General features: G+C 45.5%; 2 protein-coding genes and 1 long non-coding RNA gene across 16 annotated transcripts; 1 reads left to right on the top strand and 2 right to left on the bottom strand.

Annotated features, from left to right (window-relative positions):
• Positions 1-26,031: 26,031 nt before the first annotated feature.
• Positions 26,032-95,682, bottom strand: CYLD (CYLD lysine 63 deubiquitinase). Of its 13 annotated transcripts, none has more exons than XM_045442731.1 (19): positions 95,608-95,662; positions 94,877-94,957; positions 88,679-89,330; positions 87,150-87,452; positions 85,852-85,957; positions 59,768-59,776; positions 58,697-58,795; positions 56,766-56,882; positions 49,269-49,648; positions 48,214-48,379; positions 46,457-46,598; positions 45,075-45,197; positions 41,968-42,059; positions 41,023-41,089; positions 36,113-36,245; positions 34,749-34,857; positions 33,146-33,264; positions 32,653-32,869; positions 26,032-31,368 (listed from the first exon to the last, which is right to left on the bottom strand). In XM_045442731.1, the coding sequence occupies exons 3-19, from the start codon at positions 89,180-89,182 to the stop codon at positions 31,184-31,186; spliced, it is 2,871 nt and encodes a 956-aa protein (XP_045298687.1). In that variant the 5' UTR covers positions 89,183-89,330; positions 94,877-94,957; positions 95,608-95,662; the 3' UTR covers positions 26,032-31,183. The 13 variants fall into 13 exon arrangements, with proteins under 13 accessions (XP_045298687.1, XP_045298686.1, XP_045298689.1 ...); XM_045442730.1 differs by having other exon boundaries at positions 95,516-95,627; XM_045442733.1 differs by having other exon boundaries at positions 94,897-94,957; positions 95,516-95,627.
• A 7,976-nt stretch (positions 95,683-103,658) lies between these two features.
• Positions 103,659-140,367, bottom strand: NOD2 (nucleotide binding oligomerization domain containing 2). Of its 2 annotated transcripts, none has more exons than XM_045442728.1 (12): positions 140,268-140,367; positions 133,392-133,858; positions 127,497-127,602; positions 122,333-124,151; positions 118,056-118,139; positions 117,762-117,845; positions 115,188-115,271; positions 113,240-113,323; positions 112,409-112,492; positions 110,116-110,199; positions 106,695-106,778; positions 103,659-104,995 (listed from the first exon to the last, which is right to left on the bottom strand). In XM_045442728.1, the coding sequence occupies exons 2-12, from the start codon at positions 133,848-133,850 to the stop codon at positions 104,923-104,925; spliced, it is 3,045 nt and encodes a 1,014-aa protein (XP_045298684.1). In that variant the 5' UTR covers positions 133,851-133,858; positions 140,268-140,367; the 3' UTR covers positions 103,659-104,922. The 2 variants fall into 2 exon arrangements, with proteins under 2 accessions (XP_045298684.1, XP_045298683.1); XM_045442727.1 differs by lacking the exon at positions 140,268-140,367 and adding an exon at positions 135,181-136,261.
• On the top strand, positions 106,400-110,678 carry LOC123579135. Its single transcript, XR_006702639.1, has 3 exons — positions 106,400-106,511; positions 108,587-108,588; positions 110,634-110,678. It is a non-coding gene; the product is annotated as an uncharacterized LOC123579135 (long non-coding RNA).
• Positions 140,368-144,179: the final 3,812 nt, after the last annotated feature.

The following is a 144,179-nucleotide window of genomic DNA, read 5'->3' as shown; positions in this document are numbered from 1 at the left end:
GCCGGTTACAACCACCGCTGTTCTAACGGTGAGGTGCACACCCAGCCACAGCCTGTCAGGTGGGTGCACAGGGGCACGCTTCCACTGACGCACAGGCACCCACCTAGCAGGGGCCAAGTGGCCTCGGTGGTTGTCTGGTCAGCCTGTGGGGAGAACCCTCCCCGCCTCGAACAGAAATGCGTGATAACCTCCCACCTGTCCTATCTCACCAAGAGCACAAGAAGGCACAAACGGGAACCCAGTTCATGAACGTGAACTGCCCCTGCCCTTGACCTGGGCTGCCTGTCTAAAGTCAAGGGACTTTACCTGCTCCTCAAGGGACCGCCCCGCATCGGTTAGCATCTCTTTCCTGCATCGTCAACTTTCTCTGCACCGTCGTGAAAGCGTACCTAAGGTTCTCCCGACTTCAGAAAAATGAGCACACAAAACACTTCCAGGCATTCCCATCTCCCCGTCCTCCTGCCCCCAACCCCCTGGAAAGGGAAGCCGTATTTAAAGGAGACAGAGACAGAGTGAATCTATAATCACGCTGGAGAAGTTGTCCACACTTCCTGGAAGACAGGGAAGGGACAGATGGGAAGGGGTTGGCAAGAGCAGAGGAAATCACAGCGAAAACCACTGGAACCAGAGCTACCGAGAAAAGCAAGAGAAGACCCGAAGTAGCCTTGTGTTCAGAGGAAACAAATACGGGGTGGGGTGGGGGAGCGTCTGGCCGAGGGATCAGGAAAATGACCTTGTTCAGCATCCGTCTTCACTGGCACCTAGGGAGCCCACCTGCCCTCCATCCACCAGACAGGAGCCTGCAGTAGCATCCAAACCCAAATCGAAACCCCAAGGACGGCAGGCTGAAGAAAGCAAACCCACCTCTGTGGTCAATTTCACCTTCTGATTTATCAAGTGCAGGTACAGCCTCCCCCACTCAGGAGCTGGGAACATATCTTTTCATGCAAGCCTAAAGGAGCCTATGTGATGTAAGTACAATCCCAGAAACCCTCCAGGCTCACTCACAATGAAAACAGAAAACAAAAACAAAAACAAACAAATATATATATGTATGTCTATATATATGTGTATATATATGCGTATATGTGTATACGCATATATGCATATATACACATATATATGTGTGTGTGTTTATATATAGACATATATATGTATACATATATATATATATATATATATATATATATACACACACACACACACACACACAATACCTGGGAATAAACCTACCAAGAAATGCTCAGGATCTATGAGAAGAAAACTATAAAAATTTACAGTGGGGCATAAAAGAAGACCTGAATAGATGGAAAGGCACAACCATAGACCTGGATGGAAACACTCAATATTGTAAAGATGTCAAATCTCCTCAAGTTAAACTATAAATTCACTACCACCCCAATCACTGTCCCTACAGGATTTTTTATGGAACCAGACAAGACAATGCCAAATATTATTTGAAAGAGAAAATGCAAGAAAATAGCCAAGAAAAAAAAATTGAAAAGAAAATTATTTGGGCATCTGTTCCACCAAATATTGAAACGGGCCACAGAGTATTGAAAATCACGTGAAGTGTATGGGATTAGGCAAAAAAAAAAAAAAAAGAAGAAGAAGACGCAGAATAGAAAGTCCAGAAATAGACATGTATCTGTAAGAAAAATCAGGGAAGGGGCGCCTGGGTGGCGCAGTCGGTTAAGCATCCGACTTCAGCCAGGTCACGATCTCGCGGTCCGTGAGTTCGAGCCCCGCGTCGGGCTCTGTGCTGATAGCTCAGAGCCTTGAGCCTGTTTCAGATTCTGTGCCTCCCTCTCTCTCTGCCCCTCCCCCGTTCATGCTCTGTCTCTCTCTGTCCCAAAAATAAATAAACGTTGAAAAAAAAAAAAAATCAGGGAAATGATGCAGTTTTCGATACATGAGGTGGTGACATTGGGCCCTCCATTTAAAAAAAAAAAAAATAATTCAATCCCTACCTCACATCATGTATAAAAATAAATGCCCACCTGATCAAGAAGCTAAATATAAAAGGCGAGTCTAGAAGAGTATTAGATGCCAAGGGTTCTATCGGATGTGAAATTGAATGAAGTGATTTTGAAATCATGTAATACAAGAACGACAGTGTCTCCACGTGACATGCAAAATTTGAAAGCCCCCTCAAGGTAAAACAACTCCTCGGGAATTGTGCAATGTCAAAGCTAGCGGCCCACGTGAGCTGAGGCTCCATTTCTGTTCCTGAGGCACGGCACACGATGACCCTAGAAGGTTCTCTTCGGGGGAAGCCTGTAAGGGAGACTGTAACCTGAGCGGAAGCCGGTTCTGTCTGGGCCCTGGCAATGGTAGAGAGCCCTGGAGCATAAATCGCATGGCGGCTGTCCCCCTTGAGGCCAGAGTCTCGTGGACCCCTGATTGGCCCGCCATTAGCTGCGGGCTGCCCTGGCTGTGTGCTGGGGTTTAACTCTCAGGGTGAAGTACCAACTTCAGGCACTGCTCCAGAGAAGGGGCCCCTGGAGGCCACTACTGGCCTACCGCACAAGAGCCGTCCAGAAAGGAACACTGGGAGGGGCCAACGGCATCCGAAAAGCCCCCCTATTAATTCAAAGCTGGCATAATTCAAGACTAAGTGTGGTGTCGTTGGAATGCACCACTCCATGTTGATCGTGAATTTTTTTGTTCCAGCAATGTTTCTGGTATTTTCCAGGACGTGCACTCCTCTGCCTCTAGGGAGCCTGAGCGAATATCGCTGGTACCAGGAGTGGTCCTAGGAAGCAGATGCAGGGGAAGGGATTCTGAAGTCGCTAGCCGGCTGGAAATGAGAACCCATCACTGGTGGTAGCGGAGAAATGGAGAAACGTGTGCGGTTGCTGAGACCTCTGCCTGTGGCACCCCTGCGGTGTGGGGGACAGGTGGAGGCCTTGTGCCAGAGCTCGGACATTTGAGCTGACCGCCGGGAGCAGAACTGCAGAGAAATCTGACTTCTTGGCCTGGGCAAGTTTTCTACACCCATGTCAGGACCCCGGCAAGGAGGGCCTAGGAGTCTGAACTTTGAGATAGAGCCAGGCGAGCACATGAACTTGAGAACCCTGTATCCTCTGGGTCTGCAGATGCAGCCTTCCCCCACCCTTGGCTTGTGAGACACTGGTGGCCCTTCCTCAGGGGCTACTGTCACCTCTCCTCCTGGCCACTAGAAAAATGTCAAATGTCAGTGGGGGTCAGCTGTGCTGGACTGCGAAGGGGCCGGGGGGTTTATAAGCCACAGGAGCTGTAGGAACTGATGAACACAAGCCCGCAGGACTGGGAGAGTGCGCAGGGATGAATCCTGAAGGTGCTGGGCCGAGGTGGACAGAATAAAGTGCTGGAGAAGGGAACACTTGTTGACAAGGGAGCCCTCTCCTTTTTAAAAACAAAAAAAAATATTTTTTTAAGTTTATTTATTTTGAGAGAAAGAGAGAGAGAGGAAAACAACATGAATGGGGGAGGGGCAGAGAGACAGAGGGAGAGAATCCCAAGGAAGCAGGCTCCACACTGTCAGCGCAAGGAGCCCAATGAGGGACTCCGATCCCACGAACTGTGAGATCATGACCTGAGTCGAAATCAAGAGTCGGACGCTTAACCAACTGAGCCACCCCGGCACCAGGGAGTCCTCTCCCTTGACACAGGTTTGAACACCCAGGAAGTGGGTCTAAATACACAGCTGGGATGGCTGCGGCCAGCTTGGAAAAAGCGATTGCTCGCTTAGAAATGGAGTAGAGACGCCAGAGCTATCACTGCAGGGGGTGGAGGAAAATTCAACCAAGTAGTGGCCGAATTGTGGTCCCTGCGCCAAGTGTGGTGCGTTTACTAGAGCGGCACAGGCTCAGGCATGTGCTTTGCAATTTCTGATCTGGCAGCGGTGTCTTTTTCCGCACCGTGTTAGTTTCCTGAGGCTGCGGTGATGAATGACCACAAACCAGATGGCTTGTAACAATAGAAACGTATTCTCTCACGGCTCTGGAGGCCAGAAGTCCGAAATCTAGGTGCCTGCGGGGCCAAGCTGCCTCTGAAGACTCTAGGGGGGAATCCTCCCCTGCCTCTTCAACTTTCAGTGGCTGCTGGCCATCCTGGGCTTGTGGTCACATCCCTCCAGCTTCTGCCTCCATCTTTGCATGCTTTTGTCCCCATGTGTCACCTTCCCTTCCTTTCTAAGGTCACTGATCATCGGATTTAGGGCCTACCCTAACCCAAATGATCTTAGCTTGGATTCCTTAACTTAATTACATCTTCAAAGACCCTTATTCCAAATAAGGTCACACTTATAGGTTCCAGATGGATATATCTTTGGGGCTGGGGGGACCCCACCATCCAACCCACTACACCTGCCCATCATGAATGAGGATCACAAGCTGTTTGCGTTTACATCCAATGAAAAATAGCATTCATTTACAACCATCCCTGGAACGTAGTAATATTGATTTATATCACGATATAATCTGAAGTGACCTGGACCATGTGGACACTTTACAGAACCTGCCATCTGTTCTCCGTCTCAATGACGTCATGTTAACTGGACCAAATGAGCAAAAAGAGGTGAATCCTCTAAATGCCCAGGTAAGATCCATGCTCCCCAAAGGACTGTAGACCATGGTCCCCAAAGGGCTGTAAGTGCTTCAGAGGTATGCACAGCAAAGCTTTTAAGGATCCAGTTATCTGGAACAGTGGAACGTCCCCCCCAAAATAAAGCACAAAGGACTGTACTGTGCACACCTTACCACTAAGAAGGAAGCCTAATGCTTGCTGGACCCATTTGGATTGTGGAGGCAGCACACTCCCACGTTTGGGAGGACCGCTCCTGCCCATTCTTTGAGTTATGTGGAAGGTTGCTGGTCTTAAGTGAGACCTGAAGGAAGAAAGGGCTTTACTGCCAAGTCCAGGCTGTGTTATAAGCTCTGCATCAGGAACCGTATGATTCGGTAGGCCCCTTGGTGCTGACATTAGAAAAGAAGCATGCCTGGGGTGCCTGGGTGGCTCAGTCGGTTAAGCCTCCGACTTCAGCTCAGGTCATGATATCATGGCTTATGGGTTCAAGCCCCACGTCGGAGTCTGTGCCGACAGCTCGGAGCCTGGAGCCTGCTTCGGATTCTGTGTCTCCCTCTCTCTCTGCCCTTCCCTCGCTCATGTTCTGTCTCTCTCTCTCTCAAAAATAAATAAACATTAAAAAAATTAAAAAAAAAAAAAAGAAACGGGGCATGGTCTCTGATTAATAACCCCAACTCTACCTTAAAGAACTAGAAAAAGAAGAGAAAGTTAAACCAAAAAGAAGGAAATGAAAAAACAAAGATTAAGACAGAAACTCATGCAATAGAAAACAGAAAAACAATAAGAAAAAAATCAAGAGAACAAAAACTATGGTTCTTTGAAAAAATCCATAAAACCAGTAAATCTCTGGGCAGAATGATCAAAGAAAAAGAAAAAAACTACAAACTGACAGGATTGGGAAAGAATGCAGGGATAGAACTACATATTCTACAAAAATTAAAATGATAAACTGATATTAAGAGTGACTTAATACCAATAAAGTTGATAACATAGATGAAATGGACAAATACCTTAAAAAAATCTATCAAAGCCTGTTCGAAATGAAACAGATAACTTTCCATAAAGAAATGTGATTTGTAGTTAAAATCCTCTCGTAAACAACAGGCCCAGATGGTTTCACTGGTAAATTCTACTGAACATTTAAGGAAGAAATAACACTCCTCCAGAAAATTGAATAAGAAATAATACTTCCTAACTCATTTTATGAAGCCAGCATTGTCCTGATACCAAAACCATACAAAGACATGGCAAGAAAAGAAAACTAGAGATAAATGTCCCTCATAAACATAGACTTGAAAATACTTTTTAAAAATGACCAGAGGTGCCTGGGTGGCTCATTCGGTTAAGCATCCGACTTTGGCTCTGGTCACAATCTCACCATTCATGAGTTTGAGCTCCAGCTGGGGCTCTGTGTTGACAGCTCAGAACCTGGAGCCTGCTTCGGATTCTGTGTCTGCCTCTCTCTCTCTCTGCCCCTCCCTACTTGCACTCCGTCTCTCTCTCTCTCTCTCTCTCTCAAAAATAAACTTTTTTTTTTTTAAAAATGAGCAAGTATAATTCAGCAATAAGTAGACTATTCTATCATGACTAAGTGGGTTTTACCCCAGAAATAAAAAATTGATTAGCACTCAAAAATGTGTAAATTCACCACAGCAACAGACTGAGGAAAGAAAAATGAAAATGTCAATAGATCTAATAACAGAGATCCACACCACTTCTATTCAACATTGTATTGGAGGGCCTAGTCAGTGCAGTAAGGAAAGCAAAAGAAATAAAAGTCATCTTTTTCACATTCAATATGATCATCTACATTAAAAAAAAAACTACCATAGAGTTTTTTCTACCATAAAATCTACCAAAGAGCTGTTGGAATTATTATGTGAGTTTCGCATGGTCAAGGGATACAAAATCAATATACAAAAATCATTTATATTTCTGTGTGCTGGAAATGAACAATTGGAAATTGACATTTAAAAATACCATTTATAATAATTTCAAAAACTATGAAATAGTTATGGATCAACCTAATAATATATGTGCAGGATTTGTGTGCTGAAAACTATAAAGCATGACTGAAAGAAAAAACATTTAGGACCAAAATAAACACAGAGACATACCATGTTCATGGATCAGAAGACTCAACATTGTTAAAATGTTGGTTCTCTTTCAAATATGTCTAGACATCCAATTCAATCCCAATCAAAATTCCAGCAGGCTTTTGGTGGAAATTGCCAAGCTTATTCTATTTTTACATGGAACATAAGAATACCCAAAACAACTTTGAAAAAAGATCAAATTTTTTCATCTTTGGAGGAATCATACTAATTTCAGACTCACTATACACTTCAGACCTGTTATTCTGAAGACAGTGCAGTATTTGCATAATGACAGATAAATCAATGGAACGAGAGTCCAGAACAGACCCGCATAAGGATCAATTCATTTTTGGCAACGTGCCAGAGGTAATGGGATGGGGAAATGATAGTATTTTTAATAAATGGTGCTAGAAAGTTGAGCATTCCTGGAGTGCCTGGGTGGTTCAGTTGGTTAAGTACGCAACTTCAGCTCAGGCCATGATCTCATGGATTATGAGTTCAAACCTCACATTGTGCTCTTTGCTGAAAGCTCTGAGCCTGAAGACTGCTTTGGATTCTGTCTCTCTCTTTCTGCCCCCCCCCCCTGCTCACACTCTGTTTCTCTCTCTCTCTCTCTCTCAAAAATAAACATTTGAAAAACAGAAAGAAAATTGGGCATTCCTTTCAAAAGAAAAAAAAACTCAACCATTATATTGTACCACATACCAAAAGTAATTTGAAATAGATCATAAACCTAGATGTAAGGGCTAAAAATATAAAACTTCCAGAAAAAAACATAAAAGAAATATTTGTGACCTGGGTTTAGACAAATCATTTTAGATAGAAAACAAAAAGTTCAAATCATATAAAGAAATAATTGGAGTTCATCAAAATTTAAAATTCTGCCCTTCCAAAGATGGTGTTAAGAAAATAAAAATACAAGCCACAGACTGAGAGAAAATATTTGCAAAACTTATATCTGATTAAAGCATGCATTCTCAATGGAGGTGATTGACCCCCAGAGGGGAGGCAAAAATTACTTCTTTGGGGACTAAAAAATGCTTAAATATCACAATGGTGTGTGGCCCTCCAGATAGAAATAACGCATAAACAAATATACAATATGTCCATGGCAGTAAACTTCATGGCAGGACATTAGGAAAAAAACATCTAAGAAGGTCCTGGGGAATGAAGACGTGGGTAATATTAAAATATACCGAGAAACACTGGGCAAAACATTTGAATCTAGAATACATAGAAAACTCTCTTACAACTCAATAATAAGGCAAAAAATTCAAGAAAAAAATTGGGCAAAAACCAGAACAGATACTACACCAAGATAAAGATTTGGATAGCAAATAAGCTCCTGAAAAGATATTCAACGTTATTACTCATTAAAGAAATGCACATTGGGACGCCTGGGTGGCTCAGTCGGTTAAGCATCCGACTTCAGCTCAGGTCATGATCTTGCGGTCCGTGAGTTCGAGCCCCGCGTCAGGCTTTGTGCTGACAGCTCAGAGCCTGGGTGGAGCCTGTTTCAACTCTGTGTCTCCCTCTCTCTCTGACCCTCCCCTGTTCATGCTCTGTCTCTCTCTGTCTCAAAAATAAATAAAGTTTTAAAAAAACAATTAAAAAAAAAAAAGAAATGCACATTAAGATACTTCTACACCCCTGTCGAATAGCTAAAATTTAAGAGGCTGATAATCCCCATGCTTGCTGGTAAAAATGTGAAGCAACCGAATTCTCTTGGAAAACCTGTTGCCCGTCTTTGATAAAGTCCTAATATGTACCCTTACATTATGATCCAGCATTTTCGTGCCTGGCAGAGATGAAAACACATCCACACAAAGTCCTACATCCAAATGCCTGTGGCCGCATTACTTAAATTGGCCTAAACTAGGAACACCCCCCAAATCTATTAACCAATGAGTGGATGTGATGGAATACTGCTCAGCAATAAAAAGAATGAACCACTGACCTTGGCAATAATATGAACGAATCTCGAAAGCGTGACGGTTGGTGAAAGAAGCCAGACTCAATTTGTATGATTTTATTTACATGATTTTCAAGAAAAGGCGAACGCGTGAGAACAGAAATCAGAGCAGTGGTTGCCAGGGACTAGCGGTGGGGAGGCAAGTGACGCCAAGGGGCATGAGGGAAGCTTGGGGGCTGCAAGCAATGTTCCGTATCCTGATGGTGGCCGATACATGACTGCATACGGTCAACACTACTCATGGGAGCGTTCGCTCTGTGAATTGGTTCCTACTGTATGTTATACCTCAATAAGCCTGACCAAAAGAAAACATTTCAGGGGCTCCAAGTACACGCTCAGCACTGAGCTGACGCTGTTCCCACGAAGCTCAGGGTCACTCGGCAATCTGTTCCGCATGGTTGCCAGACCGGAAGTGGGCACGGTGGACGGGGAAAGTGTCGGAATGCAGAAACCAGCTCCGTGCGGCAGTCCTGGCCGCCTCTATCAGCGGGTGCACGGAAGCTCTCCCTCTGTACCTCGGAAGGTAGTGACTGTCGACCGGGGCGGAGATGCTCTCTCTGCTTGGCCCCCCAGGTCAGCAGGGTCAGCGTGCCTGTGGGGAGGCGGGCGGAAATGCAGAATCTCAGTTTATAGAAGGAAGACAAGACCTAGGGTGTGACTGCTGTAGGCCTCGCCCCTCCCAGCTGTTCCGAGCATTCACTAGTGGGATTTCAGGGTCTGTGGTTGACCCAGAGGAGCTCCCGATCCAACCGGCCTCCAAGCAACACCCTTGCCAGACCTTCTCTTGGCCCGACACCCCACCCAACAAGCATGGCAGCCTGGCTTTGGGGGCCCCAGGTTTCAGAGTTCCAGGCATTTTTCTCTTTCTTCCCAACCAGCATGCCACTGCTTCCCGCCAACTCCCCGAACTGCCCCACACCCCACAGCCTCCCACCAAAGGTGTTCTTTTGTGTTCTCTCACGAAGGTCCTCAGACTGAGGCCATGCCAGGGTCTGACAGGGTGGAGGGCAGACCCAGAGAAAGCTTGGTAGAAGGCGGGTTCTAGGTCTTCTGGGGAAGCTGTGAAGGGGCCCACAAAAAGCCACCACCCTTTACAGATGTCTTCTGTGAACCTCACATCCTGCCTCATGGGAAGTCTTCCTGTCATCATCTGCACAACTGTCAGGGCAACAGAAATGGTTGCCAGCGTCTTTGTTTCCTAGAGCTGCAAAAATTGCCACAGACTGAGTGTCTTAGAGCAGCAGAAGTGTATTCTCTCGCCGTCCTGGAGGCCAGAAGTCCTAATGGAGGCCTCAGCAGGGCCACGATCCTTTTGGGGCTGAAGGAGAATGTTCTCCCGTGTTTTCCAGCATCTGCCGGCAGTCAGCGCCCCTTGGCTGCTGGACGCCTTACTCTCACCTTTGCTTCTGTCTTCACATGGCCTCTCCTGTGTCACCCTGTGTGTCTTCCTCGTCTCTGTCTCTCTCAAGGGCCCTCCTCACCGGATTTAGGCCCCTCTCTAATCCCAGATAATCTCATCTCAAAATCCTTACCTTGACTACATCTACAAAGACGCTTTTTCCAACTGAGGTCACATTCCGAGGGCCAGGGTGAAAAAGCTTTTTGGGGAGCCACTACTGAGCTCATTATGTCCAGCCTCTACTTTTGGTGAATGAGCTTGGAGGGCTCTGCCCCCTCCGTCCTGTTTCCCACCCCTCCTCCGCATAGCCATTCAGGAAGAATCTCCATGCAATACCAAAATCTAGAGCCCAAATCATGAGCAAGCCAAAACTAAGGTCCCCAGATTTCTTCAGAGCAAGGAGCACCAGGTCTTAAAAAATACGTCTGGAGGGGTCTGCAATTCCTGCAGTAGAAGGGGCTGTTTCCCCCCAGCCCCGGGCACGGCCCACCCTCCCCTCAGCCCACCCCCAGGAACAGGCCACACAGGCTTCCTTCAAAGGCAAAGAGGCTGGCCCGCCATTTTCTATCTGATGGAGGCTCTCATCAACTACCCTGGCAAAGAGATCATTGTCAGGACACAACAAATGAGGTAAATGAGGGGGAGTAACTGAGTACAAACACAGGGGTGACATGGGAATGAGGGGCACATGCCCTCCCTGCAGTTCCATCAGCCCCCTTCCCTTACGTTGAGGTAAACCATGGAGCTTCTCTGACTCCTGGGCAAAGTTTGTACAAATACATCCCCAGGTCCCGTCCTTCCAACAAGAGCCCTTCCTACAGGGAAAATTCCAGAACTGGTGCTGTTGGGGCACGTGGAAGAAGAGATACTCTTTGCATGGATGATCGGGAAATGCTTCACAGGGACAGAAAGCAGACCCCTGCACCGGGCTTTGAGGGGCTCCAAACAGAGGGAACGGGACCGAGCCAAGCAGAATGAAGGTCTAGGTCAGATGTGATGAACAGAGCAGAAGTAGGCCCCGGCAGAACTGTGCCTAGGATTCTGAGACCACAGCCAGGCTCCATAAAAAGTCCTCTAATTGGGCACCGGGGTGGCTCAGTCGGTTAAATGACCGAGTCTTGATTTCAGCTCAGGTCATGACCTCACTGTATGTGAGTTGTGAGTTTGAGCCCCGTGTCAGGCTCTGTGCTGACATCGTGGAGCCTGCTTGGGATCCTCTCTCTCCCTCTCTCTCTCTCTCTTTCTGCCCCTCGCTCTCTCTTTCTCAAAACAAATAATAAAATTTTTCTTAAGAATTTCTTTGATCAGGGGCGCCTGGGTGGCTCAGTCGGTTAAGCGTCCGACTTCGGCTCAGGTCATAATCTCACAGTTTGTGAGTTCGAGCCCCGCGTCCGGCTCTGTGCTGACAGCTTGGAGCCTGGAGCCTGCTTCGGATTCTGTGTCTCCCTCTCTCTCTGCCCCTCCCCTGCTCATGCTCTGTCTCTCTCTGTCTCAGAAAAAAAAAAAAAAAAGTGTTTAAAAAGTTCCCTGATCAGCAGATCAGGGAAGGGGGTCAGTGATACAGAAGTCATCCTTGACCTAGGGTGTCAACAGAATCACGTGACACTGAGGAGAAAGCCAGGTGATGGCAACACATTTAGCCAAATGAAGTTGAGTCCTAAAGCCGCCTGTTGGGAGTGGAATTGTGTCTTCCAAAAAAACGATTTGGGAGAGTCCTAACCGCTACCTAGCACCTTAGAATGTGACCCTATTTGGAGATGGAAACTTTCCAGAGGTCATCAGGTGAGGGTGGGCCTAATCTAGCACGACTGGCATCTTTATAAAAAGCAGACATTTGCGCACAGAGGCAGACACGCACCAAGGGAAGGCCACGGGACGAGACGTGTCCAACTGGCACACAATTCATGCGAATACTCATTCGTTCGCTCATCCTGAGAAGCGCTTCCCGAAGACCCGCCTAGGGCCAGACACTGTGCCCCCCCTGTCCGGGTTAGGTACAGGCCTCACCTCTCTGAGCCTTTGTTTTCCCATCTGTAAAATGGAACTAGAACCCAATGGGGCCGTTAGGAGAATCAGTTGTATGTCTATGAAGCGCCTTGTATGGCGCCTGTCACAGAGTCAGTACCCAGGAAATGTCACTTCTCTGCGTCCTTCTTTCTTCTGCACGTGAGGTGGTGGGATTTCTTTCCGCTTAAAATAAGACCAGTCTTGGGGCACCTGGGTGGCCTAGTGGGTTAAGGGTCCAACTTCGGCCAAGGTCTTGATCTCCCAATCCGTGGGTTCAGGCCCCGCGTCAGGCTCTCTGCTCCCAGCACAGAGCCCACTTGGGATGGAGGCGGATAGTAATTTGCCCGTGTCTGTTCATGAAAAGAAGATTCCTGGAAGGAACTAAGGAACTGGTAAAGATGTTCAACCCCAGGGAAGGGAATCTGGAACGGAGACGCATAGGCGGGAGGGAACCTTCTTGCCACTCTCATACTGTTGGACCTCTTTTTTAACCACATGGTCACATCAGTAATTTCTTAAGGAACTTTTTTTTGGTTTGGGAATATTTCTAGATTCACAACCGATTTGCAGGGATAATCTAGTCACATGTACCCTTCGTCTCATCTCCCGATGTCAGCCTAACTGACGTTTGTCAAAGCGAGAAACTTAACACTGGCACGGCCCTATTAAATCAGCTCGGGACTTCCTCCAGACGGCACCAGGTTTTACACAAATGCCCTCTTTCTCTTCCGGGCCACCCCCCGCCCCCCGCCAGGATCCCCCCCCCCCGCCCCCCGCCCCGTTGCGCTGGATCAGCACATCTCCTAGGCACGTGACAATTTCTCAGACTCTCCTTGGTCTGTGTGACTTTAGAAGAGTAGCAGTCAGGTGTCTGAGTGTCTGGGGAAAGAACAGGTTTGGGGAAAGAACACAGAGGCAGCGTGCCCTTCCCATCACACCATGCGGGGAACACGCGAGCCTTGCCACCTGCCCCCCGCCCCCCGTGATATTATCCCCAGGCAGGGAGTCCGGATGCTTTTCCTATCCTGGGCACCCCTGTGCGTTCAGGGCTGTCTAGTCTCTTTCACACTTCAGCAGGCTCGAAAGACCCCAACCGGCCCGCCTCCTGCACCCTGCCCCAGGGTCTCAAGCAGAAGCTGGAGGAAGTGGGAGATCCTCACCCTCGAAACTAATCCCCTCGGCCTGTGGGACCAGGTGTGGCGGAAGCAGGGCTGTGCTCCAGGCCCTTCCTCTGAGCAGTGAGTGGCTGGGGGCCCATTTCACAGCCCTGGAAATCGAGGCCAGGGTGAACCGCCCGAGTCAACACTGTGAATAAGTTTCTGCTCAGGGACTCACCCCAGGTCGAGACACCCCCTAGGAACCCCAGCCTGCCCACTGGTCCCCATGGACACCACCCCTCTGGGCTGGGCCAGCAGGCAGCCACCAGAATGAGCCTTGAGCATCCTCCCTGCCCCTGTGGGAAACCCAAACCTTCCCTCAAGGCTCCCTACCACCCCCTCCTGCAGACAGCCCTACTGACCGAGGCCCCAGAAAGGGCTTTGGGTTCTCTTAGACCTGAGTTCGAGTCCCGGCTGAGACAACTTGGGTGACTAACCTACTTTGTACAGTGAGGGTACCGATGCCCACCTGGTGGCAATGCCACAAAAGCCAGCTGCGTGCCTGCAAAGCCCTTGGCCTTGGTAAGTGTTCAGAGAGTGGTGGATGGCACTCTTTGCCTTCCGGCCAGGACACGCCAAGCGGCGTGATATCGTCCTGTGTCCTGTACTGTTCGTCCCTTCAATCATTCAGCAAGCCTTCACGGAGAACCTGCTAGCAGTCAGCAGATGGGAGCCCGGTGCTGAGTAAAGCCACACGGCGGGTCCTGTGGGGTTTGCAACCTGGTGCGGGAGCCAGACGGCCGGCGGATGGTCCCATCGTCACACGGCTGTGAGATGACAGCTGGGAACGGGCACCCATGCTGTCCTGAGAGCCCATACCTGGGGGACTTGATGGAGGCCGTGGGGTCAAGTGAGCCCTCCCCATGGCAATGATGCTGAGGTGAACCCGGAGGGGTGAGGAGGGGAGAGAGGTGCGGTCCAGGCCAAGGGCAGCATCCCAGCTCCCGAAGAAAGCCCAGAGTGCAGACTGGGAGGTAGGGCATGGAGAGGCCCCCGGGGCAGGCAACTTCTGGGGAACAGGCCATCGAGGGAGCTGGGAAGCACTGAGCTGAGGTTGGGGGAACAGGAAAACCATCAGGAGGTGAGCAGCCGCTTGTGTCCGGAACATTCTACCCCCATCCACCCCAGCTGCCAGAGGGGAGTCCCCATGCTCCCTATTCATTACCTGACATAACTAATTGCCTGGTGACATTTCCCATATTATAGACAAATGTGAATTATGGGCCCAGCTGTTCCCTTTCTCGTCACCGGGAATCGGTTGATAAATATGTTTATTCGAGGTCAGCCTGGCCTCATCCATTAGAAATATTGTTTTTCTAAACATTACATTGATTTAATTTAACTCTAATCAATTTAAAATGGTTCTGACAATTAACAAAAGCTTCAAATATGACCTTAAAGTAATAGGATTCATTAGCTATGTTTAGGATTAAACTTACCCTAATAGGGCAATTTTTCTTCCGAGGGTATTTGGTAACCGACTAGTGGTCAGTCAAAATGAAATCAATTATTATAAATTATACAGTTAAAGTTGATTATGTATCCCCTGCTAATTTGTATAAATAAGGGTGTCTGACAATGGGAGTAATTTATTAATAACTATCTCTACCCCAGCCCGGTATCACACTTCATGTAACAGCTGCCAGGGCATCTGTAACCCATGAAGTATTATTTTCCAGGGCTGTTCTCGATGTATGCTAATTAAACCCATAATTAATTGGAACAGTTATAGTTAAGACACAATGCTGGTGCCCTTTGCCCATTCATGACAGTCAACTCATTCAAAAGGCAATCTGATCAAAACTTCGCACGCCAGCCCCGGTGCCCAAAAAGGAAGGTGATCCCGCCACGGAGACGATGTGATGTGACAGCTGCTGTCCCGGGGAGAGGGGAGGATGCAGTCGGAATCCAAGTCCCCCGTTTCTGGGTCGTGCAGCCTGCCCCTGCCAGCCGGTGCCCTGTAAGGGAGGAATGTGGACCCAGAGGGGCTGGGGCACAATGTCTGGGCCAGCGCTCATCAATTGGTGGCCCACGTTGTGTTTAAAAAACAAACCAGGGACGCCTGGGTGGCTCAGTCAGTTCAGCGTCCGACTTCGGCTCAGGTCACCATCTCGCGGGTTTGTGAGTTCGAGCCCCGCGTCGGGCTCGCAGCTGTCAGCGCAAAGCCCCCTTCGGGGCCTCTGCCCCCCTCTGTCTCTCCGCCCCTCCCCTGCTGGCTCACTCACTCTCAAAAGTAAATAAAACATTAAAAACCATCAAAACAATGCCCAGAAACTCAATGTTTGCCAGCATTTTACAAATCGGGAACCCTCACTTCTTTTGGAAATTCCTGACTTTGTTTGAAATATACCCTGGTCTGCTCCCCCGCCCCCCAGTCTCTATGAGGCACGAACCCACTTCTTTTCTCTCTGTTACCTGCCTGGTCCCTGAGGAGCCTTGGTCTAGGACACCTCCTCATTGTATAGGTGGGGACACTGAGGCCCAGTCTCATCAGGGAGCAGACAGTGAGCCAGCTCCAAGCAGTGCGAGGGTGGCTGGTTTCACAGAGCATGTAAGCCGAGTTGGGGGCCCCCGGGGAGGTGGCCTGTCCACAAAAGAGCACTCTCCCTGCTATAGCCGGGTGAAGTCAGGCAGGAGGAGACTGTGGGCGACGAACCACGCCTCGTGAGGCCCTGAAACGCTGGGGCGATGATGGACCCACACCCTGTGTTGGGTGTTCGCAGTTGCAAACAGCAGGCTGTGTCCTGCTAACCCCAGATTTTCGGGTTGGGCTGGAGAAGGGTGGGGAAGATTCTTCCCATGGGCCTCTGAGGCGTATGGATGAAGGGGGACCAGGGAGGGACAGCTGGACAAGCAGATTAGCAGCGGCACAGAAGAACCTTCAGCTGAGAAATGTCCCTGAGTGTGAATCACTCAGTCCTCCAGCCAACATGGGACACCCCCACTTGGGGCGTCCCGTGAGGGGTGCTCGGGGGACGGGGACAACGTGGCTTTTGCCTTCTGGTGGCCTCACTACCGCAGCGGGCAGATGAGTATAAAGCATTGTGGCAGCCCCCAAGGAGTCTGGGGGTGTCTGGGGATTGGAGTCTGGGGGGTATCGTCACCTTGGGGGTAAAGGGAGAACACGCAAAGCCCTCAGATGAGCCTGGAGCCTTCTCTATGCTCAAGAAAGCGAGAATGATATCTTTTCCAGAAGGGTCTTTGAGTCCTTCCTACCCGTGTTAGCCTGAAGCAGGAAGGAGCAACCTGGTGAGGACAGAGGCATAGGGATGGGTCTGGTCTGACACCCGGAAGGCCTTGTCACACGGAGGGTGCCAGAGAGCTACAGATGTCGTGATCAAACCAGGAGCTTGAGACAACCTGGCCGGCTGCACAGGCAGCATCTGAGGCCCCCCGGTCACTGGGAATCCTGACTGCCCAAGAACCCCGGGGAAGGCCAGCATTTGGGACGCCACACCCGCTGCATTTAGGGAAGCCCAGCTCGCATTCAGGAGCCGGTCGCGGCCGAAAGCCTGCAGGGCTCAGGATCAAGCACCAGCCCCACTCAGGGCTGTCCCACGGCTGGGCGCAAACAACACCCCAGGCGAATCTCTGATTCGCCACCTGAAGTAGATATCCCAGGGAACATTGCGGTGACCCAGGGACTATGGTCTCCCCAACTTTAAAACGAAGGGTTGGACCCAACCTCAGCGGCTCCAAAGGCCCAGTCCCCTGACGCTAACGGCACGGCAGACAAAGCCTGCTTGCCAATTCGCCTTCTGGAGAGTTCTCTCATTCTGTGCTGGGCCTGGGTTTAAAAGAGAGGGCAGGGGAGAAACACACACACACACACACACACCCTATGAGCTGGAGGTAACAGAACAAAGACTGAACTTGAACACAAAGAGAAAGTTCGTCAAAACTCGTGTTTCCTTAAAATACTGTACGTAAATTATAGCTCAGTGAAGTTGGCATGGGGGTCGGGGTGGGAAGGGGAGGGGAAACTGAGGCACATTACAATTTTTTTTTTTCTTTGAAGAGTTTATTTGAGCCTCCAGCAATTGGAATCAGGCAGGAAGCACCAAACCCAAAGCGGCTAGAGGCACTCCAACCTCTAGAGGAGGAGAGAGGATTCCGGAGACACGGCCGCAGAGGCAGAGCGGGGACCCGATGTGTCTGGCTGAGGGCTTCGCTGAGGCAGTTGCCTCGTTTGGGGGCGGACTCACTGGCTGGCTGTGATCAGTGGGTCTTAAAATCGTCTCATTTTCTCAAGGCCCAGCACATGGTCTCCGGCTCAGGCTCTGGCTCGCTCAATGAGGCTGCCAGCCCTCAGAGCCTTTCCAGTTTCACTACTTCAACGCCAGCTAAGAAAACAGGAAAGGAGGGCGTGCAAATTGGAAAACCGCCTTGGGAAACGGTGTGGCAGGGTCCGCTGCTCGACGCGCACCGGTCTCCTGTGACCAGCAGATCCACTGCGGGGCTGGCGTTCACGGGAAAGGCTTGTGCGAGTGCCGCCCCCCAAAACATGCTCGGGAAGGTTCCTGGCACCATAGCGCTCATAGCCCCAAACTGGAAACAGCCCACCTGTCCACCAGCAGCAGCCTCGGTAAACAAACTATGGGATATTTACACGACAGAGCCCTGAAATACGCCCTCTGGCGCACACGAATGAATGCAAACCACAGACCTTGCATTAACCGTGCGGGAGCCGTGTCCCCCTTTACACGAAGCCCCAGACCTGGCAAAATGAAGCCATGGGGGCAGGAGACAAAACCGGGCAGAGCAGAGGGAGGCCACCCGGTGCTGGAAGGGTCCCTGAGGTTGACAGGAAGGGCACGCGGGCATGGGACATTCATGGAGCCCGTGCGGATGCGCCCAGCTGGCATAGCGGGCAGCGGAGTGACCCCGGGGTCCAGCACAGGTCTGGGGGCCCAGGTTCCTGCCCTCGGAGGCCACACAGAGCTGTGCCTGGACCGGGTGGCCGGGGGGATCCCTAAATACCATCCCAGCTCAGCGCTGCCGTGCCCGTCCCCGGGAGGGTGGTGACAAGTCCGCACCGCGGCCCGGAGGATGGTTCCAAATGCCAGGCCACACCCACGGAGCATCAGGTTGGGCCTTCAGCTGGCAGGCAGGGGCTCCCCACTGGAGAGGACCTGGACGGAGCACAGTCCTGCAGGCATACCGCAGAAGCAGGAGGGACCCAAGTTCGAGTCCCATTGCCTCTGCCCAGGCCTCGACAGGTCCCTCATCTGGGAACCAGGGAGGAGGCTCTTGGAAGCATGAGAGAGCACGCACAGGAGCACCCACCCCAGGGCCTGATGCTCACCAAGTGGGGAAACCAAGGCCCAGGGCGCAGAGGCGCCTCCCTCAGGGTAGACCCGTGCTTTTGTTTCCCCATTAGGACCCACGGCTGCTGAGTTCTGTGCAACTCCCCCTATACCCCGGCTGCTGTCCCAACTCCCCCCTCTTCCACCACCCCCCCCCCAGGCCACTCGGCCACCAACAGGAACGCGGGCGATGCCACACTTCCTTCCGGGCCCCTGCTCTGGGTCCCCAAGACGCACAGTCCTGCCCACTGCTGCCCTTTGTGTCAGCCCAACACGCGTCATCTTTCGCAGCCCCTGCCAGGCCTCCTGGCTCCGGGGGGCCCCCTGCCCAGAACCCCCAGCACACGAGGCGGTGAAGCAGGCAGGGCACCCTGGCTCCCACTTCCAGAGCCCATGCGGCCGGCCAGCGAGCATCACGGTTGGTTGTGTGGTTGACTGGGAACTCTGGCCAAATCGTCTAGCTCCTTCGGCCTCAGTTTCTCTGCCCCTAAAATGAACCTCTCTGTTCTGGCCACTCAGAGGGGGAGGGAAGCCGTGAGGGTGTTTTCTAGGCGGCCGCAGAGAGGATGGAACACCCAGCAGACAGCTGAGATGAGGCCAGAGGGGATGCGCTTGAGTCTACATTACATCAGAACACAGCATACCGTTAGATCTGTTCTTTCCCGGCCATATGGCTGCTCAGCTGCCTCAGTCTCCCCAGAGTGATCCTGGAGGTTTATGCTGCCCCTTCAAGACCCCCACGCACAGTCTTCCTGATCTGGGAGCTTCTGTCTTGATCCAGCCATTGGCAGCACCCCCAGGGCCCCCCATCCACACCTCTGATGTGGTGAGGTCTCGGTGGCCTCACCCTCCCGTGCCAGCTGCTGTCCCCTCCCTCCCTGGGGTCCGAAAAGCCCTCTGATGCCCATGGGCCCCCTCCAGCCTCCCTTCCTGTCTCCCACCCACTGCCAGGAGGTGGGTGTCATCTGTTTGCAAAACAGCACCTGGGTCGTTACCGTGCTAAATGACCTCCCAAAGGACTACTCCAAACTCCCAAAGGACGTTTGAGCTACAGCCCCCATGCCTTCCCACATCCATGATCTCCAATCTGGGCCCCTGCCCGGTTACACAGCCGGCATGGCCTGCCACTCGGTCAGCCACAGGCCTCCGCTGGGCTCCTACCGACAAGGCGAAACACGAAACTGTAAAACTCATCTGCCCTCGCTGCAATCTATGCAGTCACTAACGAGAATGTTTATAACCCACTTTTTCTTCAACTAATACATTATAGGCCTTTGCTCATGTCAGAAAAAAATGTTCTAGAAGCATCTCCCCACTAATAAGAATTTTTATAACCCACTTTTTCTTCAACTAATACATTATAGGCCTTTGCTCATGTCAGAAAAAAATGTTCTAGAAGCATCTCCCCACTAATAAGAATGTTTATAACCCACTTTTTCTTCAACTAATACATTATAGGCCTTTGCTCATGTCAGAAAAAAATGTTCTAGAAGCATCTCTGATGGCTGCAGAGTACTGCATACACAGTCCAGCTGGACCATGGATTGATCAAGGTCCTGCACACTTAAGTTTGCCAATTATAAATGATGTTGCCGAGGGGGCCCTGGGTGGCTCAAAGTGTCCGGCTTCGGCTCAGGTCATGATTTCGCGGTTCGTGGGTTCGAGCCCCGCGTCGGGCTCTGTGCTGACAGCTCGGCTCGGATTCTGTGTCCCCTGTCCCACTCGCACTCTGTCTCTCTCTCTAAAAAATAAACAAACGTTGAACAATTAGAAAAAAATGACGTTGCCTATACGCATATGGCTAATTTGGGGCACCTCTGTGAGCATCATGTCCTCAGGAAAATGTCCGAGCAATAGAGTTGCTGAGTGTAAGGCATACAAGATATTAAGGCTTTTTAAAAAAATAAGCGTATGTGTATTGAACACCCACGTGACTCACAGTTCGTGCGTAACTGTTTCGGGTTGGGGGCTGAGGAAGAACCTAACAGGAGAAGTCAGTAGTCTGAGGAGGGGGTTGTACACACAGAAGACCAAATGCCATTAGAAGTGCAACATGTTAAAGGGGCTTATAGAGCTCCAGACCCCCAGAATGTCACAGCTAGGTAGGACAGCGTGGACTACAGTCGAATCCCCTTGTGTTAGGGATGGAGAAACTGAGGCTCACAGAGAGAAGCCACCCAGGAAGGGGGGGACCGCCAGTTCTGGGGTATTTGCAACATGGCCCTGTGCTGAGCCTGGGTGCAGGCGTGTGGCCTGGCCTCATCCTGCCAACCAGGGCAGAGAGGATGGGTGAGACACTGCCGGCAGTATGAGCACCTGGGACAGGCCAGGTGTGACCGAGGCTTGGGGTCTATTTTCAATCCGCCACACAAAATTGAGTGAGGGTGGGAGCCGTGGCTTTGTAAGAGATGCCGGTTCTCAGGGCGCCTGGGCGGCTCAGTCCGTGAAGCGTCCAGATCTTGATTTCGGCTCAGGTCATGATCTCATGGTTCGTGAGATCGAGCCCCACGTTGGGCTCTGCGCTGACCTGCTCGGGATTTTCTCTCTCTCTCTCTCTCTCTCAAAATAAAGAAAAAGAGAGAGAGAGAAATGCCTGCTGCGCCTAAGCACAAAAAGTAGTTTATTAAAGCCTTAATCCAAGTGTGAATTCTTTCCGGATTTTGCCAAAAGAAAAGTCTTTTCTACAAAGGGAGGGTCTGGGGCAGTGGTTCTGAAACTTCAGTGCAGGTAGGATTCACTCGGTGGGGAAAGGGGGAGGTGCTCACAATGCAGATTCCAGAGCCCGGATTGGAGAGTTTAATTCTATGAGGGTTGGGGGGGTGGGCAGCTCTGAAAAATCGATGAGCGTGTGACCGGTTGTCATACAGAGACCCTGACAACTGTAGTTGTACCAACCTTAACACAGTAGCCACTGGCTCACACCGACAGTCCTATGCCCCGTTCCCTCACCGAAGAATGTTTCTAGTGAAGAGAGAAATGTGCGAAAACTTAGGGGCTTGACATCAGGATCCTATTATTGGCCTATGTTCTTCCCACGAAGCCACGGGTTTGTACTTCGTTCCAATGCAGCTCCCCTAGCGAAGACCTCACATCGGACCTTACGGTCCTCGTCCAGTAGGTGGCACTAACTCGTCTGAAGTTGGCAGAAGTACACCTGGAAGCTGGAGGTAGCTAGAGAGACAAGGACAAGGCGGAGACAGTGGGAGAGGACAGTCCCAAGCAGAAATGTCCCACACTAACCAGCTGTCCTGAAATGACGCAGAGGGAGCCTAAACCCTACTGGATGTACTTTGTGGCCTGGTGTGTGTAGCCCTGACTCGTTGCCACGTTTGCTTTCGTAAATCACCTGCTGCTTCCCAAACCCGGGACCTGGCGGCTGGCAGCTAGCTGGGAGTGAAGATCCAGGACGTTGCCATAACCCATTATGGCCACAAGATGGCGGTGCTGCGCCAAGAGGACACGTTTGCTTAGAAACCGCTCAATCTGAAACAGCAATCTGGAGACTTGAGTGTGACCGGAAAGAAAATAAGATCCGGGAGGGAGAAGCGACCTGGAGAGCGATGTGTCGATTAGACTTGCAATCTGTCTCTCAAACGCATGATTACATTAGCCGCTTGCTGCTGCTAGAGGTGACCGTTTACCGAGGGGTCGCTGAGTACCCACCCCGCTGTGAGAAGCGCTGTACGCGCATGGGTTCATTTCAGGTTCATGAAGCCTTATGAGGGAAGTTCTGTGATGTCTCCACGTCCCCGCAGAAGCATTATGTGGAGAACCAGAGGCCAGGACCTCTTGTATTATTTCAAAAGAAATGAGGGCCGTGATCTAATTCGGGCCACATAGACGATAGTGAATGGGGCGGCTTTCTTGCGTCAAAGGCTGAAATTTTCTTCTTTCTCCTCGGCAAATGTTTGAGCACCTACTTTGTGCCAGGGAACTGTTCACAGTGCTAAGGAAAGGGAACTGAAGGACCTACAGAAAGTCCCTGCTTCTAGTGCAGAGAGACCACAAGAACCCATTAGGTCTGGGCAAAAGGCGCCGTGGAGAATATGAAGAGGGCCAGGGCCACGCGGTGCCGGCAGGTGCATCTTGGGTGACGTCAGCAGTAAACTGCAGCTGGCTCTTCGGAGCCAATTGCTAAATTGTCAGGAATTTTGTGAGCCAATTCTTAAATACACCTATTATTAAAGTTAAATTATATAAACTTACAGCTAATAAGTTACATTTAAAAGTTATTACGTTTAATCACCTATACTCGGGGAAAAAAGAAGTTTAATTAAGTAAGTTCTATTTAAAACTCATCACTTCGTAATTACTTTACATTTGGCAACTATCTATGCTGGGGGGAAGCAAGCTTTTTCTGTCAAGGACGGGATAGTAAATTTTTTAGGCTGAACGGGGCATACAGGTTTCTGTCGTAAGCCCTCAGCTCCCCCGCTTGGATACAAAAGCAGCCGTAGATGTGTAATGGGAAGGGAGAGGACCGTGTTCCGGTAAAATGATATTTACAAAAACAGGCGGTGGTGAGGTGGGTTTGGTCTAACAGCCGCAGATGCCGACCCCGGTCTGTGCTCAGGTGTTCGTGTCTCTCATATCTGGACAGTGGGAATGCTACGTACTTCCACGCAATCCTGCTTGCACGTCTTCCCAAACCCACCTGTAGAGATGGCGCCACGGGTAGCACGCGATCGGCCACGGTGAGAGTATTCCCACCACAAAACCGGCAAACGCTACACATCAGGGCTTGTTCTCTCCCTGGAGAGCTGGCTGTTAAACATTTGCCAGCACGCCACGGGTTAATGTGGTCTGTGAAGGAGGCCTCTTGGAGGGGGTGACCTCTGACCTCTGAACAGAGACCTGAAACTGCGCTTCATCTTTCTACGGAGCAGCGGCCCCTCCCACCCACAAGGGGCGACCTACAGGGCACAGTTTCGAAATACATCTGAACCAAACAGCCTAAAGTTTGCAGAGATGGCCGGAAAGAGTCGAGCGCTTGTTTCAAATATAGAGATTGCAAGATGACAACCCCACCGTGCCACGCTCCAGGGAGCAGCTCCGCCTCCCCTTAGCTATTTACAATCGGACAGCTACGAAGCCATGCATCAGGGTCCAAGGCCTGACCTTACGTATTCCACAGGCTGCTGAGGCTCTGCCTGCCACCAGCTGGCACCCACAAGGCTAGCCCTCCGAGGTCCCATTCAAACACCTCACAAAGTGGGGAGGAATCGGGGGAGGGGCTCAAAAGGCAGCCCAAAGTCAGCTTCCAATCCGACTCTTCAAACCCGAGTGCAACCACAAGCTCCTTTCAAAGGCAGTATTTAAAACAGACTCGGGGGTTATTTGTAAGGGAGTGGTTTGATGCATGAAATTTAAGAGCCTTCAGGAGTTCTTAGGGAAGCAGCGAGGCGAAAGCAGCGGGCAACTTGCAAATTTCAGTTGCACGTCTGTGATGAAAGTCACCGCTGGACCAATGACTCTCTTCTCACGCTGTCCAGTCGAGGGTTTGCACGCCTCTTTGCTAACCCCTCAGAAGCCACCTCCCCCTCCAGTGACACTTGGCACTGCAAAACAGTCCTCCAAAGCTGGCAGTTCACACAGATGTGACCGTCCACAGTTCTGTGTGATGCCACCCCCCCCCCCCCACAAAACCGCGTCTCTTCCTGAGACTTCCTCTACTGCTCACCTAATCAGCCTGGTGGGGCATCTACGTTTACATACCCTTTGGAAAGTTCTCTGAAGGGAAAAAAAGAGCATCTGCATTGTGCCCCTTTAAGGGTGTTTTTATTCAACTCCTCTTGGAAAGTAGTGAAATTCATCCTGCTTCCAAATGCTTTCTCCTACCTCCAGAACGCGTCCCACACAGATTTCCGAGGCTGTTTCCCAAGAGCTTGGGCCAGAAGCTCTACATTTTTTCTACTTCCCCTTGGGAGCTCGTCCAAGTCCACGATCTTGGACTTTTACAGGAGCAGACAGTTCTACCAGAGATTGATGGACGAGTAGATTACGGGTCTCAAAAAACTCCATCGCTCCTGACAAGTGGTTCCCAATCTTGCCGCACACGGGACAGATGTAAAGAGCTTCGAGGAATCTCAAGTGCCTGGACGGCCCCGTCTGCAGATTCTAATAGCTTGGGCGGCATAGGCATTACTTTGAGGTCTCCGTGCTTGAATTCGGTGTGCAGCCAGGACTGGGAAGGGCTGTTCTAGGCAGTGCATCCACCATGCGGGTCTTAATATGGGACGTCATGCGGACAGTCAGGAGAAGAGCGCCGAGTGGTTTTTCCCTGCCAGCCGGTCAGCTCTCCTCTGACCGGGACTCGTTTTCTCTTGGTGGCCCCCATCTACCGGCGGGCACAAGAACAGAAGCCCTCACTGTCACACTAACATACCCCAAGTCACAAAGAGTGGCATCTATGAGAAAGTATGCAAACCCCACACTACAGGCCAAAGGATGTTAAAATGGCAAAGTGGGTGCCTGGGGGGCTCAGTCAGTTAAGGATCAGGCTTCAGCCCCGGTCATGATCTCAAGGTTCGTGGGATCGAGCCCCGCATCCGGCTTCACGCTGACAGCATGGAGCCTGCTTGGGATTCTGTCTCTCACTGCCCCTCCCCCACTCAGGCTGTCTTTCTCTCAAAATAAATAAACTTAAAAAAAAAAAAAAAAGAATTTGGAAGACAGGGAGGAAGGAAAAAGGAAATTCTTGAATGTACTATTATTACCAGTATCACTCAGACCATCTGGCTTTCCTACCTTGGCATAAAGTGACTAAACTCCAAGTCATTCTCGAGGAAGACTTTTTTTTTTTAATGTTTATTTATTACCAAGATAGAGAGCGCACCCACGCTGAGTGGGGGAGGGGCAGAGAAAGGAAGACACAGAATCCCAAGCAGGCTCCAGGCTCCGAGCTGTCATCACAGAGCCCGATGTGGGGCTCAAACCTATGTACCACGAGACCATGACCTGAGCCAAAGTTGGACGCCCAATCGACTGAGCCACCCAGGCGTCCCAAGGAAGACTTGTTTCATCGGTACCTAAGAGTGGATAAAAGGGTCCATCGTGTGGTATCATATAATCCCTTCTCTGGATTACACAGAAGAGTAAAGCATCTAACCACCTCCTTGTGGCTGTGGGGGACAGGGACCCACGATTCTTCTCGTCAACAGCCTTGTGCCCTTGTTTAGAGGTGAGGAAGCGCAGGAGGGCAACCTCTTACTGGAGTGGTTTAGAACTGAGCTTTAATCGGGACCAGAGCTTGGAAATGCCCAGTTACTCTAAGAAACGACAGGGCGCCATGCTGCCACGAGGTAACCCGGAGACCGTCGGCCCGTCGCCCAGAGCAGGGAAAGTCTGACAAGTTTTCCAAAGCAGTCGTAAGGAGGCCGGAGGCTGGACAAGGGTGTGCGCTCCCAGGGAGAGCTCTTCCCCCAAAGGAACCTTCCTCCCTGGCACCCGCAACCACGTAAGAGGTTGTGCTCAACCCCAGCTGTCCCGTAACCCGAAACCCTTCCCCAAAGAAATCAAGGAAAAGGAACCATAAAAATTTAGTTTTAATGATACAGAAATAGTATATAGTACATTTCTTTCCACAGCAGAGCACTTCATTCATCTCTAAAAAGTTTAACAAAATTAAGGCTAAATCAGAGCAATCTGATCGTAAAGGGATAGTTTATGTGGTGTTATTTTTAAAGAAATGTCTTCATAAATACGGCATATTCTTCAAGCCAAAAAGAAAAAAACAATGGTTGAACAAGACACCAGATATGCGAAACGCAGTACAAATGTGCTCCTTTACACCCATTTACGAATAACCTCGACTTCCCTGGGAAGTTCCAAACGGGCTTAAAAAAGAAAAAAAATGCTTGTGACAGGACACTAAGACTCTCTGGAGTTAAAACTCAACAGTACTGCAGGCCATTTTACAGAACAGAACCACTGACGGTCAAGTCTCCAACCTCCTCTCTCCAGAAAAAGTACCAAGCAAAAGCGGACAGTACTTAAAAGTGCAAGAGAGATGTGAGGCCTGGGGTGCTTGGAAGCACTGCCCTCCTCCCTAACTGGCCCTTCCCCTGACCGAGTGACAGGGAGACTAACATACTGTGTGGTCAAACAAAGACGCCCAAGACCAAAGGTCCGGAAACCACGCGGGCTCTGGAGTGGCCTGCAAAACGCCAGCCCTACTGCAGTCGGGAGGGAGCACCCCCTTCCCCCGTCCCCACTACCCTTGGGTCCAGGGCTGGTTGGCTGTTGACCACTGCTTTCTGACTCCGGAGACACCCTGCAGCTGCCCCAGCATGTAGAATAAGACGAAGGGCCCCCTTTCCTCTTTTTCCCTCCGGTGAAACTTCTGGAAGCAGAACAGACTGGTGCAGCGTCCGCTCCCGAAGGCAGCCTCGCCCTCTACAGCCCTGGTCTCTCTGAGCGGTGACGCAACCTGTCCCCGCCCCCGCCCCCGCCCCCGCCCCAGGAGGCGCACAGGAGCTCTGTCTTCCGCGAGCCCCGTGCACCCCCATGCGGTAAGGGGTTGACCTTCTGGCCTCCCCCCCTCCCCTCTGTGCACCGGCTTCCACGTTCACACGCTCTCCTCCTCCACACGCCCCACCCGCCTCGGGGGGTCCAAGCGCTCCTCTCGCTGAAGGGGGGTCGTGGGTGCGTGGCTAACATCACTCACTGCCAGAGAAGGAGGACTTCTATTTAACGTTAAGCATCACACTCCACCTACTTTAACAAGGACATTTTTGGCTTCATGACAAGGGGCCCCATTAGCCCAGAGGAAAGTCTTCTCATACAAATGTTAAAAGTTTCATCCTAAAGTAGCAGACAGTGAGAAACGATTCTTTACTTTCATGCCACAGTTTTGTTTTTCCCATTTCTTTGGTACCCAGAGCGAGCCTCGGTTTCCCCCTAAAGAAATAAAATGGAAGACAAGTGTTCAGGCAAATAACATCGGATATCCTCTGAAGATGTGTGTGCTCCAAAGACCGCTAAAGCCTCTAGGAAACAGGGGGTTGAGGTATATGTATACTAAAATGCATTTCGTACGTAAATTCATATGTAAACCAAACAATGTGACAAACAATGTGACAAACATCCAACTGCCCCCATTTCTGTAATTACTGTGATAACATTACATGACCGCACAATCACAAAAAGAAAAGATAATTTTGAGATCTTTTAGCTCAGTCGTTTTCAAATCTGGCCAGCGGTCAGGCTCCCCTCGCGGGGTCTTTTACTAACAAATTTCCTAGGCTCCACGCATGAAGAGTCAGACCCAGCGGGCATGCCCAGGACCTAGAAGTTTGTATTTTTTTCCCCATGAAATTCGATATTCCAACGCCCTTGTTATACAGAGGACACTAAGGTCTAAAGAGGTCAAGAAGTCCTCTCAGGCTAACAGAGCACGGGCCAGAGAAAAGGGTGGAACCAGGTCTCTTGTCCCCCAGTCCGTTAGTTTTTCTGTTGCTGTTTGTGTCCCAGCGCTTTCCCCGAGACCCGTCGCCCTCACACGTCACCATTTGTAAGGATCCTGTTGTCAGAAGTAGGTGTTAAGCTGTTTCGAGGCAAGGACCACGTCTCCTATTCCTTCTGACACAGTCCTAAATGTCCAGTGGCTCACATCTCTGCCTACCATCACCCAAGCAGGTGCAGAATTATCTAGCTGGATATCCAGCTAGAGGAGGGGAGTGAAGCCTGAACTTATGAAGACGCCAAGTTCAAACAACGGGACTTTGAATGACAATACAAGCTGCAGAAGATTAATTACTATGTCTTCCCCTTGTTCCTGAATTATGTTAGGTGAAAAAATAAATGGATCCAAGGGATAGAAAGAAGCCATTTACCTATAACACTTGGCAAACGTGAATTATAAAGATCCTAAACTATTCTAAGGAGGTAATCCTCAGCAATTGTAACAACTATATGGTGCTGAACTTTGTTACTGTTTCTCTTGGTTTTCAGTCTGTTTTCTCAGTCTTACAAAACATTCTTCCCGGACGGAGTCAAACTATAACTCCTTTATAAAGCTGACTGGGAGGGACGAAATACATTTAGCTTCTACATCACAACAGGGTTCCTCTCTCTCCCTCTTTCCCCCCAAATATATATATATAAATATATATAAATATATAAATATATATATATATATATATATATATATATGGGGTAATACACACACACACACACACACACACACACACACACACACACACTCTTACAAGTGTGAATTTAGTTGGAGGTGGGGGACCAGGACTCGTCATATTTTCTATTTGTAGCTATGAATCACAAACCATGTTATAAATAATTCTACTATATTGCCATCTTGATTTTGGATATGATAAGGAAAATGAGATCACCAACGCATTTTAAAAGCCAACGGGAACATGTTAGAGAACATCTAGGGCTAAAATGTAAATAAATCCGCAGATGCATGAGCCACTGGTACCACACAGCCCAGCCCTGATGGCGCCCATTTCCCACGCAGCTGTGCCGGGGCAGGGACAAGGAGGGGCCACCCAGAGGGACCCTCCAGGACCAGGGGGAGAGCCCAGCCCTCCACACGGAGCACTGCGGCTGGCCCTGGCATCCCGAGTGCCTCCTGCCCTAGGCAACACTAAACAGACGTACGGGTCTACCTGAAGGAAATGTCCTTAGAGATAACTGACAGATGTGGCCCTGCCCCCTGGAAAGAGCCTCCATGCGGGGTGGGGGGTGGAGTGAGATGGGGAGCCCCGGATGGCTCTTCTTCAAGTCTTCCGCCACAAGAGGCTGGGCAGGACACACCTTCTTGAACTTGCATTTTAATTTTTACGGACAAGGAACTTTCCCTTCTTTTTCAACTGTTCAATTCATCTCATCTCATCTAGGTAGAGATTCCAATCAATCTCATCTAGGTAGAGATTCCTAGTCATTCCTCCAAATAATCTTTTCAAAAATCACATTGATACGCTCATTCATCCATTTATTCACTCAACACCTATTTACTAACGGGTGACTAGACTTACAGAAGATCAGAGCCTCAGACATGGTGCACCCCAGGCCCTTCCCTTAGTACCCGAGTGGGGGGGGGGGGCAGGGGCAGAGCCAGCCCCACAGTCTGGGCTCCTCACCCCCAAACCCCTGATTCAGTAGCCACCTCCCCACCCCACCCAAGCATTTAGCAAAACCGCATGTAAAATGTATGTACTTTTTCATTTCAAAAATGAAAAAACTTACAAAATGAGTTTTTGTACCTTACTACAATTTATAAAGCTAATGAATATTAGCAAAATGGAATGACAGAACCAAAGCTAAACGAGACTTTAAAAAAAATAAAAAGTAATTGCAGGGTTTATAAAGATGCTTTCCACTTTGTTTTGACGTTAAATGTTTTATAAAGTCATATGCTATATACACATGACAACTTTTCTGTCTTTCTGCATGGTTAGGAAGTCTTTCCAGAAGGACAACAACGCCACAAAACGACACTCAAAGAAAACACAGACCATAGCACATTCCACAGCACTAACATTTATAATCTGTGGTTCTAGTCTACGACATCCACTTGGGGTCTAGACATACACTGTGGACATTAGCTGAGAAAACATCCATTTTCTACGTAATCAGAAGGAGGATAAAGCTGCTGCCAACATTTCCATAAAATATCGTAACTGCCATTATCTCCTGCGCAAACTGCATTTAATGAGCAGACTGGCTGAGCTCACTGAAGTTCTGGACAGTCTTACAACAGGAGAGGTTTACACAGACAACACATCTCTTCAGGGAGGTTTTAATGAGTAGTCTATATTCAAATTTATTTTCTGATGGACCATATATTTGTGTGGAAATATATTTATCACCCCAATCCTTTAATAAAATGCATTGTGCCCAGTTCCATAAAATAGAGTTCCTTAACAACCCCCCCCCAAAAAAACAAAACAAAAAACCAAAAAACAAAGAACCCCAAAACCTCTTAGCTGACAGTTACAACTATGAATGAAGAGCTTCAGTTGCTGTGCAGTCTAATCCCCAGGAAAATTACATCAAAAATAGACGTTTTATGACAAGATCACTTAGATCTATCTCAAAAGCAGAACAAATAGAAAACAACACCATGAATGGAATTTAAGTATTTTTCTGACCACTACTGCAGAAACACAGAAACTCGGCAGATTGCTGACATGCAGAAACCAGCAGTATACAGGAAAGAATTAACAAATCCAACTCAGTACGATTTTAATAACTGGATTGAAAGCAGACGCTTAATAAAACCAAAATATTTCTTCCTCAAGGCAACCGTTAGCTAAAAGGAAAAATGATTTCATATCCTTGGTCCATAAAGAAGACACATTTATTTACATTCTCAATGGACTAAAAGAGGTTTTAAACTGTCACAATTAAAATTTTATGCTTCCAAAAATATCATATGATCAATGCACTTAACTTAAAGCTTCAGGGATTAATAAGTTCATTTAGACTTCTTAAAAAACCAACACAAACATACTTTCTAGAGTGCAAAAGGCTTCTTATTAAATACTTCAGTAACACAAAAGCAATTTGTTTTTTAAACACGGGAATCCTTTTCTGAAGGATCATCACCACAAAGGCATCCATTGCCGGCAATGGATGCTGAACAAGACTGCCAGCTCAGGTAAAATGCAACACTAAAGCCTCGCGTTCGGTTTCCGCCCCTGCCCAGATGACCCCACTTATTTGTACAGACTCATCGTTGGACTCTGGTACATGCACATGTACGCATCACAGAGAAGTCTTCGCGCACAGCCTTGGATTCTTCTGGAGTCCAAGGAGTGTAGGTCTTCCGGAGACATTTTCAAGTACTCTCCTACTTCCGGGCACGGGGTAACCTGAGGAATGTTGAAGCCATTCTGACCACCTACGGAAAAGAGGAAGAGCTCTATTTAGGGCAGTAAAGTTCTAAACCTTTTGCTGCCCTGACCTACCAAAGCGATTTTACAATGCTAAATTTAGGGAAGCTAACTTTCCAGATCAGAAGGACCTGGTTTCACTCCTGATTTTTAAACGTTAAAGCCTCTTTTTAACTCTTGACGGTTTTCTCATTTCTTGGGCTCGGAGAGGATTCTGGGGCCAACAGAATAAAGCTGGTAAAAGGAGGCAGATCCTGAGCAAAGTTCTAAACCCGCTTTGCAGGCTTGTCTGTATTCAGTTAGTGAACAGTGCCGCATACACGTAAGCACGCATCCACCTCCTCGCATCCCGTGTCCCTTCCCAGACAGAAGCACCCCCACACGTCTCACCATGCGATCATCCAGTTTAGAGCAGATCTAGCAAAATGAATACTATTGCACTTCCAAAAATTTTAAACCTTTTGCTTCACACATCATTAGAGTGAATGAGAACGCCGGGGGGTGTGGTGCTAGGCGCCCCCCAAAAGCCTCTCCCGGCCTACCCTCCCAATGGCCTTTCCCAACGTCTCACATCGGGATGCTTGTCAGTTACAGTAGAGCCCCTGGTACTGTATGTGGGCTCGTTAACGCATCTGTTAAATAATGCCTATGCATCCCAGAGAAGGGCCTAGAAGGGGTAGCATGCTCCCCATTTGGGGAAGAAACACGTTACCTGCAGAATAGGCCGATTTTTCCAAAGAAGACATTTATTCTAGTCTTTGCTTTGTCATTTAGAAGACAACGTAGTTCAGTATAAAAAACATAAGCACTGAGGTCAGCAAGACGTCGTTAAATACAAACTATGTGACCTTAGGCACCTTAGCTTCAGCCTCAACAACAGAGAAAGAGGAGTGATCTCCATCTTGCAGGGATTTTGTGGGAGACTCAGTGTGCTTCCCAGAGAGCTGGGCGCATAGGCGCCCGATAAACGGTGACCATGGCTCGAACAGAAAATGGGAGGAGCGCGAAAGTAAAAGAAGACAAAGCCGAAAGTAAAACCTCTCAGCCCTAAAATGAGAATTCTAGGATTCTTTTTACAAAAATCACCTGTGTGTCAAAATATCACAACGATATTATTCCTTAGTTTAGTAATGCTGTCTGTGCACTTCGAGACTGTCAGCCTGTGTCCCCAAGATACTTCTCGAAGGCTTTTCGCACACACTCTTCTATTACTCAGCACAGACGACCCACCACGAACTATCCCAGCACAAAGGAGAAAAGGGCCACAGGGAGAAGGAAGGTATTTGAGCTACCATCTCGATCCGCCATGCTGTCAAAGAAGAGCCAGGCAGAGTCATCCTTCCCGTACTTCACAAAAGCAACATAGTGGCTTGTTTCTATGCAGAGAACAGCAAACAGTTCCATCTTCTGGCAGGGGATGCAGCCGTGCCTCCAGTCCCAGTCGGGTAAATCTTTGGGAAGTGACACTGGGTTGTATTTATGGTTCAGTCTCTTGGGATGAAGGTGGACCTGAAACGGAACAGGAAGGGAATGTCGCTCACGGGCCAGACTCAGCATTGCCGGCGAAGGGGCTCTACTTGCTCTAACTGAATCCATCCCTACAAACAGCAACCGAGTACTTTTAAAAAGCCCACCACGTAAACAGAAGACACGTAAACAATCCCACTGGATTAGGAATTCAAGTTAATAAGGACTCTGAAAACTTTCCAAAAACCTGAAATGTTTCCAACTTCAAATAATCTCCGATTTCAGAAGAGAACATCCATTGAGTGAAGTCACACTTACTTGGGTGTTGCAGGTTTTACAAAACTGCTTGATGTTTCCGGCTGAGATGTCGGGATCATCATAACACTCTCTACACTCGTACATGGCGAGCCCCCCGCAGATCCGGCACTGCCTGGGGGCTAAAGCGGTAGGGGCGAGAGAGGGGTCAGGGGGCCTTTAAACACGTATTCTCCCATTAAAAGGGTTAAAAGGAAAAGGTTAAGCTTTATTAAGGACTTAGATTCAAACAGGTCTGTCCTTCCCGGTCCCCATAAATGTTACTGTATTTCCTTGGACACAGGATATCTTGAAAGACATTTTCTCTGATCAAGTGACCATTTTTTATTTAAAAAAAAAATTTTTTTTTATTACATTTATTTATTTTTGATAGAGACAGAGCACAAGTCGGGGAGAGACAGAGACAGAAGGAGACACAGAATCCGAAGCTGGTTCCAGGTTCTGAGCCATCAGCACAGAGCCCGAGCGGGGCTCGAACTCACAAACCGTGAGATCATGACCTGAGCTGAAGTCAGATGCTCAACCAACTGAGCCACCCAGGCGCCCCTCAAGTGAGTGCAGGGGCACCTAGGTGGCTCAGTCGGTTAAGTGTCCAACTCTTGGTTTCAGCTCAGCTCATGATCTCACGCTTCGTGGGATTAAGCCCCATGTCGGGCTCTGTGCTGACAGTGTGGAGCCTGCTTGGGGTTCTCTCTCTCCTCTCTCTCTGCCCCTCCCCTGCTCACACTCTCTCAAAATAAATAAATAAATGTTTTAAAAAATTAAAAATAGTATATTCCAGGGTGTTTTCACATGATTAAAAAATGCCTACTGATGCAAATTCAAAGATACAGCAAAGTACAAAGAGAACTACAAGCATCTATAATTTCAGTTAGCAAGAGGCAACCACTGTCCACACTACTGTGAGTTTTCTCCAATGGCTGACTTATACCTCCATATTTACATAAACCGTGTGTGAGTGTGCGTGTGCGTGCCTCCTCTTATAGGAAGTATCAACATACTTACCTTTTCACTTAGCTTTACATCATAACCACCTTCTCACATTTTGGTCTTCACAAACACGAATTATAATGGCAGTACTCCATTGTACAGAGTCACGAAAATTCATTTAACTACTCTCCTCTCCTATTGTTTCTGATTTCTTAATCATGAGACAATAAATACATTTGCATAGAGAATATTTACTTCCATCTCTGATTATTTTCTCAGAATATCTAGGACTGAAAGTACTAGCTTAATATTTCCAGGCTCTTAAGATACTAAATTGCCTTTCAGAAGAACAGTATCCTGTAAGACTCTTACTCATAATTAATGAGACTGGCCTATTTCTGAAAAACAAACAAAACTGGGGTCCCTGGGTGGTTCAGTCGGTTAAGCATCTGACTTTGGCCCAGGTCTTCATCTCGCAGTCTGTGGGTTCCAGCCCCACATCAGGCTCTGTGCGGACAGCTCAGAGCCTGGAGCCTGCTTCGGATTCTGTATCTCCCTCTCTCTCTGCCCCTCCCTCACTTGCTCATGCATGCGCGCGTGCTTTCTCTCTCTCTCTCAAAAATAAATAAACGCTAAACAATTTTTTTGAAAAACAAACAAAAAATCTTATACTTACTGTCTTCAAGTAAATCGGTTATATTTAATTCCAGGGAAGGAAAAATTTTTTTAAACAGTTTAAAGTCTTTTCCAAATCGAGGCATCTGAATAATGAGACATGATGGTGCCTAAAAACAAGATATATATATTTTTAGAATCAAAGTGCTGAAAAAAAATGTTCCCTATGAAACTGAAGCAGCCACGGCTGGCACCCCAGGGTGTGGTGCCGCCATGACATCGATGGCCTGCGAACGGGATCCGAGCCTGAAAGTGGAGCGTCAGGGCAGGGAACCAATGAGCTGCATATTTTCAGGATCCCTTCCACGGACACCCAGAGGTCAGGCAGTTCCACAACCCTGGGTCACTAAGAGTAAGATGACAATCTAATATTCTACTGTGGGTTTATATTTAAAATCAACGTTTTAGAAAACTTGTTTTGAGGGGCGCCTGGGTGTCTCAGCATCCGACTTCGGCTCAGGTCATGATCTCACGGTTCGTGAGTTTGAGCCCCACGTCGGGCTCTATGCTGACATCTCAGGGCCTGGAGCCTGCTTCGGATTCTGTGTCTCCCTCTCTCTCTGCCCCTCCCTCACTCAGGCTCTGTCTCTCTGTCAAAAGAAAGAAAGAAAGAAAGAAAGAAAGAAAGAAAGAAAGAAAGAAAGGAAGGAAGGAAGGAAGGAAGGAAGGAAGGAAGGAAGGAAGGAAGGAAGGAAGGAAGGAAGGAAGGAAGGAAGGAAGGAAGGAAGGAAGGAAGGAAGGAAGGAAGGAAGAAAGAAAACTTGTTTTGACAAGTACAATAAAGAAGCTGTTGTCACCAAAGGACACCATTCCTTATTAACAGATAACTGTAACTGTTCAAAGCTTTACCAGAACATTCTTTCAGAAACAAATACAATAAAAGTGAACCACAAGCATGTACTACTAAGATCATGAAGATATTCAGTAAACAGCAGAAGAAAAATAATTTCTATCACTTGTTCATTAACAGACCAATATAAGTGAATTTGTCTCTTGTTGAAGGAAAAGTAAACATTCTTTTTTGATACACTTGGCTGATATGTTTACGTTAAATATTAAGCTGGGTAAAATGAATGACAATTTTTAAAAAATCGTAAGTCTTCCCTTTGCTTTAAATACCACTTAAAAGTTTTCAAGTTACAAATTAGTTTTATAGTTTCTTTGGCACCAAAAATCCAAAAAGTTCCATCTTAATTCTAAGACGTTTTCTACCAGGACACAACTGAAACTCTGAACTTTTTTTTTTTAATTTGTGTTTTGCTAACAGTTTGTGTGTTCTCAATGGGGCAAGATTAACAGTTATCGAATCTAGTAGTAGTCTTAAAAATACCAAGGACTGTCACATAGAATACAATCATCACTAACCTCTGCAAACTTCAGGTTACTGTTAATAAAAGACCATTCTAACAATTGCTGAATTGTAGGAACTCCAACTTTCTCATTTTTTTCCATAAAAATTTGATAGAAGTAACAATCTTGCACTTTTTGACCTGCTGACCTAAAAGCACACAGGAAAAAAACATTTATTTACAAAATGCTTAAATGAGAATGTGAAGCTGTCCCAGCAGCATTTGAGGACAGAGAACGTATGAGGTTGCAGGTGTAATCCTCGGTAGGCGGAACACCAGGTGAAAGACAGCAATTTAGATTAAGTGTACTTTGCATAAAACCTTAAAAGTGAGTTCTTATTTCGGTTTTCATATTCAAAAGTTCCCGTAGTGATCAGCAGAAAAATAAGGGAATACCTGCAGTCAAAGCAGCACTGTATGAACAATAACAACCAGAAGCTAACTTGGTTTCAATGTATCTGTCCACATCTAAAAATCATTTTTAATCAACAATCCATTAAACTACTGACTGAGTGTTTAAAAGTTAAACTGCATTTAATGCTTGAAACAGGAAAACAAACTCTTATATATCTGAATGGGGCAGACCCTTGAAGTCCTTCTAGACCAAACTTTTCATTTCTGAAATGAAGGCCTGGAGATCTAGGGAAAAATAATCATTGCTTCCCGGCAACTTAAAGCAGCACTACGTGTGGAAACCAGGTGCCCTACCAACCACTTATTATTCCTGCCATGAAAGCATGCTGTCTCTTTAGATGGTCGCTCATTTATTCAACAAAGGCCACGTAAGCTCCTTCCATGCGCCAATCACAGTGTTACCATTATATTAAACATTTTGCTTTTACATATTTTACTAGAGAATGCCATTAGCCTTTAAAACTAACTCTACCAAAAGGATTAATTATCTTTAAGTGTATGATTTATCTTTTCAGCAGAATTTCTGGGTACAGAATTAGCCTACTTGTAGCCAGATTTCAAGTTTTTATAGAAAATTACTAACATGGTTTTCATAATGAAACAGCTATTCAGAGACAAACCTTCAGAAACCCTCAGTTTTCCAAAGCAACTTACACCTGAAATAAACAAAACTTATTTGTTAACAAATCCAGGAGATTCATGAGAACCCACCACAAATAAACACAAATGATAATCAAAAAACCTGAAGGTTATACTGTTATCGGTATTTTAATTGGTTGTTGATGACTGTAGGAGACCAGCATTTTTCTGTGAAAGCCAAAAGCATAAAAAAATTTTACAGGGAACAGGAAAAAAAATAAGACAGGAAACTAAGAAAGCATGAAGCAGCAGAGATTGTCAATAGTCATGAGAACTCGAAATAATAACGGTGACAAGGAAGGAGAACTGTGGTTGATGGGAACCCACATTGAGAGAAGAGAGCCAGAAGTGACTATGTAAGACCAACAGCTTTGTGATATTGAAGCAGAAGGATTAGGAGCCTGGGTGGAGGCTGGGGAGGGGGAAAAAAAAAAACCCCAGCAAGCACTCAAGTCTCATTACTGTAGTTTTAGAAGGCTAAACCCTAGAGTAATTAGCTGGTCATTAAGACACACAAATACAAGAATGACAAGAAAGCTGGTGCTATTGTACAACACTGCAAATTTAGATTGCTTGTTTTCCACTAAGAAAATCTAGAAGCAGAAGGGTACAAAGGTTACAATAGCCTTAGAATAAAACAGACATCGACGGACGGAGAAGATAAAAACATTCGTGGAATTGTAGGATATCGGTCTGTCTACCTTCATAACACAGACCTTAATGGGCAGCCACTAAAATTCTTTACAGGTTCTGGGTTATCTTGCACTGTGGAATAGAATACATCTGTGTAATAAGAATACCCAGACCATGTTCTATAATGAGAAGTACTCGGTAACACAACCTGACAATTGTCCTGTATCTTTGCTTCTTGTTGCCGATTTGATTCCATTACTTTTCTTGGCACGCTTCACCTCCGTGCCCTATCCTCTCGTTAGTGGCTATGATTTTAGTTTCACCTTCTCTTTAACACCCCACACAGAATTAGTCACCATTACCCCTACTATCATTACCATTGTTTTTTGAGTATGAAGGCTTAGTTTACCCACATTTACGACCTTGACTCGTCCTTGTTTCTTGCATACTACTCCTTTATTCTAAATTCAGCTTGGACTTACTACAGTACATCCTGTGATAAGTCACTGACTTAGACAATTCAGTCCTGGTTCTTCTAGCTCAGGAATTCTGTGCATCTTTCTTCTTAGAACTTAAGTCTGCCCCAAATTCTGGAAAACCTTCAGTTAGTAACCATCAAACTATTTCTTCTTCCCCATTCTCTCTAATGTCTCCTTCTAGAACTGCACTAAGAATCTGTCTTCCATGTCTTTTATCCTCTCTCATTTGCCAACTTCTTTTCCCTTTGGGCTACATTCCAGGTACTTTCTTCAGATTCATCTTCCAAATGAGCAATTCTTTCTTCAGCTGTACATACTGCATTCAGTGACGTACCCCCCTCCCGGCCATAAAGTATATATGTGGAGATAGACATTTTTAAAGCTCTATTTCTGGGAATTCTATTTTTGTTTATTTGATTATGTTGGTTATCACATCCGCATTTATCCCCCTGGGTAGCTAAGTCCTTTGCCACTTCAGTCCTCTAAGACTACTATGCAGCCTCTCAGACTGTTCCACTATTTCAGATTTTACAGTACTCCTCCCCCTATTTGTTACATCACCTGACTCCCCACCAGAAAGCGGTACACAGGTGAAGAATGACACTTGGAAAAGAAGGGCTAACATTTAAAGCATCTTTTTATATCTTCTTATGATCTTTAAACCAGTGATTCTCCACATGAAGGGGCTGCTGAAGGGGAAGGGGAACAGTGACCCCTTCAAGGGGTGTCAGAACTTTCCAGAGCCCTCTTCAAACTGCACAAGACCTTCAAGCACTGAGATGCACTCCTACGTGTGTCTGGCCCTCCTTACCCCCTGAGAATCATAGCTGTCTTCATCCTAGGTTATTACCAGAGTCTATTACATACCTAGGGTGTGTTAGGCTACCAAAAAAAAACAAAAAACAAAAAACAAAAAACTGTTTTGATCATCTGAAATTTATTTCTTCAAGAAGAAAAAGTGACTTTTTTCTCCCAAATTGCCTGTTAGATTTCCTATATCATGTATCAAACACAGCTTTCTTTCCTCATTTGTGTTTGAAAGCTGACTTATACTGAAATTCTATTTTTGAGCTTTCTATTCAGGTCTGTTGATCCACATTTCTACTTTTATATAGTATCACACTGTTTAATGTCTATTGCTTTGCCTTAGAGCTTTTAATAGAACTCTTTTTTAAAAAACCTTCAAACTTCAATGTTTTCACCCATTTCATCCTGTAAAGAACTCTAAAATCACTTCACTGAGTTAAAAAAAAAAGTTAAGATCTTACTTATGTGCAAGTGATTCTACAAAAATTAACATCTTTAAGTAATTTAATATTTTTACCTGGAATACAATCTTTTTTCCCTAATTAATCAAATCACCTTTTAGCTCTGTGATGGGTTTTAAAAAACCCATCTCAGTAAAATTGATTTCTCGGCATTTTGTACTTTTATGAAGTATGAAAGTGTCCCTTTTTCATATTTGCTAGAAGACATATAGAAGTGCTACTGATTTCTCCATGATTACTCTCTACATGGTCAAATTACAAGGTCTTTTGTCAATTCTAGCAGTTTCTGAACAATTCTCTAGGATTTTCTAGGTGTTCATATAGCTATTACCATCTTTGAATAGATAATAAACATGTATTCTTGACGTTTATGTATCATGTCTTATTTCATTAGTTAGAACTTCCAAAACAATATCAAACTGTAACTGTGGTATTGTCCTCCTTCCCTTCCTTCTTACCCATCAATTCAACACTAGCATCAAACAACATCACTTAGGACCCAAAGATAAGTAAGAGTATTTGTCTGTGATTAGCTCTCAGGGAAGTAAGTAAATAGTAAATCAGCAAGACTTTTTTTTTTTTTGAAATGTTTATTCATTTTTGAGAGGGAGAGCATGAGCAGGGGAAGGGCAGAGAGAGGGGCAGGACAGAGGATCGAACAGGCTCTAGGCTTCGGTGAGCCCAACATGGGTCTCAAACTCACTACCAGTGAGATCATGACCTGAGCTGAAGTCGGACACTCAACTGACTGAGCCACCCAGGCGCCCCAATGAGCAAGATTTTCAACAGAGAAACCCAAGCTACACTGTAAAAGGGTCCAGCATGTAGACTGTGAACATTAAACCATCCACAAAGTTCATCCATTTAGAATATCTCACTAAGAACCTGGGTGCATCAGATTCAAGACTGTCATTCAAGACAGAGGAGAAAAAAAGGTAAGTTACAAAACAGGGAACAAGAGAGCTACTATGAGGCTAAATTAATTCTCTGAGTGACGGATAGTCAAAACCATATTCTCGTGGTAGCTCATTGGGTGAGAATAAGATTCTCTCTTGTCTACGGACGTACCACCCTGAACGCGCCCGATCTCATCTTATCTCGGAAGCTAAGCAGGGTCGGGGCTGGTTAGTACTTGGATGGGAGAATAAGATTCTCTTAGAATCTTTAATTTCCCTTAGAACCTTTCATTGATTAAATTATAAGATACGTTCAGATTTATAAGAAAATGATTTGCAATGATATTTATTACTAGGATTAAAATTAAAAGCACAAATTTACACTGGATTCATTCTTCCAGTTAAGTATGATACTATGGCGAGGACAATGATCAAATTAAATAGTTGAATTAATTTGCATTGTAGGAACCTAGCATATTAAGATTCCTAAACAAATACAATATTATGTAATCACTAAAGAAATCATTTCTATGGAATGACAGCAGAGAAAATGAAGACTATTTTTTTCCAATGCTTCCGTAATAATTTAAAAGTTACCTTATTTTTAACAATGGTTCTACCCTTAAAATATGATGAAACAGGATATTCAAGAACTCTTCAGGATCTAGAAGAAAATAAAAACTCAAGTCACAGACAAAATTTTTAAATTATTCTTTTATAATAGTTATATTCTTATTCTGACTTCATTTTCATAATCAATTTAATTAAAAGCACAGTTCCCAAGTTTTCCTGCCTATGAAAAATATAAAGGGTATTTAAATAATTATGATAAAGTACGACAGTCTAATTTTGTTATAACTTTACTGCATATGAAAAGGTATAATAATTCATGTATAATGAAATCACCTTAATTTCTTCTGAGGGGGTAAGTAGAATAAAACTGGAAATGTAACTTTGTTTTTTTCCTGTGAGTTAACGAATTATCAAGGCTCTTAACATTACAGCCGGTGACAGTGTGCTGCTTACATGTTCACAGTCAGCAGCTGGATCTCTGAGCAAATCCATTAGCTCAGAATAGATTAAAATATGGTCTCTGACCATAAGCTTCATTCCAGTTAGCCATTTTTTGACTCCCTTTATGACAGGAAAAGCTACCTGGAAAACTGGGGACAGACCCAATGCAACCCTTCAGCACAGAAAGGGAAACAATGGCAAATATCACACTGGAAGGAAAGAAAAAACCTATTTATTCCCTTAAGGTACCGCAACTAGACGGCTTCCCACACATCACTCACTTTTAGAAGAGGTAAAGCATTTTACAAAAAGGGGACAAAACTGCACAGCACATAGAAACTAATATTACGCTGTATGTTAACTAACTGGAATTTAGGGAAAAACTTTTTAAAAAACGCGCATCACATGGAAAGGAATTTCTAGTTTAAAAATAAAACCCCCAAAGCTACAGAGACACACATTTCCACCAATAATTTAGCATATGCTTTCAAGTTATTTTGAATGCATAGCCTATAAATTAAGAGTCACCTTTTTCTTCCGAGGTAAAGCCTGATGCAGCCTCAACTTTTTCAAGTATTTTCCTCAGTTTCATAATCTTTGTTGCACACACATATCCGTATCTACGTTGATAACAAACAATTAGCACTGGCATATACACTAAATTAGTATAGCACTTTTGATAATCACATTCTTCTATAATTCCAACATGTCATACATAAATTAATAGGCTAGACAATTATTTTGAAAATCACAATTACAGGCTACTTCCTGACGCTTGCAAGTTAAAAATCTAGCACCAGAATTATCCCAGACACTAACTACTACGCCTTAAAAATAGCTGTCATATACTAATAAAGAAAAAGCATTTTTTAAAGTACGATGATTGGTCTTTTATTGATTTTTTTTTTTTAATTTTTTTAATGTTTATTTATTTGACAGAGAGAGAGTGAGCGAGCATGAGTGGGGGAGGGGTGGAGAGAGAGGGTGACACAGAATCCGAAGCAGGCTCCAGTCGCTGAGCTGTCAGCACAGAGCCCTATGCGGGGCTTGAACCCATAAATTGTGAGATCATGACCTGAGCTGAAGTCAGACTGACCCATCCAGGCGCTGCCCCCTGCCCAAGACTGGTCTTTTAATACTATTTGCTTAAGAAAGCAAAGCATTTACTTTAAAAAACAACTTAAGAGAGAGTCCTTTCAATACCAAAGGACAAAAAAGCCACCAAAGGGAATGGCAAAGGGCACTAAGAAACTACTGAAGGTGTGCAATCAAGCCGGTCATCACGTGCATGAGTGCATGACGTTTTCTCTCATCTTTGTCTGAATACAGGACACATTTAATACATTCAGGTTAATCCCTGACAAAATTCTATGCTAAAAACGCCTTCAGAAGAAACCTTAGAGGCCACCACATGTTTAATGAGAAAAATGGGAACTAGCTAATCTTATATCCATTTTGTATATTGACTCTTCACTCACTCATTAACCCTTTGCAACCAACATATACTGGGCACCCACCACTTACACAGTAATCTAACCTGTCAGCCTCTGGGAATACGAAAAGAGTAAGGTGAAAAAAAAGGATCTCTGCCTTTGAGAAGCTTGAAATAGAGAAAGCAGGGGTTTCAGTTCCAAATAAAACCAGTCAGCTATAATAGAGGTACGAACACTGCAGACACAGGGAATCTCGATCACAACAAGGTCCTTGCTGTGGACAGGGCAACAGAGTCTGGTTAATCATGATTCTCAACTGGATGGACAACAGTATCCAAGTAATGTCTATTGATGGACTTAGAGTGTCTGGGACGGAAGGAAGGAAGTGGTAACATGACTCAGAGTTTTGGATTTGATCTGTCTTGTTCCATTATCAATTACTTGGGGGAAGAAATGGAGGGTATATTTAAAAATTTGCATAAGATAAAGTAACTGATGTAAAAATCAAGCCTCATAATTATCTTAAAGGGTAAAAAAAAAAAAAAAAAAAAACAGTTATTTTCACCATTACAGAATGTAAAGAAAACAAAAGACAGAAGTAGGGAAATTTATTCCCTTATAATTTACTTTCTTCGCTATGTTACATAGTAGGCCATTCTGAATGCTCTTTATAGTTCAATATTTTGCATTTTTTCATCAAAATCTTGTATCAAACAATTTTTTAAGTTTTATTTATTTATTTTGAGAGAGAGAACAAGTGAGCACGAGAGAGGGAGAGGGAAGAGAATCATAGGCAGGCTCCATGCTGCCAGCTCAGAGACCAATGTGGGGCTCAAACCCACGAACCGTGACATCATGACCTGAGCCAAACTCAAGGGTCAGACACTTAAGTGACTGAGCCACCCATGCACCCCTCAAACTCTTTTAAATTTTAATTGTTAAACAATAAAAATGTGCCACAAGACTTAAAAATTCATCTTAATATGGACTTTATTTATTTTTTTTTATTTTTTTAATTTTTTTTTTCAACGTTTATTTATTTTTGGGACAGAGAGAGACAGAGCATGAGCGGGGGAGGGGCAGAGAGAGAGGGAGACACAGAATCGGAAACAGGCTCCAGGCTCTGAGCCGTCAGCCCAGAGCCCGAGGCGGGGCTCGAATTCACGGACCGCGAGATCGTGACCTGAGCCGACGTCGGACGCTCAACCGACTGCGCCACCCAGGCGCCCCTTAATATGGACTTTAAATTCCATAGGTGGCTCTCTATATTCCTGAGTGAACAGATGTCTTTTATAATGTATGGCCCTAACTTCATAGTTTAAATTTTATAATGTGGCGTTATCATGTATCCCTGCTACCACCACTTATGAAAGTCTTTACTTAATGTCTTATTACTTGTGCTTGTATCATTACAAATTGCTTTCAGTGACCAAAGACATATTTATAATTCACAAACTAGGAAATGACCAAAAACATCATTTTTTTAAGCGATCTGCAGGGAGGCCTAAATGGATTCCTTTAACCAAGAAATGTGTTAATAAAATACACCTCATCTGTTTCCAACACAAGAGTATTCAACACTAGCTATTCTACAAATTAAAATTTTCTATGGGGTATCTGGCCATCACTTGAGCGTCTGACTCCTGATTTTGGCTCAGGTCATGATCAGGGTCATGGAACCAAGCCCCATGTCAGGCTCCACGCCGATTCTCTCTCTCCCTCTCTGCCCCTCTCCCCTGCTCAAGCCCTGCCTCCCTCTCTCTCTCTCTCTCAAATAAAATAAAATAAAAAATTAAATAAAAATTTCCTTTGCTCCTTTTTTTTCCAGATAAAATTAAGTTTAAGAAGCCAGACATGCGAATTAGACAAGAGGGTGTACTGTTAGGCACACGGCTGGAATAAGCTCGAGCAGAAGACAAGTACTTCTTATCAGCTTTTCGAACCTACTGCAATTACTAAATTGTACTATACTGTACCAAAATGGTTTCATCATTTAATGGCATACACTATGTGCTACACCGTGACCAGATGGGAGAAATTAAAGAAGACAGTAAAGGTTAAAAAACTGTAAATGCTTTATCGAGAGAACGAATTTCCACCCATCCCTTAATAAATGAAAGCAGGTGTGAATTACTTATTGTCCCAAACAACAGAGCACTGGACACCATCGAAAGGCAAAACAATTCTGGGTCTTCTGCTTACATTCTCAGAGGATTCACGATTTCTGTCCTCAGTAGCTCTTGCGTTTCACTATAATATTCTACATCATTCTTTTCTTTAGGTCTAAGTAGCACAGTGTCCAGGACAGAACTAAAAGCAAACAAGCTGTAAAATAAAAGGAATAGTTTTCCTTATTCTGTACACGTTACTTTTGGGGACACAGATACTAAAAAGAATGTAACAAGAGAAAAAACAACCAAGTCTGGAGAACAGGAACATTACAAATTCGTGCTTTTCGTTAACACAGGTACCAAAGACACCCGCTAAGGTTCCTGTGGTTCAATCAACAGGGGCTAGAGATCCTTCCAGGTTAAAAATACCAATCTTGAGAAAGCACAATATAGATTGACCGTGTTAAAGGATAAAAATAGGCCTCAAGAATATTAAGAGAACTTCTTTGCAAAAGCTGAAAAGGGGCCTACAAATCTGAGTCAAAGTCGACACCCAACAGAGGAGGAAGTCGGGAACTACTTCTCAAGGCACGCACACATGCAATGACAACCTACACTAGATATCACACTACTCTCTCCCTGCAGCCCTTTGCAGAGATATAAATTTCTTTGAATGCCAAAATCACTTGTGAGTGACTAACAGCAGTGACTTGCTGGGACCAAAGAAAACGGAAATTTGGCTGATACAAAATTTGTATCACGAAATCTAAAAAGGACTGCATCAATTCCGTAAGGCTTGTTTTTGTCCACACACCGAAGAGACGGACAGTATCCTGCCCAAATAGCCCACCATGTTGATTCTTCTTCCCACTTTTAAAATGTTAACACCCCAGTTAACTTCCTAATTCTTACAATGTGGCTGTATAGACCTGGCCACTTACGCTCAACTAAACTGGCAACGTACGTTGTTCGATCTCAGCGTAAAAATTCTTGTCGCGTCGTTGGGACTTTGGAATCAACTACGTACACGAGGGCATCTGTGCTTCTACTGAAAGTAATTCTTTAACATAAAGCTGCCTTACGATTGCCTCGACCCAGCGAAGGAAGCAAACACTTCCTCCTTATGCAAACACATAAGCAGCCAATGACTTATCAAGTCATGCTGTTTGATACGTGACAAAGATACTGTACTTCCTGTCTTCAGTTACACTGTTTCCCAGACACCCTCAGAATATCTGTCCCACCTATAACACTATCGTTCTTACTGATCATTCACCACATTACTTTTATATTAATTTGTTAACACAAGCACCCTAAGACGATGTTCAGTAGCTTCCAAGGGTATACAGTGAAATGTAAACCTCCCTTTTTCCCTGTTCCCCAGCCACCCAGTTTCTTTACTCAGAGGCAGTTAGCGGCTCCTCTCACGCACACGCACGTGCACACATGTCTCCACGCTAATTTTAAACTTACCAGAATAAGGTTGAGTCTAAGTAACAAGAATTGTAATGACCCTGGATACCCTTCTTCTTTCCAATCATTATCTCTAAACCTTCTTTTTCCATTTTGGGTGGGGTATTTTCTTCCACTACTTCACTCAAGTAGCCTCCGAATGCTGCCAACATAAAAATGAAAATGAAAAGCATCCTTTTCGACTACTACAACATGTACTCTGATAGACTTCTTCGTTTTAAGATACATTTTTGTATCGTGAGGCAAAATCTGTTTCCCAACTTAAAACTAAGTTTGGGGCGCCTGGGTGGCGCAGTCGGTTAAGCGTCCGACTTCAGCCAGGTCCCGATCTCGCGGTCCGTGAGTTCGAGCCCCGCGTCAGGCTCTGGGCTGATGGCTCAGAGCCTGGAGCCTGTTTCAGATTCTGTGTCTCCCTCTCTCTCTGCCCCTCCCCCGTTCATGCTCTGTCTCTCTCTGTCCCAAAAATAAATAAACGTTGAAAAAAAAAAAATTAAAAAAAAAAAAACTAAGTTAAAGGTGGGTTTGGTTTCATGGTTCTTCAGCGTGGCCAGTGAAAATGGTGGTGTTCATTTTCAATCTCACTTCTTCCACCGCTTACATTTTTTTAGTTTTTTTTAATGTTTATTTATTTTTGAGAGAGAGAGAGAGAGAGAGCGAGTGAGGGAGGGGGCAGAGAGAGAGAGGGAGACACAGAATCCGAAGCAGGCTCCAGGCTCCGAGCTGTCAGCACAGAGCCCAAGGCGGGGCTCGAACCCACAAACCGCGAGTTCACGACCTGAGCCGAAGCCGGACACTTAACCGACTGAGCCACCCAGGCGCCCCACTTCCTCCACCATTTAAAAAACACCTTAGGGTACTCAGTAGTGTGTAAAAAAACATGTGCCAAGTAAACTATTTTGTTCCCCAAATATTTTATTTATCTGAGATGCTTTGTCTTCAAGTCAGAAAACAAAAATTTCCAAAGTTTTGGGAAAAAATGTACTTCAACTGTGAGGAAAAATGTTCTTCATAAAGATGGCTTTCCTACTGATAGTCACTTACCCCTCAAGATGCTTCACGACTATTACCCAAAACTGGAAAGGGAGAACATCAAGAAACTGTCACCCATTACAAGTGATGAAGGGGATCTGTCCTTTATCAATCAATCTAAAACTGCTTCATATAATAATGCTGACCTTCTTAATCAGATATGGTTATTGATATGCTTTTATGATACATCGGGAAGGTAGTCAGGGCCAAAAGAAGGCCACATTTCAATTTCTACCTCTGTGTTTTTAAAAATTAAATGCCAGCAGGGGCGCCTGGGTGGCTCTATCGGTTAAGTGTCTGACTTCGGCTCAGGTCATGATCTCGCAGAGCATAGTTCGAGCCCTGCATCCGGCTTTGTGCTGACGGCTCAGAGCCTGAACCCTGCTTCGATTCTGTGCTTCCCTCTCTCTCGACCCCTCCCCTGCTTGTACTCTCTCTTTCTCTCAAAAATAAACAAACATTAAAAAAAAATTTTTTTTTTTAATTAAATGCCAGAAACCAACAGGAAGAGAAAACTGTTTTCCTGACTAATACTTTTTTCAAAAATCCCCTCTTGGGACCATTGTCACTCTCTTAGACACCAAGCAGCAATTTTAACTGATTTACAAGCCTGATGAACGTTGGCCAGAAATATATTGAAACGCTGTCACTGTGGCCTACTGCAAAATGGCCCGAGATCAGAACCAGAGTTATTGCAGATTTGTAAGGAAATGAAAGGCATCAAATACCTAGCGAGTTACAGCGTTCGATCTGATTGGAAACTGGCTGCAGGGATGCAAATCTCGAGTCGGGCCTGCAGCTCTTCAGCTTAACAAACAGCGCCTTCTTCAGGGCACAAGTGAAGTACCGTGTGCCCCTAAAGGTTCCGTCTGTACAGCCCGCACATTCATCTTCCTGAAAAAGAAATGCTTCGATATACGTTATTCTGCACCGTGCAGCACAGCATACGCAGCATTATGGTTTCTACAATTGGTTTCTGGTTCACCTTTCTCAGAATTCCGTCATCACGGAATCCTGTCTCGAGAACTCCATCAGGAAAAAGGGGTGGGCTAAGCAGCACTTCTGCTCACAACTGATCATTTAAGAAATTCCTGACTCCAGCATGAAGTCCTCACTGCGTTTCCTTCCAGAATGTATGCTTAGACCTTCCCTGGTTAAAAGGTGTAACTTCCCCACATCAACTCCACATGTACTGGAACTAAGGGGCGGAGGCTGTTTATTTTAACAACCTCCCCCAAAGTAGCACTCGCTAGCATGCAAACATTTAAATTTTTAGTATTTTACATCTTATAAATAAAAGCTAGGGGTACTCAAAGTATCCTCTCCAGATCGTGAAATGCCAAACAATATGCTTTCCTAATCTCCAAAAGGTAAACCTTTCCCTCTACTAAGATCTCAAAAAATCTCTAAAAATGGCAATTAATTTTACAATGTATGATATAAATATTAGAACTGAGTCGGGGAGGGAGACTGAGGAAGAAAAAGAAAGCTGATAACAGATTTGCTTTCCTTACTCTATGTTGCTTAATATAATGAGTCTAAACACATTAGCCTAAAAATCTATTTTCATTCCTTGAACACAGATCAACTGACATCAGGAACAAACGGACCGGATGCTTCATGGGTGCCAAAGAAGCCAGGCAACACAGTAATAAAATTTTTCTCTAGTGATGGCTTTTTTGACGAATAGAACATTTGGACACAAAAAAAGCATAAGTGGGAAAAAAACTGCACAAAACTCCAGAGAGAGAAGAGCTGCAATGTTTAAGTCAAATTCAATTACCAGTTCCAGTCCAGCTAGCACTTCATTGAGTCCTGGCGGCTGACCGATCCAACGAATTACCCCATAGAAAGGAGGATTCTCTTTCACTTCAGCCAGTGAGCCCACTTCCAGACCATGGGAGTTCCCAGAAGCCATGGCCAAGGGTGGACTCTCCTGGACAGGGGCATTGTTTAGCTCTCCCATTACGGACTGAACTGACAGAGAAAGCGGGCTGTGGCCAATGCTTCCATTAGCATTGGGCATCTTGGTCAGACTGAATGGTAAAGAGTGAAATCTGTTCTCGGTAGATAATGAGTTCATGGAAGGAGGTTGCAGTGGTGGTGAAGCATGTCCAAAGTCTGGAGATATCTCTGTAAGCGACTTTGCGGGGTCTTCAGCAACTATAAAAAAAAGTGTTCTTATTTAGAGAAACATATTCCAGAGTATTAAAAATGCCCACATCTCTAAAGAAAATCAATATACACGACTAGTGTAAGTGCCCATTTGACTCTAGTAGGATTCTTGTAAGCACTGCACACTTAATCTCTCCAAAACAGTGTTCCACATTCTCTTCCCACCTCCAAATTTTTCTACCTAGGTAAATGGCACCCAATGGCTCAAACTAAAAAAAAAAAAAAAAAATCCATTATTGGTTAGTATTAAATAGGTTCTATTCTATGTCTATAATATAATTTAGAAAACGGTACCAAAAAAATACCAAAAATTTAGAAAGATGCTTTTTTTTTTTCAAGTGTATTTATTTATTTTGAGAGACAGAGAGAGAGAGAGCATGAGCATACAAGAGCAGGGCAGGGGCAGAAAGAGAGGGAGAGAGAGAGAATCCCAAGCAGGCTCCACGTTGCCAGTGCAGAGCCAAACACGGGACCTGATCCCACAAACCGCGAGATCATGACCTCAGTGGAGACCAATAGTCTGATGCTTAACAGACTGAGCCAGCCAGGCACCCCAAAAGATGCTTCTTAAATAGCTAAAGGATCAAAAAAGAAATGACTACATAAATTTTTAAAATAAAGAAAAAAGAGAAAAAGAAGCAACAAACACTTGTGGAACACAGCTAACACAGTATTTACAAAAGAAATTTATAAACTGCATAGTTTATTTCAGGGGAAAAAAAGAAGAGTAATGAACTCAGAATACAACTTAGGAAGTTAAAAGAACAGATTAACTGCCCAAAAAGTCAGTCACGAGGAAAGAATAAACACAAAACAGAAATTAATGGAAGAGAAAACAAACGTACACTAAAGAGGATCAAAGCCAGAATAAATACAAAAGCAGAAAATAATTTAAGAGAAAACAAACACATAAAAAGAGAAGCAAAACCAAAAGTTATTTTCTTAAAAGAACTATTACAGTTGCCAGCCAGGCACTGCAGATCAGTGGGGAAAGAATGAACTTCTCAATAAATAATATTGAGATCATCAATTACCCGTACATTAAAAAAAATTAAATTGGACTTGTACTGAATATATTCTACACGAAAATCATTTCCAGGTAGCTTAAAGACAAATGTGAAAGGCAAGACCATAAACTTCTGGAAGACAATACAGAAGAATGTTCTTCATGATTTTACAGCAGAGAGAAATTTCTTGAACATAAGTATACAAATCCTAAAGAAAAAGACTGACAAATATGATCACAATGAAACTGAGCTACTTATTAAAAGGCATCATAGCAAGAATGAAAATATCAGCCAAACAAGGAGAAAACACTTAAAATACATATATTTGACAAAGGATTCAAATTTGATAAAGGTCTATAAACCAATATAAAAAAGACACCCCCCCAAAAAAACCACAACTAAGAAGAAATGGACAAAAGGCTTAAAAAGGCAATTCAGAAGAAGATACCCAAACCACCAACAAATCAACAAAAAGATTCTTGCCCTCACAATAAAGTAGATAAAAGAAAGTCACAAGCAATGTGAGATGCCATTTCAAAAGTTAAAGTTTTTAGCATATTAACTGTTGGTAAGAATGAGGAAAAACGATACCCTCCCAAAATGCTGACGGAAGCGTCAACTGGTATAACCACTCTGGGAACAGCGTGGCATGATTTAGTAAAGGAAAGATGTGCATATCACATGACCCAATAATTCCATTCCTGGTTATGTAGCCTCAACATGTGTAAGAAGGTTAACAGCTAAGCTGTTAATCATAGCAGGAAAATAAACACAATTCAAATGTCCATCAATGGTCGAATGGGGACGAATACTGTGGTACATTTATATATTTTGCAGCAATGGAATGAAATGGAGTGGAATGCTATACAGCAATGAAAACAAAAAATTATAATCACATAAACCACTGTGGTGCATCTTGGAACATAATATTGAGGGGGAAACTACATAGCATACACACAGGCTGATTCGTTTGTATAAAACTCAGAAACATGCTAAACTAACACTATACTGCCTAGATACACAAACTTAGAAAGTTATCATGAAAACCAGGAGAATAAATTAAAGATGATGGAAGCTCAGAGGAGAGCGTGACAAGAGGGCTCTGGGAAGAGGCACCAAGGAATTTCAAGGGCAATGATCATGTTTTTCTTACAGTGAGTAGTGACTACATGGGTGGTCAATGTACTTCTTTTCTTATTGTTCTTTATACCTTATCCATTTAAGATTCTTTAGTAATGATATTAAATATAGGACTTTTAAAAGTCATTCTTTTCTTTCTCAAACCCTCAACCCCTCCAGCCCAAAAGCCAAATCCATCAAGTATTTGGGTCTGTTTCCAAAATATATTTCAAATTCATCCTCTTCCCTTCACCCCTATCATCTCCCTAATCTAAGCCACAGGGCATCATCTTTTGCCCTGTAACCAGTCTCTTTCCTGGTCTGTCCCCCTTCTTGGCCAAACTATTCACCACACAACTCTAAGAGAGATCTTTTTAAAATGTAAAGATCTTACATGATCTTATATCATCCCCCTATTTAAAAACTTTCAGTGGCTTTCCAGCATTCTTATAACAGGCAACTAAATTGCTCACTGAGACCTGCAAGGTCCTGGATGACCTAGCTCCCACCCACCTATCCGAACTCACTGTACACACCTATTCTCCTTGCTTCCCATGCTGCAGCCACTCTGGCCTACTTCTTGTTCCTCGAATGCTCTTTCCCACCTCAGGCCTTTGCCTTTACTATCTCTTCTGCCTAGAATGTTCTTCCCAAGCTCTTTCTCTGACAGGTTCATTCACATCATCCAGACCTCAAACCCAAATACCCTTTCCTCAAAGAGACTTTTCCAAAACACTCCATGGTGGCTGGCTCCCCACCAGCTGCTGTCATGCCTTGTTCATTTCCTTCACTGCACATGTCACAATTGATGATTCCCTTGTCTTTCTAAATGTTCACTATGTGTCATACCAACCAGAATACCAACCAGCTCCATAGAACAGGAATTTTGTTATGGTTTTTCATGTGGATTTGTGGTTGAATCCATAGCATTTGGTATAGCCACTAACACAAGAAAAGACTCGATATTTGTTTTAAGAAAAAACTGAATGCATAAATCAAATGTTGTAGAGAAAAAGCTTTCTGTTTATTTAAAAAAAATTTTTTTTTAACATTTATTTATTTTTGAGACAGAGAGAGACAGAGCATGAATGGGGGAGGGTCAGAGAGTGGGAGACACAGAATCTGAAACAGGCTCCAGGCTCTGAGCTGTCAGCACAGAGCCCGACGCGGGGCTCGAACCCACAGACCGCAAGATCATGACCTGAGCCAAAGTTGGCCGCTTAACCGACTGAGCCACCCAGGCGCCCCTCTATTTATTTTTTTAAATGTTTGTTTTTTGAGAGACAGACAGAGCACAAGTGGGGGAGGGGCAGAGAGAGGGAGACACCGAATCCGAAGTGGGCGCCAGGCTCTGAGCTGTCAGCACAGAGCCTGATGCGGGGCTCGAACCCACAAACCGCGAGATCGTGACCTGAGCCAAAGTCGGACAGTTAACCGACTGAGCCACCCAGATGCCCCGAAAAAAAAGCTTTTTAAATATACAAGTGAAATTAATGATAGAAAAGAAATATTCTTTTCACACTGAAATCACTTCTATTTTCTAATTTAAGGATGAAGGCCTACTCCACGTAGATTTCATCACTTTACATATCCCACTTAGGATCAATATTCTTATATAAACTTATTATACAATGTTAGACTAGAATCAAGAAGTTAAAAATATTCTCTCACACCACAGAAACTGTCTAAGGATACAATTATAGCATAAACCTGAAGAATCAATGTTACCTAGATTATGACAAACCCCAGCTTGTACCAGTTTCCATTCCCTAGAAAGAAACAAGCTCGTAGGAAAAGCATTCACGAGGCTACGAGGAACAACAGCGTGAGAGAGCCGGGCTGTGCCCTAACCACTCTGGATGGGCCATACACATGCAGAAGCCAGCAGGGCTGTGACTCACCCTAAGACGCTGCCAGTAAGACCCCTGTCGTTTGGGCACTCCCAAGGTTTTTGAGAGAGCTAACAACTGTTAACAAAAGGGCCAGACCTTAACAAAAGCAGTCTATCAAGAGACAATCTCCTGGGGAGGCATCATTTAAGGAAGATTCCTGCTCTGTGGCTAGGAAGAAGTCTTGGGGATTGATGAGGCCCTGTGACTGCCTAGCTTCACAACACCCTACTCAGGTAGAAATGAAGGCACGGAGAAGACAAAATCTAAGAGCTCACTCAAGTCATTTCCCGTGTGAGTATCTAAGCCCAAGTGATGTTGACAGTGGGCTTGGACTGTTACATTTGTGGATAATCCATATGATAGCTAAAAAGTCACTACAGAGTTCTACAGTACTCTTAAATTCTTATTTTCATTTCATTTGCATATAGTTCCTAGACGTACCGCGTGCCAAGCCCTGTGCGAGGCACTTGGAACTCCAGTCTGGCAGAGGAGACAGGCGACAAACAGTTACGATGGCACCTCACCTAACCTAGGAGAGACAGGAAAGGCTTCCCGGAGAAAATAATACCCAAGCTGAGATTGAACAGATGGACAGAAGTAAGCCAAAGCATGGAGTGGGAGGAATAGGAAGAAGGATTTCCAGGCAAGAGGAACAACAGGCGCCAAGAAAAGAGAAAGTATGGCACATTCCAAAATGGCCCCACTCCAAGCATGGCGGGAGCAGGAGTGCACGACAAATGAGAGACGACTAAGACGTTATGCCATGAAGGGTCCGGGCAGGCCAAACTAAGGAATCCGCATTTTTACCTCCCAAGGGCTAGGGAAAAATTCACAGACATGAACCAAAGGAGAGACATGAGCAGAGATATCTTCAGAAAAAGCAGTCGAAGAGCAATGTGAAGAGAAACATAGTGTAGTGATCAAAAGCGTCAGGCGTGACACAGACTTGGGTTGGAAGACCGGCGCCACTAACACTAGCTGTGTGGCCTTGGGCAAGATATTTAGCCACTGTAACAAAAGAGAAAGTAAAAATACCTACCTCATAACGTTGTTATGAGGACAAAATAATGCATATAAAGGGTGTAACACAATGCCTGGCGTAATAAGTCGTCAAGAAAGGTCGGCCGCAGTGATGATGGTGGTAGTGACCACAAAGACGGTGGCGAGGATGGTTATTATTGTTCAGAATCGATTCAGAAGGAACAAGGCTGAGGTAGACAAACCAGGTGGAAGGCCGTTATATTAACTAGACAGCAAAAAAGGATTGGAACGGAGGCAGTGGCTGCAGAAATGAAGAAAACGGGAAAGAGTCTATTGATACCGAAGAGGAGGAGATCCAGAAAACTCCGTGACGGCTGGATGTGACTCATGAGAGAGCGGAGTCCAGGATGAAGCCCAAACTTCACGTCTCCATTTCCTCACTCCACAGAAGCGTAACTGAGGTCATCATGGCTTCCGTTGGCTAAATGCAGCAGGTATTTGTGTGATCTTCGCCTTACTTGCCCTCTCAGGAGCATTCAAGGCTGCCAGCTCCATGACTTCTTAACCCAACAACTTCCTGATTTTCCTCACTTCCCTCTGGTGGCTTTTTCTGTCTCCCGTGAAGACTTCTCCTCCTCCCAGCCACTACATTCCTCAGGGTTCAGTCTTACCCCACACCCTCCCCTCGGGTGACACTATTCACAAAACTTTAATCACCAAATATGTGAGGGCAACCTGCAGATGTACGTCTCCAGAGAGCGCTTAACTTTCTTCTCAGCCACAGACCTATATATCCAACTGTCTATTTGACAAATCACGTCTGGGAAGTTTAAGGGGCCCCTGGGGCTCAACATACTCAAAATCAAATTCATCACCTTCCTCTACAATTCGAGAAGCCTGCAAGCCAGGAAACCAGGGGTATCACTGACACCTCTTATTCCCCAGCTCTCATTCTCAGTGCACCTGTGAGTCTCCTCAAGTCACTTCCTAAATATCTCCTACACCATCCCCTCCCCCCCCCCCCCCCCCCCCGCCCCGCCATCCCTTCCCCCAACAAGTCTCGCCCTAGCTGCTGGAATCTATTTCTGACCCTGCAACAACCTTCAGCGGTGCCCTTGTAGCCACATGGTCCCCGCTTCGAGCCACTGTCTACCCTGCAGCCAGAATGATTTTCAAAAGGCAAACTTGGTCATGTCACCCCTTGCTGAAAATCCTTCCGTGGCTTCCTCTTTTCCTTTAAATAGAGCACACCAGGCTCCACATGCCCTGGCCCTGTTTGCCTTTCTCATAAAATGTTCTGCCTCTCTCTTTGGTCTAGCTACTCTGGCTCTTTTTAGCCTTCAGCAAACACAGGCTCCATTTTTCCATGACGCCTTTCCATATGCCATCCTCTCCGCCGAAAAGGTTCTTTGTCCCCTTTCGCTGTGTTATCTCCCACTCCTCTGGTAAACTTAAGCTCATGCTGCTTCCTCAGAGAAACATCTCTGAGTCCCTATAAGTAAAATCCACCTTTAATAGACTCTTACAGTATCAAGTACCTTCACTGCACTCATCATGATTGCAATGCTCTGTTTCTGTGATGGTCTGATTAATGCCTATTTCAACAACTTGATCATAAATTCCAAATGGGCAAGGACCATGTATGTCTATTCCTCCCTCACCGTTATAGCCTCTGTGCCTAGAAGAGTGTCTGGCACATAGTAGGCACTCAATAAATATTTGTTGAAGGGAAGAACTAAGTAAATAATAAACCCGAAAAAAAATGATGTCCCTGAACCAAGGGAAGGCAAAAAGGGAGTGTTTTTAAAAGAGACACAGAAAGACGAGACAGAAAAGTTTTTAAATGATTCCACTGATTCTAGAAATCCACCCTAAAGATCGGGTAAGGGAAGAGAACGAGCTACTAATACATTTTCTGAATGCTGTATTAGTCTTAACAGCAGTGCAGTTCAAATTGTGTACAATATTTTAGTTCAGCCATATTAATAAAGAATGTTCTACTCATTCTGTTTCCAAAACTATATACACTGGTGAAAAAGCCATTTTTTTCTGACGAGCTAAACGGACAGGATCAATATAATAAAGAACACTAAGACTACAGATTACCTTCATCAATGTACCATGTGTTTTTTGATTTGGATTGTGGTTGTGAGTCAACAGAAGATCCATTTAAGGTATAAAATAATTCAGATCTGTTTCTATTTCCAGGGTCTGAGGTAGGTCCTATGGATCAAGAAAAGTTTCTTTTAAAAATAAAGTCAATATGGTGTGAAAGTTTTTCCCTAAGAGAAATTAACATACATATGATGTTAACAATTGCTTAAGAAAGCAATAGATGTATACAAACGCAATGTTTTTTTTTTTTTTTTTAACGTTTATTTATTTTTGAGACAGAGAGAGACAGAGCATGAACGGGGGAGGGGCAGAGAGAGAGGGAGACACAGAACTGGAAGCAGGCTCCAGGCTCTGAGCCATCAGCCCAGAGCCTGACGCGGGGCTCGAACTCACGGACTGTGAGATCGTGACCTGAGCTGAAGTCGGACGCTTAACCGACTGAGCCACCCAGGCGCCCCCAAACGCAATGTATTTTATTAGCGTCTTCAACTTTTAAAAATTTGGTAACCATTTTGGCAATATCAAAAAACTCTTCCACCCAAGAATCAATATAGGAGGGGAACAGGAATAAGTTTAAAAGAAAAGCCTGCTATTTTTTTTTTTTAAGACCAACTGCTTTTAAAAATTACTTCATGTACTATGGTTTATTTCCAAATGTCAACAGCACCATTCCCCAATTTCCCCTGATGAACCTGTTAGTTCCCAAATTTAACCTGTTAATTTAAAACAGTTCCTTTCGGAAGAAAGTGATCTTTAAATGTGGTAGACCTAAATCAATGCACAAATTAAGTTTAAAAAATATAAAGTTTAAACAGTTGGGAATTCTCGGTCATCAAATTCCTTGCTTCACTGCTTCACGTCTTTGAAAACAGGAAGCAGAATTATTTTTTTCTATATTAGATTTATTAACGTAAGAAAGAGTGAGTGTGGCCACATTACAGACCTTTCAAGGCATTACCCTGCCTCAGTACTAAGAAGAAATGCTGTAAGTGCGACCAGGGGGGTCTCCAGAAACCATAAAAAATCTGATTTTAACTTTTCAATTTAAAGCAGATAGCTCTATACTTTATGCTTATAACTAAGATCTGCTACAACACAAGTAACGCACATGTCTTCCGAAAAATCTGTAGGCTATTTATATTTAAGTGAGAATAACACGTGTGAGCTATCCTATCTAGATCTACAGGTTGACTTAAAAGATAACTATTACGTGTGTGTCCTATTTAATCCTAAATCGCCCCAGGTCCAGGGTCACATAAAATACTTCCTAAAATACAATTTCCTTTAAAACGGGCCAAGACAAGTTTTGTTCACCAGATAACTGAGGAAACAATATTCTTCTCCTAACCCACATCTGAGTTAACAAACATTCTCACAGCTTTTTAAATGAGCTGTTTCGCTTGTAGAACTACCATCCTTTAAAACTATAAAATATGTGGAAGCCAAAGAAAAACGCGAAGAACTCCACATGCATTGTGAGGGAGTTTCTGGAAGAGAGACAAAAATTCTTGCTTAGCAGTTTGGAATTTAACTTGTGCCACATTTTGTTAGCAAAATCCACATAATTACTCCCGATATGCTTTATCCCATCTAACATTATCCAGATATGGTTCTTCTGTACAGTTGCGACTCTAAACTCGAGGCTCAAATGTCACAAGTAGGGGCTTCCAAAAACCAGCTGACAGAAACCAACAAAAGACAACAAGGTCCTCCCGGAAAACTTTTCATCGCCTAAAAAAAGGCTGGGAACTCTTGGCTTTAGCAAGAGCATCTATAAACAATTTTTGGTAAAATACTAAACATGTTGGGAAGAAGAGAGCCTACATGTACACTGAGGAGTAAAACCTTTCAACCTTTTTTCAATGCTATGGCAAATCAGATAGCGTGTAAATATCTAAGAATCGTAGCCTACTGATCCATACCTGTAGCCTTTGGTTTATTATGACTGGATGAACCTTTGTCCGCAACACCTCTCGACATAAAGGCAAGTTTGGGAGGCCTCCTTTCCTGTGTCACGCTATCTGAAATGGTAAACGTGTTTTTTTTAAGGATAAAAGCAAATTCTTACAGAAGAGAAACAATTAAGCAAGCAATGACAACAGCAGCCAAAAAATACCTCTTTCCTACAAAAAGGCAGCATTTCCAACAGCAGTTTTACAAATTTTTAAAGGTCGACAAAAGTACTCAAAGAGGATACGGGGGGAAAAAAAATCAATGCTGTACTTCAAAACGTAATTTCTACAAAATATGACCCAAATACAATTCAGCTAAGTGCTTTAATGTCTTGGAAATTTAATCAATTTAGTCACTATTGTTTGATGTGTTAAAACACTACAGGGACAGACAGCTCCACTAAGTTCTTTGCAGGAGGTCCCCAGGTGTCCCCAGAACACCCAGTGTGTTAGGAAGTGCTCCACACTCAAGTATTTCTAGAAGATGCTGAGATAAACAAAGGGAAGCACATTTCTTTACCGCATAACACCAGAACCTTTAATATGCTGATGTGTACTGTGAATCTTTCAAAGAGGGATAGAACAAACGTATCTTATAATATTTTTTGTCCCAGTCTACTTAGCATCTCAGATTAATGTATTTCATGGAACACAGTTTGGAAAAAATCTGGTTAGAAATATGTATCAGTTGTAAAAATCATATATGTTAAGAATAACACTGACAAGTATACAAACATATACAACATATAAACAAGAAAAACGCAAAGAAGCCTACACAGATTAATGATGAAGAAAGCCAGAGAAAAATATCAATAATATTTTTGAAGAAAACACTTGAAACTCCTTTTTGGAATATTAGGTGTGATAAATTTGGCAGTTGTTTCTGATACGTAGCTGACTCTAAACCTTAAAGGCCAGTAATTTTCATGAGATATTCACAAATACTGATCAAACGAACATAGAAAAGTCAATCTGCAGTTTTTCCCCTGGAAATTTCAACAACATATCTGTAGAGTCCAACATGACACTTAGGAGTCATACCTGATAAAGCTGTGTATCAGCAAAAGAGATAGCACCCACAGTGGATTTTTGAGAACAGAAAGAAAAAAATAGGATAATTTTTTACATTTTAAACACAAGGAAAAGGCCATTTTGTTAGAAAAAGGAAATAATACTGAATGAATTACATATAAATCATGTTTGGTAATATATATAAATCACGGTGGAGGGGGGGAGATTGCAGTGTTAATCTATATCTTAAAGGTCTCAGGATATGATCAAATGAAAAATTATTTTAATTCAAAAATTATACTAAATAACGTTTCAACCAGGTGATATAGTAAAAGCTATTTACTAATACTTTGATGATTAGCCATTCAAATATCTCCAAATATCACAGATGAAAGCTACCATGGAAGGTAAAATTTCTTAGTCACTAGCAACAGTTCCCAAATTACAGCATATAAATTGACTAAAGAAAACGAATTCCCACTATTAACTGTAATTACTACACATAAGTCTGTGTTCAAAAGATATGCACGTGCATACTGTACCCTACATGCATGATACAGTTAGTGGTAATTCTAACAAAGGCAACAAATGGTCTTAAGTGAGGCAGCCTGGCAGTAACAGGCCACATGGACGAGCCACTGGGGACTGGGACCCTCCTGCTGGTGATTAGGGGAGGGCTTCAAAGACCGGGAATACGACAAGCACTGGAGTTGGAAACAGTAGTTATCTTCCGCCGTATCACAGTGACATCTGCCTAAAATGAAATCTCCTGATTTACCTTAGGAGACAGACTTAGACTTTGTCTGAGAGAAGGTCAAATACCGATTTTGAGGAACAGATATTCCTACCGAATTCTATGCAGATGAGGGGTCGCATGCCACATCTAACCTGCCCTCCAGCAGTGACATACCAAATATTGTTTCCTTGCCACTACTATGCTCATGATCCCAAACCAAAGTCTTCTGCCTCGAATGGATTTTAAGAGATTACCACCTCAGGGAAAGGTAAGTATGGGAAAGTAAGCAAGATAAGGAATAAATTCGGCAGACAGTTTTGTGAGATTAAAACAATTCTGCTTGCTATTAAAAGAGACAGCATGATATGTTCACCAAATGGCATGCACAAAAATGTGCCTAGCATCCTTATTCAGAATAACCAAAAGCTGAGACAATCCATTCTACAGCAAAGTAGCTCAACAAGTTGTGACCTGTTCGTACTATACAATACTGCACAGCAATAAAAAAAAAAGAAAAAGAAAAAAAGAATAAACTACTGATATACACAACATGGACGTTGTGTTGAGTAAAAGAAACCAGATGAAGAGTATCCATTACCTGCACACAGCAGGACGACATCCAAAATGATAAAAGTACATGTGTATCCCTACAGTAGCCAAGATATGGAAGCAACCTAAGTGTCCACCAACAGACGAATGGATAAAGAAGATGTGATACACACACACGTGAATATTACTCGGCCATAGAAAAGAATGAGATCTTGCCACACACACAACATCGATGGACCTGGAAGGTATTACGCTAAGTTAAATCAGTCAGACAAAGACAAATGCTGTCTGATTTCACTTATGTGTAGAATCTAAAAAAACGAAAACAAATAAAAGCAAACAGAAACAGAATCCTAGATACAACTGGCAGTTGCTGCGGGCAGGGGGAGGTGGGCAGGCAAATGGGTGAAGGGTTAGATCAAGGGGTACAAACTTCTTTGTAGTAAAAAAAAAAAAAAATCACAGAGATGTAAGGTACAGCATAGGGAATACAGTCAGTAATATTGCAATAACTTTGTATGGTGACAGATGGTGACTAGACCTATCATGGCATTCATTTTTTTGTCCTGTATAAAAATACTGAATCACTATCTTGTATAACTGAAACTAATGTAGTATTCTCTGTCAATTATGATTCAATAAAAAATTATAAAAGTAGCAGTTCATCCATCACTCTTGTTAATTTAATCAGAAATACAAAAAAAATCCCTTCGAGAATGTTGGGTTGAAAATCATAACAATAAACTAGTTAACAGTAACAATCAAAGCAGGAGAGATGCCTGTGAATTTGAATGACCCATTAAATTGAGAGAAATCCCTTAATTGATGTGCTGCTTAACATCATCAGCCACAAGAGCATAATTCAGACCCAAATGAGAGTTTAATATCCACGGAGAAAGCTACTAGAGAAAATATAAGTTTACTTGGGTAAAATGAGGTATTATAAAACCAGATACCGAAAATACTATATACGTAGCAACTACACAAAGACCTCTATGAGGCAGGATTACTGATCCAAATAAGTGTTTTCCTATTTTAGATCATTTTACATGAAAATTTTTTGAACACAAAACCGGAAGGTCCCATCAGATGACATCAGAGTTGCATACGCAGGGTCTAGTGCTTCAAATTAACCTTCTTTTGGGCTCTGTCTCGTACGAGCAGGAGTGCTGTCTACATAGACGACACTTAAGGTGATTCACGCAGACAATCTTTGTGGAAGCCCATATAGCATTATCTATCAGAATATAAAATACACCTACCCTTTGACCCAGCAACTCTACCTCCAGGAAGTTACCTTTTCAAAAAAATATCTTATGAATATTTTATATGAATGTGAGCACCATATATCCCGTTTAAATACTCAGATGAGTACAGATGGCGTGGTGTTGAGGGAGAAACAATACATGCAAAGACACACTTAGCATCCAGAATGATCTGAAAATGTTAGAAGACTGAAGGGCACTGACGACATCAAGTGTAACAGGGACAAAAGCAAGGTCCTGCTGCTGTCCTCCAAATCAACCATACAAGCATAGAATTAGAAGTAGAAGGGTGCATGAAAGAAAATTGGGGGTTTCATTCAAGAGTAAGCTCAGTATTCGTTAATTCGTTGCTTTATAAATGCACTCATCCATCTGTAATGCAAGGAAGGCATTACAGGGGTCGCTGGGAATACAACTCAGACGGTAACAGGGCTTTCCCCCAATTTTTTTTTTTTTGTCAGTTTGTCGGTAGCAACCATTAGCCCGCATAATGGATTACAGTATTCCATTTCCCTTTAGATGCTCAAGTGTTAAGAAAAAAAAAAAAAAAAAAAAAAAAACATCTTCAACAAACCAGGTCTCACTCAGAGTATCATACCACAGCCAAATGGCTAAAATGACACAAAGTTTTTAGGCTGGAGCACAGAAGATGAAGGTCCCAGAGACACTCAGCTTTGAATATCTGAGGGCTGCTGTAAGGAAAAGGAGCTGCCTCTGTCCTGTGTCCATCACCAGCTCAGAACTAGAATCAGTGTGTCAACTGTGGGAAAGTAGCTCTAAGCACACATCATGCAAGGAGTGACTTTTTCACAAGGATATCTGTCTAAAATGAAATTCTCCTGATTTACTTTAGGAGACACTGACTCTTCTATCTTGTCTGAGAAGATCCAGATGATAAGACAGGAAGTTATCTTTTAGCTACACTGGAACACATGCAAACTGATGCATATACATGGAGTTATTCACTAAAGCACTGCTTGTAAGAGCAAAAGATTAAAAAGAACCGAAACGTCCATCAGCAGGGGACTGGTAAAAAAAATCATGGCACATTCATAAAATGAAATACAATGCATAATTTAAACAAAAGATTAAGTATGCAATACACGTACTAATAGGAAATGATGCCCCAGATCTGCTGTTAACTTACAATAACAGAGGCAACTTCCACTCCTGGGAAAATGAGTAGACATACCTTTCCTATGCCTCATGATAAGTACAACTAAAAACTCAGGACATAACATACAAAACGAGAAGATTCTAACAAGGTGGAGAGGAGAAGGCAGACCAGCTAAGGAGTTCTGGACGTAAAGAACAACATGGCGGTGAATTCCCTGGGTTTTCTTCTTGCCTTATGTATCCCAGACTTAGCGCTGAAGAAGCCAGCAATCTGGAGCCATTAATGGGCACAGACCAAAGAAAGCCCCAACAAGTCAGCGCTCTCTCGTCAAAGGATGAGAAAAGAGGAAACCTAGTAAGACCGAAAAATGTTAGATAGTAATCACTCAACACCAGCCAAACACCACAGGAAAAAAACATTGGCCCTACCCACTCCAAAAAGACCAAGTGGGGAGCCCAGACTTCCACTCATGTGAGGCTGTTACAAAGTGCTCCAACGCCCCAGTTGTGTGATATCAGAGAAAGCCAAGTCGGGAGCCACCACCTGATGACGAGTTCTCCCACCTCCATGGTGTCAGTGGAGACCACATGGAGAGCCCAGACTTCCATCTCTGCCTTACCTGCTGGGGTGGTTGGTATCAGAAGAGGTCTAGTGGAGAGTCAGGACTTTCACCGTAACCCACCAGCAATAAGGCCACATTCATCACAGTGTCACTGGAGACCATGCGAAGAGCCACAACATCCACCGCTCCCCAGCAGGAATGAGGAGGCCGAGGGAAGAAGACTTCTATCTCCACCTGGCAATAATGAGGTGGCATCTCCCCTCCTCTTCCCCGGCCATAGCAGGGTCGAAGAAAGCTGGCTAAAAGCTGGCTCTAGATCTAGTAACATCTAGAGTCTCAAAACCTAATACCCAACTGTCCAGGTTTCAAACAAAAATCACTCATTATACCAAGAACCAGGAAGTTCCTAAGAATGTTTAAAGACAGTCAATAAATGCCCACACCGAGATGACAGAGAGGTTAGAATTATCTGACAAAGATTTTAAACAACCCTGATAAAAACGCTTCAATAAGCAATTATAAACATACTTGGAACAAAACGACAGAACAGAAACCTCATCAAAGAAACAGAAAGTCTCAGCAAAGAAACGGAAGATATAAAGGAGTGAAAATGAAATAACAACGAAAATAAAAAGCTCAGTGGATGGGCTCAATACAAAATGGAGGAAACACAGGAAGTCATGGGTGAACTTAAAGACAGAATAATACAAATTATCCAGTATGAACAACACAGGGAAAATTGAATCAAAAAAAAAAAAAAAAAAACAAAACACAAAAGAACAAAAGAAAAAGAACAGAGACCCAGGGACCTGTGGGACTTCACAAAAGATCTAACATTTATTTGATCAGAATCTTAAAGGAGAGGAGAAAGACGGGGCTAGGGCTGAAAACGTACTCAAAGAAGGAAAGGCTGAAACTGACGAAATGCAGCAAGAGACCACAAAGTTACCAATTCAAGAAGCTGAGCAAACACCAAACAGATGAACCCAAAGAAATTCTATGCCAAGACACAGCATAATTAAAGTTTAGAAAGCTAAAGTCAAAGAGAAATTCCTGAAAGCAGCCAGAGAAAAACAAAACCTATAGGGGAAAAAAAAGCAATTCAAATGAGAGCAGATTTCTCATCAGAAACCAGGGAGGCCCAAAAGAAGTAGCACAACGTTTTCCAGGTGCTGAGAGAAAAGAATTCTTGACCCAGAATCTTATAACCAGTGAAAATATCCTCCAGGAGTGATGGGGAAGGCAAGACATTCCAGATGAGGAGAAACAAAGATCATTTGTCACCAGCAGATCTAAAAGAAGTTCTCAAAAGAAAAAAATGATCAAAAAATAATCCCATACAAATATACCCAACTGATCTTTGACAAAGGTACAAAAGCAATTCAATGGAAGAAAGAGGTCTTTTCAACAAATGGTGGTGGGACAATTTGACATTAAAACGGAAAAAAAAAAAAAAAAAAAAAAAACCAGCTCTAAGTCTTACACCTCATAAAAAATTAACTCAAAACGAATCAAGGACTCAAATGTAAATGAAAAACTGTAAAACTTTAAAAAGAAAGAACAAGGATGTGAAGAAATCAGAATTCTCATACACTGTAGGTAGGTATGTAAAATATGTAGCCACTTTAGAAAACAACCTGGAGTTCTAGAAATGATTAAATACACAGTTACCATTGGACCCAGAAATTCCATTTCTAGGCACATGCCCAAGATAATTGAAAGTAGGTCCACACAAAAACTTATACACAAATTTTCATGGCATCCTTTTCATAAATGTCAAAAACTGGAAATACAAACGGCCACCACTGATGATGAATTGGTAAAGAAAATACAGTTGACCTTTGAACACCAGGAGGGTTTGAGGCACTGACTGCCATGCAGCTGAAAATCTGCAGATAACTTTTGACTCCCCAAAAACTTAACTATCAATAGCCTACTGTTGACCAGAAGCCTTATGCATAAGGTAGTCAATGTTAACAACATAACACATATTTTGTATATTATATGTATTACATACTGTATTCTTACAATAAAGCATGCTAGAGAAAGGAAACAGTTATTAAGAAAATCATAAGGGGGCGCCTGGGTGGCTTGGTCGGTTAAACGTCCGACTTCGGCTCAGGTAATGATCTCACGGTCCGTGAGTTCGAGCCCCATGTTGGGCTCTTTGCTGACAGCTCAGAGCCTGGAGCCTGTTTCAGATTCTGTGTCTCCCTCTCTCTCTGCCTCTCCCCTGTTCATGCTCTGTCTCTCTCTGTCCCCCCAAAAATAAATAATAATAAATTTTTTGAAAAAAAAATTAAAAAGAAAATCATAAGGAAGAGAAAATACATTTACACTACTGTACTATAAAAAAATCCACTGATGCACACAGTGCAAACCCATAATACTGATCAAGGGTCAACTGTGTACTATATCTATATAATAGAATATTGTCTCCCATGAGAAGGACTGAAGTACTGATTTATTCTACAACATGGGTGAACCTTAAAAAGATTATGCCTAAGTGAAAGAAGCCAGACAAAAAAAGGCCATGTTTTTTAGTTCATTTATATGAAATGTCCATATAGTGAATGGTCCATATGTCCACAGGGCAATCACAGAAACAGAGAGCAGATCTGTGTTTGCTAGGGACTGAGGGGAGTGAGTGACTGCTTAACGAATGTAGAGTTTCCGTTTGGGGTGATAAAAAAGTTCTGGAACTAGACAGCAGTGATGGTTGCACAACACTGTGAACGTTCTTAATGTTATTGAATTGTACATTTTAAAAAGAGTGAATATTCTGCCGTGTGAATTATATTTTGATTTTTAAAAACTTAGGAGGAAATCTTCACTATCTAAAGCTAGGCAAAAAAAATTGCTAGACCTAATACCAAAATCATGTTCCATTAAAAAAAAAAAAATTGTATCTTTGACTTAATAAAAATCAAAATCCTTTGTTTTGTGAAAGATCCTGTTAAAAGGAGGAAAAGACAAGCCACACACTGAGATAAAATATTCACAAACCACACATCCAACAAAGGACTAGTATCTAGAATATATAAAGAATCCCCAAACTCAACCGTAAAAAAAACAAGAATCCAAATAAAATATGGGCAAAAGAGATGAAGAGACATTTCAGTAAAGAAGACAGATGGCCACAGGTACATGAAAGATGTTCAACATCGTGAGCCATCAGGGAAAATCAAATTAAAACCACACTGAGGGGTGCCTGGGTGGCTCAGCTGGTTAAGCGGCTGACTCTTGATTTCAGCTCAGGTCATAACCTCATGGTTTGTGGGCTCCAGCCCCATGTCTGGTTCTGTGCTAAGAACACGGAGCTTGCTTAGGATTCTCTCTGTCCCTCACTCTGCCCGTCCTCCACTAGCACACGTGCTCTCGCTCTCAAAAATAAATAAAACTTAAAATAAAAAAACACAATGAAATATTACTACTAAAATAAAAAAAGTAGTGACAACACCAAACGCTGGTGAAGATGTGGAAAAAGTGGATCACTCATATATTGCAGGTGGTAAGATAAAATGGTACAACCGCTCTGGAAAACTGTTTGGCAGTTGTTTAAAAAACTAAACATACAAATACCATACAACTGGCAATTGCAAACCTGGACATTTATGCTAGAGAAATGAAGACTTACGTTTACTTGTTCACTGTACACAAGTGTTTATGACAGCATTATTTATAATAGCCCACAACTGGAAATAAACCAGATGTCCTTTGATGGGTGATAGAACAGTGGTACATCCATGACATGGACTATTACTCAGCATTAGGAAAGAATAAACCAGGGATACGCACACACTGACGAGTCTCCAGAGAATGAGAAAAAAAGCCAATTTCAAAAGCTTACACGCTGTACAATTCCATCTGTATAACATTCTTGAAATAACAGAACTACATAAATGGAAAACACATTAGTGGCTGCCAGAGGTTAAGGAGGGAAGGACCATGGTGAAAAAAGGACAACAGGAAGGATCCTTGTGGCAATGGGAATGCCCTGCGTCTTGTCAACACCCTGGCCGTGATGCTGTACTCTAGTTTTACAAGATGTTACTACTGGGGAAAAGGGTACACAGGATCTCTCTGTATTCCTTCTTACAACTGCATGCAAATCTTTATAATCTCAAATATTTTCAAATCATATATCTGTTACAGGGCTTATCATCAGAATTTATAAAGAATTCTCAAAATTCAATAATAAAAAAGTTTTTTTAATCTAGCAAAAGATGTGCACAGATACTCCACCAAGGAGGATACACATGATGACAGATGAGCACATGAAAAGGTGTCACAGGGAAATGTGAGTTAAACCAGAATTAGCTACCACCAACAGAAGAGCTCAAGTCTGTACGACTGACCACACGCAGTACTGGCAAGGAAGGGGAAGAACTGGAATTTGCACGCACTGCTACACAGAATGTAAACACTACAACCACTTTGGAAAGATCGTTTGGCAGGTCTAGCATGTTCATTTTTGCTTCAAGGTAAACAATCGCCAGCCATGCCACATCTAGGGATCTACCCAAGAGAAACCAAGGCCTATGACCATACAAAGACCTCACACGAGTTTTCATCACAGCATTATTCCTAAGAGCCAAAAACTAGACACAACCCAGAGGCCATCAGCAAGTGAATGGCTAAATAAAATGGTATATCCATACGTTTACAGGGAAAACAAACGGTGTATTTCCCTTTACTCTCACACAACACTTTTGACACTTCTGGTCACCCAATATGTGGGGAGTTTTCCCACACCACCTGGGTGTCTCACAATTCAATTCAATTCTGACACTGTCTGGAGTTAGAAGGAAATCCTACAAGTTAAGGGCTCAGTCCCACAAGAATGCCTTCATTTCTGACACCAGTCACAAGTTCCAGGTTGTCAGCGTTCCCGGAACCCCCTCCTTGGGTTCCATAATTTGCTAGAATGGCTCACAGAACTAAGGGGCAACGCTCAGATTTACCATTTTATTATAAAGGATATAATAAAGTATACAGATTAACAACCAGATGAAGAGATACTCAGGGCAAGGTATAAGGAAGAGGCACAAAGCCTTCTCGCCCTCTCCAGGCACAGAACTCTCCCAGCACCTCCATGTGTTCAGCAACCTGCAAGCTCTCCAAACCTTGTACTTTCGGGGTTTCTACGGAAACCATCAAGTAGGCATGATGAATTACTGACTCCATTTCCAGCCCCCCCCCCCCACCCCTTTCCAGAGGATGGTGCTTGGAGCTGGAAGTTCAAGCTTGGTCTTGCCAGGGACCAGTCCCCATCCAGCAGCCCACCAGGAGTCACCTCCTTAGAACAGAAGACGCTCCCATCACCTAGGAAATTCCAAGGGATTTAGAAGCTCTGTGTCAGGAATCCGGGTCAAAGACTAAATATCAGCAAGAATCGATGATATATGTAAACTATGTTTTATAGTTGTAATATACTAATACGTATTAAGTAATACATAAATTATTTACACTAAATGTTAATATACTTATAAAATATATATAATTACAGCCTACCACAGAATGGAATTCTCAGCAATTTAAAAAAAAATGAATGAGTCAAAAACGAATTATATTGACTGAAATAAGGCAGACAAAAAAAGAGCACGTCTTGAGTTACTCCACATATATAAAATTCCCAAAAATGAACAAATGTATGCTGACACAAAGATGATCAATCAGTGGTTGCCTGGATTTTGGGGGGGACAGGGCAGACAGAAGTGGGAGGAAGTGATCACAAAGGACATCTCCTTTGTAGGTGATAGGTATGCTATCTTGATTGTGGTGAATTTAAGAAAAAAAAAAAAAAAGAGCAAAAAGGAAGAAGAAAAAAAAGAAAGAGGCAAACCAGGAAACAGACTCTTCACTTCAGAGAACAAACTGATGGTTACCAGAGGGGAGGTCGGTGGGGGCATCGGGAAAACAGGGGATGGGGATTAAAGAGAGCATTTGTTGTGATGAGCACTGGGTGTGGTTGTAAGTGTTGAATCACTACATTGCACACCTGAAACTAATATTACACTGTATGTTAGCTAATTGGAATTTAAATAAAAACTTTAAAAAAAGAAAGATGCAAAAGGAGAGCAGGTAGTCGGAGGTCACTATTGGGAGGGAAAGATCTCAGAGACCCTTATAAATTCTGTGCCAATGTGCATGCAAGGCGTAATCTACAAGGCAAAATTAGCATTACATTCCCAACCTCCAACACTAAAAAAAGAAGACACAAGCTGGACCAGAAAAAGCAGAAGTGTGTAATTTAGGGGTGGCACTCAATGATATGCTCCAACACAACAGCTTTAAGAACGTGAACGTGTCAAATTAGCTATGTTAGAGCTTTTAACATTTGAAAAGCAGAAATGAAGGGGGGGAGGGAATTGAAAAGCAGACCGAGGACTCTTTTCGTCCAAGGTGTTCTTCAGAAGACCACCGTAACAAGCAATTGACAGAGATGAATTATTTCCTAACCTCACCAGCTGTTAAACTGCTTCAAAACAGTTTTAAATGCCGGGAGTATTAATTTTGTCCTACAAATGAAGGCAACTGGGCCAGAAAAAACCTCAGGAACTAAAGGAGACACCAGGACTCGTTTTCTCTCTCCAGGAAAGGGTGTTAATGATGACATGAAATAGAGACGGAGACCCATTCAAAGAAACTAATTTTCATTTAGACAACTTTACTTTTTAAATCTATTTGTGAGCTTTATTTTGTTGGCGAAAAGTACTATTTGTGGGTTACACTATAAAAGCTGGTATCGTTCTTAATTATCTTCTGTTCACGGTGTATGAAATCAAGCTTTAAAAGAAAAAAGAAAAAGCATTATTTTCCTTTCTTGTCACTGCTCTGCGAGCCGGGAATAATGACAGTGAGAGCCACTGATCTAGAAGATCAAAGTGTGCCTGACAAGTGATTCCCAAGAGATTCATGTAACTAATTTTTATTATTTTAATCCTACATCACTATTTGAATAAAATAGAATCGTAAATGTTTTTGAAGATAAATACTATTACAGAATGCCTTTGTCAGGTTATGTATAATTCCACCACAGGAAAAACAGAAATGGTAGCTTTTCCTTTCATTTTCTTTTTAAGTGCTACTGTAGAACCCAACATCATTTACATTTCAAACCTAACTGAGAGATGGAAAAAATATACAGAAGGAAATACAGCTCTAGCTAGAGTTTGGGGGGGTGGCGGGGGGAGGCATTTCAAAATCTTTATCCTACTGCAGACTAAGAAAAACAAAATCAATTATACACAAGCCAACTTTATATTTCAGATATCTTTTCTTTCCTTAAATTTTAACATTAAACTAACGATTTCCCTAGTCTCCCAACTTACTTGACATTTACTGGTAAAATGCAAAACTCGAAATTCAGTGAAGATAGGTAAAAAGGATGGTTATACCAAAAAGGCTTGGGGCTTTCAAAAGCACCCTCTGGGTTTTTTTTTTTCACAGTTTCAACATTTTATTTCAATTCCAGTTAGTTAACATACAGTATAATTGAGTGATTCATCACTTACATGCAATGAACACTCAGTGTTTATCACAAGTACCCTCCTTAATCCCCATCACCCATTCAAACCCCGCCCCACAGCATCTCTCAGTTAAGGGTCTGTTTTATGGAAACCCACAAACATATCTGATTTGGTAAGACAAGTTAAATTACATTTATCCATGTGACTCTGGAAAAACAACATTAGCACAGAACTAGCTACCCCTGTAAGAATACCTTAATAATGAAAGAAGTTTTATTTTACAAGGTATTCCCCTTTACAAGGTATTCTCAGCAATACTGCCATTTTGGACCAGATCATTTTCTGTTGCGGGGGCTGCTCTCTGCATTGTAGGATGTTTATTTAGCAGTATCTCTGTCTTTACCCACTAGATTCAAGTAGTACTCCCACCCCAGATGTGATGATCAAAAATGTCTCCAGACATTACAAAATGTTCCCTGGGCTCAGTATCACCCAAGGTTCGGAACTACCTGGCTTAGAAATGAAATGACCTTCTTATAACGGTTTTGTATTAACGCTTAAAAACAATTTTTTTTTAAACTTGGAAATTCAATAGTAAAACAATACTGTATTTCAAACAATCAAAAACTTAAAAGGTGATGGGGATTAGGGAGGGCACTTGTGATGAACACAGGGTGTTGTATGTTAAGTGATGAATCACTAAATTCTACTCCTAAAACTAATATTACACCGAATGTTCTGTATGGAATTTACATATTTACACTGTATATATGGACTTTAAATAAAAACTTGAAAATAAGGGGGGGTGAAAACTATAAAATAAAATCTCATCATAAAATCCATCATGCCTGCCCAGAGAAATCCCCCTTTTTCTTGAATAAATGCTCTCCACATTCCAAAATACGTATTAAAAATACAGCTGTTATGATGGAGTAAGCTCATATCAGACCGCTTTTCCTGAAAAAACAGATTTAAACTCTGAAAAAATATAAAAAACAACTTTTGCCAGCAGGCACTGGAAAGTGAAGAAGGGAGGAAAAAAAAAAAAACACAGGCAGATTAGGAAGGAGACTCAAAATTCAGTGGAAAGGAACAATACAAGGTTATAATCCAAAACTGCTCCACATACTAAAAGAGAAAAGAGGGGGGAGAAAGGAAACTGTGACCCATTCTCAAAAGAAAAAACCACAATGCACACCAAGCCATAGACTATTTTGATGTTGGAATTGGCAGAAAAGAATTTTAAAAGAGGACTTAGAACTATCCTTAATGAGGTAAGAGAAAATATGCTCACAGTGAAGGAGAAGATAGCAATTATCTTACCAGAGAAATAAAAACTATTTAAAGAAACAAACAAAAAAGAACAAGATGGAAGTCTTAAAATACTTCTAAAACCTTAAAAAGGCAATTTCTGAAAAGAATAATCTATTGGATGAATGAATTTAAGCCCTAAAAACACGATGCGGATGAGAGGGGGGAAATCAGTAAAATTCAAGACAGAACAGTCGGAATTATCTAAAGAACAGATGCATAAAAGTATGAGGAAAAAAAATTAACAGAGTCTCAAGGACTTCAGGCACAATACCAAAAACTCTTGACTTGTATCTATCTGACCTCACAGAGAGAGGAAAGACTGAAAGGGACAAAGAAAGCACTTGAAGAAATAATGGTCAGAATGTTTCCTACTTTGTTAAAAGACACAAATTTACAAATCCAAGAAGCTCAGTGAACTCCAAGCAGGATAAACATGAAGAAAACAATGCGAGGGACATCATAGTTAAACTGTTGTAAGTCAAACATAAGGAGAAATCATCAAAGTTCCCAGAGAAAAACCACATATTACATTACATACAGAGGGGCAATGATTTAAATGACTGCTGATGTTCACCAGAAAATACGGAGGTCAGGAAATAGAAGAAAACCCCTGGAAAGCAGAACAAAAAAGAAAACAAATACCAAACAGGGAGTTCTATACACACCCCAAATATCCTTCAAATATGAAGGCAAAATAAATACATTTCAGACAAAAGAAAATTATGAATTAATTAAAGTTAATTAAAATTAAAAGAAATTCATTTCTAGAAGAACTGCATCCTCAGTCAACAATAAAAGTTTTTCAGGATGAAGGGAAATGTTAACAAGTGGATACTTGGATCTTTTTTTTTTTTTTTAATTTTTTAAAATATTTATTTTTGAGATGGAGGCAGAGTGAGAGTGGGGAGGGGCAGAGAGAGAGGGAGACACTGAATCTGAAGCAGGCTCCAGGCTCTGAGCTGTCAGCACAGAGCCCAATGCAGGGCTCGAACCCACAAGCGGCGAGATCATGACTTGAGCCGAAGTCGCACACTTAACCGACTGAGCCACCCAGGCGCCCCGATACTTGGATCTTTTCATTTCTAAAATATATATGACTATCTCGGCAAGAAATATGACATATTCTTGTGAGTTTTTAATGTACGTAGATGTAACATACATGACACTTAATAGTATCAAGGAGGGGGAAGGGGTAACTAGACTTACATGGTAGCAAGGCAACTACATTTTACCTAAAGTAGTACAATATTAACCCTAACTACACTAAAATGTTAAGGATATATATTTCATCCCTGGAGAAAGCACTAAAAGCAATATAACGATGAAACGCAGCTAGAAAGTCAATAGATTAACATATACTTCTTAAAATTTTTCAAATAATCTTCAAAAAAGTAGAAAAAAGTATAAGAGGAAGGAAAAAAGGGACAAATAAAGAATAGATCATAAAATTATAGTTCTAAACTCAAAAATAATAACAATTATGACATTAAATGCTACCAGGTTACACAACAATGAAAAGACAAAGATCATCAGAATAGATTCTTCAAATTATATGCCATCTGAAAACAAGCAGGTGGGATAGAGTAGGAAAATGAAATGAGTAAAGGGAGGGAAAACATCTCAGTCCAATAGCACAGTGGGGGTAAAGCAGAAAAGAAGGACAAAGAGAAAACACATGAGGCAATAGAAATAAATCTAATTATTAGTAATGATAACTATTAACAGATTAACCCTTCAGTTAAAGTACCCAAATCGCCAAACTAGGTGAAGAAAAAAAGATTTCCCACCATATACTGCTATAAAAGAGCATGCCTCAAACATAACTGACTGAAAAAGAGAAATACCTGGAAAATACTAACCAAACACAATCTATCCACACCATACAAAACAGAATTTAAGACAAAAGAGTTACTAGCAATGAAGACAGCTACTATATAATGACAAATAGTTCAAATCACCTGGAAGATACAACAATTTCAAACTCTAAGTACTCAAAAATTCTGAACTTATATGCAGCAAGTAATTAGTTCAAAATTAAAGCAAACACCGAATTAAGAAACCCATTATTGTGTTAGAAATTTTTAATATATCTTGTTCAGTAACTGATAGATCCAGCAATTAAAAATTCAGTAATGATACATAAAATTTGTATAGCATAATAAATTAGCTTGATCTAAGGGACATGTAAAATACACATGCGATGCATGCAGCTACAATTGGGGCGAACATATTCTTTTCAAGTATACACAGAATATCTCTGTAAACTGATCACATACGAGGCCATAAGGCTGGCCTCAACAAACGTCAAAGGATTAGTATCATATTCTTGGACCATAAAGCAAATGGATTAAAAAAAAATAAAATCATGAAGGAAATTACAAAATGTTTCAAATTTAATGATAATAAGACGCTACATAACAAATTTTGTGGAATGTAGGTAAATAGGTACATAGAGTTTATACCCTTAGATGCTTCACATTAGAAAAACTAAAAATTATTAAACTAACCATTTAAAGAGTTAGAAAGAAAAACAATAAATCCAAAAAAAGCCAAAAAGAAAATAATAAAAAACGGAAATTACTAAAATAGAAAACAAATACCTGGCTAAGATTAAGAAAGCCAAAAGATAAGTTTTTTTGAATAAATGAAAGCAAGAAACCTCTAGTAAAAAAAGCTGTTAGAAGAAAACAGACACAATTTTTTTTGGATGAAAACAAGGACACATCTGCAGATGCTGCTGAGATTTAACAGAAAACACAAGATCTTAAGAATAATGTTATGCTAAAAACTTTAGAAACAAAGATTAAAAGGAAAAATTCATTACAAAATAACACTTTCATAAAAGACCCCGAATAGCCAAAGCAATCCTGAGAAAGAGTAAAGGCAGAAGCATTACACTTCCTGATTGCAAACTATACTACAAGGCTATAGTAATCAAAACAATATAGTACTAGCATAAAAAGCAACACAAAGACCAAGAGAATAAAAATGGGAGCCCAGAAATAAACCTATGTATATATGGTCAACTAATACTTGACAAGAGCCAAGAATACTCAATGGCAAAAGGGTAGTAGTCTCTTCAATAAGTGGTGGTGGGGAAACTGGAAAACCACATGCAGAAGAATGAAACCGCATCCCTATCTTACAGCCCCTCACATAAGTGAACTTGAAATAAATCAGACTTAAGTTTGAGACCCGAAACTGTAAAACTCCCAGAAGAAAACACAGGAAAAGTCCCTGGGCATTGGCCTTGGCAGTGATTTTATGAACAGGACAAGAGAAGCACAAGCTACAAAAGCAAAAATAAATAAATGAGACTACACCAAACTAAAATGCTCCTGCCCACCAAAAGAATCAATCAATAAAAAGGCAACCGACAGAATGGGAGAAAACACTTGCAAATAATACCAAATAATACCAAGGTATACCAAATATACCAAATAATACCAAGGAGTTAATATCCAAAATACGTAAGATTTCATACAACTCGACAGCAAAGAAATTAACACATGATTTAAAAATGGGCAGAAGAACTGAACAGTTTTCAAAATACATACAAATGGCCAACAGGTGATATGAAAAGGTGTTCAACATCAATAATTATCAGAGAAATGCAAACGCACACCCAAGGGACCTATGGAACACCACGGCAAATCAACATGCACACTGTGGGAGTCTCAGAAGAAGAGAGAGAGAAAGAGACAGAATGTCTGAAGAACTACGGGGTGAAACCTTCTCAAATTTGATGAAAGCAATGAACATAAATGTCCAAGATGCTCAACAAACACCAAGTAAGGTGAAGTAAAAGAGACCCCCACACCAACACATTAGAATCAAACTTTCAAAAGACAAAGAACCTTGAAAGCAGCAAGAGAGAACCAACTTGTCACATACAAGGGATCCTCAATAAAGACATAGGCAGATTTCTCATCAAAAACTTTGGAGGTCAAGAGACAGTGGGCCAATGTATTCAAAGTGCTAAAAGAAAACTAATGTGAACCAAGAATCCTATATCTGAAAAAATGTCTTTCAGAAGGGAGAAATTAAGATAGTCCCAGATAAAGAAAAACTGAGGGAGTTTGTTTCCATTAGATCTGTCCTAAAAGAAACACCCAAGGGAGCACCTGCAGGGTGAAATCAAAGGACACCAGACAGTAACCTGCAAGCACAGGAAGAAATAAAGATCTCGATAAAGGTAAATACATTGGCAATTATAAAAGCTAGTATTACCGTAACAACAGTTTGTAATACTACTTTGTTTTTTACATGCTTTAAGAGACTAACACCTTTTTTTAAAAAAAAACAATTAGCCTAAAAGCTAGTATTACTGTAACTCTGGTTGGTAACTCTACATTTTTGTTTTCTACATAATTTAGGAAACCAATGCATTTATAACACTTAACTAGTTTATGCTTTAGGGTGTACAATGTATAAAGATGTAATTTTGTAATACCAAGAACTGAAAGGGGCGGGGTAGAGCTATAAAGAAGAGGTTTTTTTTATGTTGTTGAAGTTAAGCTATTATAAATTCAAACTAGATCACTAAAATTTGTGATGTTAAATGTAATTCGTGTGGTGAACACAAAGAAAATAGCTATAATATGTGCAAAAAGAAATGAAAAAGGAACATTTCACTACAAAAATCAACTATACACAAAAGACAATATTAATGCAGGAAATAAAGGTTAAAAAAAACCTATAAAAAACAAATAGCAAAATGATGGAAGTTCCTCTTTATCATTAATTACTTTAAGTGTAAACTGATTAAACTCTCCAATCAAAAGACAGAAATTTGAAGAATGGATAAATACGTGATCTAACTATATATTGTCTATAAGAGACTCACTTTAGCTCCAAAGGCATAGAAATTTAAAGTGAAAGGTCAGAAATAGATATCCAAAGCAAATAATAAGCAAAGGAGAGCAGTGATGGCTATATTAACATCAGACAAAAGAGACTTTCAATCAAAAAAGATTACAAGAGACAAAGAACATTTATATGTTAATGAAAGGTTCAATGCAACACGAAGATATAACAATTTTAAACATTTACATACTAATCACACATCAGCAAAATATATGAAGCAAAAACAGAGAGTTGAAGAGAAAAAAACAGTTCCACAAACACCAGTTGGAGACTTCAATCCCCCACTCTCAATAATGGATAGAACGAGACAGAAGTAAGCAGATGGAGGACTTAAACACAATAAAACAACTAGATACAACAACAAACACAAAACACTCTGCCCAGCACCCGTATACACGTTCTACTCAAGTTCACATGGAATATTTTCAGAATAGAGCATATGTTGTGCCACAAACTCTCAATAGATTTAAAAAAACAGATACCATATGTAATATCTTGTCTGACCATAACAGGATGAAATTATCAAAAAACAGAAGTAAAACTGGAAAACTCACCAACGTGTGGGAATTACGTAATACACTGTAAACCACCAATGAATCAAAGAAGAAATCACAACAAAATTGGAAAATTCTTAGAAGGAAATGAAAACAAAAACACAGCATTTTAGAATCCAGGGGAGGCAGTGAAAGCAGTATTAAGAGGTAAATTTATAGCTATAAATGCTTACATTGAAAAACAAAAGAGATCTCAAAGCAACAACCTATCTTTACCATTTAAGGGACTAGAAAAAGGAGAACAAACTAAACCCAGAGCTAGCAGAAGGAAGAAAATAAGATTAGATCAGAGATTAACAAAATACAAAATAAACAACAGAGAAAAGCAATGAAATCAAAAGTTGGATTTTTGAAATAATCAACAAAATTGAGAAAACCTTAGCTAGATGGACTAAGAAAAAGAGAGGTGACTCACATTACTAAAATTAGAAATGAAAGTAGGAACATCACTACTAATTCTACCAAAATAAAAAGGATTATAAGAGAGTACTATGAACAAAAAGGAAACCCAAAATATGGGAGAAAATACTTGAAAATCATATATCTGACAATGCATTAATATACAGAATATATAAAGAACTCCTAAAACAACAGCAAAAAACCCCAACCTAATTAAAAAATAGGCAAAGGACTTGAATAGACATATCTGCAAAGAAGATATACAAATGGCCAATAAACACATGGAAAGATACTCAACATTGCTAATCATTAGGAAAATGCAAATCTAAATTACAATGAGATACCATTTCACACCCATTAAAATGGCTTCTATCAGGAAAACAGAAAATAAATGTTAGCAAAGATATGGAGAAATTGGAAATCTTGTGCACTGCTGGTGGGAATGCAAAATCATTCAGCCACTGTGGAAAACCTTATGGTGGTTCCTCAAAAAATTAAGAGCAGAATTACCATATAACCTAGCAATTCCACGTCTGGATGTATCCCCAAAAGAACTGAAGGCAGGGTCTCAAAGAGATATTTTTTACACCCAGGCTCATAGCAGCGATATTCTCAATACTCAATACCTAAAACACAGCAGCAACTCAAGGGTCCATCAATAGATAAACATATAAACAAATGTGGTATACACATATAACGGAATATTATGTAGTCTTAAAAATGAAGGGAATTCTGGGGCCACTGGGTGGCTCAGTTGGTTAAACATCCAACTCTTCCTTTCAGCTCAGGTCACGATCTCATGGTTCACGAGACTGAGCCCCCCACGTTGGGCTCTGCTCTGACAGTGCAGAGCCTGCTTGGGATTTTCTCTCTCCCTGTCTCTCTGCCTCTCCCCTTCTCTCTCAAAATAAAGACACTTAAAAAAATCAGTTTAAAAAAAAAATACAGGGAATTCTGACACATGTTACAACAAGGATCAACCTTGAGGACTTTATGCTAAGGGAAATAAGCCAGTCATAAAAAGGCAAGCACTGCATGATTCCACTTACATGAGGTACTCAGAGGAGTTAAAAGCATAGAGGCAGAAATTAGAAGAGTGGTTGCCAGAGGCTGGGGGTGGGGTTTGGCGAGTTACTGTTTAATGGGTATAGAGTTTCAACTTTACAAGATGAAAACTGTTACAAAGATGAATGGTAGTGATGGCTCCATAAAAATGTGAATTTAGTTAATGCCACTGAACTGTATAGTTACAAATGGTTATGATGGTAAATGTTATGTGCATGTTACCACTATAAAAAAAAATTTTTAATTTAAATACATGTAATTTTTAAAATTTGTTTTAAATATTTTAAACATGCAATTTTTTTTTTATTTTAAAACATGCACAGATTAGCAAACTGGACCTAGCAATATATGAATCATGATGAAGTTAGATTTATATCAGAAATGTGAGGGCTGGGGCGTCTGGGTGGCTCAACCGGTTAAGTGGTCAACTCTTGAATTTTAGCTCAGGTCATGATCTCACGGTTCGTGAGTTCAAGCCCCGCATCAGGCCCTGTGCTCTCGGTGTGGAGCCTGCTTGGGATTCTCTCTCCTCCTCTCTCTCTCTCTGCCCCTCCCCTGCTCTCTCTCTCTCTGTCAAAAAATAAAAATTAAATTAAAAAAAAAAAAATGTGAGGGCTTATTTACTATTAGGAAATTGGATTAAAAGACAAGAAATACGGGGTTATGTAAATAGACAGAAAAGTTTGATAAACTTCAAGATCCATTCATGATAAAACTCTTAGCAAACAGGGAGCAGTAGATTAACTTCTCGACCCTGATAAATGATGGCCGCCACAAGAATATCCTATGGCAAAGACCATACTTAATAGGTCAAGAGCAAGATGAAGATGCTGATACCACCTCCACTTCTGTTCAACGTGCATTTAAAAGTTCATAGAGCTAAGACAATAAGAAACCATATTTTAAAAACAAAACATACAAGGATTAGAAAGAAGAGTTAAACTATTAGTATTTGCAGATGATAATGACTAGTTACTAAAAAAGTAATCTATGGATACACTGAGAATAAAAGATTTTAAGGGCCCCTGGGTGGTTCGGTTAGTTGAGTATCTGACTTTGGCTCAGATCGTGACCTCGCGGTCAGAGGGTTTGAGTCCCGCGTCAGGCTCTGTGCTGACAGCTCAGAGCCTGGAGCCTGCTTCAGATTCTGTATCTTCCTCTCTCTCTGCCCCTCCCCTACTCATGCTCACTTTCTCTCTCTCTCAAAAATAAATAAATATTTAAAAAATAATTTTAAAAAAGATTTTAAAAAGACTGTCTGCAACAAAACTCAGCCCACAAAAGTCAACTGAGATAACACTTAACACCCACTAGGCTGGCTAGAATCAAAAACTCAGATAATGATAAATGTTGGCAAGGGTGTGAAGAAATCAGAACCTTTATACAATGCTGGTAGGAATGCAAAATGGTGCAGCCGCTTTGGAAAACAGTCTGACAGTTCCACAAATGCTTAAACCCAGTTATCAAGTGACCCAGCAGTTCCACTCCTAGGTATATACCCAGAAAAAGGAAAGCATACGTCCACACAAAAACTTGTACACAAATGTGATAGCAGCATTATGTACAGCAAAAGATGGAAGGAACTCAAGTGTCCTTCAACAAATGAATAAACAAAATGGGGTACATCCATACTATGGCATATTATCTGGGCATAAAAAGGAATAAAATAAGGATACGTGCTACACCATGGATAAACCTTGAGAACATTCTGCTACACAAAGGAAACAGTCACAAAAGACCACATGTTAAGTGATTCTATTTATATGAAATGTGAAGAATAGACAAACATCCAGAGACAGAGAGTGGGTTAGTGGTTGGTTAGGACTAAGGAGGAGGAAGAGATAGGACAGTAATAGCTAAAAGGTACAGGGTTTCTTTGTGAGGTGATGAAAATGTTCTACAACTGGCTATAGTGATGACTGCACGTATCTGTAAATATACTAAAATACACTGAATGGAACAGCTTAAATGAGGGAGATATATGGTATGTGAATTGGGTTTCAATACAACTGTTCTCTAAGAGTCGACTGTATTTCTATAGATCACAGAAAATTGTTAGAAAACATGTTTTACTTTATAACGTATCAGAATGCATGCAAGAAATGGAGAAATGGATAAAATTTTACTAAAAAGAGATTAAATAAATGAAAGGTAATGCAATGTTCATGTATTAGAAATTTCAGTATAATAAAAATGTCTCCTCAAATTACTCTACAGGTTGACTACAGTTCCAACCAAAATCCCAACGGAACTCTCCTGTAATGTCGGAGAAGCCGACTGTTAAATTTACAACGAAGAGGCAAAGGCCAACAATAGCCAAGAACAAACGGGGAAGTGTACTCTCTAGCTATAAAGCTTCTTGTAAAGCTATGATAATGAAGGCCTAGAGGTCTTAGCGTAAGGAAAGAGTAGAGCCCAGGAAGAGGTCCATATATACCGGTGTTGAAACTTGATTTATACGCAGCAAGCACAGTAGATCAAATTGGGTATGTGTACCTCATCTCCTACACAAAATTAAATCTAGATGGACTGTAGACTTAAATGTGTCTATTAACCTTTTTTGAAGACAATGTGGAACGGCAGGAAAATTCAGAAGAGCAATGAGGCAAGACTAGTGCTCCTATTAAAACATACTATAAAGAATCGTTAAAAACAGTGTGGTACTGAAGCGTGAGCAGGCAGAAGAGAAAGTCCAGAAATATGCCAAAGTATATGTGGGAATTGAGTATGGTAAAAGTGGCCTCTCAAAGGAGCAGGAGAAAGGTGAACTTTTAATCAAAGATGTCGGGACAACTGGGCAGCTATCTGGGGAGGGGGACCTAAACTAGATCCATACATCACATTATATATCACATAAAATAAAAATGGATCAAAGATATATATATACAATAAAACCACAAGAGCAATGTAAGAAAACATGGGGAAATGCCTATATAACCTTGGAGTAACTCATGATTCAACTACATAAAAATTTTAAAATTCTGCACGGCTAAAAACACCTAAAGCAAAGTCAAAAGACATGACACTAAGTGAGACAAGCCATTTACAAAGGACCAAATACTAGAAGATTCCACTTGTATGAAGTATCTAGAATAGGCAAATTCATAAAGACAGAAAGTAGGGAACAGAAGTTACCAGAGGCTGAGGGAAGGGAGGAAAGGGGAGTTATTTCATAATGCATATAGAGTTTCTGTTTGAGATGATGAAAAATGTCTGGAAATAGACAGAGGTGATGGTTTCACATCACAGTAAATGTATGTAATGTCACTGAATTGTACACTGGCAAATGGTTAAAATGGTAAATATTGTTACATTTGTCTTACCATAATTTTCAAAAATGAGGACAACCAGATAAAAAAGGATGAGTTACAAATGCGAGTTGGCAAGGAGGAAACATTTACACCCCATATCATAAAACAGTTGGCTTTCCTAACACATAAAAAAGAAACTGGTAAGAAAAAAGGCCAATAATCCAATTTAAAAAAATAAACAAGGTATGAATATACAGGTCACAGAAAGAAATACACAAATTGCCCTTAATCATAGGAAAAGATGCTTAACCTCGTTTAAAAGAGAAATGAAAATTAAAACTATACTGAAATAGATTTTTCACCTCTCAGACTGGGAGAAAATTCAACAACATACTCTCATGGAAAGTCCATAAAAAAAAGTCACCCTCATAATTCTGCTGGTAACTGTTATATACACTGCTTAAGGCAATGTAGTAACATCTAGAACAATACAAGTTCATGGATCTTTTCACCAAATGACCCCACTTCTCAGAATTTATCCTATAGATTTGCTAGCGCATGTGGGATACTATTACTTTGTGATAGTAAAAAGTTAGAAACAATCCAAATATACGTCGGTAGGAATCTGGTTAAATAAATGCAGTGGAAAAGTATACCAACAGCTCCAAGATATAGATTTAAGAGAATAAGACAAGGTGCAGAATAGTATAAATTGTATGTTTTTGTATTTAAAAAGGGAAGGGAGAATATGTGCTTATACTGTATAAAGAAGTTCTGGAAAGATATACAAGAAACTAATAAAAATAGTTAGCAGTGGGAGACAAGGGATGGAATGAGGAGGTCCCGGAAGTGGAGGGGATAAGAATGGAAATGAGATGTTTTACTGCGCTTTTTTTGTTATTTTGATTTGAGATATGTAAATATTTTTCTTATTAGAAGTTATTTTAGTAACTTCATAAGGGTTTCCAATTCAAGGGTATATGCATTAGTCAAAACTCAAATGACACAACATGTATTTTGTTACGTGTATGTCTTAACTCAAAAGGAAAAAAAAAAACCCTAAACTTCTCTCTGGTTAATTATATGTGTGCTGGTGTCTGCGACGTACTCTGAAATGCATACAGAAATAACATGGGTTAGTGAACAGATACAGGAATGGATACCTGAAAAAGCAAGCACAGTAAAAATGTTCCTTGTAGAGTCTAGGTAGGTGGTAGGTATAGGATTTACCCTAAAATTCAAGAAAAGCCGAGTTTGTCGGACTTTTACAAAGCAAAATCAAAACCAAGCCCTTATTTGAACCCCATACCTCCAATTAATGTACTCTTGCTATAAAGCTAAAAGCCAAAGTAGAAAGCATTTCATAACTCAGCAAAACAAGCATTTATTACTTGCCAAGCCAACAAGGAACAGGAGAAGGGCAAACAGTGCAGGCTAGAAGGAATCCTAAGGATCATCTAGTAATAGCCCCTTCATTTTTACAAAAAAAAAAAAGTTACTGAGGACCTGAAATGACCTGTGGGAAACTCCAAAGTGTTCTGCATCAAAATGAGGAAGAAGGGAAAAAAAATACCGGGAGCGGAAAAATCATCTTGTTCGGTTATGATCCCTGCTTTAGTGAAATTCAGCTTTTATAGAATTAGAGACAAAACCCATTTCCATGGAAACAATATTCCCAAGTATCCATCTGAGGCTGAGAAGGATGCTTTTCTATGCAAGTCTTCACATCCAAAGTGTATACACAAAGGGTGAGGAGGGACCGAAAAGAGCAGAGCCTTTCAATCAGACAGGTCTGGATTTGAATTCTGACTCTACCACCTACTTGATCCTAGCCAACCTCAGCACTAGCTAAGCCCCAGTTTTTATCGGCAAAACAGGCAATAATTAAGACCTTAAAATTGAGGGGACGCCTGGGTGACTCAGTCGGTGAAGCCTCCGACTTCGGCTCAGGGCATGATCTCGCGGTTCGTGAGTTCGAGCTCCGTAATGGGCTCTGTGCTGACAGCTTGGAGCCTGGAGCCTGCTTCGGATTCGTGTCTCCCTCTCTCTCTGTCTCTCTCTCTCTCTCAAAAATAAATAAATATTTTTTTAAGTTAAAAAAAAAAAAAAGACCTTATAAATTTGTCAAGAATGTGAAGAAGTATAAGTCATCTAATTCATGGATGCATACATTGGTGGCTACTGAATGTAGGCTTTCTGACATTTATTCACGGCTGCATAATGATCAATTAAAAGCACCACCTATGAATGCCTCTGTCAGTTTCGTGATTAACATACTATCAGCCAACTAGCCTGTAACTGGAACTCTGCTAAGGTTTGGGTGGGGGGGGGGGGGGGGGGGGCGAAGATGCTGTTGATTTTTGCCATCAATGGGAATTTATCAATTAGTTGACAGCGGCCATTAGGTGCTACTTGTTTACAGGAAATAAAAGGCGGCTTAATGTTTTTTTGTTTTCTTTTCTTTTCTTTTCTTAAGGTGTAAAGTTGGGTGATCTGACTCGAGAGTCATGAATCCTGATCAATTACAGCAGCTCAAAACTGGAAGAAATCTCAAAGGGCACGCAGGAAGAATCCTCTCCACAGTATATTATGTCACATGACGTGACCAACTTCTGCTTACAGGCTTCTAGTTTAAACCAGGCTCTTACTCAAACAGGTAGCAGGTGATTTATTTTCTAACTCTTCCAATGATCAGAAAGGGCTTTTTCCCCCACTTAGAATCAACAGGTAATGAAAAGTTAACGATAATGTATAAATGCCACCCCACGCTCATATGCTTTTGGAAATAAAAAGTCTGTAAGTATTATTCTCATTGGGAGATATGATAGGATATTCTATTTGATAACAATTCCATAGGACAAGAAGTCAAGTTCCAAAAATGCATCTTGAAGCTTATATTTACATAATAAAACACATCTTAGGAACCCTGCCTTATTAATACATAAAAACACAAAGAAAACATACCTGGGATGATATCATTGATATGCAAGAGAATTGTACTTTCAACACTTGCAAAACTACAAAGTTGCACCCCATCAAATCTTCCATCCCAGTTGCCAATAGGATTATCCTAGAAATTAAGCAATACAGTTTTAAAACCTGTCTCAATAAAACATGAATACAAAAATCTGTATTTTCCAGAAAAGGATCTTCCACAAGATTTTACGCAGGCAAACTTTAACTATTTTTCCTAAAAGAAAAAAAGAACGTATCAGAAACAACTGCCACACTAATAAAGCTTTTGGTGTGTTTTTGCTTATTTGTTTTTTGGTTTTGTGTTGGTAAAAATGAGATCCAAGAATAATCAAGGTACAGTAAGCCCACAGACAAGCAAGGAATTGAAAGGATTCCTCCTACTTTACTGGACAACAAATGCTAGTCTACATAACACCCATCTGCATAGGAAGATTCATTAATAATACATTGTTTCACCCAGAAATCGGCCCCTAATTAAGCCTACCTTGTTGTAATTACTTTTACATTCCCTGAGCACTTAAATATTCTATTTGAACCCCTGTGTGCATTTCTGTACACAGAGGATCTATTTTTTATTGTACTTTTGACATCTTATGGATATGTAAGAGTTCCCTCCAAAACAGACTTCTGTATTTAATTATTTTATATTCCAACATAGCACCAAGGAGTATAGTGCTGTTCATGGAGTCAGATTAAGAGACAAGCCAGTCAGACAACTGCCCTGAGCACCAATGTGTACAACATGCTGTCGTTGGAAATAGATGAGGAATACTGTGTTTGCCAGAACTTTCCTTTCCAGGAGCACACTAGAGGGGTTTGGAATGCACGCTCGCACAGGCCAACTAAAGGACAGACAGAGGTGGGGAAAAGCCAGTGGGGCAAAACTCTAGGCAGCCTGCCAAGAGGATCCTCAGACTGCCATCCATATTAGCAAAATATTATAAAGAGAATGGGGGGCGGGGGGAATCTTTTCAAGATAAAGAAAAACAAGGTATCATGGAACATCTGTGGGTGGGGCTTTTTTTTTTTTCCTGTTTATTGGTCAGCTATCATAGAGCAAATTTAAGGATTGAAACATTACTCCAGTTTATTCAAACTGGAAAAAGAGTAAATGTAACTCCATATCTAGACTCCTGTCCCACGTCAATGTTCCTCTACCAAAGATAAATTAGAAGATGTTTTTTACGTCACCCTTTTAAATATTCAAAGTGCTCAATCTGTACCTAAACTGGTCATGAAACTAATAGATACACCCACAAAGATAATCTATTCCAAAAGTTTCTTACCATGTCCACACCGACAAAATATCCTAAGCTTTCTTTCCCAGGCAAGACGTCGCAGAATATAACTGTGCCGGACTCTGTGGTTTCTCCGAGCTTCAAAGAAACTCTGGAGTTTATCTCCAGGGGCGGAAGTTCCATCTGCACGGTGTCCCCTGGACCTGCATAGTCACTTTCCAATCCATTGTCATCATCTTCCAGGATTTCTAGCTTGTCCAACGCAACAAACACTCCACAGTCTTCATCACACTGGAAAAGCTGTTTCCCTTGATATATCCCGTCAGTAAAACCTTGGCCACGGCCTTCTTCCTAGTTTTCAAATGAGAGGGGGGGGAAAAAAAAGTGACTGATAAGGTAGAGAAGAAATGAAGTAAGATGATCCATAAGAAACAAAGATCCACTCCGGGGATTTCAGAGAAATCACTGGGAAAATTCCGAATGACAGAGATAAGAAATATAATTAATTATTAGCAGTTGCTGGTGAATTTCGAGTGTCTAAAAAAAAGGAAAAAAGAAGCTGTATCTGATGCTGAAATATAATTAATTAATTAATTAATTAATTAAAACTCATAATTCCACTGTGAGAGAGCCGGGCTAGATTGTACATTTCAATACGAACAATAACTTTGTCATAAAAAGAAAAATTTACTTTAAAACCACGATAACGTTAGCTCCATTTGCTGAGTACTTACTATGTGCCAGCCACCACACTGACTCTTGAATCAGTGTATCACAAAAAAACGCTTCAAGCTGTGTGCTGGTTTCATTATTTTACAGATGAGGAAGCAGCTTTAGGAGAAGTAGCTTGGGTAAGTAACCTGGCAGCCCAACTAGTAAATAGTATAGCTGGGATTCAGATCTCTTACTTGGCTTACAACTGGCTGCTTTAGAAACTTTTTGATCATGAAATTCTATATGCAAGAATGTAAAAAATGTAACTGACATTTAAGCTCTTGAGAACATTAACTTTGGAAATGAATCACGGAGTTGTTGGTTCTCCCTTCAGGAGAAATAAGTTCCTGGGTCATTTTCACATATATTATCAGGGACAACTACAAGCCGTTTTAAATTGCCGCCCCTTATTTTTTGAAAATCTTATATCTAAGTTTCATGAACTTAATAGCACACCCTAAGAAAAACTGAAAGACCTACAGTTACTACGGTCACAAGAGAATTCGTAATTTTGTGAGGTGATTAATTCAATTATAATTGGCAGAGTTCACTTTTAGCACAATGTTAAAATTTCTAATATTGGAAACCCTTCAACAATGACATGATCTATGTGTATTTCCTACTACATTAGGTAGTTTTTAAAAAGTTTTCAATGCATCATCTTTACGTTATCTCAATTTATCATTTAAAAGTAAATCCTAAGAACTATGAATATTAAAAACTATGGGAGATTTCTGGAAAAACGTCTGTTGTATTTAATTTAAGGGGGTAAAAAAAAAAAAAAAAAACACGTGTGCATACAAGTATACACAGAAAGAAACACACACACGCACAAGCTCACTAAAAAGGTTTATCAAACTTACCAGCAGTTCTACTCCAAAGAATATTCCCGATACCGTCCTCTCTGCTAACAAGGGTCCTCTGAAGCGCACAACTCCAGGAAATTTTTCTTCCCCGGATCTCAGCTGTACTTTCACAGGGCAGCCCACGTCTATCTGGAGGCCTTTACTCAGTCTGTTTCTGTTTTTAAACAGGCTGAACCTCTCTTCACAATTGGTAATTGCCAAAAGCAACTCTGTGAATTTTTCATTTATTTCTACAACATCCTTTTCATCAACAAAGAGAACTGCGTGTGGTTGCTCTAGGATTTTTAATCCAATCTGATTTTTCTTGCCTTTTGCAGATGGAATCCTCGAGTGCCCCACAGAACGATCTTGGATATACTGTCCTATACTCCCCTTTGGTACTTTAAGGAGCTTTTGCGTTTGTTTGTCTGTAACACTGCATTCTTGAAGAAGCAAATAAAAAATCCGCTCTTCCCAGTAGGGTGAAGTAACTTTTTCTTGGCTCCATAAGCCTGAACTCATGGTGACATTAACTCCGAAATATTAACTCAAAAAAAAGGGAACTACTAAGTTTGTAGGAAAACCACAAAAGATAAATTCACTGGCAGTCCCAAAGCACGTTTTTAGCAATTTGGTGTCCATGCTGTAACAAGACAGCAAAGCAAAATGCCTGGAGGACAAGCAAAAAGAAACTTTACACTTTATTCTACATGAGCTAAAATCAAGGTTAAAGACTTAAGATCTCATTTGATTAGTAAAAGCACACACATAAATGAAATACTTCCAAAATTACCTAAAAAGGCTAAAAGACATGCATCACTTGTACCTACTGTAACGTTGCACCTTTAATTAAGGAGATCCAATTGTAAAGTAGCTTCAAACACAATACAATAATGTTTGTTTCCATGGCAATGCAATGTATAAAATCAAATTCTAGTAAAAGATAACATTCTATACATATTTAAACATATATATGCATTTTTAAGCTTTAAAAAGTAGCGTTTTTAATAGATCAGGCCTAACCTAAATGAGTAAGTTGCTGCATTTCAGCAAAACAGACATCAGTCAAAGAGGCTATTATTTCTGTACACATGGTTTAAGTGAAAAGTTGCCCATCCTAATTATTATGCTGAACATCTTTTATCAAAAAAACATAAATCATATTCTGAAACTGTAACCACGATTCATTTATCTGTGCTCCCTATTTTGATAATGGATCATTTACTTGATCTCTGATTCAGTTTCATTCCTTTCATCATGCACATTTTGTCCTTAGACAGGCAAATGTTAATCATATTAATCGGAGCCATCATTTAATTTCTCATAATCTCAAATATCAGGTATTGTAAATCTGATGATAGTAAAGATGTTAAAAATCAATTTTGTAGCCATTAAAACTTGGACTACATAACAAAGAACATAACTGGAGTACAGTAACAAACACCACAATTTTAACTATGTTATGCTAGAAAGAAAAACATAAAAAGACTATTTCCAGTTTCAAATCTTCACTGAAAATTTTTACAATACTAGTCTTGCACAATTAAAACAGCCTTCGCAACCCTACCTTAACTGGGGGTTAAACACTATGCAATTTCACTAAATCAAATTCAGAATTCATTATTTCAATTAATTATCTTACTGAAAAAAAACAGTCCTTATGTATTCTCTGGGACACGAGTGTGGCTATTTGGTTTCTAAACACAGTTACTTATTCCCTCCTTCTTTGAGGTAGAGTTATCCACCATTCTGAGTAACAGCAACAGTTGATTGGACTATCATATTTATCTAGTTTCCTCTTGGAATTTAAAAATAAATACTCCTAAAAGTAAAGAACCAAATTTTCAGTTTAATAATTTAACTTAATGATTAAATAATCGGTCAAATCTATACAAAGAATGCATCATTAGATAATGAAGTGCTCTCTAATGGTGAGGTTTTTTAAAAGTCTGTCCCACTACAACCCAGAACGAGACATGTAAATTACCCAAGACCAGATAAAGAGTTTGGCATCCCTTTAAACCAATACTCTTGAAATATCTGTGCAACATTTAGTAAAAAGCAGGGGTAGAGCTGGCTTAAAGTGGTTCTCTCTCTGTCTCTCTCTCTTTTTTTTTTTTTTCTTTTTTTTATAATGTGTTTGTCTTAATTCCACTTGAGGGCACTGTCTACTTCGGCAGGAATAGAATCAATTTATATTTGCCACTTACATAAGACACCTGTGGAAACCCCTATCTTGGCACCATTATGAGCAAAAACCCCTCATGAAGGCTACTCAAACAGCAACCCAAATCCTTACTTTGGCTGCATTCCTTTAAGGTACCAAAATGAAGTATTTGTTGTTTCTGACTAAAATTCTTCTCAAAGATCAACAGGGAAATAGCCTTTTCTGAATCACTGAGTTATCAATATGAATATAAAGTTGTCACCTGACTCTCAATATACAAAGATGTTTGTTACTTTGTTGAAAGGCTTTGTGAGTTCTTGGGTCTGCTTTCTATAGATTTACAGTCCTTGATTTTCCCTTGCAATCAGCCATTTTCTGTGGTTTCCTGCAATGTGTATTTGGCTCATTTTATGGCCTTGTTGCTTTCCAACTTACTGCTTGTAATCGGTTCTGAGAAGCCAGAGGATGAAATACGTTTGTGTGTTTAAAAAGAAGCAAACAACAGTAACTAAAAGAGGTGTACATAAATTCTGAACAGCCTTTTAGGAGTAAAGCACAGAGGCTTTACTGCATTGACCTCGTTTGGGTTACTCCCGGAAGGAGGAGAGAGTCAAAGAGCAACTTCTAAAAAAGCTTGTTGTTTTGTTCTCCTTATAAATGTATTTAAATATTTCTGGCCAAAATTGCTTTTGAAAGTATGGTAATTCTATTTAGAAAAGGAATGACTTCTTAAAATTCCTAAAAATTACACCTTCAAATATTAAAATTAAGAACGTCCTTGAATCTTAATATTGTATACCCACCATTCCTACCCTGTTGGCTCTCTAGATTAATATGTCATGTCATGATTTAAAATAAAACCCACCAGTGGGTCATGAAATATTACCAAGACAAAACTAAATTGCTATACGTAATGCATTAGGACACTATGTTTTAAATGAATTTGATTACAGAAGTGTTTTATGCAAGTCATTTAAGAGACAGTCCACAGTAAAATTTAATATAACTACTTTGGTTTATAAAAAAGTGGAAGGCAATTTAACAACAGTTATTGAGAACTGTATTTTACAGTGAGCACACAAGGAGAGCTTTTCTCTAACCTGAGTTAGCACAAGTGGCAGTGAGCTTACACTTGATAAAAGCAGGGATCATGTTAGACAACTAGAACGGACAGAACAAAAGTTCATAAAATATTGAAAAAGCATTACCCAAAAATAAAAAGGCGGTGGCCTTTCCTCACATTAAGAAAGAATAGGTTTGCAACTACATTAAACACAGATTCTCTTCATTGCAACTGACAGAGAAAGGTGAATGGGGAACTTGATGACTCTACAACGATACAAGATAATGAATTTCATGATTGTTAATATCTCCATACACTGGCACTGCAGCAGATATAGGTTAATAAAGAGACTTTCCTCCACCGTAGAAATGAATATTATGACAGCATTCTTCTTTCCCTGGGACATGCACAATAGTTAAATTAAGTCTTAAGCACCCAAGCCATAAAAACTAAAGACTACAACGGGAAAGACGTAAAAGACACCGTCGATGAGTTATCAATCAAGGTTTGCTGGTGTGTTGAGTATTTCTGTGCACTCAGCACAGTGTTAGATACTGGCAAATATGGCAGATTTAAGATATGATAACTGCCCTACTTTGTGTTCTCTTACTACCTTTCAGGTCTAATTGGTTTAAAATTGCCTCTAATCGTATACTTCACTGTGAGTGTAAATATATCACAAATGATTCATCTAAATGCCATCGTACTTACTTCAGGCTGGGAAATGGAGTGATTATGAATATCCTGATAATTACTCTAAGTGCTGAATGAAGATTACCAAAGAGGCGGAATGCAATGATGTATTTAACTCTAAACCATATCGAACAGAAGAAGGCCTTTCTTTTAACAACATTCCAGATGAGGGAATGGTTCAGGGTCACAGAGATTTGAAAATGTGTCTGGTTACCTGAGCTGGTTGAGGGTCTGGATTCTGAATAAATGAGAGTCTAATGGCACTAAAATAAAGTCACTAAATCAAGATGAGGGTTGAAAGACACAAATAACTATCAGTTTCCTATCAATGCAATGAAACGCTGGTCAAGAAATACATTTTATAGGAAAATACTACAGGTCACAATTACCACGTTCTAAAAGACAACATGTGGTACAAATGAACATAATCAGCTACATACAATTGACAACGGTTGTCTAGAAAACACAATGTCTTTTTAATTCCCAAGCTATCAGGTTATACCGTTCAAAGAACCTCACTGAAGAAAACAGAGACAGATCTAATTCAAGAACGTTTCACATCTTCTCAAATGTCCTGACTTGTTCCAGAAACCAAAGGAGACTGTGTAAATCAGAATAAAACTTCACAATACTAAAATACTGCCCCTAATTATGAATGGCAGAGACAGGAAGGTCAGCATGAATACCAAAGTAAGAAGACACAAAGGACTTCTTCCAAAAGCTTCTAGATAGCTAGAATAATCACCATTTTAAGAAAGGATATCTCTCACTAAAAGAACAAGTTTGTAAGTGTTTTACTACTAAACGGCTGGAAAACAGAGATTCCAGGAGCAGAAAAGAGAGTCAGTTTTATTTTTCTTCACATACTAACTTGTGACCCAAGCACACAAGGATTCAGTCTGTAAAGAGGCAGGACTTACAAAGTTAAAAAATGGCCTGGCTCCTGCATCTGTATTTATATGAACAAGGAACCCTGCGGTCGCACTAGAGTTAAACCTGGCCACGACACTTCCAAACTGTGAATTCCCCAAGTCCTGTATCTTCGGATGTCTAGCTCCCGAGCCAGTGCCTGGCATGTCATGGGCATTCCGTAGATGTGAAATGAACAGACGATTTGGTTAACTCAGGTGCAAAAGCGAAAGCCAAAATTCCATTTCCTCACCTTCACTGTTTAAGTGATTAAAAGCCTCTTCCAGGTTAAAAGGGAAACAAACAAACAAAAAGTATACTTTACTACATCTCAGAATGAATGAAGTCATGGTCAGTGTTAACCCCCCTACATTGCTACCGGAGAGAAGAAACAAACAAGAAATCTTTCACGATTGCAAAAACAAGTTCTGAGGTTCATCTGAAATTGGTTTCCTAGATCGTCACACCATGTCTGATGCCTGTAAGTGCTGTGTAACCAATCAAAGTACCTTGACAAATTTAGGACCAGAGTGTGGAAATCAGGAACAAAATATTAATCGTTTGATGAAGAGGGTAATGACTCCTTTGTCTCTTCTTGTGTTAGAGTTACAGACTTCCATAAATCAGGCAAAATTACAGTTTAGGCATGCCAGACCACAAGAAATCACTGCTGCTGCGGGCTCGTTGTGTGTAACAGTGCCTTGGTCTTACCGGCTCTTCGCAAAAGTTACCATCCAGAGGAAGGCTTCTTCAGGGCAATACTGTAACATTTTGCAGCAGAACATTAGAGAATGTTCTGGGTGATATCAACATTTGCAGTACATGAACTTCCACAAGAACCCCCAGCAAATCATTTTCTCCTAATACTGTTCTAGTTCAAATCCACCCACTACCCAGTGGGGAATTGGCAGGCTAAATCCTCAGGGCCATTCAGTCTACTTGGGGCGTGAGGGGGTGTGCAGAAAACCAGCACTTGAATGAACAACCTCCCTCAAGGCCTGGATTTTTCTCCAGCGAGCCAATGACTGCAAAAGGAACAATCTTATTAAGATCTCTATTAGCCCCAGTTCAAAAGCAAGGTAAGGAATGATCCTCAGCCCAGCTGAGGCTACAACTACACAGGGAGACTGGAGAGAGGATGGGGGCAGGGATGTTGGGGGCTGAGAGACACTGCAAGGCTTGGTGGCTGGAAGATGACAACCACCCTAAAACATGCAAATGCCACAGGGTGGAATAGAAAAGATGCCAAGTACATGAATAACCGGGCAGCTGACCCAGCTGAGAACCAAATCCAGGAACACGATCTTCTGTCAAGACTTCCCGATTTCCCCCCACAGATCGTTAATACGATCGTAAAGAAAAACAAAAAGAAGGAAAAGAATACCTTGTCTCGACAGAGCGCACCTTTCAACTAATGAACTCCAGGTTGTTGCACAAAACCATCCTCACCCTGGAAAGGGGGAAACTGAAAGAAAAAGCAGAACACGCCATTAACGAGGCCAGAACCCCGACTGCTGCTCTTCCTGGACAAGGGCCACTAACCCCCCCAAACCGACGGAACGATACGCCCCCCTCGACTCCGAGAGGAGATAAAACAGCCCAGGGCTCCCGAAGCCAACAGTGACCGTCGGGAGCCGACCAGCGGCCCGTGCCTCGGTTTCCCCGTCTGTAAATGGGGGAGACCGCAGGCGGAGACGGTTTCCTGCGCGGCTCTCACCCCAAGTCCTCGCTCCCCCGGAGGTCCCGGCGGCGGCGACCAGGCTCCCACGGCTCGGGAGCCCTCTCAGGAAGCCGGGGGGAAGGGTGGGGGAAGCCCCGGGGGTGAGGAAGCCCGGGCTGACGTCAGCGGGCTCAACACCCCGCGGGCCTGGCCGGCTCCGGGCCAGGGCAACTAACGGGCCGGCGCCTAGGGCCCGACGACCGCGGCGGCGGCGGCTGGAGGCGTCCGGAGGCCGGGCAGGGACGCCCGAGGGGACCCAGGCGCCAGCCGCTCGCCGGCTCAACCGCCCGTTCTCTCACTCACCTCGGGCGGCGGGGCGTCGCCCCTTCCCCAGCTCGGCTAGCCCGCGTCCCGGTTCGGCCCCGGCGCCCCACACCCACCGCCTTAATATTTACCTCCGACGCGCGGCCCCGGCGCAGCCGAACCTGCTACCTGGGCCCGCCCCCACCTGCCCCGCCTCCGAGCCGCCCAGGGGGGTGAGAGAGAGCGGGGGCGAGGGGGCAACCGCCGCGCTAACCAATCACAGCCCGAGATGCGTTTCTGTGCACGCGCTGATTGGGCGGCCCAGTGACAGACCTTCCTCCAATGGCTGCCGGTCCGGAGTCGGCTGAAGGGACTTTCCGCTCCGTCAAGCTCGGTCGAGCCAAAGGGAAAGCGGAGGGGAGGGGCAGAGGAGCCGGGGAGGAAGGGGGGACGAAGAGCTCTGGCTGATTGGACAAAAGACTGGGTGCCGCGTTACCATTGGCTGACACCCGAGCCGGGGCGGGGCTCTTGTGCTGCTCCCTGCTCCACCTCCCCGGCCGGGGTCTTGGCTCGGGGCTTAGCTGTCAAAACTCCTGCAGGGAGTTTGGGGCCAGGGTGGAGAGCAGTCCAGACGCGAGGTGGGACTAGGATTTCAGGATCCCATGAAAAAGCAAAGCTTTAGAATCAGACCTAAGTTTGAATCCTTTGCTCTTTCAATTAGTAGCCGCGCGACTCGAGGATCTCACCACCATGCTAAGCCTCAATATCCTAATCTGTAAAATGGAGATCATCGTTATGACCTGTCCTACAGAAGCACCGTAGGTGAAGTTCCTGACACATAGCAGGAGCTCAGTCATGTTAAATTTCTTTTCCCTCAGATTGGGCCCGGGACCTCTGCCGTTTCTGAACCTCTGTTGCCACCTATCCCAGTTTGGAGGGACGTCTCCCTAGAGTGGCGAAGAAGGGATTTCCACACGCCGCCTCACTCAGCTCTGCACCCCTGGCCACCAGCCAGGACTTGGGGTGTAGTTAAGGATCTTTCAATTAGAAGGGAGGTTTCTGATTCCCCAAAGTGCTCAAAATATTTAAGGAAGTGCTTTTTATAATCAGTCCCAGAGCCTTGCAGCATACCATGCCTTGCTGCACTGGATACTCCTGTTAATTAATTCCTTCTCCTTTGACATTTTAAGTACCAATTATAGGAGAAGGTGATTAATATTAAGGAAAGGGGGGGCGTGTTTAATCATGAGAGGGAAAATTTCCCCAGTGGAAAGTGACACTTCTGAAGATCTGGGGAGTTTAAACCAGTAACTACATAAAAGAAGTCACATGAGTGGTTACTAACAGTACTGGTAAACAGGCCACCCATCTCCCTTGCCATAAGCACCCAGGACGAAATGGACATCTGTTGAAATCCTTAGTCCACTCCTGTCTCTCCTTAGTGCATCCTTAGCCTGTGTCCCAAGCCTCATGACCACACTGCAGTAAAAAGCACTAAAATGGAAATCAACAGGTCTGGCCCATAGTGTGGCCTTAGATGACACTGTTACCTCCCAGATCTAGATTCTCCAATAAAGTCGTGAGGACTCAGAGGTCACATTCTAGCTGTCCGGGCAAGAAATTCATCCCGAAGATTGTTCTTGTTTGATCTGTGCAGTGAGGAGGAAGCATGAGAAGAGGCAATGGAGTGAGAGAGAAAGAATCCTTTGAGACAGGGCACATGGTCTCCCTTTCCCCGTTTTACCACACTCCTTCCCATTCCCCCATTTTACTCTCCTGGCACATTTCTCTCCTTTAACGTTATCTACTGGCCCCTGAAGGTCAGCTTGCCACCACGGTGCCAGAACATCTTCAAGTCCTTTCTGATGATGGCATCATCAGATGGTGCTGCTGAGCCCTTTCCCTCGGCAGGGCTTTCTGCCCTACCCACAGCTGTCAGAACCCTTGCTCAGTCCTCCCGTGACCCATTCCCTGAATCAGACAATGTCATAGCCTGACTTCATCCAAGAGATTGTCTTCCAAGCCAGGCCCGATATGCAGGGCTGATCTCAATTACCATCTCCTATCAATTGGTAATGACTGCCTAGAACACTGTGTCGAAAACAACTCTAAAGCTGTATTCAGGCTCTCGGGGCAAAGAGATGTCTGCCAGCGGATGAGATGGGGGAATAGTGTCATGATGCTATTATCTGCAGTCCCTGATAAGCCAGCCTCTCATTTTACAGACAGGAGATTAGGGTCCAGAGGGGGCAAATAACCCTTCCCAGGTCACCCAAGAGTTGAGCTGAGACCCTGATTCTCCTGATTTCAGGTCAGGGCTCTTCCCAGGTCTGTTTAGACAGATTCCCCGACCGAAACGGCCTGTCCTCTCTGCTGTCCAATCCTCCCTTTGTTTAAGGCCCAACCAAAGTCCTCCCTCTTCCAAGGGTCTTTGCAGACGGCTCCGGGCCCTGCTTGACCTCCTCTATTCACCACCTTCGCCTGTTCCACTCAGCCTGGCCTGGATACACACGACTGCTGGTTGCGGTACCGAGCAGGTAGCAAGCAACATGTCAGCGTCCGAGAGAGATGTCACCCTTGCCATCCGGCGGGGAAGGGCAGACTTAAACTAGGTACGAGATCACTTACTTACTTACTGAGGTTGGAGTAAGCCCCGGAAGGAGAACCGTTCTGAGCACACATACAAGGTGGCCGGGCACTCAGGGAAGGCCCGTTTGAGGAAGTCACCTGTAAGATAAGGCAGTAAATATGGCTAGTGGATGAGGGTGAAGGGAGCCCTTCAGGCAATGGGAACAGGACTGTGCGTGACATGTGGAAGGAACCGAAAGAGACAGAGCACAGTAAATGTGGGCACGACAGAGCCGTTCAGGCAGGACCTTGTGAGCCAGGGCCAAGTTCTGGTCTTTAGCTTAAGAGCAGTGGGATCCCGCTGAAAGGTTTTAACAGAGTAGTTAACGATGATTCTAAACTGTCCCGCTTAGCTCTCTCATTGTACACAGCAGAAAACCAGCAAAAGGCCGGTGGATTAAATGGATCTCTCTCCCCCAGGGGCTGGAAACCTGGTCGCCTGGTAGGGGCCTGTGCCTTAGACTGACACCCACTAGTCGTGGTCGTTTCTCAGCCCCTGCCCCGTGCTCCCCAAATGGCTATCCCAGACCCCCTCCTACTTCCCGCCTCACCAAATTCGGTATCTTACAGCCTCCTGCCTACTCAGCGTCTCCACCCCACACAGCCAAAGGTGAGCTCCTGACCCTCCTCCACTCCTACCGCAGTCCTCCCGTGCCCCCATCTCAGGAAATGGCAACTCGCCGTGGTTCACCCAGCCTCCCAAGTGTCCAGCCATCCCCCCCCCCCCCCCACTCCTGTGAGTCGGGGCCGTTCAGAATAAGCTCTAAACGCCCCTACGGGCAAGGGTATTGTGTGGGAACTTTCTCCATGATAGCCCAGCATGGTGTTCCAATCAATGGATGAGTGGAGAGACGACCACACCGGGCATGTGCTTATCTCTTAGCGAGGGGACATTCCAGATGCCACTGGAACATTCTGTCTGAGGGCTTTTACCCTGGTCACCCAAAAGCTCTTTTTGATAAAATAAAAGGGATTACATTAATCTTTACCCTAATCCTGCTGAACTATAAGCCCATGCTCTCCTGTTTGAGCTATTTGCGGTTATCAATGACAAATGATTTCTGTGTGATTTGAAAAACACACCCACAGAGAGAGGGGGGTCTCGTGCTCTTCATTGGGGCCTTTGCGCTACATCTGGAATCCTATTTGGGGCAGTAAATACATTAGAAATGATCCCATGATGGGGCGCCTGGGTAGGTTCCGTCGGTGAAGCGTCCGGCTTCAGCTCAGGTCATGATCTCGCCGTCCATGAGTTCAGGTCCCTCATCGGGCTCTGTGCTGACAGCTCGGAACCTGGAGCCTGTTTTGGATTCTGTGTCTCCCTCGCTCTCTGCCTCTCCCCCGCTCACGCTCTTTCTGTCTCTGAAAAATGAATAAACCTTAAAAAAATTGTTTTTTTGGGGCGCCTGGGTGGCGCAGTCGGTTAAGCGTCCGACTTCAGCCAGGTCACGATCTCACGATCCGTGAGTTCGAGCCCCGCGTCAGGCTCTGGGCTGATGGCTCATGATGGCTCAGAGCCTGGAGCCTGTTTCCGATTCTGTGTCTCCCTCTCTCTCTCTCTGACCCTCCCCCGTTCATGCTCTGTCTCTCTCTGTCCCAAAAATAAATAAACGTTGAAAAAAAAAAATTTAAAAAAAAAATTGTTTTTTTTTTTTTCAAGAAATGATCCCATGATGCAGGAAACCTTCCTCCCTTAGGGAGGAGACACTAATGGTGAGAGGAAAAAGGTGATTTGCTTCGATAATCTTCCGCAACTTCTATATTCTGCCTCCTTTAGGCAGGTAGACTCTCCATTCATTTAACAAGTATTTGAACATCTGCTATGCGCTAGGTACCATTCTAGACTCCGTGGACTCTACAGCAAGCATGGCTCTTGTTCTCATGGAGCTGGCATTCTAGGGAAAGGAAGAAACACACGTACATCAGGCGGTATGTGCTGAGAAGCCAATATTAAGCACGGCAGCGGAGAAGAGAGTGGTTGGGGACTGCTATTTTGGGTGGATTGTTCAGGAAGGACGCCCTTGATGAACAAAGACCTGCAACAAATGAGGAAGCCAGCCATGCCACTGCCTAGGGAAGAGTGTTCCCGGAGGAGGAAATAGGCATTTCCTCCTGGAAGCAGTTAGCATTGTCAAGGAACGGCCAAGAAGTGGTGTGGCTGGAGGGCAGCGAATGGGAGTATGAGTGGCAAAGGGGAGGCCAGTGAAAACACAGGGGTGGGCCGGGCCAGGAGGAGACCTTGACTTTCACTCTGCATTAGATTGAGAAGTTCTGGAGAATTTCGATCAGAGCACAGCTCACCTGACTTCCCTTTTAACAGGCTCACACCATGAGTCAAAGGCAGAGGCAGGGGGGCCGGCTATCCCCCTGGTGAGGTAATCCGGGCAAGGGTGGGCCCCTAAGGAGGCCCTTGTTTCCCAGAAGGCACAGGGGAGAGCGGGGGAGGGGGAGGAGGATGTGGAATGGAAGATGTCAAGAAAGAAATGGTTCCAAGTGAAAAAGGGAGACCAGGAATTTTCAGGGTGATTGATAAGGGAAGGGTGATACTTAGGAGCTTGGGTTTGTGGACTATTCCAGAAGCAATGATACATGAGATTAAATTTAGAGCAAAAAGGGGCGCCTGGGTGGCTCAGTCAGTTAAACGTCTGACTCTTGATCTCATGGTTTGTGAGTTCGAGCCTGCCATCAAGCTCTGCACTGACAGCATGGAACCTGCTTGGGATTCTCTCTCTCTCTCTCTCTCTCTCTCTCTCTCTCTCTCTCTCCCTCTCTCTCTCTCTCTCAAATTAAATAAGCTTAAAAAAATATTTAAAAAATTTAGAGCAAGAAAAAGGAATCTTGGGGACTCCAAAAATCTTGGGTTGTCAGCCTGTACAGCTGCAGTCTCTCCCGATGTCATTCTCCAAGGGGAATGGCTCAGGATGGTCCCGATGTCGTTCGTGACCTTGCTCTTCACCTGAAACCTGCCCCCCAGGGCCCGAGCCTGTGTTCCCTGGCGTGTGGGCCTTGCCAGAGTGTGCACCCCCACTGCCGTGCGCGTCACCCCTGGGCTGCACCGGTCTCCTGGGTGGGATGGAAGCGTGAAGGTGTGTTGGCACAATAATGAAATGATGCTGTATGTAGTCTCAACTCAGCCTGCTTAGAATGTGATTCCACCTCCCACACTTCTGCGAGGTGTATTCATTCCAGTATCTGGTTTGGGCGCAATCGTGGGGCGGCGGCCGGGGGTGGGAGGGGGGGCGGCGGCGGCGGCGGGGGGGTGGGGGTGGGGGGAACACTCAGATTGACATTTTTTTTCCCCTTCTAGGATGATGCTGAATATAATTAAAGACTACAGCTCTTTAAAAAAAATTCTCTTGCTCTGGTACCCCCCTTTTTTTTTCTTTCTGCATATAAGAATTAGGTATTCTTGGCCACAAATCAGGGATCTTGTCTGCTCCTATTCTAGAAGCGACTTCTGAAATCTGCAAAGTGATTTCTGGAAGTCTGCGGACTTGTTCGCAAGTGACCTGCCCCACCTTAGAATGTTTTTGGTGGATCTGCTGCTAGACTTTGGAAATTTAGACTCATGGCTAACTTGACGTCTCCCCTTGACTTCACTTAGGTGTCCCAAACGTGACAATCCAAAACAAGGTCCCTCCTGCTTCCAAACTTGTTTCCCACCTGTCTTCCCACCTGAGCTCCAGGATGGTGTGTCCCAGCCAAAATTCGAGGAGCCAGCCTTGAGTCTTCCCTCCCCCTCTTCTCTCATCCATTCCATTTTAAACCTTCGGGAATCGACTCCTAGAATGTTTCTGGAAAACTCTCCTCTGGCTTGCTATTATTCCAAGATCAAACCCAAACCCTTGACCACGGTCCACTAGGTCCTTCGTGACCTGACCCTACCTACCTCCATAAACCCACGTGGTGATGCTCTCCTCTTAGCTTGCCCTCAACATACCATATTTGTTTTCTGTCGCTGCTGTGACAAATCACCACAGTCTTCGTAGCTTAAAACGACACCAATTAATTCTCCTACGGTCCTGGAGGCCAGGAGGCCAGATTCCAAAATGGGCTGCAACCAAAGCGGGAGCAGACCTGTGCTCCTTCCAGAGGTTCTCGGGGAAAATCTGTGCCCTGGCTTTTTCCAGCTTCCAGAGCTGCACGCCTGGACCCATGGGGCCCTTTCCTCCACCTCCAAAGCCAGGAATCTAGCATCTTACTTCAGTGGTCACACCTTCTGTGTCAAGCCTCCCTCAGCCTCGCTCCTACAAAGACACTCATGGTTGCGATTAGGGCCTAGCTAGCTAATCTAGGACAATCTCCCCAACCCAAGATCCTCATCATAATCACTTAAATTCAGTCCCTTTTGCCACATAAGGCAATATTCACAGGCTCAAGGAATTAGGAGCTAAGTATTTGGGGCCATTATTCAGCCCACTACGCGTACCAAGCCCTTTCCCATGACAGCGTCTTCAGATAACTTGTTCTCTGTGAATAAGCCCCCTCTCATTCATGAGGTCCCAGCTTCTCCGTCTCTGACCAATCTGAAGCCCCCCCCCCCATCCTGAACCTTTATTTCCTTCCTAGCGCTACAGTGGGCTCTATTTTTATATAACTTCCAGTTCACTAGTTTTCTGCCCACCTCTCCTGCCCCCTCAACCCAACTGCCCTGACGACAAGGATCGTGTGTGTTTTGTTCATCCACCGATTGTCCTAACGTATCTGGCTGGTAAATAATCGCCAAATGGGTTTAAGGAAAATGAAATTTTCCGATTTTTCCAATCCAAGACGCCGCCACACAAATGCAATGCCATGTTTACGCCTCAGAGAAAGCAGGCCCATCGGTGTCCACTCCCCTCCTGATCTTCTGTATCAGAACAGTAGTCTGGACAGAACCTAACGCCACCCACGGAGAGCCCACGAGCACACTCACAGACAGGAGCCCACGGAGAGGCCGCAGCATTTAGCGAGCCAGGCCCACACAAAACATTTCAAGGAGGCGGATGTCACTTTGGTGAGGAAGCGCCTGAGCCCTTGTTCATTAAATGCCGCTGAGGAGGATTTCAACAAGGAGGCTGCTTGCTGAGGAGAGCTGTTCCCGAACCTTCTCCATCCTTTTCCTGGTAAAGACTCCTGGAGCCACTGGGAGAGAATCAAGGGAGGCCCAGGGGCCTCCTCACATTTGCCTTTCAGCCACGAGGGGCACCAGGAGGCGCCAACACAGCTTAAAACTTCACACTGGGTGGGGAACCTGGGTGGCTCAGTTGGTTAAGCGTCTGACTTTGGCTCAGGTCATGATCTTGCGGTTTGTGAGTTTGAGCCCCACGTTAGGCTCTGTGCTGACAGCTCAGAGCCTGGGGCCTGCTTCGGACTCTGGGTCTCCCTCTGCCCCTCCCCTGCTTGTGCTCTGTCTCTCTCTCTGTTTCTCAAAAATGAATAAATGTAAAAAAAATAAATTAAAAAAAAAAAAAACTTCACGCTGGGTTAGACCCTTGTAAACCAAAGCCCAAAGGGCTTTGATTGCAAGCCCATTTCTATGAATTGCTTTTGCCCTAAACAATAAACTATCTAGTCAAAACATCATTTTTGCCCCTCCAAGTAGAAAATTGTGCTTTAATATTTGACAACATTCACGAATATCTTTTAAACATTTTGGTCACCATCTATTGAGACCCCCACAGCTTTGAGGACTCAACAGTTCTCCTCCCCTGTGACTATTTACAGCATAAAATTCATGGTCGTGTTTTTTACAAAAACAAACTTGAGAGAATCAAACCAAGTGGTTTATAAATAGTAACCAGTTTGCACAAAAAGTAACGTTTAAGTAATAACACTCTGACCACACCTGACGGTTTACGGAGGCTTCAACAATGCACCATTTTGAAAAATCCAGAAAAACATCTGCCTTATAAGGAAAAGTCTTTGATTTCGCCCCTGTAAAGTTTTGATCCATAACTCTGTATCACGTAACACTGAACCATTTCAGGGGTCTGCTGTCACAACTCACAGGCATCAACCAGAGACCTGGTGGGACTATTCAAAATTCTGATTCTAAAAAGCTGCATTTGGGTGGGGCGTTGTTTCCAAAGGCTTAACTGAAGAGTAATTGACTTCGCTGAAAAGAAAAAAAAAAAAAAAAAAAAAATTGTGTGTGTGATATTTGCCGTAGTGTCGTCTTATTTTTTGGAAAATCTAGCCCATCTTAGGGAACGAACGGCTGTCATGTGTCCCCTTTCGATCATGTGTTAAGTATCAGGAAGGAGAGCAGGTGAATTGCAGCCCTTCCCACCCTGGGCTTGTGGGGGGGGGGGGGCGAGGCTATAAATACCAAAGCTGAGAACACCTATATTCTGAAACTTTACCCTCAGAGGAAGTGCCACGTGCAGGGATCCAGGATGCAGGGAGGGACCAGATGTGGGGAACTTCTGGATGGGCGACAACCCGTGAGTTAAAACATGGCAGAAAGCTGCTCCCTGAATCCCCCTCCTCACTGTGAGGCAGGTGGGAAGGGGGGCCGCTCCTGTGGGTCCAGGTCTCTACAGCACCAGGCACGCAGTAACCTCCATGCGCCCCACTGACCCGCGTCGGATCGGCCAGAGGTGGTGGGGAGCCGCTCCTCTTCTAAGTTCCACAGATCGACTCTTGGGAAGAACGGGATGCAAAACAGGCTGCAGAAGAGTTACTCTAAAGGGCACGGTTGCTCCTTCTTCTGCCAGAACAAAGGTGACCTATTGTGCTTGTCCCGGGCAGGACTCGGCTCTGGGTGAATGGACTGCTGCCAGATGGAATCCAGCTTCTGGGATCCAAACCCACGGCCTGTTCACAAACAAACTGAGATGAACGTTGGCCTCCGGGCTTCAGAGCAAGAGTCTGGTGTCCCTCTGGCTGAGCCTCTCAGTCTCCTCTGGAGAGAAAGTGTTGCCTCGGAGCCTAAAGGGGATAAAGCAAAGAGAGGTCTGGGCGAACGCTGAGCCAGAGCGGTGCTTTTAACTGGAGGCTGCTCCTTTCCAAACCTGCGCCTGAACGGCCTGGCCCCAAGGCCCCGCTGCAGCCCTCCTGTGCTGGTGTTAGCCTCTGTCCACCAGGGCAGCTCATGAGTCACTGTGTGCGACAAAGCAAGCCTCCGTGACTCTGCAGAGAGAATCCACACCGGACCCAGCCAGCCCTGACTCCCCAAGGCAGGCGATTCTTTTTAAGGCAACAGCAGAATCTGTCAAGAATGCAATGAGCAAGCCCTGATACCCTCCCAAGTTCTGCCAACGGGCGGCAAATAACATCAGAACCCTTAAAATATCAACCTGATGCTGGCCTCCTCCTCCCGGACACAGAATGTGACATTTCCTCTGACCGTGTAAAGGTTTAAAACAAAAACTCACACTCTGCCAGGGGCCTGAGGATCTCACTGCCTGTAGGGATTACACAACCATACAGAAAGGAAAAGCGCTTGATCACAGGACAGATTCCTAGACATCTTTATTTTAAACCTCATCATTGGATATGTATTGGTGCTGCTGCCTTGGTATGATTTTTGAGGGCGTAACCAGTCAGTCTGCGTATGTAAAGCAGGGGCCACAAGTTTGCAGGGGTGAGACAGGGGGCCTGGTCCAAAACAGCAGGCTTGGGGCGGGGGGGGGGGGGGGGGGTGCAGTCAGCCTGAGCCCATCTGCCAGGCTGACAGAGAGTGCGATCAGCCCTTCTCTACTCTGCTTACTTCCTGGCATTTTGTGTGGGGGCCCAGAGAGGGAAGCTTTTGGTAGAAAACTTGGAAATACAGATTTTCATGGGGGGATCTGCTAGTTTTAAAAGATTGGCTTCAGGGCACCTGGATTGGCTTCAGGGCACCAACTCTTGATTTTGGCTCAAGTTATGATCTCATGGCTCATGAGATCGAGCCCTGCATGGGACTGTGCACTGACAGAGCAGAGCCTGCTTGGGATTCTTTCTCTCCCTCTTACTCTGCCCCTCCCCTGCTTGTGCGATAGATAGATAGATAGATAGATAGATAGATAGATAGATAGACAGATAGATAGACAGATAGATAAAGATTGGCTTCTAGACCAGTGCCTGAAACACATATAGTGACATTCACTCATGACGTGTAAAGTGAGGGGAAGCTTTTGTACTTATGATGTGAGTTATAAATATGTCCCTGGAAACAAGGAGGATAAATCTCTGTAGTTGTGACTCGATGCATTTTACAAAACATGAAGGAATGTGGCTTTTAATTATAAAGGTCTGAAAACACTAGGCAACAGTACCCACCCACCCCCCCCCCCCCCACCGCCAATGTAGCCTCCACCCAGAGGCTCTGATATAACATCCTCGACCTGGGAAGGCAGGTGTAAGGCCCCTGAGTTCTTGTGTCTATTTCATTCTTCATCCTCCTACACTATCACCTGTAACTAAGACCTTTCTGAATACCCGGGATTTAAAAATGAATGCCTTGGTCCATGCTTGGAGACGTGACAACATCTTTCCCAGAGAGAAATCAGATCCACTGTAGACAGAATGCCACTGAACGTCAGAGCCAGGAGGAAAAATTACCCAGTTCCCCTCCCTCTGGGCCCCATTTTACAGATTGGACACGTGAGGCTCAGAGACATAACGAGGCCCACCGAGGGGGCCTTACCAGACTTCCAGGATGGTATCATTCCTTTCCAGGGCCTGCAGAAGGACTTCAGCTCCAAGGTAGGTGATGTGGTTGTTGGACAGCCTGGAGAGGAAGACGGAAAGGTGAGCTTCAAGAATGTTGGTTCACCTCTCGGTCCTGTCCAATGAAAAGAGGCTTTGGGAGTTGGCCCCCTCGACATGTCCCTCTCTTGTCTGCGATTCCCAATGAGCCCCTCCACAAAGACTCAGTGCCTAAAGAGAAAGGCACCCCTCTCTCCTCTGTTCACCAGATGTGTTTATCTAATGAAGCAGCTACTCCCTTCCGAAGGCGATATCGCATGGTGGTTAAGTATGTGGATTTTAGGGGCACCTGGGTGGCTCAGTTGGTTAGGCGTTCGACTTCAACTCAGGTCACGATCTCACGGTTCGGGAGTTCAAGGCTCGCATCGGGCTCTGTGCTGACAGCTCAGAGCCTGGAGCCTGCTTTGGATTCTGTGCCTCCCTCTCTCTCTGCCCACCCCCCCCCCTTCTCTCTCAAGAATAAATAAGCATTAAAAAAATTTTTTTTAAGTATGTACATTTTACTTCCTGGGTTCCCATCCAGCTTACACCACTTCCTTTTAATCTCGAGCAAATCAGTCCCAATTTCCTCATCTGTAAGGCAGACCTAAAAGAGCACCTGCCTCATGAAACATAAGAATGAAAAGAATGGCATATTCTGTGGTGCAGTTGGCACCATACCCAACTGATAGGAAATAATCAACGAACAGTAATATTTTCGTATGGCGGTGGGCAGGGGAGGGGCGTGGAATCGAGAAAATACAAGGTTGGGAATTGAGAGGGGAGAACTCACACCGTCAGGGACAGCAAGGAAAGAGCCACCGCCCCATGCTGCTCTTTTGCTCACAGCTTGGCCTTCGAGACATCACCACCTGTCTGCCACCTCCACCGAGTAAGGAACATCCGGGAAGCTGACCCTAAGGCAGCGCCAGTGATAACAACGGCCAGTACCTGCTGGGCTCTTACCATAAGCCTGCTCAACACCTCCATCACTCCAGTAATGCTCATGACCCTGAGAGGGGGTCCGCCTAGTACCCCTGTTTACACCCAAGGCTACAGGAGCCCAAAGCCAAGGAGAAACGGCGGGTAACGGTGGAACTGGGGTCCAAACCTAGGCTGTCAGGTGCCGGAGCCCACACACTGAACCAGCATTTGGCAGTCACTATGCCCAGAAAAAGAAGGATGCTAGCTTTTTTTAAAAAGATACATAAGAAGCTCGCTTTTTATGGGGAAACAGTGAGGGATGATGTAGATCGGTGGCACTTAACTATAAGACTCGCCGAGGCAGCGTGGGACAAGCCCCTGCAGCCCCTGGGGTTGGCTGGGGTAAATGCATGACAACGAGGGGGGACAAATGTGCCACAGCCACACCTGGTTAATGCGAAACCAGGTACCGCGCAAAGCCTGGCATCCCAGCTTAGACCACCCAGGCATCACCGGGGCCTCCCAGCCCGGTTTCACCCAAGTGACGAGTGGAAGTGTTTCCCCCAAACATTTGGCAACTTGCTCGCCCCTGCAAAGCAACACAAACAAGTGTTGCCAGAGTGGATGGCGGGCTGGCAGCAAAGCACACACTCTCCCGGAGGCAGCTGTCTGCCTGCCTCTGAAGGCGAGCGTTTTCCACGGGCCACATTTGCCAGGGCGGATGCCACCCCTTCCTGTAGCACAAGGAGCCATCTGATGATGCCCGGACGTCCCTCTCCAGTGAGACCTCTGGCACCCCCCGGCAGCGCGGCACCAGCCTCGGAGAGCACCGGCACAAGGTCGTGATGATCGCGAGCTGGGCTCCTGCTTGCATCCACTCTCCCTGTCCACGCGGAGTGGGAGCCTGCCCGCTGAGCCCACCACCAGTGGTCCCCACCGCCTCCAGCCACCCACCACTGCCTCTGTCCGGCCCTCCAGGTCCTGGATGCTCCGCAGGACCTCCACCACTGCCTGCTCGCTTTCACCCGCCTTCTCCACTGCCATCGGCCTGATCCAGGCCCCCTCCATCTCCCACCTGGAAGACAGCAGGACCTTAATTCCCCCTGACCCGTCTTCCATCTGTTCCGCACAGAGCAGCCGGCACGATCTTGTTATGATGTAAATCAGATGTTACTGTCCTAATTAAACTCCTCCAAAGGTTTCTCATTGCCCCTAGAATAAAGCCCTAAATCCTCCCCATGGCTCTGAGACCTACGTGGCCCCCTCACCCTGCCTCTTCCCCCCTGTACCTTCCCCTACAGTCCAACCATGCTGGCCCTGCCCTCCGTTCTCAAAACAACCGAGCTTGTTTCTGCCACAGGGCCTTTGCACTTGCTGTTCGGTCTTCTTGGAATGTGCATTCCTGAGACCTCAGCGTTGCAAGAACAGTAACCTTCCTCATTATCCAGGTTTCAGCTCCAATGCCACCTTCTCAGAGATGCTCTCCCCAGGCAGCTGCGACCCTGCCCTCTCCCTGGCACATCTCCTCTTGAATACTCTTTAGAGCCTTTATTATATATAATCTTGTGTATTGGCCTGCTTGTTCATTATATGCCTCTCCCATTAGAATCCAAGAGCTAAGGGGGCTGAGGCCTGCTCTGTTCTTTCCACTGCTCTACCCTCTAGCCTCCTACAGCACTTGGCACAGCAGGTGCTCCAGAAATATTTCTTGCATCGATACATAAGTGGGTGAATGTATGCATGAATGCACAACAACGAAATGAATGAATGCACACATGAAGAAATGCAAGCACGCCTGCCTGCATAACCCAAGAGAAACCACTAGCGATGACCGTTAGAACAGGTCTCCTGCCTCAGCCAAAGATGGCCCCGCGAGATGGATGCTGTCGGCAACCCACCCAAACGCCCTCAGCTTTCACCTCTAACTCTGAGGGCTGCCTGCTGGGAAGACCTCCCCTCTCTGCCTGAGGCCTTTCTCCTGACCCCAGGAGCATCCTCGCGCAGGGCAAGCCGAAGTGCCGGAAAATTAATATCCCCACAAGCACGCAAACGAAGGACAGGCAGTTGGCAGATAAATACCCCTGCTGCCTCGCTTCTCTGTTGGGTAGGGGCTCCTGGAGCCCCACAGCAACTCTGAGGCGGTTCCCCTCGGGGATAACCAGGGCCAAAACAGGCTTGGTGACCACTTGCCATGGGTTCCCTTCCCTCCCCTGCTTCATTTCCCTGACCCCTCACCACGGTTTGCTGGAACCACCTCCCAAGCAAACAACTTGCCCTGGGATCCCGGTCTGTGTTTGGGGGAACCCTGACTCTACCAGCCGTTTTCTGCCAGGCCACCTTAGCATGAGTTAGAGAGGCGGGAAGCTGCCCATATCCACCCCTTGTCCCCCCTCTCCCCCGCCGCTGCCCCCTATAAGGCCTGTCATTATCATCCCGGCTCCTTACAGGTTCCTTACTTTAGGACTTTCAAACTTGAATTCCTCTGAAGTCCTTTGGCAAGAGAACACACACCTTCATCCTGGAGATGGTTCTCCTCCAGGCTGGCAAGAAAAAGAGAGAAAATCCCGTTCATATGGTAACATTTGTTGCGGAAGACGATGTCGCTAAGGATTAGCCTGCTTGCCCCCCAGTTAGAAAATCCAACATCTGAAAATCTCTATTTAGCAGATGAAGTAAGAAGAGATATAGTAAGAGTATGAGGGTTTTCAACTCCAGGGACGTTTCTGGGAGAGAATTCACCCCAGGGCTCCTCTATATAAAAGGTACTCTCACGTCCCAGTGATCTAATATCCCTTTCCCTTTCTTATTAATGGAAGCCTCCTTCGGTTTGGGCAACTATGTGCATGCACTTGGTGAAAAAAAACTGCCTTTTGACTCTCCACTACAGCCAGTGACATCCACACGGCCATGAACACATAAGGGGAGGTTGACAGATGGGGCTCCGGGAAATTCTCTTTAAAATGGAGAGCTTGAGGGGCGCCTGGGTGGCGCAGTCGGTTAGGCGTCCGACTTCAGCCAGGTCACGATCTCGCTGTCTGTGAGTTCGAGCCCCTCATCAGGCTCTGGGCTGATGGCTCAGAGCCTGGAGCCTGTTTCCGATTCTGTGTCTCCCTCTCTCTCTGCCCCTCCCCCATTCATGTTCTGTCTCTCTCTGTCCCCAAAATAAATAAACGTTGAAAAAAAAAAATTTTTTTTTTTAAATAAATAAATAAAATGGAGAGCTTGGGGCACCTGGATGACTCAGTCGGTGAAGCATCCGACTCTTGGTTTCAGCTCGGGTCATGATCTCACGGTTCTTGGGTTTGAGCCCTGCGTCGGGCTGTGTGCTGACAGTGCGAAGCCTGCTTGGGATTCTCTCTCTCCCGCTCTCCCCGCCCCTCCCCTGCTTGTGTTCTCTCTCTCTCAAAATAAACTTTAAAAATAAAAACAACAAGAGTAAAAATAAAATAAAAGGGAGAGCTGGCCTGGGCCTCCTGCCCTTCCTGGATACACAGACTGAATCTGGGGACACGGAAGCAGTGTCGCAGGTATAGCAGCCATCTGCTGACCATGAGGCAACCAACCATGGCTTCAGGCGAAGCCACCGACTGGGGACCCCTGCTGGCCTCATGGAGCCATTACACCAGCCCTACGCCACCTACCTCCAGACGGGTTGGACACGAAATAAAGAAATCCTTTACTGGTGTGAGCCACTGTACCTAGAGTTCTTCCCTCACTTGCAGCCTAGTGTAGTCATAACTGATACACTCAACGGCGAGGCATGCCTCTAACAAGAATTTCCAAGCGGCAAAGTCCAATCAGGATATAATCAATGGGACACCGGCAGAGCTATCCCACTACAATATCCACTTTGTGACGGTGATCATGGGTTTCAAAGGCCTTCTGCTTCCTGGAGAAATCAGCATATTTATCTCCCTGATAGAATTGGGAACTGCCCAGAACATGTCATAAGAAGTCCAAGCTAGTGGCATCTAAAGGACGGGAGGCTTAGAATCAGCTTCAGGTCAACAGTGTGAGCACAGTTTATGGCTCACCTTTTAACTTGCCCCAAACCCCACTCCACCTTCCAGGGAGACCTTTACTTCTCCCGCGTTCTTAGGCACTCAGCCTCCCTTAGAATCCACAAAACGTGGGGTGCCTCGGTGGCTCATTTGGTTAAGCTTCTGACTTTGGCTCAAGGCACGATCTCGAGGTTTGTGAATTCACGCCCCACGTCGGGCTCTGCACTGTGCACGGCCCGCTCCCGAGCCTCTGTCTCCCTCCCTCTGCCCCTCTCCCGCGCACGCTCTCTCTCTCTCAAAAATAAACATTTTTTAAAAATAAAATAAAACCTGGGAAAGGAACACCTGTGTTTAAAAAAGACTTTATGCATGTAACAATATATGCTTCACAGTTGGAAGCAGTCAGCCCCTCATTTTCCAGGTAAGAAACCTGGGATTCAGAGCTTATTATTTAACTTGCCTGAGATCACAGCAGGCCTTGAAGCTCAGCCTGCTTGACTCCAGAGTCTCGGGCCTCAACCATTAGGCCACACGGAGGCAGTATACAAGCCGACAAACCAGGAAATATAATTCCATTAAAAGAATTAGCACCTACGTGCCAGGCTCTATCAGCTTCATGCACCCAGCACACAGAAGGACAAACCCAATAGCCCAACCACTCGGTTATCCACGTCTGTTTTACCCGCTTCCATGGAGGAGGCCAGGGAATGAATGAGGCCTCCTCAAAGCAGGGAACCCCTCAACTCACCAGAGTTCTTCCAGTGTCACGTTCTTTTCCAACATTAAGGCTAAGGCTTGAGCCCCCACACTGCCGATGTTGTTTCCCACCAGGCTGGACAGAATCAAGGAACAAAAACACATCAGAACAGGGAGGGACCTCAGAGGTAAGGTAACCCAGGAAGGGCAAAATGCACGAAGCACATAGCCCCACATCCTGGTCTGCTTCATTCAGACATTACCAACTGACTACAGTGCTCATTTTCATTAAGCTAAGAAGCAGCCTTAGAACTCTTTCCAACGTGATGTCCTGGGTAGCCATTATTCATGGACTGCAGTTGGTCCTTGAGATAAAATATATCTGATCCAGGGGTGCCTGGGTGGCTCAGTCATTGGGACATCAGACTTGATTTCGGCTCAGGTCACAATCTCACAGTTCGTGGGTTCAAGCCCTGTGATGGAGGGCTCTGCGCTGTGTAAGCGTGCAGCCTGCTCGGAATTCTCCCTCCCTCCCTCTCTCCCCTTCCCCTGCTCATGCACACGTGTATGCACACACACACTCTCTCTCTCTCTCTCTCAAAATAAACCTAAAAAAAATTTTTTAAATATATCTGGTTCAGCCCCAAACCTTCAATTAACAGATAGGGAATGAAGACCCTTAAGGGGAGAAGGAACACCTCCAAAGTCACCCAGAAAGACTCAAGTGTCCTGACTCCAACCCAAGGGTCTTTTCTTCGCATCCCACTCCCTAACACAGGGGGCGAAGAACAAAGTTCAATCAAATCAAGGACCCTCAAAACTGACCCAGGCCCCTCCCTTCCTCATTCTGGCTCCCTGTGACCATGCAGACCCCAAAGCTTACCTGAGCCACTTCAAGCTCTGGTGATCACCCAAGGCTTCGGCCAAGGCCTGGGCCCCTTCGTCACCCACCTTGTTGCCCCAGAACCTAAAAAGGCCAACAGATTGCGTCATTTGGTCAGGGAGTAACTGCTATGTGTTCTAGACATGCGTGAACGGTGTCCTTCCTCTCCATGGTTCTGCCTCTCTGGGACCTTCCAGAAAGATCTGAGAGGGGCTCCTAGGCCCTAGCAAAGTGGATCTGCCTCCACCTTTTGGGAGGGATGGTGAAACTGAATTCATTTTTCAGTCAGACTTACAGAATAGTAGAGGCCCACCCAGCACATGTCCTCAGGGACAAGGAACTCAGTCACTCACTCTCAAAGTCAATTCACAGCGTGGTGACATTTTTCCTGATATTTAGGTCAGATCTGCTTCCTGGTGCCTGCTACCCACAGGTCCTCAACTACCCTCTGGGAGCACCCAAAACAAGTCTCACTCTTCTCCCGCAAGCCAGCTCTCTTTCTTGTTCTTCCCTAATGTCCCCCATTTCCTCATGGTGTCATACTCCTTCACCTCCTGGGTCATCCCCCTCAGACCCACAGAAATTGAGAAACTTCCCTTTTCAAAGGTGGAGCCCAACTCGTTCCTTATGACCTGGCTGTTTTACATATGGGAAGCTAGCCCAGACCTGTCTGTGCACATGTGAGCAAAGCTAGCCGAGCTAGGATGCTCACCACGCTTTCATTCATCCGGTTAATATTTATTGAGCTCTGGCTGTGTGCCAGCACTGCTCTGTGCCCCTGGGGAGAGAGCAAAACACTACGTCATAGCGAAAAACCTGGAATAACGTGAGGGCGCACCGACATGGGGCCAGTTACATAGATTACAGACATCCAGCCAGTGGAATACCAACCAGCTAGTGTTTTAAAAATGAAGTCATTGTGGTACAAAAGATATATTGTTAAGCAGGCAAAAAAAAAAAAAAAAACACAAAAAACCAAAAACCAATATTCAGAACGGTTTGTGTCATATGATAGTATCTGGTGGGGGGGGGGGCGGGGGATTAGCACAGTGCTTGGTGGGTGCAGACAGGTGCCTTAACAAAGAGGTGTTGAAAGAGAACAGCCGACATACGCTGGTTGTGACCTCGAGCAGGAGAGAGCTTGGTGGGGCTGGAGCCACCCTTGTACCGGACTCTGTGCTCCTGGTAATGCAGCGTGGAAAAGGTGCTGATCTCTCAAGCAACCCGGTTCCGCCCTTAGCTCCAGCTGAGCTTGTGGGCAGCTTGCCTGCTGAGGAAATGGGTTGGGCCCTAAGGTTAGTGTCTCTTCCTACAGTCTTGGGTTCTCAGACTCCCATTTCTCGTCAAATGGATGCCAGCTCACACCAGGTAAGGCAGGACAGCAGCGGGGCTACAGGGGTCTGCCCGGTTGCAACCCTGGGGGCAGGGGGGGGGGTAGTCACTCAGCCGCCAGAGGAAGCCCCTCCCCGCCACACACATACTCTGGGGACCTGTGGTCTGTGGGACTGCCCTCCCAGCCTGTGCCTGACTCCTCTCCCCTCACTGGAAGGCTCGGCGCGACCCTGCAGCCACAAACGCTCAGAAGGACCCGGCGAAGCCCCCTCCTGTCCTGGGTCCCGTCTCCAGCCTGGTCCACTTACTTATCGTCCCTTGATTCTCACCGCTTGGATGGGGCCCAGGCAATGGCACTCTTCAGAAGCTCCCAAAGGTGAGAGGCACAGCCCTAGCACCAGTGAGGACCAGAGGGCTTCCTGCCACCCACTCATGGGCACTGCCCACCCCCCACATCCTGAACTTCCTGTTTATTGAGTGAAAGGCAAGTACTGAGGCAGCCAGGGGCCACCTGCTCTCTCCCACTGCCTCTGGGGCCTTCCAGCTAAAAAATTGCACCTGCTAAGTCCCCCAACCTGCCCCCACGGGGGCCCCTCTGTCCCAGAACCCAACCTACCCCAAGAACTGCAAGGAGGCGTTGGCTCTGAGCCCCTCAGCCAGCACCTGGGCTCCCGAGGCAGTGATGTGGTTATTGCCCAGCCTGGAAAAGAAGGCAGGGAGGCTGAAGGAGTGCGGGACGGACGTGGGGGTGTTAGTGCCCAGAAGCACCCGGGGCTGGTGGAGGAAGTGTGTCCCAGACACAGAAACCTGGAGAAAAGCTTTGAGGACCTCTCTGCTGGACACGGCAGCCTGACTTCTTCCTGCCTGTCGAGCAGACTCCCCGGGTGCTAGTCTATTCCTGCTTGGCCAACCTTACTCAACCGTGACTCCCGCTAGTTCATTCTCCAGCTGCAAAGGGAAAAAAGTGGGGGGAAACCTGTTTTGCAAAGCAGTGTGACAGGTATGGGCAGGAGGCACTATTGTCAGCTGTCCTAGGAGGTGGTTTCCCCAAGGGAGGGAGGGTGACTCACTGTCACACCTTTTCCTCCTGTCTCAGCCACCAGCTGGTGCCAGACTCCATGCCCCCTGTGGCTTTCCTGGGTCCCTCTTGCTGCAGGTGGCTTTCACCTGTTCCGCCCAAGCTGCTGGGAAAGGGCAAGGGATTCTGCAGGGGGGTTGGGGGGTTGGAGGAGGGAGGGTTCAGCCATATCCAGATACCTCAGAGAACTTTGGAGAGGTCCCCAGAACTTTTACTCACGACCCCAGGCTTCCTGGAATTAATAACACACTTTTCCTCTTTTTAGAGAACTTTCACGCCCTTGAAGCCACTCTGGCTGACAACTACCCTGCAGAGCAGGCGCCATTATCCTCTTTGAGAAGGGGCAGGGTGTCCTCCCACACCTCTGACCACAGGCTGCTGTGCCGGGAAATTCAAGGTCGCTTCCCACAGGCTGCTCCCAGCCAGTGACTGGGAAACACAAGACTCTGCTGGGCAAATCTGGCTGGAGGACTCCCCCACAGCCTTCTGTGCTCTCAGAACTGCCCCAAGGTCTAGAGGCTTCCTCCCAGCCTTCCTTCCTTCCCTCTCCCCGTCTCTCAGGGTCAGACTTGCGCTGTAGTGAGCTGACTCTCCCAGCCTCCCCCAGCCCCCTTCCCTGTTTCCCCTCGGAGGCATTTTTTCCAACAAATAGTTCCGCATCTAATCCCTTCTGGGAGGGCTGAACTACCGTAGGATAAACACGCTGAGAATTTACATGATCACCCACCACCTTTTAGCCACTAAGCTCCCTCCATAAAGCACTGACCATATTGCGCCAGCTTTCTATGTATCCTAACTCATTTAACCGTTACAACAACCTAGGAGGAAGCTGTAATTATTATCTACATTTTACAGAAGGGGAAACAGAGTCACAGAGACATTGGGCTGACCCAAGGTCACATAGCAAATGAGGATTCAAATCTCAGGGATCCTAGATCCAAACCTCAGTCGGTCTGGCTCCAGAACCCCATGCTCTCTCAACTATTCTGCTATACCAGCCCAAAACCCAGGCTTCAAATTCTGAGCATAGTACCTTCCCACTACCCCACAGTCTTCCCTGGGGGATAGGCCAGCCTCCCGCTCTGGCCACAGCCGCTCTCAGCATCCTGAGTCTGGGGGAGCAGGTGGTAGCAACAGAAGAGAGTCCTTTGTGGGGAGCCCGGGCGACCAACTCTTGACTTGGGCTCAGGCCATGATCTCGCAGTTCATGAGTTCAAGCCCTGTATCAGGCTGTGTGGTGACAGCGCAGAACCTCCTTGGGATTCTGTCTCCCTCTCTCTCTGCCCCTCCCCTGCTCGCTCTCTTTCTCTCAAAAGGAATTAAGTTTTAAAAAGTTAAAACAAAAAGAAGGAGCGAGTCCTTTGTACAGAACAGCGCCACTGGGGCTGGCTTCAGCAGCCCTGCCTGAGACTGGGCCACATGGTTAGTAATTTTAACATGGCGGCTTCGAACCCCAAACCCAGCCCAGCAGGTATGAAGAATGGACAAAAGCGATGGTTTACTTTGTCTTCTTTTACTGCCACATAAATCCAGGAAGCAAGAGGACCCCAGGGAGAAAGAGAAGCCAGGCTGACCCGGGGACCAGCAGGAGAGGTGACTGAATGGTGTCAGATGGGAGAGAGACCCCCACTGAGCCAGGAAGGTCAGGAGCAGCAGAAAGGCAGACATCAAAGACTGAAGTGCAAAGCCGACACCCAGCGAGCTGGGCAAGGACCTTCTGAGAGCTTTTCAGCAACTGGCTGTCACAGCTGTGGTGGCAGGTGACTCCACGTGCCTCCCCCCGCAACACGTGCTCAATGAACACCAGGGAACCCGGTAACCCCAGACAGCTTGTGACACTCTTAGACACAGGGAAGGAAAGGGTCCCAGAAACCGTCTTCAGCCCTGGGGAGCCAAAGGTCAAAGGGCAGGCAGCCCTCAGCAGAACCAATCCTGGGTTTGCTGGGGAGGTCACAGCATTAGCGAAACCCTGCTCAAAGGAGACACTGCCCCTGATTCAGTCAGCAGATCACGAGCCCAGTAGGGGCCGAACCAGGGCCAGGACCAGACCGAACTGACTCAGCTCTGAAGAAGAAAAGCAATTTCCACAGAATAGGAAAGCCCTGGGCTCACCTCAAAGCCAAGAAGTTCTGCCTGCACGCAAGGAGCCTCGCCACGGAGTGTGCACAGCCATCGGTCAGTTTGTTGTTGAAGAGACTGGAACGTTCCAAAGGAGAGGAGACATGGAGACTTAGCACAGCAGTCAGGGACCACCCCAAGCCCAGGGTAGCCCGTTCCCGCGACCCAGGAGTCACCTGCGCCCTCCAAATATGCCAACACCCTCACCGCAGCTCACGGCTGCTGCCCAAACGGCACGACCCGGAGCGTGGCCGGGGACACAATGTCCACCACTCGAGCCCGACTTACGCTAACTTCTGCAGCTGCTCACAGTGAAGAGCATGTTCGACGAGCTTGCAGATGCCTCGGTCTGAGATATTGTTATCTCGCAAGCTAAGAAAAAAAGACAAATAGATTTGGAAAATGGGGCTGATAAAAGAGAAATAAACAAGACCCCAAAAGAGACTTCTGCTCGTGCCCCAAGTGCCAGCATCTGTGTTTCTGGGAAACACTGCAAGGGCTGAGCACCCCAAGAAAGAGAAGACGCCCCCATCCCTGGTCAGGGTGCTGACGTCATGTACCATGTGGGGGACCGCTCAGGAGGTGGGGCCCCAGAGCTCCTGCTAAAGAAGGCTGGAGTCCCGGCGGGTCACTGGAGTCCTAGGCTGAGGCACTGTTTCTATGCTTGTAAAACAGAAATGATCACCATAGCAGCCTCACAGAAGGTTCCTAGCTGGGAGGGTGTGGTGGGAACTAGCCAGGCCACCCTGGGGGTGACGGTGGGTACCAGACGGTAGACCAGTCAGACAAGAGTGGCCAAGACTCTGGAAAACCAGCAAGTGAGCCGTGGTTAGGGAGGCCCTGCCGTCCAGCACTTCACCCCAGTGACATCACTCCTGTCGTCAGACCCTGCCCAGAAAGCCCCCTCTGACACTCCTCTCGGGGTGGTGCCCCCAAACTCACCTGATCACAAGATCTTCAGAAAGCATCCCTAAAATACAGACTCTGGGGCCCCTCCCCTGGAGCTGGCAATTCTGGGAGTGGGGGTGGGGTGGGGGGTTGGGGCCCAGGGATCTGTGTATATTAACAACCGTGCCTAGGATTCTTCATCCTCGGGCAGATCTGGGAGACCCTGACTTAAAGGCTAACAGCTTGGGGATCTGGAATCTTCCCTCCGTGGAAACTCTCATCCTCAGCAGCCACTTACTAGCTATTTGCTGTAAAAAACAAAGGTGGGGGGGGGGGGAGATGGTATTCCCAGCCTCACCTGGCTGAGAGAGGATTTAAAGAGACAGCACACACAAAGCCCTGTGAGTGCCTGGCGCAGGCAGAAGGTAGCTGTAATCACGGCTGCTCGCACGCATGGGGCATCTGATGTGCCAGCACCGACCCAAGCACTTCCCAATAGTAAAGGTGTTTAATCCTCACAAAAGCCCACGACGTAGGTACCATTATGATGTCCGTTAGAGGGAAGGCAGTTGAGGCACAGACAAGTGAAGTGACTTTGCCAAGGTTGCACAGCACCTAAAGGATCTGGGCCCCAGGCAGTCTGGCTCTAAAGCCCACCGTTAAGCATGACCTTGTACGCCTCTGTCCCAAGGCCCCCTGTGGGCTCCTAGAGCCGTGATTTCCAGGCTGCAGGTTGTGACCCGTTGGTGGGCACGAAACCAACTTCAAAGGTCCTGAGCGGCGTTTTGAAAAGAGGAAAAGAATGAAAGACTGCAGCGTGCATCAGAGTTCGCACGGGAAAGTCATTCTGTGAAGTTTTTGTTTCAGGTTTGGACGCCTGTGCATCTAAAGGTGCATTTGCACCTTCTCTCTCACTGTAGGTCACAGCCAAAAAATTTTGAAAGCCAGAACCCTAGAGTCAGATCCAGGGCCTAAAGAAAGCTATATGGGGGCACTTTGTAGACAGGCTTCCTGGAGGCTGAGGGTTTGTTTCTGTTGGCATGGAAACATTTCAAGTGGGAGAGATACAGTATGGCTCTGGGGGAGAGGAGCACCTCCTCGCCAGCCTCTGTCTCTGTCTGTCTGTCTCTGTCTCTGTCTGTCTGTCTGTCTGTCTCTCTGTCTCTGTCTCTCTCTCTCTCTCTCACACACACACACACACACACACACACACACAGGAAATACCTGACCTCCAGATCATTTCCCCTCCCACATAATGCTGGCAATTTCTGTGTGGAGAGTAAAGAGCAGTAGAACTTAGTCAAGGTCTTTTATTGCTCATGGAAAATCAAGCTGGTTCCCACAGACCAGCTGTTTTCACAGGGTGGCTCTGGACTCCTTGGAGCAGTATCACCAGGGATGTCAGTTAGAAAACATAGATCCCTGGCCGCACCACCCCCCCCCCCGCCCCCCGACCGAGGGAGTGAGAATCGCTGGGGGTAGGCTTCCGAATCTGCATTTCTATATGCTTCTCTGCATCTCTAGGCTGAGCATGGTTACCAGACCCTCCTCATCTTCCTCCGAAAATGGAGAGAGACCTCCAGCCCCCCCTCAGCCCTTGGACACATCCTGGGAGTGGCATGGCTTTCCTGAGGAGAGAGGATCCATTCATTCTAGGGATGGACTGGTCTAGAAGGACCATCCCAGCCAGTGGTTCCTGACCTCCCGGGGCTCGAGGACCCCTTTGAGAACTATGGGCTCATTATCCACAAGAATGGACTCATAATTCTATCAGGTAAATGACTGCCACAGATAGGTCTCGGACTTCTTGAGTGAAAATATGGCGGTTCCTCCTTCCTGGGGAGATCGAGTATTGTGCTGGCCATCTTTCCATTTCCCTGGCCAGATCCGCTTTCCTCTTTCTACCTGGCTCTCGGTCCTGAGGGGCTGATGCCCACGGACTACAGCAGCAGGCACCCTGTGTTGGCTTCCTATCTGGGGGTCAAGGCAAGAGCAAGAAGGGGAGGAAGAGCCAGGGTTTATTCCCCCCAGACCCCACCCTTCCAGCTTTCTGTAGCCTCAGTTTCTATCAGGCAGCCTTCTCCACACCTCTCCCCCAGCCCTGCCCCTCCAGGCTTGAGGACGGTGACAGTGCCGTCCCCACCCCCACCCCCACCGCCACAGTCACTGGCCCCAGGACCCTGCACTTTCCCTTCTCGCTCTTCCTAACTGCTGCCCAGTCCCTTCTAAACAGTCCGTAAACCACCCAATTTCAATGTGTCATCTGTTTCCTCCTGATATATTCACAACATACATTACCTATAATGCACACGTGAGCTGCATAAAATATGCTAACGTTATATTATTATTACATTATGCGAACAAACTTATGACCGTGGTCCCTATGGAAAGGATAACACAGGCCACCCTACAATTTCTAAGAGATATCCATATGTTTGCTCCAAAGAGAAAAAAAAAAGTCTTAATGCTGTAGCCCAGAGGAAGTAGGCCATCGTAATATATTCAAGGAGAGGCTTGTCCCTTGCTTCGGGGCAAATAAAGTCACCTGGGATAGACCAAAAGCCCTGGAAGGCTGTGAGTCGATTTTAACTTGAAGCTACCTTCTGCTTTTTCAGCGGTTTTAAACAGGGCGCAGGACATCCCCTTTCAAGGATGGAAGGGAAGTTGGGGAGTCTGCAGAACGCTGGCCACGAGACCCGGGCATGCCCTCTGCTCTCACCTGGCCCACGGGTGCTGGAACAGACATTCCCAAGGGGGAAAGCTCACGCCCTCAGATGGGGGCGGGGGGAGGGTGCTGGGAGCAGTACGGGTGGTGGCGAAAATCTCATCTGGACCCTGCACAGCATGCGGGCTACGAGGGCAGGTGGCAGTCCGTGGCCACTTTCCAGCTCTTGGATCCTGAAATCCTCATCTCATTGGGATTTTAAAATCTCTCGTGGGGCACAAGTCACCTCTAAATTTCGGCTCGTTCCTAATACAGACACTTAGCACACAAAACTTTGCACATCACTTCAAGGTTCTCATGGAGCCCCTGAACGCTGTCCATAGATAGGCTGCTTGTGGGGAGCACAGACCTGTCCCCGGAAAGGTGTGATCTGTGAACCCCAGCTCTACCATTTCCTGGGTCACCCGAGACCAGTCACTTTGCTTCTCTGAGCCTCGATTTGAGGATAATGGGGAGCGTCTGGGTGGCTCAGGGGGTTGAGCGTCCAACTTCAGCTTAGGTCACGATCTCACAGTTCGTGAGCCGAGTCTTGGATCACACAGCCTGCTTCAGACTCTCTATCAGTCCCCCGCTCACGCTCTCTCTCTCTCTCTCTCTCAAAAATTAGTAAACATTAAAAAGTTTGAGGATAAGGGGGATAATAACGTGCCTGCCTACAGCCCAGGGTGGTCACGGAGATTAAAGGAATTAATTCCAGGAAGCGTGTAACACAGTGCCTGACACCCAGGACATTCAATAAGCAGGGCTGTCGTTCTCCTACGTTGTAACGAAGGCTCGGACCGGGGAAGGGGCTGGGCTGGGGGTTGCACAGAAGGGGTGGCGGGGCTGGCGCTGGGCCCCGACTCCTGGGTCCCAGCCCGGTGCTCCCACACCGGCATCTCCGGGGTGGCATCCCTTCCCCCCCTCCCCCCCGCCAACCCGTGCACAGCGGGCAGCGCCCAGCAACACTCACTAAAGAGCCTTGCACACGTCGAGACAAGGCAGCAGCTGCTCCACACCAACGTCACCTACAGAGTTGTGGTCCAGCTGCAGGGCCACGGGCCGCCGCAGGTGCCGCAGCACAAACGCCAGGGCGGCACATTCCGCGGGGCCCACGCCGCAAAAGGTCAGCTTGAGGTGCCCGACCTTCAGGCCTCGCACGGCCTCCCGCGCCAGTCGCTCCTCCTGCATCTCGTACAGGCTGCGGCTGAGCCAGACGAACCCGGGCATGGCGTGCATGCTCTTGGCCTCCCCGGGCACGGCCGGGGGGATGGCGTGAAAGTGCTTGTGGAGGCTGCGCGACAGACACCACCGGGCGCAGACCCAGCGCCGGAGCAGGGCCTTCTCAGACGCCTGGCCCTCGGCCAGCAGGCCCCTGTGCTCCCGGGACAGCAGCCCCGCCAGGAAGGCGGCGGTGATCTGGAGGTTGTGCGGCTCGGCCTCCTGGAGCAACGCCGCCACGCCGCCCTCCTCGCGCCCCGGGCGCCGCACGCACGCCGCGGGCAGCAGCCTGGCCAGGAGCGAGCCGCCCGGCGTGTGACAGCGGAAGAGGCGTCTGAGCGAGGACGGTGGCACGTCGGCGCTGAGCACGAGGTAGAAGGCGGCGAAGAAGCACTGGAAGGTGATGTGCAGGAATTCCAGGGGGGTGACGCTGCCGGGCGCGACGCTCTTGGCACGCACCAGGAAGCCGAGAGAGACGTCGTCGCCGTCGACGTGTGCCGCCTGGAGCTGCCTGGAGGAGAACACGTAGCAGCACGTGCCCAGGCCCCAGAGAGCCAGCCAGCCGAGGTGCAGAAGGGCGGGGAGCCTGCCTCGAAGCAGCCCGGGCCCCGGGCTGCGGGGGGCCGCGTCGGGCGGGGAGGCACGCAGCAGAAAATGCTGCACGATCAGCAGGTACATATCCGTGGTGGTCCTTGGGGACCCCCCGCCCGGCAGCAACAGTTCCTGGTGGCATTTGGACACCATCCACGTGATGACGGGAAGGTGGCACAAGCCGTGCAGGGCTGAGGTCGCTCTGAGCATGCGGATGAGGCGGTCGGCCACCCCCGGCTCGCGGTGGCGCTTCCTCAGGTACAGTTCGATGCCCTCTTCCGAGAAGCCCTTCAGGTTGAGTTCCACGCGCAGGTACTTCCTGAGGAAAGCCGACACCGCGTCCGGACGGCTGGTCAACACCTTGCGGGCGTTCTTCAGCAGGTTGCCCTGCAGTAGGTTGAACAGCAGATTCTGGACCGACGTGGGGTCGGTCGGAGAGCAGTGGCGCTCGCCGCGATCCGTGAACCTGAACCTGAACTCGTCGAAGCCGTCGAAGGTTAAGAGGACGCGGTTGGGGTGGTCAAGGAGGAACTGGAAGACGTCCTGGCGGCCGACGTCGGGCCAACAGCAGTGTTCAAAGAGCAGCGTCTGCACGGACAGCGGCTTTGCCACACGCTGCAGCTGCCGGCAGCTGAATGGGAAGACGAAGAGGAATTCCCGGAAGTGGCGCCCCGTGGCCCACAGCAAGTGCACCCGCTGCAGCAAAGTGCTCTTGCCGCTGCCCGCCTCGCCCACCACCAGCACGGTGTCAGCGTCCTCGTTGAGGTGGCCACAGGTGCTGAAGAGTTCCTCCAGGCCCAGGGTGGCGGGGCTTTTCGGTGGGGCGTCGGCCACGCCCAGCTCTGTCCGGATTTCCAGAACATTCTCTGTGTATACTTCCTCCAGGCAAAGATTGTCTGCCCCATCATAGGTGCTCAGGAAACGAGACTGAGCAGATAGCGTGGTCCTCAGCTTGGACATGTACTTCTCACACGCGGCATCTGGAAGAAGAGGCAAATGAGGCAGGCTGGTGGGGAAGGCGCCATCTGACAGAGCAGGTGCATGGGGGAATGTGATGTTCTGCGTGGAGACACTCGCCGGCGCGGGCCAGTCCTGGCTGTCCCCTTGCAAGCTACGGGCTTTGATGATAGTCACATAACCTTCCTTAACCTGGGTCTCCCCCCCTGTGAAGGAGGAAAATGGTGGTCCCTGCCTTATAGGGTTTACACGGACCAATTAAGATAATTCAAGTCAAGTGCTTCCATTCAGTGTCCAACACAAAATGCTCAAAGGATATTAGCGAGTGGTATTATTATTACTGACATCGGGAAGATCTGTAGATTAGAAGGAGCATTGGGCTGGGATCAGAAGACCGGCATTCCAATGCCTGTCCCACCATACTGGTCAGATAGCCTTCACCACTCAAGCCTCGGTTGTGTCTTTCTAAAGACAAACGGTGTAAGAGCCTAGGAGCGCAGTTTCTAAAGTCAGATACGCCTGACTTTGAAAGCTGGGTCCACCATTAGCTTGCACAAGCCACTCAACCTTTCTGGCCTCAGTATACTTATCCCCAGAATTAGGGACAATCCACACCTTGAAGGATTGTTACAGGAGGAAATGAGATAAAATAGTTTGGAAGAATGTCTGACATATGACAAATTCGCACAAGATGGTATTTATTATCATTATTACTAAAGGATTTGGTAGGCACACCAGCAGCACCCATGTCCTAATCCGTATGATCTATGAACACGTTACTGGACTTGCTAAAAAGGGACTAGCCAGAGAGGCACCTGGGTGGCTCAGTCGGTTGGGTGTCCGACTTCAGCTCGGGTCACGGTCTCATGGTTCGTGGGTTTGAGCCCCACATTGGGATCTGTGCTGACAGCTCAGAGCCTGGAGCTTTCTTCAGATTCTGGGTCTCCCTCTTTCTCTGCTCGCTCCCCCCCCCCCCCAATCATGCTCTGTATCTCTCTCTCTCTCAAAAATAAACATTAATTTAAAAAAAAATTTTTTTTTAACATTTATTCATGAGACAGAGAGAGAGAGTATGAACAGGGAGGGTCAGAGAAAGAGGGAGACACAGAATCTGAAACAGGCTCCAGGCTCTGAGCTGTCAGCACAGAGCCCGATGCGGGGCTCGAACCCACGGACCGCGAGATCATGACCTGAGCTGAAGTCGGACGCTTAACCGACTGAGCCACCCACGCGCCCCTAATTTTTTTTTTTAATAATAAAAAAAAGGGACTAGCCGGGGGCACCTGGGTGGCTCAGTTGGTTGAGCGTCCAACTCTTGATTTCAGCTCGGCTCATGATCCCAGAGTCATGGGATGGGGCCCTGCTAAGCATGGAGACTGCCTGAGATATTCTCTCTCTCCCCCACTCTCTCTCTCTCTCTCAAATAAAAACATAAATTAAAACAAATCAAATTAAATTTAAGAAGGACTCGATAAATGTGACTGACACCGAGATGGGGAGATTATCCTGGTGATCCAAGTGGACCTGACACTGAATGGTCTCGGCGTCACTAGGGTGCCCGGGTCAAGCACGTGGACGAGATTCTTCAATCAAGACTCACTTCTCCGGGGCGCCTGGGTGGCGCAGTCGGTTAAGCGTCTGACTTCAGCCAGGTCACGGTCTCGCGGTCCGCGAGTTCGAGCCCCGCGTCGGGCTCTGGGCTGATGGCTCAGAGCCTGGAGCCTGTTTCCGATTCTGTGTCTCCCTCTCTCTCTGCCCCTCCCCCGTTCATGCTCTGTCTCTCTCTGTCCCAAAAATAAATAAACGTTGGAAAAAAAAAAAAAATTAAAAAAAAAAAAAAAAAAAAAGACTCACTTCCCCATCTTCTTCGCGGGCCCTCTGCAACACAGGGTGTGCCCACAGGACTGCTGCTTTTCCTTTATTATCCCAGCAGCCAATGCGAACAAACCACTTCCTGTGTCGGGGGGTAGTTCCCTTTTAGGGAATGAGGAAGTGCTGGTCCAGAGGCCCCAGGGTGGGGGGACCTTAGAGCATCATGGCCTCACTGCTCCCAACCAAATACTGGCCCATTTGTTCTCAACTCAGAAGGGAACAAGAAATTCTCATAGAGCACCCTTGGAATACCAAAGCTGTATTTATGCATCCGAAGGAGATGCCCTGTGTTTGTGTCTCCTCTTCTGCTCCCAGAGCTGATGATTATCACCGCTCTTAATGCCCTCTGGATATACCAGGAGCCCCGAACGGATACCAGAAGATACACACCTTTTTCTCTAATATCCTTTTTTTTTTTTTTTTAATGTTTATTTTTGAAAGAGAGAGAGACAGAGCGCAAACAGGGGAGGGTCAGCGGAAGAGGGAGACCCAGAACCTAAAGCAGGCTCCAGGCTCTGAGCTGTCAGCACAGAGCCCGACGCGGGGCTCGAACCCAAGAACTGTGAGATCGTGACCTGAGCCGAAGTCGGACGCTCAACCGACTGAGCCACCCAGGCGCCCCTCTAATACCCTGATTTCTAAGGCAGGTTTTCCAGCCACCAACAATATAAAATTCTCCAGGGGGGAGAAAGGAAGAAAAAAAAAAAAAAAAGGTATCTCTCATTTTAAACCCAAATACATGTCAATCATCAACTTCGGAATTGTCACCCTGGGGGATCTTGCACCATGTCATAGTGGTAAAACGCATGAAAGCCAGCTGTGCTTGATGATGTCAATGGCACGCATTAACCAAGGGCCAATCAGGGCACTGTGCTCCCCAGCCCGTCACTCGCCCTCCCTGCCCCAGTTTTCACCTCTGTAAAGTGGAAAAAAATAGCCATTTCTTAAGACTGTCGCAAACAAAGCACCCGGGAGGACGCCTGAGCTGTTGCAGCTGAGTTATCCGAGCCCCTCCCGTTCCAGAGATGGGTCGGTGAACCGTGTGCAATGAGAGACACCACATTATCTAAATGCAATGAGAGACACCACATTATCTAAATCCACTTGGTCCTGGGGTTTCTGATAGTGACTGCAGAAATCAAGAGATAACAGCCCTATCTCAAAAGTGTCTCCTTTTCAGCGCAGATAATAAGAGTTTGGCCAGTATGGGACACCTGTTTTTAGCTTCAACGTGTGGTAGCTCCAGTTTTCACGGTGCAGCTCACGAATAAAAGCTAACCCCAGTATTACACATGGGAACCCTTTCGATCTTCCCACTAGCCCGGTGAGTCGGTGGTGGTGTTATCCTTGAAATCAGGAAACTGAGCCTGAGGGAGGCCTGCACAGCCAGTGAGGAGAAATCTAACGGATGTCTCGCTCTGGAGTTTCGCTCTTAACCTTCAATCTGTACAGCCTTTCTTTCCCTTTCTGATGAACGGAGAAGAACATATACATACCACCGAAAGGCAGGGCCACCGGGACTGGCAATTCCTGAACATGTCGTAGAAGGAAGGCGGCCAACCCATTCGCCTTCACGGTCGCGAGATCCAGCAGCCTTCTTGCCTGTGGGGAAAGCAAAAGTCGGTGTCTTTCCAGAAAGCCGACGGACGGGTGTGTGAAGGTTTCCGCAGATCACTCCAATTTCATAGACGTCTCTCCCCCCACCACAATAAAAGGTCAGTAAAACAGCCACAACAGCGAGACACGGTATTACGTGGCAGAGTGAACACACAGCCAATCTGGCCCCGAATAAGAGTGAATAACATAAAAATAGGAAAGGAAAAAAAAAAAAGACATAAATCTATAAACCTGCAAGGATAGGAAAAACAGTTCTGGAAGCTGCAAATCATTTGGAAGAGAGGCGATTTCATGGAGCCCTGAGGCTTGAAATCCCATCTCTGAGTACGACCTCCCACATTTTCATCGCCAACCTGAACTGCTCCCCTGAACCTTCGCTGGGCACATCTCAAACTACCTACCTGCTGTCTCCACTTACATGTTCCATAAACACCTCCGGCTTAACATACCCAAAACAAAACCCCTAATCTACACCCACCCCCACACCTACAGGTGCAACTCTGTAACTCTGAACCCTCGGACACATTCTACTTCTCTTCCACAGCCCATATCACCTCCCAGGATGTTCTGCCATTTCCTCCTTTTGCTTATTGCCCGTCTCCCTGCACTGGAATGTGAGTAGTTCCAGGACAAGGGTTTTTGTCTGTTTTGTTCACCGATATATCCTCAACACCTAGAACAGTGCTGGCACAGAGCACGCACTTAAGGACTTGCCAAATGAATAAACAGTAATAGACTTAGAAGAGCCCCGAAGGCCAAATCCTCATCCAACAATGGGCAGGTTGAAAAGCACACAATGTACATCTCAGAATCTATAAAGGTCTCTGGAATTAAAAGCATCAGGTACAGGGACACCTGGGTGGCTCAGTCAGTTAAGCATCTGGCTTTTGATTTTGGATCAGGTCGTGATCTCGCAGTTCGTGAGTTCCAGCCCTGTGTAGGGCTCTGCACTGGCAGGGTGGAGCCTGCTTGGGATTTTTTCTCCCTCTCTCTCTGCCCCTTCCCTGCTTGCTATCTCTCTGTCAAAAAAAATAAATAAAAAGAAAGAAATGACGAACTTTAAAAAATCTTTTCATGTAAAAAAAAAAAAAAAAGCATCAGTTACCTTGAGAACCAAAGGAAATGGTCAGATTAAGGAGGGCTAAGTCAAAGTGGTTTATAAAACAGATCTCCAATTTCCTTTACCCACTCCAAGTCAACAGCAACCGTCCCTGCCCTGCCATGGCAAAGTGCGGAGATTTACATTCTGGAAAGGCTCAAACTGGGTCCTTGGACTGGGAGGCACCAGGTACAATAATGGAAGTGGGTGTCATACCCTAAAAGAAGGTTTAAATGACCACGTGCAAAATGAGTATTGAATGCCGATACCTCTCCCCAACACTATAACCACCCAGCCCTCAGCCCTCTTACTCACTGGGTTCCCACAACTCTGGTGGTCAGACCTTAACTTCCAGGCAGGAGGTCTGTGACGTCTACACTGGTAACTTGACCAACCTAGGGGGAAAGGTCTCAAGATACAAATAGAACCACTTCCCAAAATGTCTACAGTGAAACTCAAGGTAGACAAGTATCACCTGCAGCCTCTGAGTTTCCAGTAAGTTTTAGAGAGTCTATTTCAGTCATGAGAAGACAACTAAGGATCATCATATGCCCAAAGAAAGCATCTAATATGGGAGACTGAGCCCAAATAAGTGGAGAAGGGAAAAGCAACTTGTAGGATAAAAAGGTTACGCAGGGTGAAAAAATAAAATCTGCCCCCCCCCCACAAAACAAACAAACAATGACAATAACAACAACACCAAAAAAACCACACCGTATCATTATGATCCTTAAGTAAGACAAGAAATTGCATCCATAAAACAAAAACAGGATGCTATAATAAGAAACATTTTTAAATAGCTCTTGGAAATTAAAAGTGATAGCAAAAATGAAAAATGCAAGGTTTTAAAGATAAGTTGAAGATATCATAGGGGAAGTAGTACAAAAGGACACAGAGATGGAAAACAGAAAAGAAGGAGAAGAAAATTAGGGGATCAGTCCAGGAGTCCTAAAATTCAAATAGTAGTTCCATAAAGAGAGAAGAGAGAAAACAGAAAGAAATCACCAATGAAGTAACCAAGAAAATTTTCCAGACAATAAAGACATGAGTTTTCGGTTCAAAGTGACCCCTGAGTGTCCAGCACAATGGAAAAACACTAAGGCACATCATTGTGAAATTTCAGAATGTTAAGGGCCAAAAGAAAATTTTACGTGCCTCCAGAACGAGTTATAAAATAGTTTTGGAATTCTAGCAATTCTTCTCTGGAAGACAGCAGATAAGGGAGTAATCATCTCCAAATTCTGAAGAAAAATGATGACCAACCCAGAATTCTATACCCAGCCAAATTACTGACCAAATATGAGGAAAGTCTGCGATATAGAAGAGCTTAAAATTTAACTCCTATATACTCATTTTAAAGCAGAGGTGAGACCTGATCTCCCAGAATAGAACAAACCATGAAAAGGAAGACATAGTAATCAGGATTTAGGAAAACCAACACAAGAGGACCATAAAGGGAAATCTTGGGATGACGGCTCTGCACTGTAAGCAGAAGACCACTAGTCGAGGAAGATTGGAGCAGTGTGACTCAAGACTCAGATGTGTTGAGGGTAATGATATCCTAAATGTCCAGGCAGGCCTGGCTCTAATCCTTATCTATATTTGGCGTGTCTGCGTCACAGGCTAATATCATTCTTTCTCTCGCCCCCTGTTGCCTGGGTCAGCTGAGGACACCCATTTCATCCTACAGAAGTGTTTGGCCTGGCCCTATTCCTGGGAGCTGGAAGAGCCTTTGACAAGCTTACAACTGAACACGCAGAGAGCCCACTTCCTCTGACCATATTCCAGCTGGACATCCGGCCCCTGACTCATATCCGCCCTACCAGATCCTCCAGCTGTAGTGAATCCTGTATTTCTCAGGACTCACTCATGACTTTGCCCACTGACTTCTCAGCAGGAGCCCATACAAACTTGAGAAGGTGAAGCCAGACCATGTCCCTGAGACCCTGTTCAGCATCCCTGCTCCTGGGAGCCTGCATCCAAGAAAGCGAGGCAGCACTACCCTTTCCAGACACTGCTATGCTTGTGCTTGCTACGTGTTTTTCAAAAAGAAACACATTGCTTGGAGAATCATTGCATAAGGTGTTAAAACTATAAAGAAAAGCAAAGAATTGATTTAACACAGAAGTCAGGCTAGCGGTTGCGATTGAGGAAAGTACTAGTAACATTCTATGCCTTCGCATGGGTGAATGGGAACATGTTTATACCACCATATAGGGCATTATACGTTTCTCTGCTGGCATGCCACATTTCCCAAGTTAAAGGTGTTGGAGTTAATATTGTAAAAGAGTCAAGCGATTCAGTCTGACACCCTGGCCCTAGCCACCTTAGCAGGTGCACGAGTCAGAAGGACAGCTGGTATTACAGCCTCAGGTTTGCTAACAACTGTTATGCTCACCTGTGCAAGTTCACCCCACGAAGCCCCATATTTCATGTCAGAGAGTAAAGATCATAAGCTCTGGAGACAGTCAGGCCTGGATTTGAACTCTAGCTGGGCCACTTCTCAAATGGGTAGTTTGGGTAGTAGTGTTCACTGTTAAGAAACAGTATAGCCAACACTACACCCTTGGAAGGTAGCAGTGTGGCTTAGAGACAATAAATATAGAGGCTAAGGACAGCGCCCGGCACATGGTAGGCACTCAGTGAATAGTAGCATTGGGTATTTAAGGATATGGTTCTTTACCTTACATTTTGATCCGTTCCATAGCATTTTTCAGCCCCCAACCTGCAATCTATGACAACCACCTCTTTACAGTAAAATTATGAGGTCAGTATATGAGAGTATACAAGGCAGTCCTGGATTGGGGAGATAAGGTTAGTGGGACACACCACAAGAGCCACCCACACTTGTCAGAAATGCAGCCACTGAAGGAAAGCCACCAAGTTCGAGAACAATAGTATTCCAGAGCTCAAAACAGGATCAGAGAGAACTGGATGCTAAAAACTTCAACCTCAGGCAGCCCAGTCCCTTTGTAAACTCCTACCACCTGCAGATCTCTTGTCAGCTACTCAGCTCAGTCCCAGCCCTCCCTGCTTCTGCTGCCCACAGAGCCCTTTCTTCAGATGGATTCTTAGCTTGTTAAAATGCAGCCTTTCTTCTTTCCTAATATCAGTATTTAAGGTTACAAGTTTCCTTCTATGTTCTGCTTTCACTGTCCCCCATAAATTTTTATAAACCAGGTTCTCATTATTGTTTGGTTCCGAATATTTTCTGATTTCCATTATGATTTCTTCTTTGGCCCTTGAGTTCTCCTATTTTCTTTTTTCATCAATCCAATTACCTCCTCTCTTAGTGCCCTGTTTTCTCTAGACCCGAGGCTACCTTCTCTAAACCCCTCAGAGCATCCAGACCAGACCACATTGTTGCACACGCCATCAAAAATGACAAGACACAATTCTTTAACTTCCCGTGTGGGCTGATTTGATCCCCTCAATAGATCACAAAAGACACCAAGGTAGGTGCAACAACTAACATGTCTTCTGTAATCCCCACAGGGCCAGGATCAAGGAGCTAGTACTCCGGGGACAATTGTAGGTTTCATGTGAACTAAAGAGTAACGAGAGGGGACCACATCACATCTGCTCTGTAAATACTCAGCCACCTTGAGCTAGCTTTAAAACAGTCTTGAGGACAGACTGGCTTATCCTGTCAGTCTCAACCACTTACCTAAATGCCAAATACACTTTTTTTAATAGTCAAATAAAAACTAGAAAGTCCCCCAATTCATCCCATCCTAATGCTGCAATTTAGCTGATGTGCTTCATCAACAAGTATTTATTGAGTGCCTGCTTATCGAGCCCAATAAGATTCAAGAATCTGGCACATAGTAGGCATCTACCTATATTCTGGCCAAATAAATGAATGAATAGATTAACCATGAACAAACGAGTCAAGGTACTCGGTCCAACAGGGCACTCTCATGCCACCAAACCCCTTTTCTGGGCATCAATTTTCCAATATATAAAATGGGATGTCAGCTACTGTTCCATCTGTACCACAAGAGCCCTGAGGGTCACTGTCTGGGGAAAAGTGTTAGAGAGTTTCCAAGACACTTTCCTGGTCTCGTGGAATGGCATCCTCGGAGGGAGTTGCACCCCAGCTCTGAAGGTCCACGAGCCAATGCAAGTCCGTATCAGAAATCCAACGTGGACATTTAGGCTACATTAGTCCATAGCAGGCTCTTACTAATAATTAACAATTAACTATGAAGTTAAATGATGTACTAAGTGCAACGTAAAAATTATTAAATACAGATACAATCCAACGAATTTTCATGATCTGTTGAGCTGTTAACTCAAGAGAGCCAAAAAGCATACGAGTACAGAATAGCATTGAGAACAGAGCTGAGAGCGGCCAATGGAAACGAGCAGTGAATCTGCTAGAAACCATTCTAAGCATCATGCAGATGAACTCAGTGACTTCTCCCGAGAGCTTCACTGATGCTTTACAGATGAGGAAAGGAGACAGGGGAGATTAAGGATGGACAGTCCCCAGAGAGAAGCCCAAAGTCGCACAAAGCAGGCCCCGAACAACTTTTACCTGCCTGGCTGCCTTGTTAGGGAGCATCCCATCACCTTTCTCCCCAGAGGGCTGACTCCACAAAGGCAACTTAGTCTCGGTGACTAAACACTCTTTTCCTATGAATTCTGATCGCCCAAAACGGAAGTGCCTTACCCGCTGGGATGACGTGAAAACAGGCAGCCTGATTTCATCACATTCATACCGGCTGATGAAACCCCGCTCCTGTGCCAGGTCCAGCACACCCTCCACGTGGCTGTAGAGTCTCCTGACGATGGCGGGCCGGTGACTCTGCAGGTCATGCGCTGGGTGGGGTGAGTGGGGATCCCAGCGGCAGGAAAGCTCCGGAGCCTGACAGCCGGTCTGGGCCTCCCGGACAGCTGCGATGAGCTGTTCACAGCCCCAAGCACCCTTCTTCCAGACAGTGTCCAGGAGGCGCCTGGCCAACTGGGAGAGGGGCTGGCCCAGGAGGCTGAGGCCCTCGTAGTCTTCCCAGGAGAGGACTTCCCAGGAAAGCAGCCAGTCCAGGATGCTCTCGAAGCCCTCCAGGGACCCCGAGACCAGCAGCCCCACCAGCTGGCTCCTCTGCGCCTGGAGAGCCTCCTGTGTGCACATCTCATAACCTGGGAAGGAGAATGAGATCAGCATAGGACTCCTCTGGAGGCAGGCAGGGGGCAGTGGAGGGGGCAAGTCGGTCCCACCCCAAGTCCGGAGAGGCCACGGATCTACTCGGATATCACCCAGTCCACACTCTCCATTATACAGATGTACAGACTGGGGCCCAGAGAAGGCACGAAATTGGTCCAAGGTCCCACAGAGGGTTCGAAGCATTAAATCAAGACCCCTGGTTTCCACATCTGCACTTCCTCCTTGCCTTAAGAAGTTTAGTAAGGCTTGCGCTGATATTATGAGCAATGTCCCCAAGGGACCTGGAAATGAACACTCTTTGAGATCTTAGGAGAGGGCTATGCCCTGCCGGCTGGATTCAGGCGGACAGCAGCACTCTCTCCAATGACAGCTAATAGCTACTAAGCACAGGCAAAATGCTGGCACCATACTAAATGCTTTCACATGTGAATTCGTCAGCACTCTGAAGTAGATGCTATGTCGGCCCCATTTTACAGACGAAGAAATTGAGGCACGGGAAGGCCAAGTGACTTATACAAGAATTCACAGACAGATGAGGTGGAGCTGGGGTTTGAACGTAAGCAGTGCAATTCCAGAAAGCATGCCTTCAATCCCCTCCATATTTGGGTTCCACACAGGGGCCCGAGCCCATGCCTGGTAGGTAACCCACTGCGATTCCAAGGGACAGAACAGAATACTGCTATCAAGATCCCAACCCAGGGACACCTGGGTGGCTCAGTCGGTTAAATGTCCTACTCGATTTCGGCTCAGGTCATGATCTCATGGGTTCGTGAGTTCAAGCCTGGCATCGAGCTCTGTGCTGACAGAGCGGAGCCTGCTCGGGACTCCCTCTCTCTCTGCCCCTCCCCTGCTCACGCATGCATGCTTACTCTGTCTGTCTGTCTGTCTCTTTCAAAATAAATAAGCTTAAAAAAAAATCTCAGGGGCACCTGGGTGGCTCAGTTGCTTAAGTGTCCGACTTCAGCTCAGGTCATTATCTCACACCATTTATGATAAGTTCAAGCCCCGCGTCGGGCTCTGTGCTGACAGCTCGGAGCCTGGAGTCTGCTTCAGATTCTGTGTCCCCCTCGCTCTCTGCCCCTCCCCCACTAGCACTCTGTCTCTCTTTCTCTCTAAAAAATAAATAAACATTAAAAAAAAAAAAAAAAACCTTAGCCCCAGGTGAAGCAAAAATCATAGCGCAAACTAAGTCATTTCAAAGCCTAGGAGAGCACGGACCCCACTTACCACCGCCTCCTTCCCAACTGCCCCCAGGCCCTCCCTTCCCTTTCACTCCCGCCGCCGCACCACACATTACATGCTGTCATGCCTCTGTCAGTGGCTTGCTCTGGGCTCCGCCTTCAGACTCTGGGTTCTGGGAATCTGAGGGGAAGAGATTTCTCTGAGCTCCAAGCCCTGGGAGGGTCCCCAAGCAGCAGAGAAAATCTCTCAGCGGGCTCCATTGTGCGACTGTCACAGGGACCAGGGACGCGGACTGGTACAGTGCCCAGAGAAAGTGAAAGGGAAAGGGAAAGGGAAAAGGAAGGGCAACACCTCCTTGTTTTTACAAAACAGAGACATTCTGAGATACTCAAGGGAGCAGATGCCAAGGTGCCTAGAGATTTTGCAACTTTCCTCGTTACTGTTTATGTGTCTCCCGTCCTTCTTGGCCCAAGCAGAAGCCTGGGTCTTACTCATCCTGGCATCCATAAGCTTGGCACAGGGCTGAGCCCCGGGGAGGCGTGGGGGACGGTGGGGGGAATGCTTATGAATCAAAACTCCACCGAGGAAGGGGAGGGGCTGGAACATTCTACGCCGGTCCACATATGCCAGCCAAAGGAAGGGACAGGAGACGTCTCCAACCCAGACTGCTGCCAACACTTAGGATGGAAATCCTTGGGCTGGCCACATGAGGAAACTGAGGCAGCAAGGTTACCTGCAGGTCTGGCAACTTGCGAGGGCATCCCCAGTGCAGCGGCTGCTGTAAGTCAGGAACTGAAATAGATCTCTCTGGACAAGCAGGCCTCCGCCCTGTGTCCACTGCCAAGCAGAGGAGTCAGGAGGGTAGAGATGGGACGCGGGGAAAGGAGAGAACAGGACAGGTAGGAAGAGGTCTGGGCTTGGCCCTGGCATGGCTCTCAGCTGTGGAAACGCCAGACCCGCCGCCACACCTGTCCAGGACCTGGGGCAAAGAACCACCTCCCTCTGGGAACAGCCCAGAAATGGGGTGGGCGCTCTCCCTCTGACCCAATGCCTGGCGGGTACGTGTGAGGCCAGGAATCAAAAACAGGAGACCTGACATTCCTTGCTGACATCCTCTTACCCAGAGGATGCGTGGGAATGAACAGCAGCCCACTCTTCTGCATCGGGAGAGCCTAGGCCACCCTCTCCCCCTGCAGAGATCATTAGGCTTGGTGGGCATGGCCAAGTCCCCTGGGGGCAGGCCTTGGGCACGAAGGCAAAGGCTGAGTGACACAGGACCGGCGGGTCTAGATTTCCCCACAGACCCCAGCTCCCGGGGAAATCCTGAAAGGATGGTCTGGAGGCCAGAGCTGGCCAAGCCACTGTGCAGAAGTAGGTAATTTTCATCGGCTCTGGTGGAAAGCCCTGTGCGTCCACCATGACCCGCACTGACAGACCCCCCCCCAGACCTGAGACACACCCACAACTGTGCTCACCCACAAGGGGTCAAGCAGGGGCCCTTCCCAAACATACCAAGAATGCTTGAGCCACACACACCCAACTGGTGATATCAAGGAGTTGTGGACACCTGCAGGGAGAGACAGGCCCCAGCCCTAAGGGTTGGGGCTCTGGTCCCCCACCAGCAGCTGGAAAGTCCCAACTCTTCCCTGGCCTCCTTCCAGAAACCTCAGAGCAGGTGGAATCCCCAAGGACCAATTTGGTCAGACCCCTGCCTCTGAGCAGGCATTGTTCTCCTAACATCCTTGTAAACATCCGGGGGAAAACCTGACCTTGCTGCCAGCTCGGGAATTTCTTCATCATGTCCAACTTAAGTTTCTCTTGCTTTAGCTTAAATTGGGAGCAAGAGAAAACAGATGGCCAGTCAACCCTTATTTCATAAAAACCGTCCCGAAAATCCCGCTTCTTGCCTCCTTATCACCTGTTCAGACTTCCCCTTGAGACGAACTAAATCTATCTCTACTGTCTTTTCTTCTCTACTCGAGTTACTGCAAGTTTGGAGTCCTTCACACAGTCTTTCCTTGAGGAAGGTGAGGCCCATGAAAAGAAAGAGGCATGAAACTGAGTCAAGTAAAAGGGGCAACCCACATGGGCCTCCCCTGACCCGCCGGCCCAGGGCCCAGGCCCAGGACCTGACACCTCCTTCCTGAGACCGCAGCCAGCCGACTTTCTCCAGACCTCTGAGCCCGCTGATTTGCTTAAGGGTTGAAATTTCAGCCCCCTGGGCCCGTGCAGGCCAGAGGAGGGAGGCCCAGGGAACCTTGGCTCCTCTATCTCAGCGGGGCCCAGGCCTTCCCTGGGGCCTTGGACCCAGCCCTGCCCCTCCTGCAACCCTCTTGTATTCTGCCCCCTTCCCCGATCTTCTCTCTGGGAGACCATTTCCCTCCTGCACACAGACTGCAGTCTCTCCATCAGGAGAATAAGAGCCCTCTCTTCCTCTGCCGGCTCCCACCCCAATTCTGTGACTCCCTGCAAAGCAGGAGCCCTTGTCTCTTGCCCCTCATGCTTTCCTCCAGTCCTCCCCTCCCATGCCCTCCGGGCATGTCCTCCTGGGCCCCCCAGATGGCCACCAGTGTCATTGCTGGTGGCCATCTGCAATGGCTCTCAGCTCTGGACTGGCTAGCTCTGCAAAGGCATCTATCAGAATACTCTCTCTCTCTCTCTCTCCTTGAAACACTCCCCCAACTCTGACTTCTCCTCCCATCCTACCAGCTGCTCCTTCTGTCTCCTTGGCTAGTTCCTGATGCTGGGAGCCCCAGCGTTGTGTCTCCCTCCCTAAATGAGCTCACCTGCTCTTCTGGCTTGAAATGCCAGCCCCCAACTTTCCTTCTGGCTCCAACCTCCCCACTAAACTTATCTGACTGCCTAATGGGCATCTCACACTTAAAAAGCATAACACTCCAGATCCCCTAGACAGCCCCCATCTCGGGTGACAGCAGGGCCAAATTTCCAGACTCACCAGCCAAAAACCTCCAACCCATCCTTGACTCTACCTTTCTCTCCCATCCCGATCTTTCTGACTCTACCTTCAAACTGTACCTCAAACTGGAAAATCTGGTATTTTCCCACGGCCTCTATACCATGGGTACAAGCCCCCAGGGCCTCTTCCCAGAATGACAACAGTGGTCCCCTCGCTGTCCCCCCACTCCACGCTTTCTGCCCTCACCTCTCTACAGTCTGACTTAGTCTGCTAACTCCTGAGTCAGAGCAGGTGACTCCTGCCTTCAAAGTCCTCCAGTGGATCCCAATGCACTCAGAGTAAAAACCAAAGTCCTCACAGTGGCCTTCAAGGCCCCATGCAACAGACACCCACCTCCTCACCCCTTAGCTCTCTGTACTCATGTCCTACTAATCCCCCACGGGCACCTCACCCACCCTGCTCCAGCCACACAGACTTCTTCCTTGTTCCCAGAACAAGCTGGACCTGCTCCCACCAGGCATGCCTCTACCTGAGGGCCTTTGCACATGCTCTGTGCTCTTCCCTCTAACTGTCCTTCCTGTCAGATATTCACATAGCTCACCCTTCACCTCCTTCAAGGCTTTGCTCAATTGTCACCACCTCAGGGAGGCCCTCCCTGATTATGCTATATAAAATTGCAATACCCAACCCCAGCCCTCATCCCCCGTGCCTGCTTTGTTTTTCTCCGCAGCACCTCTCACCGCCTGATATATCACGTATGTGCTTATTTGATTGCTGTCCTCCTCCTTTCTAGAATACCAACTCCATGAGGGCAGGGAGTTTTGTCTGATTTTTTTTTTTTTTTTTTTTTTTTTTTTTTTTACCACTATAGCCCCACTGTCTTACCCAGTGTATCAATAAAGATCATTTGAATGAATAAAAGAATGAATTTACTCTGGGGCGCCTGGGTGGCTTAGTTGGTTAAGTGTCCAACTCTTGATTTCGGCTCAGGTCATGATCTCGTGGTTCATGGATTCAAGCCCCGCACAGGGCTCTGCGCTGACAGGGCAGAGTCTGCTTGGGATTCTCTCTTTCCCTCGCTCTCTGCCCCTCCCCAACTCACACTGTCTCTCTCTGTCTCTCTGTCTCTCTGTCTCTCTCTCTCTTTCAAAATAAAAAAGAATGCATTTACTCTGCATGGTTCCAGGAGGCAGAAGTGGAACCAAGCGGGGGAAATCTGCAAGTCATAGATTTTAGCTAATTGTAACAAGAGCTGTAGGACACTGAACGGGCGCCTCGTAAGTCACTGTCACTGAGCATACCCAGCAGAGGGATCTTGCACTCGGTGGGAGGTGGCTGGGCCAGATAGGGGTCCCTCCCAGCCTCAGATCCCAAATTGGCAAAGAGAATCTGAGAGCAGAGGCAATGGAAATGTCACTCTGGTGTTTATCAAGGGGACAGGACCAGGCAGACAAGACCAGCCCATGGGGAGACGGAGGCCACAAGAGGGACAAGCCTAAGGGCTCAGAAAGAGGGGAAGAAGCCAAGAGCAGACACACAGCCTGGGGTCCAGCTGGGGGAGGCCCTCCCAGAGAAGATTTGGGGAGGCTTTTTAGTTTGCTCAAAAGCAAGTAGGACCAGATGGCTGCTCCCCAACATGAGGACTAAAGGAGAAGGCGGAAGGCACACAGGCTGCAAGGCTGGGCAGGCCCTGGTGTGGGCCTGGGTGGGAAGGGCTGGGGATGAGCAGGGGTCTCCACACCCACCAAGGGAGGGGAGGAGGCAGAAGGCTCCCCTAAGAGTTTCAAGTCCCCAAGCAGGGTTAGAGATCACCCCGGCCCTCTCTCACCTACACCCACCCCCTCACAGGCATGCTGAAGACGGGGAAACTGAGGCCCGGAGAGAGGGTAGCCTCCTTTAAGACCCGAAATCTGGCCTCCTAATTCCCAGGCCAGCCCTGCGCCTCAGGACTTCTCATCCTGCAAGTTCTCCCTCCACACCCACCAGGAAGGCCAGACACAACTTCTCTCCAGACAGCAAAGGCTCCTGGGCCCAGGGCCCGGAACTTCTGCTCACGCCCCCCAAACCTCCCTATCCTCTGTAGACACTGCCCGCCAGGGGGCTCCCCTACCTCCAGAAGCCCCCTTTCCTTCTACCTCCTATTTAGAGGCCAGGACACCCGAACGGAAAACCAGGGCAAGGCCTCCCCGAGCCCGGCTGGGAAGCCAGATGTCCGAGTCCGAGGGACCGGACTCTGGGCGCCCAGCCCCTCCCCGCGCTCAGGTGCCGGATCGGGGAACACTCACCGCGCAGTCACCTGCGCCCCAATTCCTCCCCGCGGTCTGGCCCAAAACTCCAAGCTCTGACTCGTACACCCGTTCCGCTCGCCCCGCCCCTCCGGTCCGGGTGCCCCACCCCCCGCACTCTCCCTAGCCACCCTACCCGGTGGGCCCCGCCCCTCCAGTCCGGACGCCCTGCCCCTGCACCCTGCCCACCCACCCTGCCCGGTGGGCCCCGCCCCTCCGGTCCTGGCTCTCGCCCCCCCACCCCCCTCCCGCTGGCTCCCACCTCTGAGCGCTCAGAGCTCTACCGGGACTGGGCAGGTGGGCGGGCAGGAACGGGACCCCCGCCAAGTGTCTCCTACTGAGTGAGCCGTCTTTCTTTCTTTTTTTTTCCTTTTTTTAAATGTTTTAATTTAAATCCAAGTTAGTTAACATACAGTGTAATAATGGTTTCAGGAGTAGAATTTAGTGATTCATCACTTATGTGTCACACCCAGTGCTCATCCCCGCAAGTGCCCAGTGAACCAACTTTCTACAACAGGGAACCAGAGAGTCTCTCAGGACAAGGCCCCTTCCAGACACACACGCCCCAGATATCCTGTGGCAGGAAAAGCTAAGAAAGCTGTCCCAGCCGGTATGCGCCCTTTGTGTCCACAGTCATCTAAGGCCTTAATATTGTGAAGTCCCAGAAGAGTTTTCCAGAGTGTGATGGGTTACCTGTCAGGTGAGCGTGGACAGGGCATTTAAATTCCTCTTTTTTCCTTTGTCTTGCCAGCCTTCCGTTTCAGGTGAGGCAAGCCGGCTCTGTTTGGTACTAATGGGGCTTGAGCCTCTCTAACACTGCCCGCTCTACTTGGTTCTGCCACCATACCTAACCAGAATTTAACGGTACTGTTGTTGTTTCCAGTATAGTAAATTTATTTTATTGTATGGTTTCCTAGTCGTCTGAGCAGGTGACACTGGTTTTCCATTGAAGGTATTAATATAAATGTTCCTTTTAAAACACTGGTATTTGGGGGCGCCTGGGTGGCGCAGTCGGTTAAGCGTCCGACTTCAGCCAGGTCACGATCTCGCGGTCCGGGAGTTCAAGCCCCGCGTCGGGCTCTGGGCTGATGGCTCAGAGCCTGGAGCCTGTTTCCGATTCTGTGTCTCCCTCTCTCTCTGCCCCTCCCCCGTTCATGCTCTGTCTCTCTCTGTCCCAAAAATAAATAAACGTTGAAAAAAAAAATTAAAAAAAAAAAAAAAAAAACACTGGTATTTGGACATTTTTTAACGTAAAAGAAAATAATGGACATTCACATGGTGCTTACTGTGTGCCAGGCTTTACACACATTAACCCAAGTCATCCCAGCTACCGGGTATTGGTTATGATTTCCAATTTATAGGGGGAGAAACTGAGGCACAGAAAAGTTAACTAACAAGAAGAACCAAGATTTGCCCCCAAGTCGTCTGGCACCAAAGTTGTGGCTCTACCCACTGGACCACACTGCCTCCAGGTAAATACCTGCAATGCTGAGTTATTAGACAGACTGCCTCTACCCCAGGGAAATCATTCCAGATGGGGCACAGATCTATCTAGAGGAAGGTTCGCCACCATTTTCTCTGTAAGAGTGAAAAGCTGGAAGCTTCCTAATGCCCCGTAATAGCAGATTACTTGAAAAAACTGACAGAGCAACTGAACTTGAAAAACTGTGGGGCGCCTGGGTGGCGCAGTCGGTTAAGCGTCCGACTTCAGCCAGGTCACGATCTCGCGGTCCGTGAGTTCGAGCCCCGCGTCGGGCTCTGGGCTGATGGCTCAGAGCCTGGAGCCTGTTTCCCATTCTGTGTCTCCCTCTCTCTCTGCCCCTCCCCCGTTCATGCTCTGTCTCTCTCTGTCCCCAGAATAAATAAACGTTGAAAAAAAAAAAAAATTAAAAAAAAAAAAAAAAAAAAAAAAAAAGGCTTTACCTTAAAAAAAAAAAAAAAAAAAAAAAAAAAAAAAGAAAAACTGAACGGACTCATCTTCTCTCATACCCCATATCCAACCTGGGAGCAAACTTTCCAGCTTGACCTTCAAAATATATTCAGAATGCAGCCACTTCTTACCATATCCACCATGACCACCCAGGTCCAAATCACCATCGTGTCTCACCTGGGATATGGCAACAGCTCCCAGCCTTTCTCCATGATTTTCCGGCTACAGTCTTCAACACGGCAACAGCAGCAAGTCTGTTAAAAAAAAAAAATAAAAAAATAAATAAAAATTTTTTTAAAGAGTCCAATTATATCACTTCTCTGCTAAAACCCCCGCAATGAGGCCCATTTCAGAGTAAGAGCCAGGAGGCCCTTACAAATGCTGTTTGCACCCAGTGCCCTCTCCAAGCTATCCCCTCATTCATGCTGCACTGACCACACTGGTCTCCTGGCTGTTCCTGGAATATGCAAGGCCTGCAGCCTTTGCATTTGCTATTCCTTCCACCTGGAATGCTTTTCCTCTAGAAATCTACATGGCTCCCTCCTTTACCTCTTTCAGGCCTTTGCTTATTTTTTTTTTTTTAATTTTTTTTTCTCAACGTTTTTATTTATTTTTTGGACAGAGAGAGACAGAGCATGAACGGGGGAGGGGCAGAGAGAGAGGGAGACACAGAATCGGAAACAGGCTCCAGGCTCTGAGCCATCAGCCCAGAGCCCGACGCGGGGCTCGAACCCACGGACCGCGAGATCGTGACCTGGCTGAAGTCGGACGCTTAACCGACTGCGCCACCCAGGCGCCCCTGCTTATTTTTTTATTTTTATTTCTATTTTTAATTTTTTTTTAAATATGAAATTTATTGTCAAATTGGTTTCCATACAACACCCAGTGCTCATCCCAACAGGTGCCCTCCTCAATACCCATCAACCACCCTCCTCTCCCTCCCACCCCCCATCAACCCTCAGTTTGTTCTCAGTTTTTAGGAGTCTCTTATGTTTTGGCTCCCTCCCTCTCCAACCTCTTTTTTTTTTTTTTTTCCCTTCCCCTCCCCCATGGTCTTCTGTTAAGTTTCTCAGGATCCACATAAGAGTGAAAACATATGGTATCTGTCTTTCTCTGTATGACTTATTTCACTTAGCATAACACTCTCCAGTTCCATCCACGTTGCTACAAAAGGCCATATTTCATTCTTTCTCCTTGCCATGTAGTATTCCATAGTGTATACAAACCACAATTTCTTTATCCATTGGCCTTTGCTTAAATGAAACTTACGGGGGCACCTGGGTGGTTCAGTCAGTTGAGCGTCCGACTTCGGCTCAGGTCATGATCTCACGGTCCGTGAGTTGGGGCCCTGGGTCGGGCTCTATGCTGACAGCTCAGAGCGTGGAGCCTGCTTCAGATTCCATGTCTCTGTCTTCCCCTCCCCCATTCGCACTCTGTCTCTCTGAACAGTAAATAAACGTTAAAAAAAATGTTCAGAGAGGGCGCCTGGGTGGTTCAGTCAGTTAAGCGACTGACTTCGACACGGGTCATGATCTCAACTGCTTGTGAGTTCAAGCCCCTTGTCAGGCGCTGTGCTGACAGCTCAGAGCCTGGAGCCTGCTTTGGATTCTGGGTATCCCTCTCTCTCTGCCCCTCCCTCACCACGTTCAGTCTCTGTCTCTCAGAAATAAATAAAACATTTAAAGAAAAAATTTTTTAATTTAAATGGGACTTTCTCAGTGAGGCCTTCCCTGACCATCCAATGTACAACTGTGCCCCTCCCCCGGCCGGCATCCTTTTCCCTATTTTATTTTGTATTTTTCTAGAGTGCACTTATCTGTATACCACGTACTGTATATATTTCCTTATTTATTGTCTTTGATGTCAGTCTCTCACCCCAAAGAACACAAGCTCCAAGGCAGCAGAAACCTGTCTTGGCTCCTGTCTTATCCCAGGGTCTAGAACGGGACCCGAAATGCAATAAATATTTGTCAAGTGAGTGT

Source organism: Leopardus geoffroyi, chromosome E2 (assembly GCF_018350155.1).
Source record: "Leopardus geoffroyi isolate Oge1 chromosome E2, O.geoffroyi_Oge1_pat1.0, whole genome shotgun sequence".
NCBI lineage: Eukaryota > Metazoa > Chordata > Mammalia > Carnivora > Felidae > Leopardus > Leopardus geoffroyi.
Note: the sequence above shows the minus strand (reverse complement) of the source record. Positions and strands in the feature narration are given on the sequence as shown.

What these genes read in the sequence shown, in the direction of transcription:
- CYLD (XM_045442731.1), bottom strand. Translation starts at nt 89,182, where the DNA reads ATGAGTTCAGGCTTATGGAGCCAAGAAAAAGTTACTTCACCCTACTGG. An exon ending in CACATGGTACATTGATGAAG is followed by an intron (nt 49,649 to 56,765) that starts GTAATCTGTAGT and finishes TTTTTTTTATAG; the next exon opens with TTGCTGAAGACCCCGCAAAG. An exon ending in GTAAAACCTGCAACACCCAA is followed by an intron (nt 32,870 to 33,145) that starts GTAAGTGTGACT and finishes GTTCCGTTTCAG; the next exon opens with GTCCACCTTCATCCCAAGAG.
- NOD2 (XM_045442727.1), bottom strand. An exon ending in GCCTCCTTGCAGTTCTTGGG is followed by an intron (nt 113,324 to 115,187) that starts GTAGGTTGGGTT and finishes TGGCCTTTTTAG; the next exon opens with GTTCTGGGGCAACAAGGTGG. An exon ending in GATACCATCCTGGAAGTCTG is followed by an intron (nt 104,996 to 106,694) that starts GTAAGGCCCCCT and finishes TATCCCCTTTAG; the next exon opens with GCTCCGAGGCAACACTTTCT.